Source organism: Magnolia sinica, chromosome 16, assembly GCF_029962835.1.
Source record: "Magnolia sinica isolate HGM2019 chromosome 16, MsV1, whole genome shotgun sequence".
In the NCBI taxonomy this organism is placed as follows: Eukaryota; Viridiplantae; Streptophyta; class Magnoliopsida; order Magnoliales; family Magnoliaceae; genus Magnolia; species Magnolia sinica.
In genome coordinates this window covers 19241172-19385350 of record NC_080588.1, presented here as the reverse complement: position 1 = coordinate 19385350, position 144179 = coordinate 19241172, and the positions used below count along the sequence as shown (strand labels likewise).

Below are 144179 nucleotides of genomic sequence, written 5' to 3'. Positions count from 1 at the left end.
AATCATGCATTCATAGCATTCGAGCAATGACGGATGGCTAATTCTGGATGTTGTAGTACGTGCCTAATAGGATTTAGTTGGGGTATCATTTCGCTAGCTCCCAGACCATCGACTACCGACCCACTTTTGGTGAGTTTGGCACTATGCATGTATTATGTACTTTCACTGGTGATCGGCCACATTACATGGGTTTTGCCCAAAAGCCAACTGGATGAGCATCCCCAGTTGATGTGCACTCATACATCCATACATTTAATAAGACTGCATCATGTATTGCTTTGTATGCTTTATATATTTTCATAACTATGCTTATCTAATGCGGCGGTGTGTAATCTTGAGAAAAATTCACACTGAGTTAGCTACTCATCCATCAAATATATAACTGTACAAGTAGTACATATGGCCCAGATGATGTTCACATTCACATTGGTGAGGAGCAAGCTATGGATGACAAGGGTGCATGACTGTATTTGCTAAGGGCTACAACAAGATTTCATAGCTCAAGATTGTTGCAATTTACCTTGTTTCACATGTAATGTTATTTCATTTTATATTGTAGGAATGGGGATATTGGTTTGTATAAGTCATTATGGGCAGCTTCTTGTATATTTAAATGATAATGCGACTTTCCTTTATGTCTAATTTGTCCATACTACGCTATCTGCTTACTTTGATGAAAATATATATATGTGGACTTTGACTCTTTATAAGTTAACACTCGAGTTTTTGGGAAACGGGTCGTATACTCGGGTCCTGAAAAGTCGGGGCGTTACAGGGACGTATCAGAACCCTTACATTACTTTTATAAATCTCTTGATTTATTGATAATCTTAAAAGATAACCATCACTATGAGTAGGGCATTAACCCTCTCCAACCATACAGATGATGCAGGTGATGTGCAAATTGAAGACCTAGAGGACTATCTCCATATGAAAAATTATACTGAAAAAGTAAGAAGATAATTTTATGATTTAGTTTTATACTTCCGCTGCAAACTCAATAATATAATAAGAGCATTTAATAATTTGTTGAATTCTTTACTCTGATGAAATAATAAATACAGTCAATTTTATTCTCGTGAATGGTTACCTTTATAAATGTAACTGAATTTGATCTAAATAAAAATAAATAAATATGGTTTAATTTTTAAAGCATCTAATTTATTCAATTATTAACACTTAGTTTTTCTCAAGCATGAGTATAAACTTTGGCTGTGAAAATTGGGAATGTTACCTGGAGAAAGAAGGAAGTCGAAAGTGCAAAGTGTAGAAATTCAGAGAACTGAACTTCACTGTCTATGTCATCGACCACCGGTCGATGACATCGAAAATTACATGAAAATCGAGTTTGGTTGCTAGACAAATTGGAAGCATTTCTCGATGACATCAACCACCGATCAATGACAATGAAGTAAATGCTCGATGACATCGAGAATTATGGAAATTTCTATAGCAACTTGCTGGAACATTCTGGACACTTTCTCGATCGCTCGAACACGCTTCTATGACATCGAAGATCTGTTCGATAACATCGAAGGTATGTTTAATGACATGAAGAGTTACGCAGTACGAAAAGGCGTGACTTCCGAATCCAATTCAACTTAAGACTTCGTGTTTGATGACATCGAAGGTTATTCGATGACATCGGAGGCGTTAAGCAGAGTTTACAAGGAGTGCATAAATTTGAGGCGATTTGCAGATTTTTCCAAGGCAGTGTGAAAGTTTGAGTGACAAAAGTAACTAAAGGAGTCTCCATGCTATTCCAAATCATCTTCTAGGGTTTGGATAGGGAGAGAATGCCTAAGTGGAGTGCTGACAATGTTCTTTCGCTTCGATTTCTTCACGGGTTCTAGTGGATCTTTTTGTTTTTCTTCTAGGATGTTAGTTTTGTCAGGTTAATCTCTTAGTTAAGGCTAAGGGATGAAACCTGTAGTTTATGTTGATGTTTAGTTTGCTTTAATTTAAGTTTATATTGAACTTCCATTAAGTTCTAGTTTAAATTAAGATATATTTCCAGATTTTTATGATTTATTGTGACTGAAATTACAGTAGATGTTGTGGAAGTTTTTGATATGATCTTATTGGCTTCGGAATTGTGTGATGTGTAAAATCTCATTCTTTATCTCGTATCCTAGGCATGATGGATGATTGAATTCTCTACCATCATTGCAATTAGACCGATATTTGGGAACTAAACCAATGGAAAGTTCATATTATGTTTTAACTGCTTTATCATCTAATTAGATAAGATAGGACTTCGATTCCAATCGAGTTATCATTAAATCAAGCAGATTAAATATTGAGATTGCTATAGGTGGATTCATGGATCCTTAGTCTTTTATCTTTATTATTTCAAAACTTTTTTTTCTAAAATCGCTAGATTAAAAACCCAGACCAACCAAGTTAGACTTAGATTAGTTGTAGACCATGTTCCCCATTCCATGTGGATTCGACCTCGTTCTCATCGAGTTATTACTATATCACGACCCTGCACTTGGGGTTATGAACAATAACGACCTTCTCTGGACCATTATCTACCGACCGGTCGACCCTTTCTAGTCTTCCAGACCTGCAGCTAACTGTGCCATTTCATTGGCATCTACATTATATTCTTGAGTGATGTGCATTAGTTAGACCTCATCAAATTGTTTGAGTAATTGGATTACCACAGCATAGTATGGTAATAAAGATGGATTGGTGCATTTAAACAATCTCGTCATCTGATTTATCACTACTTGTGAATCTCTGATGATCATCATGTCTTTCACTCATAATTCTAACAATAACTCAAGGTCGATTATCATAGCTTCATACTCAGCCTGGTTGTTAGTGCATTCAAATTCTAACTGGAATAAAAACTCCTACCCACTCCCATTAGGGGCAATTACCACTATTCCAGCTCCAGACATCTCCTGTGTCCTCGATCCGTCGAAAATAAATTTCCACGGTGTGAGTTACCGGCCGAGATGCCAAAGGCGCACTTCATTGGATTCATCTTTAACTTGTGGCGTCTCATCTGTTCGAAGGATTTACGCAAATGTGTTAGTTGCTCACTCACATCGATCAATTTGACTACCACATCGTCTATATAGACCTCCATAAAGTGATCGATCATGTCATGAAGAATGGTGTTCATCGCCCTTTAATAGATGGCACCTGCGTTCTTCGACCCAAAAGGCATCACCACCCAACAATATGTTCTCAAGGATCCTGGACATCTAAACATTGTCTTGGGAACATCATCCAATGCTATGTATATTCGATTATACCTAGAGTGTCCATCTATGAAAGACACAATCCCATGCCGTATAGCCCGGTCGATAAGCTGATCAACCACTGGCATGGGATATCGAGTTCACCGCCACTTGCTCATCTAACTTGGGAGTTTTCCAAAATGGACGAGGAAGTCTAGCGCTTGGTTGGGGAAGTGCTCCTCCCCTTTTTTCTTCTCTTTACCATGGCCGTTTGCCACTGCCATCGACGCTTTTAAGTCTTCGTCATAGTTTCCAATACTGTTGGAAACTTTGGGTGAACAATTCGTTTCCATACCCCTTCCAGCGTGTTTGGAGGCTTGACCATCCTTGTCAAGGGTGGTCCCCAACGTGAGCGGCGACCAATGTTGACCACGAATGCCATCGCAATATTCCATTCCCCTTTCAGGAGGGTTCCCTGAGTGTGTCATGATTTCTCGCGTGCATCGCCCATAAATCCAAGAGTTTTGTTGCCTATCGCCGACGATGGTCGATTGATCATTATGTGGACAAGGAGCCCAGCGGGATCTCCGCCCTTGTCGACTAGTCTTCTCCCATGAACTATTTAAGTTGCGATCGATCTTCAGCCTTGAATGATTCCGTAAACCAACCATAACCATGTTTACCTCCATGTTGGTTGGAAATGGAGCTGTGTCGATCAACATTCCCTCTTTGTCCTTCTTAGGGAACTTCAATAAGCCACGGTCGATATGGTCTTGGATTACATTTCTGAAAACAACACATTTGTTAGTGGAATGTAACCGAGATCCATGCCATTTGCAATAGTCACCTGTTTTTCAATCTCTTCCAGCACGAATGGGGTGTGGTCATGCTAGAATTGGGATTGCGGTTTCAATTCAAACCGAACAACAATGACCCCGAGTACCAAAGTAGGCAGACAGAGTATGATCGAGGTCTGAGGAGATCGGTCGCTTATTTAGCCACTTGCTCAATGTGTAAATTGATCAAGCGATAGTCAGAGGGTGGGGTTCGTCCTCCAATGATGGGTTACTCCTTTGCCTTCCATATGAAAGGACTTTTCAATGCAGATAAAATGAAATTGAAAAGAAATCCTTATAATCGACCACTATTAGCTATTAAATGACACTCCTCTGGTGGTCGAGTGAAGTTCAGCGTGCGAGCGTAAACTCCAATTACAGCTAAAGTTATTAGCTACAGGATTAACGCTACAAATTACACTATGGAATGTAAATGATAAAGTCAGAAAGTAAATAGTTATGCTAAAAAAAAGTAATTTACTGAACAGGGAAAGTAAATGGTTACACTAAGGAATGTAAATCTAACAAGGTAATTGAAAGATAAGTTTTGGTTTTATTGGTTTGGTATGAGACGATTTTTTCTGCTTACCTTTCTTTCTTATTTATAAGCTTTGATCTAGTAGTTCTGGATCCTTCCCACGTTTAGATAGTTATGATAATTGTTTCTCCATTACTAACTTCTGGATGCTTCTCATGTTCTTGCTCCCTTTGGTCTCTCCTTCAGCCACCTATCCAACAGTCATGCAAACTTAATCGTTAGCCACCTGTCACTTAGCCAACAGAATTTGGTCGCACTTTTCTCAATTGCTTTAATGCAATTAATATGTTATGTCTCTATTTTCTAAAATGTGATCGTACATATCTGCAGAAAATCCTGCAACCGTAGCATGCACATCCGTACATATCGTACTATTCAGGCTTGATTGGCCGAAAATAGGACTCGACCAGATAGGGTACAAACAGTATGTTTTCATCATGCGAGGTGATTTTGGACCTAAACATGAATATACACCTAAAATGATGGATTTAGAGCTCAAAAGAAGATAATGAAGATTTGGAGATTTGAAGGTGTTTAATGAAGAAATTACATGCCAAAGATCCAAGAAAATCAAGTGAAAAGGAAAGAGAAAAGACTGGTTAAATCACAAGTCCAACAGAAGAAAACATATTGTTTGGCTTAACTTTGGTTAGACCGAAAGTGCATAAAACAATCCAGTAGAAATTTGTGATTTTCAGACTTAATTCAGCTCGACCTTCGGCTTGACTCAGTCCTACTAAAGCCAACTTCGGTCCCACCTAAGACAACTTAGGTGGGACCTAAGTTTGATAGATTCTGCACAAATTTTTCATATGCAACTTCGGTGCGACCAAAGAGTAACAAAAGTGTAAAAATTGAAGTCGGTTGAAAGTCGCTGCAAAATTTTACTATTTAAAGGAGTTTTCTTAGTTGTTGTAAATACGAATTAGAACTTGGGAGAGAGACCTAAGGGTGGTGAAACTTTTACGGAGTCGTCCTTTTTCTTCTCCTCCTCAATTCTTGTTTGTCTTTCTAGTTTTTCTTTTGTATTTCTTCTAGGATATTAGCCATGTTAGGCTAATCTCTCAGTTAAGGCTAAGGGATGAAGGTTGCAGCTATTTTTAATGTTTATTTTACCTTGATTCATATTTTATGATCTTCATGTTGGATATTTCATAGTTTATAGTTTAATAAAGAGGTATTTTTGAATTTACTTTGATCTATCGTCGACTCCGGGCATGGTAGATTATTTGAACTCTCCATAATCAATACAATAAGACTGTTATATATGAAACTGTCACTATGAATGTTCAGATTTTTATTTGAATGTTTATGATTGGTTTAACCACTCTATCTTCTGACTGGATAAATTAGGACTTCAATTCTAATTGACTTATAATAGTTGAATCAGTAATATAGATGTTATGATTGCTATAAGTGGATTCTTAGATCCTTAGTCATTTTTCTTGTTGTTTAAAACCCCTTTTATCTCACTGGATTAAAAACTCAGACAAACCATTAGACTTATATTAGTTCTAGGCCGTGTTCCCCATTTCCTCTGGATTCGACCTCGGTCTCACCAAGATTATTACTATATCGCAACCCTGCACTTGGGGTTAGTGAACAGTAACATGCTTCTACATGTTCTTATAAACATCAATATGATTGAATCTTACTCATGCATGATTTAGAATTGCTTTAGTGAGAACTATGCTTTATTGTTATTCCATGTACATTAAACATTAGAAATTTTGAACGATCCGTGCTCAGGAATAAATTAAGGACTCAATTTGAGACACGATTTGTATGGAGGACATGCATGAAAAACTATTCATGAGAGGACAATATATTGTTTTGTTGAGAAATGCCTCATTGGATTTTGCCTTGAAACTTAGATGGCCTATTTTGTTTTTGGACTTAATACCATGGTGTTTTATAATTCTAACGCCACTTTGTGACATGTTTTGATGCCCTAAGAGGTACGAGTGATGAGTCCTTGTGTTGTGTTTATGAATGAACTTGCGCTTACAATGATTATTTTTATTGATCATTGTATGATGATTCAAAAGGCCACTACATGTATTAGGTTTCCATAATTGATTGCTTTGTAAACCGAACTAATAAATGATTCGCTAAACATGCATTCATGGCACTTTTAAAACTTATCGTCTAACGTCGATGTATGTCCTTCGGAATTTCTAGGTCATGATGCCGAAATATTTTCCTGAGATTTTCGAGTAATGATGTTGGTGAATGTATTTTGGGATTTTTGGGTCATGATGTCGATAATCATCTTTTGTGATTTTCAAATAATGGTGGAGTTGTTTGCTTACATTGTGGGTTTTACTCACAATTGTCAAGTGAATGTGCATTCATGCATCAATTAAGATTTGCATGTGAAGTGAATATTGTATATTCATTGTCTCATATTTATGAAATATGCTGGATTGTGATGATAGATGTGTAATTTTGGAGGGGGAGTTTTCACTAAGATGGTCACTTACCCTTTTCAATATTTAAAACCATCAACTGATATTATAAGACTAGAAGACACAGATATGCCAAAGAGCCAATTGAGGATCCAATGGACGAGATGCTCTAAATGAGTATAACAGAGCTCTTAGAGCTCAACCAATAAATAAATTTATTTCTATGGTTTAGTACAATCATTGGTACTTAAATAGATTATTTAATTTCATAATAAGTCCCCACTTAAGAGTGCAAGTTTAGTTAATTTTTATGATGATTGGAACTCTATTTATAAAGTTAAGTCTATTTTACTTTTGTGTGATGCATACTCGTGGAAATGTGAATGTGATGAAGTTGAATACTCAACAGTACTTTCATTAACACCTAAAAATTTAGGACAAGAGTGTTAAACTAAGGCTATGAAATTTGTAGGGTTACGTGATGATATCAGAGCATGAGAATGAGATAAATTAGATCTTGGACTGGGACTTTACATAAGCTTCACACTACTTAAGGTAGGATCTTGAGATTATAGATTTTGTCACCTAGGTGAATTCCCCATGAAATCATGGTAGCTTAATGAACATAGAGACCCAAACTCTTAATTTCCACAAAAAATAAAATAAAATAAATTGCTACGATAGCTGTCAAATGTAAACACGGGCACTTAGGTACTGTGGGAAGCAATTTCCCACGATGTTAAGCTATAAGCTAAACAAAAACCCCGTGGAACTTGACCCCAAAGAAAATTTATAGGAAATTAAAACTCAAAACCCTCTAAGATCTTCCTTAGGCCTATAATAATATTTTTCTCTCAAGTATCAGCAACTAGGAATGGTTGGAGGTGGAGTTTTTCAAATTTTTAGTGAATTTCCACCCTTTGGGCTGAAATTATGGACTGTATTAGTGTCTCTGATTAGACTTAACCAAATTCATGTCCAATTTTTATTTTTATTTTTGAATTTTATAGATATCAAAATATTATCTCTGGACCACGCCACAAAATTTTAAGGTAATAATAGTTGTAGAAAAATCATGAAAATTCAAACGTTGGTCTAAAAATCGTACAAACTGATGCCGGATAGCAAAGTTTTTTTGTATTAACATAGGTAAAACCCTAATCAAATGTGGGATTTTTTTTCCTGAAAATTTTTATAATGATCCATTAGAGATTAGGGACCTAAGTTCCAAATTTTAGATCACTTTAAATCACATTTTGAAAATGAAAATTAAGGGAGTAACAGTTTGTCCATCAATCAATTTTTTGTAAAATTTTCCTTGAGACATAGATGGATAGATTAACCTGTGAAAATGACCTTAAGACTTGCTTAAGGGATTTGGATGATGGTTCCATGACAAATAAAAAAAAAAAAAAAAATCCTTTGATAGAAGAATATGGCCCCTCAATTTTAGATATGGATTACATCAGACCCTAGATTTCTCAAAACATAGGTACCACTACTGTGAATTAAAATCGAAAAATGATGATGAGATATTGAAAGACTTCTTAAATTTGGTGAACAGAAATAATTTTTCTACCTTTAATGAATATTGAATTAAATTCCAGATTTTAAATGATTTTAAAATCGATTATTGATTCTTGGTGGATACAGAAATACAATTTTGATTTTGATGCGTATATAAATAAATTATGATTTTTGCTTAATGTTAAAATAAATTTCAAACTTAGTGAAAACTGAAATAAATTAATGATTTTTGGTGGATACTATAATAAATCCCAATTTTGGTGGTTATGAAAACAAACAATGATTATTGTACAGCCTAGATGCGGAAAAACTGGAAAAATCAAATGGGGTTAAGTGAAGATTTTTTTTAAGCTTAAATTTTGGTCACTTGTAGGGATGATGATTGAGATATACATTCTCGAATCTTGAGGAGGAGATTTATTTAAGGGGATATATTGTAATAACCCAAGTTTATATAGTTAGTTATAAATCATTGTCCATACACAAACCTACCTCATGAGGAACATGGAAAACATATAGAACACCATCAAGTAGAGTGTCATCATCTATATACATGGAAGATGTGTTTGAATTTTGTGGAAAAAATTCTTTTAAAGGGGTTAGATTGTAATTGCCTAAACTTTTCAATACTTGGGTATTGAAAGTTCTCGGTTGTTATCATAAAATATTAATTTAGTATATATGTGTGTATGAACACACATAACTATACTTAAAATTTTGAAATTCGCATATGAAAACCTCATCATTATGAATTTGGTAGGTCACCCATCATATCATTGTAAATTACATAATGGATGTGAATTAAACTATTTATACCAAATCATGAATGAATTTGAACTTGACATCATGATCATAATGCACTTAGGAGTGTTTTATACCGTTAAAGTTTACTTTCAATCATTAGGAATACACCATTCATTATCTTAAGTTCTCTACGAAGCATGTGTTCAAACTCCACACTAAACCTTGGAAAACCTATTTCTAAGAACCCGATCAAAATGAAATTCAAGATAATACTCTAATACTATAATTGAGTTGTACATTATCAATTTTAGGACCTAACTCATAAGATCCACCGCCCATCAGATTTCTCATCATCTTCGTTGGATGACTCACCTGAAAATCGAACAACAACCCTCTATACGATCCACGAATAATTCCTGACAATTCTAAAATTGCGGTCTAAGTTCAATAGCCGCTCCTTTAGGATCTGGAAAGTAAGACTAAGTCCTAGAGGGGGGTGAATAAGACCTTTTAAAAATTTCAATTTATCACAATCAACGACCTCCAATTTCTCAACCAAAATAATTAACAAGAATATGAATATATCAAATTAGCTTAAGATTAAAACTATAGTAAAACATCATGTGAGCATTTTATCAAATATGTTAGCTGCAATAGAAATATGCATTCATATTCATTGAGCAAAATGAAATAACTGCAAACAAGAATCATTCAACCCATTGCACAACAATGTATAGTGGTTCGACTATGTGCCTACTCTACTCCCGACGGTTGCACTCAACCCATGAGTGTACCGGATTTCACTAACACGATGATTTTAAATCAAGTTAATCATAATAAACTTTTATAACCTATATAAGATCTAAAACACACATGTCCTATTCAAGAACAAGTGGCATATTCTCTAGCTAGAGGCCAATACAAGGCCTTACACAAGGCTTGTCCCACCAAAGAACAAGTCGCGTGTTCTCCCGTTAGAGGCCTACACAAGGTCTTAGAGTGTGGGTTTAGATCACAAACTCTGAACTTAGAACTACACAATAAAGGGGTTCTTTAATGGACTTTTACACTAGAGATACCTAGTTGGATATGCCCCGTTGATTGTGCCTTGTTGAAGAGCTTCCTTCTATCATGGACAAGCTTCATTTTTAGCTCCCTTGAACAGCAATCTTCGGGTTAGTGACCAAGGTTGGGGAGATGAGTTAGGTGAATCTTTTTATAGGATAGGTCTCTGATGGACAAGAAGGGTTTTCACCTAGGATTACATTTAATGCCCTTTATAAGAGAAGATTTGCTAATAAATATCAGGATTAGGGCCATTAATGAACTCTAGAGTTCATATTTCAATACAAACTTTAAATGCTCAATGAATGTACTTAATCATAAGGATTGAACAATGAACTCCATGAGAGAAAAGCTAAGGGAGAAAGAAATGGGGAGATAAAATCACAATTCTCTCAAGGAATTCTCTCTATCTTACAATGAAACCCTAACACGGGTTAAATAGAACAACTTGCAATAGTAAAAAAAAAAGGGGCATAAATTAGGACACTTCGATAGGATCGAGTAACTCAAAATTCAAGAAAAAATGTTACTGACCAATTTAATGTTCTAAATCAATTGGATCGAACATGTCTTCAATCCCATTGAACATGCCTTCAATCCCATCGAATATGATTTCGATCTCATCTAGTAGTTTAGGTTTTACTGTAAAAGCTTGTTAGATAGTTTGAACGTTCAAATCGATATGATCAAACAGGTCTTCAATCCCATAAGACATGCCCTTGATCCGATCGACCAATTCCTTTAGATTGAATATCCAAATTGATCCTATCGAGCAGGCTTTCGATCTCATCGATGGGCTAACGACAAGATCAAGGTCCTATCAACACAGCCAAATGATATGATATTCTTTTGTTCTTCAATGAATGGATTTATCCCAAGATCGTAAGCCTTAATAATGGAATATATATAACTATGAGGTCTAGGCTAGCTAAAGAGGTAAGGTTTTCAGTTTTTGAATAGATCATGGTTAGGGTTCAACTAAGGTGAAGTTACGTGATCTTAAATCTTTAAGCCATTAAGAGTCGTGAGTCTTCAAGACGTCAAATCTTTAATATTCGGGGCTAATCAGACTCTAGACACAACACTAACATGCTAAATGAAAAATTGTTGAACTAACAATCTCCCCCTTTGTCCGTTGCGTAACAAAACCCAACCTAGACAAATATGGACAACCTAGACAAATATCAATGTCATCGAAGGACATGCGATGGCATTAAGACGATACACAGATTCAAAAGACGGTTGTTGACAATTTTCCAATTCAACTCGGATCCTTCGATGGGACTTCGATGCCATCGAAGCTATAATTGTTGCGTAAATTGAGGTGGTTTTGAAGTCAGGCCGATCAAAACCTATACAAAGGGATGTTTAGAGTTCTTCTAGGTACGAATTAAGGTAGAGAGAGTATAACAAGGAGTCGTGGTGCATCAAGGAGTTCTTCCTCCTCTTCAATCCTTTGGTTCTAGTTAGTTTTTATGTTTTTCTTTAAGAGTTCCAATTTAATCATGTCTATGGTTGGCTAATCTTTTAGCTAAAGCTAAGAGGTGAAGCTTGTAGTTTGTTTTGATGTTTATTTTACTTTGATTCAAGTTCTTTGGTTTATATATTGAACAGATAATGGTTTTTGGTTTGAATAAAGAAGTATTTTCAGTTTACTTTGATCCATTGTCGACTCTGGGCGCATTGGATGCTTAGGAAGGCTATGAATATATTCTTACCTATTTTGCAATTGTGTGATCTATAAAATCCATTGATCTATCATTGACGCCAGGCATGGTAGATGCTTTGAATTCACTATGATCATTATATTTATGCTTTATGAGGGAACCAATCCAATGAAAGTTCAAAATATGTTTTGATGTATGAATGATGTTTTAACCGCTCTATCATCTAACTAGATGGATTAGGACTTCGATTCCAGTTGAAGTGTATTGATTGAATCAAGTAGAATGACATTAAGATGGCTACTAGTGGATCCTTAGCACTCTAGTACTTTACTCTTGATAGTTTTAATTCACAATTACTCTTCATAACAATTTCTGTGTTTAAATTAGTCTCTAGTTCTAATTCTAAAGGAGTTCAAAAATCGTACAAATAGCAAGTCCTTGTGGGTACGACCTCGATTTTACTGAGTTATTACTACATCGCAGCCTTGCACTTGGGGTTTACGAACAATAGCCCTGCGAAACCAATCTCACTTTATTCCTGATCACATTTCCAAATTCATTGGACTTGTTCTTAAATATCCATTTAGTTTCGATCACATTCTTGTCCTGTGGTATAGGCACCAAGTACCACTCCTCATTTCTTTTAAATGGTTGTAACTCTTCTTGCATAGCTATTATCCAGGGGAATTCACTTACTAAAGCAAGAGGGCTGGTATGTGATGAGCGGCCCCCATCACAGCCCCCTAGGGGGCCGCTGGCCATGTGGCAAGTCTCCTACTAAAGCAAGAATCCCTGCATGATTGGAGACTCTCCTTTTGCAATCCTCATCCGTGTGGCATTGTAAACTGACTCCAGTGCCCTCCTTAACCCATATTTACCACTTTACAAACCCATCCAAGCCATGAGATGTTGTCACACAACAATCTTAAATCCAGACCCTTCAAGCGCCTTTTAACCCCTGACTTTATAAGAATTAGAGAAAAACTGGGCTGGAAGGCGATCAATAGAACCATTCCATTCTCATTTCAACACACTCAATCATTTCAATCATCCCAGAAACATCAAGACAACTCTGCATCCCTTAAGGCTTAAGCCACCCTTAGCCTAACCATTTCATCCCTCCACCAAGGAGAGGAAAGAGCAGCATAAGAGAGCCTAGCCTAGGGCTAGCCTAATCCAGTTAGATCCCCAGTCTCCTGAGCAAACCAAGTCCTGATCCAAGCCACTCAGGCCAATCCTTACGACGCAATCGTCCATCCTGACATCTAACTTTCAATTAGCTTCATCAATACTTGCTTTATCATTATGCAACATTCATTCCCTTCTCACCCTCCCCCCTGCTTATATCAGCATTACATTGCATAACACTTAGCACTCGATTAGTTCCAACGTATGCTCTATGGCTTGCCAACGTAATTGGATCATGGCCATCAAAATTTTGGACTAAGCAGTTTCATGCACAACAAGTGGGCAATCCAAGTGGATTTATCTAGTTAAGACTATCGCATGTCGTAAGCGTTGCATTTAACATGGCATTATACACACTATCACATCATTAATACGTAAGAACTAGTCCCAACCCTCAGAAGATCGAATAATCAAATCAAGCTTAACCAAGCAGCCCAAAGAGGACTCAGGCAAGGGGCAGGAACTGCCCTTGATTAACTGGATCATAGTCATGGTCCCACCTGAGCTAGATGAACCTAAGGAGTTGCAATACATAGGGGATGAGCCGTAAGAAATCGCATCTAACACTGAGTCAGAGCCTAGTCCCAGATTTATCATGACATTTGGGCACGTTAGTGATGACCCGCCTACTGATCACTTCACCCCTGCCTCTTGAGAGGAGGGAGTGCAGGGTAATAGCTGGTTCATAGCCCCTGTGACGGTGCATTAAAATTCGATGTAAGTAGTGTTCGGCTTCCTGAGTAGGATCAGGCAACCCACGGTTCGCATCATCGTCTTGCTCAAGGTCCCTTATTGTGAAAAAATTTTAAAAAAAAAAATTTTTAAATCAAAATCCAAAACATCATATATTTTAAAATTATTAAAAAAAAATCCAGATATCTACAAAATTTTTAAAAATTAAAAATTTTCAAAACCAGGAAAATCCAAAAAAGAAAAAGAAAAAAAAAAAGCAATAAAGTGCCAAGTCTGTCTGTTAAAGCGCTTGAGTACAAAGTCAACTCTTATGATTTAGATCTAAAGATAGACTTTGAACTCAAGGGTTTGGATGAAGTTGACGATGTGGAAGATGATGAGTTGACTTTCGAACTAAGGATCTCCTCAGAAAGTTTGAACCAAATGCCAGTGTCATTCTAAAAAATTTCAAAATTGCGAACCTTAGATCTCCCGAAATCCTTATGAAAGTGCCACCAACGTGCACACTGAATCCATGTGTGTACTTTGAAACTCTACAACCTAACAAATCCCTAGCCATTCTATATGAGGGTTATCAACATCAATAGGAAAATCAGCCCAATGACATCTAATGGTCACGATTACCTGCTCGTGATAATTGACTGCTTCGCAAAGTGGATGAAGGCAACATGCCGCATTTCACGTAATGACACTCATGAAGAGTAACATCATTAGTCAATGAAGGATTTCATGTGCCGTAATCATTGATAATGGGACGCCCTTCGTGAGTCCCAAGATGGACGAGTTCCTCAAGAAAATCAAAAGACATGGGGTGCTTCCGTATGCACCTTGGGCTAATCAGACATCTTTACATACAACTACAGGTGAAACTCCTTATAAACTAATTGGTGAAATGGAAGTTGTCCTACAAGTTCATTTCAAAATTCCATCAATGCATGTGCTAACGAAGAGTGAAGTTGAGGAAAGAATAGTCAGATTGGGTTTGCAACAAGCACCACTCCATCTACCAGACTCAAGCGACAAGTTCAAAGCTCACATGGGATGGCCTAATGATCCCGCAAAAGGTATTTCTAAGAAATGACAATCGTCTCACCAGTCAGAAAGGTGAGGATCTTCCGAAGATGATCAATGCCAATAACATGAAGATATTTCATGCGTAACCTTACTTACCCATGTTAAGACTTCTTACTATAGCAAGTTTAAGTCAAGTGACCAAAGTCGGCCATCTTAAGAATCAGTCCCTCCCATTCCCAAATATGTGCTTCGATGAGAAGGATTAAAGAACAAAATGAAATTGTGGTTTTACTGCCACAAGTGAACCTTGAAGATATGGCTAATGTCCTAGAGGAGGGTGAATAGGACTTTTCAAATTTTAATTAGATATTAACATACACTTACTTCTAAATACTTATGTAAAGTAATACAAACAAGAAGAAGTGCAAAAGCAAAGTTTACTTTAGTGAAAGCATCATTTAGGCATTCTGTCAAACATGTTTGTTGCAGTAAGTAATTCAAGTATATTATTCAACAAAACATAACAGATAGAAATTTAAATCATTTAGCACATTACACAAGATGTATAGTGGTTCGGCTACGTGCCTGTAAACCAGGAGGAGCTGAAAACTTTTCTGTATTTGAGACAACCCAAAGTGGTTGAATATATAGAGATTACAGTCATCTATACAAAAAAATAATAAAAGCAGAATCCTCTACCTATGGAAATGAAATATACAAGGTATACTAGCTATAAAATGTATGTGAATCTGTCTAACATCCCCCCTCAAACTAATGCTGGTCATCGACAAGTAATAGTTTGCCAACTAGAAATGAGTGACATGCAGAAGTAAGTGACTTGGTGAGAATGTCGGCAATCTGATCATGGGATGCAACATGTGGAAGAGAAATGAGCCCAGACTGAAATTTCTCGCGGATAAAGTGACAGTCAACTTCAATATGCTTCGTCCTTTTATGAAAAATCGGGTTAGAGGTAATCTGAATAGCACTTATATTGTCAACATGGAGTGGAGTAGGATTCTGCAGAGGAATGCCCAAGTCAAAAAGAAATCCACATGACCAGACAAGCTCACTACATGCAGCGAACAACGCCCGATACTCAGCTTCTGTGCTTGATTTGAAAACAGTAACATGCTTCTTACACTTCCAAGAGATGAGAGAAGTGCTAAGAAAAATACAATAACCAGTGGTAGATCTGCGGGTGAGAGTACAACTGGCCTAGTCAGCATTTGAAAAAGCACGAAGATCCAGAGAGGTCGTAGAGGAGAAGAACAAAGATCGATCTAGAGTCTCACGTAGGTACCGTAGGATGCGCAACACTACAGTCATATGAAGAGTCCGAGGAGCAGAAACAAACTGATTGACAACTTGGACAGTGTAGGCAATATCAGGGCGAGTTATAATTAAGTAAACCAGACTCCCAACCAAACGGCGGTATAAGTCAGGCTGTGCAAGTAAATCACTATTGTCACGGCCATATTAAACGTTAAGTTCTAAGGGAGTCTGAATTGTCTTCTGATCCATCAATGATGCTAAGGCGAGAAGATCCTTGGTATATTTATGCTAGCTGACCAGAATCTCACATTTAGAACGTGATATTTCAAGCCTAAGAAAGTATGTGAGATAGCCGAGGTCTTTCATCTTGAAGGATGATTGCAAAACTTCCTTTAAAGCCGATATGCCAGTAGCATCGCTGCCAGTTAGAAGTAGGTCATCAACATAGACGAGAACAATGACAATTCCGCGAGCAGTGGTGCGCAAAAATAAGGATGGGTCATGACCACTTTGAGTAAAGCCAGCACCTGTAACAATATCGTGAAAGCGTTGGAACCATGCCCGAGGTGTCTGTTTGAGGCCATGCAGGGCTTTTTTTAGGTGATGTACCTTATTATCAGGAATTAAAGAGCCAGGAGGAGGGTTCAAATAAATGGTTTCATGGAGGTCTCCATGAAGAAAAGCATTTTTCACATCCATTTGAGCAAGTGGCGAAGAGCGAACGGAAGATATTGTCAGAAGAGTACGAACATCATCTTGGCCACGGGAGCGAATGTCTCATCATAATCAATTCCATATTCCTGTTTGTATCCCTGAGCGACAAGTCGAGCCTTGTATCGATCCAATAATCCATCAGACATGAGCTTGACAGAATAAATCCATTTGCTACCAATTAGCTGTTGGTCAGCAGGTCGAGTGACAATGTCCCATGTATGATTATCATCCAATGCTGCAAGTTCTTCCACCATAGCCTTCTTCTAACAATCATGAGTGGCTACCTGAGAGTATGAAGTAGGAATAGAAACAGTATACAAAGTAGCATTCATGGCAGACATAGAGCATATCAAGCGATCAAGCGCTCAATGTACACGATCGGAATGACGTATCGAGGTAGGTTCAGGATCTACAATAGGTACAGTAGGTGCTGGTTGAGTAATAGGTGGTGGAGCTGTACTTGGTTGACACGAGTAAACCTGCAACAGACGAGGGAGAGTACTCAAGGAAAAAAGAATATCAGGAAAGATGGTTAGACCAGGAGAATTTAGGGCGTGCAGAGGACGAAGAGATGAATGAAAGGCAACATGTTCAAGAAAAACATGTTGTAAAATCCGAACACGATGAGAAACCGGATCATAACATCGAAAACCCTTCTGAGTTTCTACAAATCCCAAGTACATACATTTGATCGATTTTGGAGATAGTTTGTTATGCTCACGTGAAGCTAGGTGAACATAACAGACACAACCAAAAATACCAAATGTGGAATATGCAGGAGGTAAGCTGTTGAGAACAAAGTATAGAGATTTACTGTTCAGAACGTTGGTTGGCATTCGGTTAATCAAGTAGACTAAATGTAACATTGTTTCCACCCAGAAAGAACGAAGAACACTCATAACTGTCATCTGGGTGTTGGCAGTTTCAAGAATATGACGATTTTTGCGTTCAGCCACCCCGTTCTATTGTGGAGTATTAGAACAGGTGGTTTGATGAATAATCCCATGACCCTGAAGAAATGTAAGAAAATCTGTTGAGAGATATTCCCCCCTGAGTCAGAGCGGAGATTTTGAACGGGAACCCGAAATGGAGTCTCCACCATAGAGTGAGATATCTTAAATTTTTTTAAAACCTGTGACTTGGAGTGCAGAAAGTAAATCTAGGTATAACGTGTGAAATCATCAATAAATATAACATAGTATCGTAATCCAGAGAGAGACATAATTGGTGAAGGACCCCAAACATTTGTATGCACTAGTTTAAACATAGAAGATGATTTTATAGTACTTAGAGGAAAAGGAATACACTTACTTTTTGAAAAACAACAAGATGAACAAGAATAATCCAAATCTTTTTTATTAAGAGAAACGTTCCCTAATATGGCAGAAGAAAATAACTAAATTAACTGATCAGAATGTGGATGACCAAGGTGAAAGCGCCATAGTTTCCACAATTTATTTTCGAACAAATATCTGATGAAGATAGAGAAAGGAAACAATGAGGCGGAGTAACAGATGGATCAAAGTCCAGCACGTATAGACAACCATGCCGCCTACCTATCCCAAGTACCTTCCCCATTGCCAAATCCTTCACAAAACAACAGTTGGGAAGAAAAGTGACTAAACAATTATTGGATGTGAGTTGGCCAAATAAAATTAAATTGGAGGAGATGTTAGGGACATGAAACACATCATGAAGGGTGAACTGGCAATGAGCAGAAGGAGAGAAAGTCAATGATCCAACAGATTAAACAAGTAATCTAGTGTCATCTGCAATAGAAATAGCCTGATTTTTCGATATAGGGACAAATGTCATGAAGATGGGATACAACACCAGTCATATGATTAGAAGAACCCGAATCGAAGAACCATGTTGAAGATGGAGATATACCTGACATACTGGCCGCAGAAAGGGCCTGAACGATTTGCTGGAGCATCATAGGAGTCAAAGGTGATGAAAGACTTTCAGCAAAAACAGTAGATGCAGAATCACTAACAGATGGCTCGGAAGAAATAGTGACAACAGTAGCAGAAAGAGCACGATCATGGCTACGACCATGACCATCATGTCCACAGCCGAAAGAAGATGCATAGGCACGTGTTCGGCAGTCCTGAATACCATGACCAGTCCGTCAATAATAAGCGCATATTTTTTGCATTGAGCGACAACATGACCCACCTTGTTGCAACCACGACAAGTCAAAGCAGTGGAACCACGTGTTGGTGTAGTGGTGGACATAGCAAGCACCATATCAGATGATCCCGGAGTTGAGGAAGGAAGAGAGAGAACTTTCAGTCATTGTTCCTCAGCCAATAAATCATTAATAACCAAATTCAATGAAGGAGTAGGGCTACGGTTTAAGAGAGCAGCCCGACAATGCTCAAATTTCGAATGCAGCTTCATAAGAAATTGTCGAACTTGCGCACTCTCGCGCATAGTTTGGAATATCTTAAAGTCATGAGGAAATGTTGGATCCATCATAGCCATCTCTGTCCAAATGGTGACAATTTTGGAGTGAAATGATTGAATATTGTCATCACCCTGAGTAAGGTTAACGAGATCCTGTTCCAAGTGGTATAATCGGGCCGCATTACTCTGTTGATTAATTGTCTAGAGATGCTCCCACATTGCCTTACCAGTGCGATAAAGTGTGAGGCCAACAGCAATGGACCGATTGACCGAATCGAGAATCCAGGTAAAAACCCGTCCATTGTTCATTTCTCAATCAGCTAATTTGTCGACATATGTGGAAGTGGGGATAGTAATAGATCCATCAATTAGTCCCCACAAACCATGACCTTTAAGGAAGTTCTAAAAATGGATGGCCCATAGAGAATAGTTGGTACCATCAAAACTACAACGTGGGGCCTCTGTACGTGATGAGTTCTTATCCATAGATCTGAAATAATGTAAAGCACACAAAGAGTTGTAGTAGAAGAAAGTTTTAGATGTACTGTACAGCAGGAGATACCTAAGGGGTTGCAGTTTCTGAATCTGGCGGAATAACAATAGTAACGGGGGCTATGGATCTGAAAAATCGAGATCTGGAGCAACAGGAATAGACCCGCTGGATTTGAAAAATCTAGATCTGGAGCAACAGGAACAGGGACGCTGGATCTGGATCTGGATCTGGAAAATCTAGATCTAGAGCAACAACAATAGGGGTTTTAGATCTGAAAAAGCTAGATCTGGAATAGGGGGTGGCCGGAGACGTAGAGGGGCGTGCAAAAGGGGTGGCTAGACGACACAGGAGCGCTGGACGAGTAGAGGAGTGGTCGGACGAGCAGGGGCGATGTTGTAGGGTGGCCGGAAACGCATTGATGGTCGGATGACGCAGCAAGGGTAGCCAGACGATGCAGCAGGGGTGGCCGGACAATGCAGGAGCAGTCGTACGAGTAGGGAAGGTGGTCGAACACAGCAGGGATGATGACCGGATGTAAGGATGGTCAGATCTAATAAGTGGTGCCGGTTTTGGATCAGTGAAGCTTTAATACCATGTAAACCGGGAGGAGCTGAAAGTTTTTCTGTATTTAAGACAACCCAAAGGGGTTGAATATATAGAGATTACAATCATCTATATAAGTAAAATAATAAAAGCAAAATCCTCTACCTATGGAAATACAAGGTATACTAGCTATACAAGGTATATGAGTTTGTCTAACAGTGCCTACTCCACTCTCGGCTAACGCACTCGCTCCTGGAGTGTGCTCGATTTCACTATTCAGATGATTTTAAATCAGATTCACCATAAACATTCATAACCTACATAAGGTCTACATTTTTTATCTGTCGATGGCCTACACAAGAACGATGAACGTACTCTCCCATCGGAGGCCTACACAAAGACTTATCGAGTTTGGTATTTCAAACTCTGAAACCCAATCCTACACAAGGAATGGTTTCTAGACACAATAAACTCAAAAATACTTTCTTACCTAAAAGTGGATGAGCCCATTAAAGCACCTTTGATGAAGATCTTCTTGAATTGTGAAGCATCTTTAGCTCCCTTGTACTGCAACCATATGATGATGTGTCATTGAAGAAGCCGATGCTTTGGGTCAAGGGTTTGGTGAATCCTAACGTAGCAATGATTAGTCTTTGTGAGCAAGTCAATGATTCATATGGCTGACCATTCAATGCAATCTAGCATTATGTATTTACCAATAGGTGTGGTTGCTAGAGCATTAGTGAATGCAGGAGTTTATTCTTCAATCCAAGCTTTGAATGCGCAATGAATGTCTTTTAGACATGGATTGAAATATGAAATCCATGAGGAAGAAGAGCTTGGGAAGTAGGGTATTAACTATGGTTACTCACACACATAAGGTTCTCTCTATTTCTCACCAAAAAGCCAAGAAACCCCTCTTTCATATATGTAGAGAAGTTTTGCAACGATAAAAAAAGGGGCAGAAAACTATCAGAATCGATGTCATCAATTGGTCTTCGATGACATCGAAGTGTCCCTTCAATGTCATCGAGAAAATCAGAATTTTTATTCAATATATTATTGGACAGTTTTGTCGATGCCATCGAAGGGACCCTTTGATGACATCGAAGGCTCTTAGATGTTATTGAGAAAATCCGGAATATTGATGTTTAGTTGCTAGATAGTTGGGTCTCCTAGCTCGATGCCATCGAAGCCAGTTCGATGGGACTTCGATGCCATCGAAACTTATCTATTTTTGCAATTTTCTTTTTGAATAGATTTTTTCCTAGACTTCTTACTAACATCTTTGAGATGGTTTTCCCTATGGGGTTTGGGCTAGATGGAAGGTTTGGTTTTGTGGGATGGGTATAGGTTTTTGAGGAGGTCCCAAAACTTTACCCTTTTAAAAAAAAAAAACTTTGCATGCTTTGGATGTCTTCAAACTAAGTCACTTACATAAAAAAGAGAGAGAAAAAAAAAGAAGGGAAACCTAAAAAATAATGATAAAATAAGAGAGCATTCCAAGAGAACAAAAAAAGGGCCAAAGAAAAAAGGGGCCAAAGAAAAAGAAAAAAAAAAAGGAAAAGAAAAAAGAGAAAAAATGACAAAAAAAAAAGAAGCCCATCCCAACTCACATTCCCTCAGGATGATCTCAATTCAACTCAACGACTTTATTATCGTAACTTAAGACCAATAAGGAAGAGCTACCAATTGGTCAGAAATTATTGAAATTTGAGCCCTTCGTCGCTACAAAAATCAAGAAAAAAAGAAGAAGGAAAGCGTGCCTAAGAAAAATAGGCGAGGCGAAAACCCGAAAGGGGGCCTCGAGTAAAAACGGTGAGCATGTAATGGAGTTGGTGAAAAGTGAAAACTTGTAAGGGCACGAAGGGTAAAAATAGCACAACTGCCAAAGGGTAGGCAAGATCAAATACCCAGGATATGATGAAAACCTAAAAGGGTGCCACTGGCAAAAATTATGAGCAAGCCAGATGCAGCGAAAACCAGAAAGTGCACCGCAGGTAAAAATGCCAAGAGAAGAGAAAAAAAAAGAGAAAAAAAAAAGAAAGAAAGAAAAAGAAAGCAAATACATGAAAAATCCAGACAATGTGAAGATCCAACAAATGCAAATATGGAACCCAGGAGTCAATAATTCTTTTAAGTTCTTCCCAAATTCTAAGAGTATGATATCATTGGACACTATCTAAAGGGGATTGGGACCCTTAGCAAACAATTCAAAAACCAGGTATGGCATCCCACCAAGCCAAATATTCTGATTCCTACATTTGCTGGCACAAAAAGTCCAAACCACTCTCAAACAGACAAGCACTTGGCACACATTTTCATATCATTTTATGCATGATTTGCGTATATAATTTTTCAAAAGACAAGCAAAAAGTTCATTTTTCCCTCATCCATACATATACCAAAAAAAAAATCATACAAAACTTTCAAATTAAGCATCCTTCAATTCTCCAGTAAACTCGCGGGGTGCCTCCCACTAGTGCCCTTCTCCTGGTCATCCTCCCCAAAAGATAAGTATCCCTCCCCATGCTCCAATACTTCAATTACTAAGATAAGTATCTCTCCCCACTAGTGCCCTTCTCCTGGTCATCCTCCCCAAAAGATAAGTATCTCTCTCACTCCTCACAGGTACTGAAGATCAATTGACCACAAAGTAATCTTACCTGTTAGCATGAGCCAATGTGTAAAAATGGGCGGTCAATGTGTTATGGATCATAAGATCATCGTGTAAATCAAGAGCACACTAGAAGCCAAACACAGCGTGGTAAGTTTGATTTCCAATAAAAGCCAATCATGATTGCGATCATTCGATCACGAAATGACAAACCGAATCATCTTATATATATATATATATATATATATAAACATATCAAATAAAAATCGACGTCAATCGCGACTGTCAATTTGCGATCTGATGGATTGAATCTCTTTTAAAAATCCATAAACATTTCCAATAAAAATCAACATCGATCACGACCATTGATTCTTGATCCGATGGCCATATCTCTTTTTTAAAAACTCCAAAACTATCTCAATCAAAACTAGCATCAATTGCAACCATCAATTCACAATTCGATGGATTGGGTCACTTCAAAATTTGTCAAACATACATTTCAATAAAAATTGACATCAATCGTGACCGTTAATTTGTGATCTGATGGACCATATCATCCTTCAAGATTTCTCAAAAATATATCTCAATAAAAACTAGCATTGATCGCAACTGTTGATTTATAATCCGATGGACCGAATCATCACTTCAAAATTTTCTAAAAATCTATTTCAATGAAAATAAGCATTGATCGTGGCCATCGAATCGTATTCGATGGACTAAACCATTTGTCAAAAATTTCCAAAAATATACTTCAATAAAAACTGACACTAATTGCGACTGTCTGTTCGTAAACTGATGTGCCATATCATTTTTGAAAAACCCCAAAAATATTCTAACCAAGGTTAACAACTCCCAACTCTTTAGCCCCTATCCTTGTAGGGGTCCTAGACGTATCTTTAGGACAATGGACCTAATTAATCATGAATTAGGATCTTGACTAAAATTTCCAAATAAAACTATATCACTACTGGGCTGAATCGCAACCAATGATCCAAATAATCTCGGAAGTAATCCCAGTGGTTCCTTGGCCAATCCGGGCAAATCCCCCATGAGTCTGATACACCGTCGAGACGATGGAATTGATTAATCATCCGAGACAAATTGGAATCTTGGTCACGACCAATAATTGGACCCACACGAATAACAGCGAAGACAAATCAATGATTGAAACTCCCACAGTGGTTCTTAACCCCAAATGTGGCCATCAAGCGCAATAAAAGAAGAATCTGTATAGTACAATCTAACCCAATCACGACTGTCAAGGCACCAAAGTAATAACTTTTGTGCATCTCCAACAGAGACGATCTCAATTGCGGTCATCAAATTGCGAGGCTATAGATCATATCCATTCACCAAATCTAAAAAATAACACTTCCAATTAGAGTCTATCGTGACCATGACTACCTGGACATGAAAAGACAGATCAACCCTCTGCACGTTTTTAATAATAAAAAAAAAAAGTCCACTGAGATCTCAAAAGCATCCCAATGGAGATAACCATGTGAGTTGGATCATCTTTACAAAAGCATTTTGCAATAAAACCAGTACAAAGTATCACTCCCCAGTGTGGCGCAACTTTTGAGTGAGAAATATTATATATTCTCCTTATTGTGCATTGGTTTTAAAGCATAAATGTGTTTAATTGATCTAATTATGTATGTTTTTGATATACAAGGTAATTGGGAGAGCTAAGATGGAAATAACAATTAAAGATAAGATTTAATGCCCAAAGAATGACCAAGTAAAAATTTGGAGATTTGAATGTGATTAATAAAGATTTTAAGTACCAAAGATCCAAGAAAACCAAGTACAAAATAAAGAGAAATGGCTGAAAAAATCATAAAGTACATTAACAAAAATAATAGATCGTTCAGTGTCACCTAGGGTTGGTTTAGTCCAACGAAACTGTGATTTTCAGTATTAATTCGGCTCAATGCTTAGGTGTGACCGAAGACATGTTCGGTGCCACCGATGAAGAGTTTGGTGCAACCTGAGGAAGATAGAAACTTCAGACATATTTTGGTGAAATTCGGCTGTAGCTTAAGGTATCTTCAGTTGGACTCGGTGCGACTTTGGTGCGACCGAAGGTTGTCGTCGATGTAACTGAAACGTAACATAAGTGTGTAAAATTGAATTTAGTTCCAAGTTGGTGTGAAATTTTCTTATGTAAAGGAGTGAATCTAGCCTTCCTAAACACGAATTAGGGTAAAATGGACAGAGAAAGGAGTGACAGAGCTTCTACATAGTCCTTATTCTTCTTCTTCTCTAATCCTTCGGTTCTTCTTCATTTTTTTATATTTTTCTTTTGACTTTAGTTCAATCATATCTTTTATTGGCTAAATCTCTTAGCTGAGGCTAAGAGGTGATACTTACAATTGTTTTTAATGTCTTAGTTTTCTTTAATTTAAGTAATTGGTTTGAATGTTGAATAATTCATTGATATTTGGTTTGAATTAATATAAATTTTTAGTTTAGTTTGATCCATTGTCGACTCTGGGTACATTGGATGCTTATGAAAGTTATGAGTAATTGCTTATCTACTTTGCAAGGGATTGATTTGTAAAATCCATTGATCTATCATAGACTAAGGGCACGATAAATGCTTTGAATTTTCTCTAATCAATATTTTGATGCTTTGTGTGAGAACCAGTTCAATTGAAGTTCAAATCTGTTTTAGTTTATGAATTATGATTTAACTGATATATTATCCAGCTGGATAGAATATGACTTTGATTTCAGTTGAGTTATATGATTGAATCAGGTGAATTAAACATTAAGAATGACTATAAGTGGATCCTTGGCGCTCTAGTGCTTTTTCTTTATTGATTTCCTACTAAATTACATAATTATTTCTTAAATCAAATTTCATAAATTACTTTTATTTCTAGTTCTAGTTTTAAAGTGTTCCAGAAATCGCACAATCATAAGTCCATGTGGGTTCGACCTCGGTCTTACCAAGTAAACTACATCGCAACCCTGCACTTGGGGTTTGTTCCGATCAACGACTTTTACAAAAATCCCCAAAACGGTTTTAAATAAAGTGTCAAGCTTCTGAGGCACTAAGAGATCTCCCATATCTTTAGGTGAGGGCCAGCGTAAAATCAAATAAGATCCAATATCTTTCGTTTTCCCTAAAGACCATTGAATCTAAATGCATACAAAAGCACGGATGGTCTGAACTCCAATGACAGAACGATCGTACCAAATGCTAATGTAATGATTGACGATAAGCCAAAACCTAGTCAGAAGAAACTGTCTAAAATAGTGGAAAAGAGAAATTGTAACCTAAGTATCGAAATTAGCAGATTGCGTGAAAAGAGGTCACCCACACATACCTAGTCATGGATACTTACGAAATCTGATCGAGTCCAAGTTAGCATAGTGAGTTCCTCATAAGGCTGTAGAAAGCGTAGGGCAGCTAACCACTTTAACAATCAAGCACAAACAAGTATACTTAGGGTGACCCGGAAGCAACGGACATTCCATCTCTAGACAATATCCTTGTAAGGCGGCGAGAAGTGCATGAGCTCTACTGTACTGAGTTCTTCCGATGTTAGTACCAATTTGGAGCGAAGCAGTTGTAATTAGTTACCCATAATGCTGCAAAAAGCACAGGGATAGTCACATCGTTTTTCACAAACCCTCGTGATATGTGCGAGTTACCTACTTTCGAACAATCAACTGACATGAATACAGAGAGCCTAAGGAAGGTAGGGTGTACACTCGCCTTAGCATTCGGTTGCATGTAACCTCTGCCAAAAAGGGGAATTTGTAGACACCCTACCTCGTGCCGACAAGCTAATCAAGTTGGACGCAACCCTAATCCAACCCTTAAACCTAGTCCAAGCCCTAATCTAAACCCTAATATAAACCTTAAACCTTGATCCAAGCCCTCACCCTAAGAGACTAACCATAGAAAAAAACCCAGTCAAATCAGTTGACTCACTCAGTCAATTCAATGAGTTAACCCAGTAGGTCGACCACCTGGTTAACCTACCAAGTTCATTAACCTCGTCGACTCATCTAGTTGAGCCTAACATTAAAACTAGGCCTGAATTGAGCCCAAGCCCAATCGGAGTACAAAATAAGACAACAAAACAAAACCCTTTTGAGCAAAGCCCCTGCACATGCATGGGAGTTCACTTGCCAATGCGGGAGGGCTCATGTGTAGCCAGTAGACCCTAGGGGGCTGTCGGTCACATGGCAAGTCTCCTTCCAAAGCAGTAATCCCTGCATAAGTGGAGACTCTCCTTTTGCAATCTTCATCCATGTGGCATTGTAAACTGCCTTAGGCACCCTCCTCCTTAACCCATGTTTACCACTTTACCAACTCATCTAACCCATGAGATGTTGCCATGTGGTAATCTTAAATCCAGACCCTTTAAGCACTTTTTTACCCCTGACTTTGTAAGAATGGCATAAAAATCAGGATGGAAGGCTATAAATAGCCCCATTCCCTTCTCATTTCAACCATCATTGGAAATTTAAAAACACTAAGACAACTCCCCATCCCTTATTGCCATTCAGCCACCATTAGCCTAACTATTCCATCCCTCCACCAAGGAGAGAAAGAGCAGCAGAAGAGAGCCTAGCCTAGGTTTAGCCTAATCCTGTTAGATCCCTAGTCTCCTGAGCAAACCACGTTTCGATCCAAGCCACTTAATCTAATCCCTGTGATACAATCGTCCATCATGCTATCAAAATTTCAATCATTTTCATCAATACTTGCTTTAACATTATTTAACATTCATCCCCTTCGCAACCCCCTTGCTTATCTCTTCATTACATTGTATAACACTTGGCACCCGATCAATTCAAATGTATGCTATGTGGCCTGCCGACGTAGTCAGATTTTGGCCCATCATGAATTTGGACTTATTGGTTTTATGCACGACAAGTGGGCAGTCCAAGAGGATTCATCTAGTTAAGACTACAGCTTGCTGTTGCATTTAATACAACATTATACACACATAATCACATCAATAGTACGCAAGAAGTAATCCTAACTCTCAGAAATTAGTCAAATCTTGTGAAGTAAAAACCGTATATTTTTATGGCAGAGTGGGTGCCTAATACCTTCGTACTCTATAACCATAGTCTCTTATCTTGAATCTCATATCACATCTTAAGGAGTGAGTGACATAGGATGGGGAATCCTTAGACTTTTTATCCTAGGGGCTGTTTGATTTTCCTGCATCAGGAAAATACCCGGGAAAAAGTTGATTATTACCTTTTTACGCTGTTTGAAATTTCAATTTTCAATTGTATTTTCGTCTTGAAAATTGGTCTAAAAAAGCTAACTTAAATTTGTGGACCTCACTATAATGTGCATGACATATCCACACTGTCCATCTATTTTATTAGAAGATTGTAGGGCCTTAAGTCCAAAATTGAGACAAATGAAATGCTCAAGTGGCCCATACCACAGGAAACAATGGCCTTAAACATCCACCATTGAAAGTTATTTTGTTCATTGGGCCCACATTGATATTTATTTGTCATCTAACCTGTTCATGAAGTCATAAAAACATTGATAAGGGGTAAACACGAATATCAGCTTCATCCAAAACTTCTGAGGGCCACACAATTTTTTTACGGTAAGCATCCAATTTCCACTGTTTCCTATGGTGTGGTCCACTGGAGCCTTGGATCTGCCTTATTTTTGGGTTCATGCACTAAATGAGGCTGACATATATGATGAACGGTGTGGATTTTCCACGTACATCACAGTGGGCCCTCTATTCATTTGGCAGCCATCCACGGTTCTAGCGCCGAAAAGTTTAGCTGTCAATGTCTGCATCTAAAATGATGCAGTAATTACCTGGGTAAGTAATTATTACCCATTTACCAGGTAAATACATGAAAGATCAAATAGGCCCCTAATGTTTCTACCGGGTCTAGCCGACCGTGAAATTAGATTAAATCGATAGTGGTAACTCCAGTTAAATATAATTTTCTTTCAAACTCGGTGGAATGCTTCTCATAAAAGGCAACCAACCATGAAAGCATGAGTCGATCCCACCGGTCCAGCGTCCACACCTAGCCTCAACCTGCACTTTCCCACGTCTTGCAATCCACTCGGTCTCTCTCCGCGTCAGCATCATCATATAACTTCACATTTGCCCTCTTTACGTCCCCAACCGCTAGCTGCAAGAGCATTTTAGTCAAAATTACATTCACCGGCACTCGCAATTCATTAGGAAAGCCTGCACCGCTTCCAGACTTCATTTCCGACCCAATACCTCTTCCCCTTCTATTGCTAGGGTTGGCGGTCCAACGGCAGCTGCCGACCCTCTCTTTCCGCCATGTTGCAGGTACTTACCATCCTTTCTCACCTTCTCCATTTCATATTTCCCTTTTTTATTTTTTTCTCTGCATTTCTCCTCTTTCGTGAACTACCAAAACCTTCCTCATAATCGCCAACTCCCATTTCTGGAAATTACTCTTCCAAACACGCTTCTTCTTCCCACGAATTGTGAGAACTAATCACTACACGAAGCAGAGTATGACGGAGCTCTAAGAAAGAAAATCCCTTTGGATATGCTTTCTTTCATTATCCATCACACTCTCACTCTATTTGATACAGCAATCGTATCATATACACTGTAAAAATGACAACTTCATCCTTTACATGAATAAGGGCATGTTTGGATTGCAGGAAAAGAAAACAAAGGAAAATTGTAATAATCATCCAATGATGGGTTTCCATGGATTCCATTTTCCAGTGGCTTGTTCGGATAGCAAGTGGAAATCTCAATTTTTTTTTTATTTTTTATTTTTTGCGGGAGAATACTCACCTCGTAACTTTTTCTAGGGACATTGACTATGGAAAACTAAAACGATTGCTATGTGGAATCTGCTCTCTTCCTTGCTATCCAAACAACACAAAAATGTCCCATCAATGGATTTCTATAGTTTTCCACACGCCATGATGTAACAAATGAATGATGAAATAATTATCATTTAAAGATTTTCATGCCTAGCTTGAATAAAGCAACTTCAGGTGGTGTTCTTTGTTTAAGCTCTTAGTCATGATATCAGCTATCTGCTCTATTGAAGGAGCTTTGATCTCCTTGGTTGATGGTCTTTCATCGGAAAACCAATGGTCGAGCTCGATTTGCTTAGTTCTAGCATGGAGAACTGGGTTATTTGTAAGGCATGGGGAGCGTCTACCTTCTCAAGTAGTGGTGTGGAATTAGGCGGTGCTAACTTGCTTCCCAGAACCAAATGAAATAGCTTGATAGTCAGCTTCTATGCTGGATCTTGATACGTTGCTTTGCTTCTTTCTGCACAATATCCAGTGTTTGAACGCTTGGCACTGGACAACCTAGCCAATTATCTTGGAATAACTATGAGGATGACCTTTAAATGTGCTCCTTTCTCACCATGGGATTTGAATGAAATAGTTGAGCTCTGTCCAACCCAAAGTTTTGTCTCTTCAATCCTTTTTGTAAGGAAAGGCTGTAGTGGACTCTAATCTCACAAGTCACATATATGGCCTATCTGGGTTGGTAGAAAATAGAATTCAATAGAAGAAAGAAAACTGATTTCCTCTGATGTGATGGTTCTGCTCATTTTTCAAAGCCTAGAGGGATGAGGAAATTGGTTTTCATTTCCTCAGATTACCTTAAAAAGGGTCATTTCCTTTAAAAAAAAAAATAATCTTGAAAACCGAAGAAATGGAGATTTCCACCCTCTTTGGGAGACAATTGTCACTTTTTAACCATTGATCATTCCACATTTCCATTGAGATCTCGTATGGTAAAACAAATAGGTTATGTAAGGATTCTTTTCCACAGATTTCTTTTCCATAGTTTTCCTTAGATGTGACATTTTCCTTTCCTCATCTACTTTTAAGTTTCCACCAATCCAAATAGGCCAATAATGATCTCACAAGTAGATGAGTAAGAAGTGATTGCAATTGGTCCTTTAGATGCCAAATTCCTTCTAAGAATCACTTAGCTTTTCAAACCAAGCCCTCAGATCTTGCTTGAGCATTTATAGAGCTTGAGGTTGCCATGCGGGAGGCTGCTTTATATATGCAATTCTTCCTTTAACTTGCCACATAAGAAGGCATTCTTTACATCTAATTGACTGAGATCTAACCATAATGGCTAACTAAAGAGAATGCATTTATTTTTGTACCAGCCTTAGTGATGGAGCTAAAAGTTTCTTCATAGTTCATGCCATACTCTTTGAAGTAGCATTTTGCTACGAAGGTGCTCTATCACGCTTGATTGTCCTATTGACCCGTTCTTTATTTGTTGTGTACCACTTTGCTCCAACAACATTGTTTCCCCTTTGAAGAGGAGCATAGTCCCAAGGTTGGTTTCTCAGCAACTTGTCATATTCTTCTCTCATGGAATCCATCCATTTGGTATTTGTCAATGCTTCCTCCAATGTCCTTGATTCAGTCTTTTTGTAATTTTAAGTAAAGTAATGCTCCACTAAAGAAGAATTGACCCCTTTATAACCTACAAAATCATCAAGATGTGATGGAAGATGGCCTTGAGTGGCATGCATGGGATGATCAATTTGAGTTGTTGAGTTTGAAGGCCTTTGGCTGTAACTTGGGAGTTGGGAAGGTTCTTCTACATTATGTTCTACTAATTGATGAGGAAAGTATTCATGGCTGGAAAGCTACTTGTTGGAGATCAATGAAGAGATTTTGCAATGCTATGTTCCTATAAAATCCTTGTAGACATATCTTGACCTTCTAACTCACCATCCTCAAGCTTCCCTTCACTGCTTCTCTGATAAGATGAGTTATTGTGAGGCAGAATGATGTTGTTGTCAAGTTGATGAGTGGTATTTGGTTGAGTGGCGCGATTACTTTAATAATAGTAATTAGTTTCACTGGATCTCACATGGCAAGAGACAAGGAACTGTTCTAACTCATTATGAAAACATGATGTAGGACAATTAACCACTTGCTCTAAAAGCTCGAACTGTTAGAGTATGACGAATTAATCCCTTTATCTCATAGCTCAGGTCCCACATCTCATGGGTTAGGACCTCGGCCGAACCCCACTCGTGGGCCCCAAATCACATGGGCCGCCCATCTCGAGTGTGTCCCCGCATCCCACGGTCTACCCCACTTGAGCCCGGTGTGAAATGCCCCTGCATTAATCACCCCCAGTGAGGAGTCTCGAACATGAGACCTCCCCCGTGGGCCCCAAATCACATGGGTCACCCACCCCGAGTGTGTCCCCGCTTCCCATGGGTTACCCCACTCGAGCTCGGTGTGAAAATGCCCCTGCATTAATCACCCCCGGTGAGGAGTTTCGAACTCGAGACATCTCTGCATTAATTTAACCTCCCCCGTGGGCCCCAAATCACATGAGCCGCCCACCCCGAGTGTGTCCCCGCATCCCACGGGCTACCCCACTCGAGCCCGGTGTGAAAATGCCCCTGCATTATAACACCCATACCCCCATGATCAGAACCATATCCCAAAAATATGCCTATGAGGGATTTTTAGCTCATTCTTATTTTGCAAAGACAAGTTAGTGTGTGGATAACAAATACAACCAAAAGTACAAAGAAGATCATAATTTGGTTGCTTGCTAGATGCTTGAAAAGGTGAGGTAAAGGATGGTGAAATATACTTACCACACTTTTCTCTGCTGTTATTTAGGGACATGCAGATTAATGATGTTTTCTATGTTCCCTTTCTATGTTCCCATATATATATATATATATATATATATATATATATATAGAGTAATGCTCACACACCAACTAGTTAGACAAATCAAATTGGTCCAACTAGCTACCTATTTAATAGAAAAAAAATTACTTTTCTATCCCAAGTAATATACCACATGTGAGGATCCGTAATATCTAGTTTTACATAAGTATGATAGAAATTATATGTCAAAGATTTGGCCTGTCCATTAAATAGAGCCTATTAATTATATTTTATCTGCTAAAATTTAATAAACGATCATCATCACTGAAGCCACACATACAAGTTAAATATGTACGGCTAAAATGAATTTCTAATAGCCTCGTTTTTTGTAAATAAATATCATATCATTAATCATTAGAAATAATAATTTATGTCCTTCACATGTTTAAAAGAAATCCTACCTAATTAATGGACCATATTTCATATACATTTACTGCAGCGCACAAATACATCACATGTGTGCAGCTTCCTAATGCATCCCATTTTCTCTTTAAATCCATTGCCTAATTTACATATCAACTAATGTTAATAAATGCTCTCGTGCGGAGAGAAGCTGGTCGAGGTTACTTTGCAAAAGATGTACCCAACTTGGGTGGGCCTCACTGTGGTGTTAAAGTGAAATCCACCCCAACCATCAGGTGAGTCACCCTTTGTTTGACCCAGGGCCAAAAAATCTGCCCATCTTTATTTCAGTTGGGCCACACGTATTGGAAAATTTTTATTAGAAAATTTGACCCTCTACACTGTTCCCTAAATGTGACCCACTTGAATCACATTTGAGCTTGATTTTTTAGCCTTTAAGCCAATCTTTTGGTTACGCATCTAATGGGTGTAATGGATTTTACATACACATTATAGTGGGCCTTGTAAAAATCGAGGGTGGACGTCTCTCTCCCAACTATTTTCCTTTGTGTGCCTCAAATTAATAACATATCATCCTGATGTTTTGGCTACTATCCTATCATGGGATTACACATATAATGGTTGGATTTGATCTCACATACACATCAACGTATGGCCCCGTAAAATATCATTGCTGGCGTCCCTCCGGCACCGGTTCCTAGAAAATAGTCTAGTTCCAAGGAAAGATCGATATCTTCCGGAACGGACTTAGATTGTGTAGCGTACCACACAGCATGGGCGTCTATAGATGGCAAAGATATGTCTGCCTCACCATGGTGTATTTGTTTTATCCACACCGTCAATCCATTTTCTGATATTACTTGAAGGCATGGCCCCAAAACTGAGGCTGATCCAAAGCTCAAGTGAACCCCACCAAAAGAAACAGTGGGAACAATGATGCTCGGTGTTGACATCTTCCTGGGGCCCACCATGAAGTTTATTTGCCATCCAACCTATTCATAAAGTCATATAGACCTGGATGAAGAAGGGAAAATACAAATATCAGCTTGATCCAAAACTTTGTGAAACCCAAGAAGTTTTTGAAGGTAGGCCTTCAATCTCCACTTTTTCTTGTGGTGTGGTCCACTTGAACGATGGAAGTAGATTTCAAATTAATACCATAGCAAGCCCAGCTGAGTGACCAACCTTTGTGACTTGAAATCACTCATCTTTGGTGGTATTCATCCATGTAATCGAGTGGTGCTGTAGTGTGGACAACCACCTTCCTATTTTTACAGGCCCGCCATGATGTATAAGTAAGATTCACTCCAATCATTATATGCGTAATCCCATTATGGGTCTAGAGCCAAAAAATCATGCTAACCTTTGATTCAATTCAGCCACGGCAATGGAAACATTGGGAGAGACGTCCACCCTTGATTTTTACCATGCTCAACATGACAAGCATGTGAAATCCACTCCAACCATTAAGATGACACACAAAAAATCTATGCCTAATGTCCAAAAATCAGGGGCATACGTGATTCAGGTGGGCCAAACCAATGAAAATAGTTTGGAGAGTGAGTTTTCCTTGTACACTATTTTCAATCATGTGGTCCACTTGAACCATAGATGATGCTGATTTTTTAATCCACGGTTCTAATACGGGGTGACTCACCTGATGGTTGGGGTGGATTTCACTTTAACACTATAGTGGGGCCACCACCGCTGGCTACTTTTCCTCTTAGAATAATTTTTCTCTGTCTTGGTATTAAATAGCATTAATTGGTCCTTGAATTAATCAACTAGTTGGACGAAAATGCAATGTCCAACTAGTTGTGTGTGAGATATATATATATATATATATATAGAGAGAGAGAGAGAGAGAGAGAGAGAGAGAGAGAGAGAGAGAGAGAGAGAGAGCACCAGTTCGCACGGAACTCATGTGAACTTTTTTGAGAACTCATCATACGTGATGTGACTCCAAAATCTGAACGGCCCATGTGAAGCAGCACCTCATGAAACCTCTTGGGCCCAATTTTTACTTTGATCCAAAACTTTGGTGGGCCATGGAAAATGAAAGCAGTTTCCTCCCTTTGATTTGCATTTCTCTTTTCTATGGCCCACCAGAATTTTAGATTGTGGTGAAAATTTGCCCCTTGGGGTTTCATGGGATTCCGCATCACATGGACCGTTCGGATTAGATGCCCATGACATGTGTACAAAGGTGCGCACGTGCGTAGGTGCACAGGTGAGCATGACTCATATATATATATATATATATATGAATTTATTAAGGAGTGCACAAAACGCTAGAGAACAATCAAAACGAAAAGAAAAGCAACCTAAAAAGGAAAGCAACAATCCCTCAACCCATTTATATGAGAAGCCCACTCTATAACAAAACCCCTTACCCTACTTGAAACCATATCCACACTATTGCTAATGTTGTGGAAACATCTCCCATTTCTATCAGCCCAAATGGCCCAAAAGACTACTAGCAAGCTTAGCCTCCAGAAAGCACTGATATGCCTCTGAAGATCTACCCCATTCCAAGCCTGAAGAATATCACCAACAGATTTTGGCATAGTCCATACAATGTGGAAACTCCTAACGAAGTCCGACTGAATCTGATTTGCAAACTTACAATGTATAAAGAGATGATTCACCAACTTTGCATCTTCCATGCACATAAGATAGATGTTTGGGATGATCATAGAGCACTTTTGGAGATCATCTGCATTCAACACCTTCTCCTTTCCAATTAGCCAACTGAACGCCCCAACCTTTGAGGGAGTGCCGTATTTCCACACATGCTGACTTGCCGAGTTTGCACATGACCACTTTCCCCACATGGGTCAATCAAATCATAAAATGATTGAACCGAGAAGTCTCCGGACTTGTCCCCCCTCCAAATCAGCTTATCTTGGTCCACAATCACTGGAAAACTTAACTGGAGGTGAATTAACAACCTCTCGAACTCATTTGCCTCCTCATTGGTTAGGGTTCTATGGCATGGTGGTGACCAAACAACATAATCACAACAAAAAGAGAAGCAGTTGGAGACCGTTGTATTAAAATTGGAGTCAATCAAGCGATCCTTAGAAATAGATCTTTCAACTGGAGGTCACCAAGCCGCACACTTCTTAAAATTGGATCCTTTCATTGTTCCCAAGAGAGAAACCAATCCCATTATAGAACTTTCCTTTCATAGTCGCCACCCCTTTCCAAATGGCCGAAGCTTTGTATAAATATGAGTCTTTTGTGCACCACCCGCCCTCATTCCACCTATAAACAATAGACTTCCTCCAAAGAGCGTCTTCCTCCACCTCGAACCTCCACAACCATTTTCCCAGAAGAGCCTGGTTTATAAGCCCCAAATCCTTTTTGCCCACACCTCCCTAACAAACCTCCGCCCAAAATAAAAGATGAAACTTTTTCTTCTCTTCCCCTCATTGCCATCACAGATAGTTTTAAAAAGTGTTAGAAGAGAATTCCTGACTTCCTTTTGAGTGGGAAGACCAAATTCGTTTTCAAACAATCATGCTATGAAGCAATGAAAATGGCCAGAGCGTGCAAAGATATGTAAAAAAATGTATGATAAAAAATAAATAAAAACTTGGGTAGGAGGGTAGTAAAAGATGGACATGGCATCATTAAATTATCTATCCCACATCGGAAGTTCCAATAGGGTAGAATTGTTGGCCATGAAGATTAGTATCAAAATCTTTGTTAATTGCATTGGTGGCTCAGTAATTGTGGAGGGCGATTCTTCCAATCAATTGCTTTTGCATTTGGAAATCAATTTGTAATCCTTTGTTGAGGTAGCTTTCATATTGAACTCCATTAGGCTTCATTCTCGATTAATTGGTCTACTTCAATATTGTCCATAAGATAGGTTATGATTTTATTGTGGATTTGCCTGCTAAAGGTTCTTATGTTGCTCCTTTGTATAGGCCTTTCTCTTATCCATTGCCTTACTGAACGTGTACTTCTACGATTTTGGGCAAAATATTAGAGTTTTTCTTTGTTATTGATAAAAAACTAGGATTATTGCTATGATCATGTAGAAAATTAATGTATTATTTAGAAATGGAAGGAGATTCATAGTTGCAGTCTCCAAATGTTTGAGTGGATAGGATTTAAATGGTTAGAGAACGAGCATTTGTATTGTGAAAATGCAGTTTGACATGTTTATAAGATTGGCATTGCGGACATGGAGATCTTGAGGAGACATCATCAAGTAGTGATGAAGAATAGCTGTTCTTTTCGAACATTGAATAGCATCAGAACTTGGATGACCCAGATGGCGATACATAAGAAATAATTCCTTGTTATGTCCTTCTAGTTGTGATAGTAAGGGAGTAGATCTAATCCCCCTATAGTACTTAGAACCCATTTATGTAATATGCCTCTCCCTATCTTGATGTAACTTGATGACTGATCCAAAATTTTCATGTTTTTCTTAAAGGTAGTGAATCTTTATTAAGAAAACCTGACAAAGCAAAAAGAAGGGCAAAAGAAGATATTTACAGCCCGGATATTTACGACCCGTCTATCTTCGGAAAGGAATATTACAGTAGCTCGCTATTTTTCTATTTGTGTACATCTAATCATTTATCTGAACCATTCACCTCATGGTGCCAACCTTTGATTGTTCATCCCTTTTAAAAGTCACTTTGATCGGAGTCACTTTGATCGGATGATTTTGATCACTATATTATCGCTAGGAAGATGGACAGCCTTTTCCAACTATAATAGTGCAGGATCATTCTAATAGAGCATTCAACACAAATGCCTGTTGATTGATAGGATTTAGTGCTAATTTGATAATCAAATCCATCTCAAGGATATGCACCCAAATATGTGTTGTCGAGATACTTTTATTGATTTGGGAAACAAAATACATTCCATGTTGTGGTTTGGTACCGACCTTAATTACATTTCTCAGAAAAAAAACCTTGATTAGAAGGTAAGAAACAAAGAGAACTAGTCTATTACATGGTACAAAGTAGTGCGATGCAAATGATATATAAAGTCCTAATTTATGGCCCTTTGTGTCCAGATCATTGATTAGGCTGAGGAAACCAGTGATAGCCTTTTCCCTATAGGCATCTTGTATAGCCAGTTGCGCTTTGGGATGCTTGTCATGTATCTTGAGAGGCATCAACTTTAGATAGCCATGTAGCTTTGTGACACACACAAGCATAAATCATTCCATTATTGCTAGGGTTTCATGTGCTAGAGATGATGAAAGATGCATCAAATTGCATGTTAGTGTTGTATTGATAAGGCAATGGATAATGCCACACCAACCCTTGCAACTCTGGATCAATAAGATACCTAGTTTGTTGATATTATCGGCGGATATTAACAGTATCGCAAGGTCACGACACGAAACCCATGGATAGTTGCGGGAATATTTGGTATCACCGATAATAATGTGCAATATCGATACATATCGCCGATAACATCATGCGATATTGATACATATTGCCAATATCTCAATATATCGCGAAATATATCACGCCAGCCCGATACCATAGATACACTATGATATTGATTGAACCACACCCCCATTTCAAAAAAAAAAAAAAAAATCACAAAAGAAATCCCTTGGAAAAAAGACCTTTAAAATCACACTCGAAAACATGAAGAAAAAATAGGAAGCAAATAAAAAAAAAACCTTGTTCTCCTCTTCCCCCTCATTGGCTCCTTCCCTCTCTGCTATGTTTCTCTCTGTCTCTCTCTCTCACTCTTTTATTTCTTTTTTTTCCCCTTTTCCCTCTCCTCCTCCCCTCCTTCCCTCTTTGCTACATCTCTCCTTTCTTTTTTGGTCTCTCTTCTTTTTTTAGTCTCTCTCTCTCTCTCTCCCTCTCCCCCCTCCCTCCCTCCCTCCCTCTTGCACGACAGTATTTTTAAAGTAAAAGCCTACAACAACGTCTTTCATCCATTTAAAAGGTAGGTCTCAGTCCAACCAGTTGGACCACAAGTAATTGTCCACCTAGTGGATAATGTCCAACCTATTGTGTACATGTAACATCCAACCCTTTCAATAGGTTGGTCCCAACTAAGGTATTCCAAATCGGTTATGTTTCGGCTGTAACGATTGATACATAACGGTAATGGCTATGACTATGACATGATACGGGGTTGAATCGGGGCGGGAATTTTGGAGTGTAAAGGCCGTTATGGAAGCCGTAACGGCTGTTACCCTCATAATGACGATTTTCAGAAAAAAAAAAGAATTTGAAAAAAATCGAAAAAAAAAAAAAAAACCTTCTTCATCATCTTCTTCAGCTACTGCCAAGGTGTGCAAAAATGGTTATGGCCAATACGTAACAATAACGACAGATAATGTTACGCATTACAGGTATGAAACAGGGGGGTCCTGAATCGTGGACCGTAAGGGCCGTTACGGGGCCATTATCCCATGACGAAGAAGGAAAAACCACTTACCTCTTCCTTTTTTTCTTCTTCTTTTGCTGCTACTACTGCTGGCAGCTATCTCGCTCTCAATATCTCTCTCTCTCTCTCTCTCACGTTTTTTTCCCTCTGCCTTTCTTGCTCTCGCTCTCCCTCTCGTTTTTCCCTCTGCCTTTCTCGCTCTCCCTTCCTTTTCATTTTTCCTCTCTCTCTCTCTCTCTCTCTCTCCCCCCCCCCCCCCCCCCCTCCTCTTTAAACGAGAAGGCTATGTGGCCTTCCCACATCCACGTTTTTTTTTTAAACTCTGGTGGTCCATGATGCTATGCACTTGCACTGTTACGTGGGGCTCACCTCGATATATGTGTTGTATATCCACGGCGTCCATAAGTTTTTCCAGCTCATTCTAGGGCATGGTTCCTAAAATGAAGTAGATCCAAATCTCAAGTGGACCACACACTAGGGATTGAATGGCCACCATTAAAAACTTCCTAGGGCACACTGTAATGTTTATTTGCCATCCAACCTTTTGGTAAGGTCACACATACCTAGATGAAGGGAAAACACAAATAATAGCTTGATCCAAAACTTTAGCCCTAAGAAGTTTTTAACAGTGGGAATCCGATCACCACCGTCTGGTCCACCTCAAATTTGGATTTGCGTCATTTTTGGGACCATGCCCTAATGAGCTGGCAAAACAGATGGATGGCATGGATGTACTACACATACATCAAGGTGGGCCGATGTTCAAGGCCTCATCCAATCAGATTGGGTCATGCAACCCATGTGGTGTGTTGACATGGAAAAGTTATGTGGGTCCCACTGTGATGTAAGTTTTATATCCACACCGTCCATCAATTTTTCATTTTTTCTAGATTATTTTAGGGCATGAGCCCAAAAAATGAGGCAAATCTAAAGCTCAAGTGGACCACACACCGCAAAAAGTTATCGGGGCCACAAAAGTTTTGGATCAAGTGTATATTTGTGTTTTCCCTTCATCTAGGTCTGTGCGACCTTATGAACAGGTTGGATGGGAAATAAACATCATTTCAGGCCCTATGAAGGTTTCAACGATGAGCGTCATAGTCCCCATTGCTTTTTGTGGTGTGGTCCACTTGAGCTTTGGACTCGCCTCATTTTTGGGCTCATGCCCTAAAATTATTAGGGGAAATGGATTGACGGTGTGGATATAACAAATACATAATGGTGGGGCCCATAAAACTTTAACACGTCAACGTACAAACGAGGTCGGTGGTGTGCGCTACACTACGCAATCCGAATCCCACCTAATTCGGGCCTAAAAAAATTCTACACGAGGCGTGTATTAGCTCAAAATTAACTAATTAAATTACGAGACTGCTATTGCTAAGTCACAATCCTAAAATCAAATTGTTTGAACGATTTTAACCATTAATTTGTGGACATTTATTTTATGAAATAGGACCATTTGATATTTTCATTCTTTGCCGTTCGGTAAATGTCCACCGATCCATTCATGGGATAAGTGCCAATAGATTGGATGAATTTGAGCTGATTCGGGGCATCAAGTAGTCTGCCAAATCGGCCCCAAATCAGCAATGTTAAACATCTGAATTTAATTTCAATTTTTTCTTAAGATTTGTTGGATGACATGATATCAAATTAGTAGATATAGAAATTACATGATGGGACAAAAAAGTCTTTGGAGTTTGTATGTCCTTGAGTTGCAGGGTATGTAATATGCCAATGCTGTAAATGATAGTAAAACTTGCAAATGTGATATGTTTTGGTATTACATTCATTTTAATAAATTTATCGTTGATATTATATAGTTAGAAAATTAAATATAGAATGCGGAACTGGTTCAAAATTTGAGGAAGACCACAGTGTGTTTTGAGGCAGATGTTGGGAGTGCATGTTGGAGAAGAGGATCTTTCTTGGTTTCCCAGCATATTTGGTTGTCAGGCCGGCTCCTTTCTGTCATTGTACCTTGGGTTGCCTCTTTGTATTGGGAAGCCGGCTAAACACTTATGGCACAAGGTGATCGAAAGGATTGAGAGGAAACTTTTATCTTGGAAGTGTAGATAGGTGGTGACCTCTCTTTGATCAAGACTGTTTTCTCCAATATGCCTGTGTTCTTTATGTCACTTTTCAAATGCCCGAAGTCGGTCCTGGACAAGTTGGAAAAGTGTAGGAGAGATTTTTTTTTTTTTTTGGGGGGGGGGGGGGGAGGTGCTTTGGAGGACTTTGGTAGCTTGCAAGCAATTTCTCTTGTATGCTTTTGCTGCTTGGAAAGCGATGACAAATATACAACATATTATGAGTAGGGGCGTCTCTTTCATGATTGGGAAAAGACCGCTGACTCGATTTTGGGTAGATATTTGGTGTGGGGATAGTGTGCTTCAGGATAGGTTTCCCTTGATTGCTCGACTTGCCCCTGATTGTTTTTTAAGGTGGCGGAGTACTTTTCAGTGGTTGGTGAGCAGGTTGTTTGGTCCCCCCCCTGAAGAAACTTGTTGGATGAGGAGTTTGTCGAGTTGTTGGCCCTGGTGAATACGCTTAAGTCTATTAAGCTCGATTTGCCAAGAAGACATGATTGCATGGTCAATACATCTTTCCGGAAAATTTTCAGTTAGATCGCCTTTTCAACTTAGTCTCCAATAGCTCTCATAATGTGGCCCATGCCCTTTTCTTCATTGGTTCTATGGATCTCCTCCTCGGGTTGTGGCCTTCGTGTGGTTAGTAGGGAGGAAAAGGATCCTCACTATCAACAACTTACAAAGAAAAGCACTCATCCTCCCCAATATATGTTTGATGTGCATGAACAATCAGGAATCGTTTGATCATCTTTTCATTCATTGCTCTTTTGCTGCGAGAATATGGGGTTATTCTTGTGTTTGTTCCACACTGATGGGGTCATGCCGAAAATGGTGGAAGATCTTTTGTGGGTTTGGTATGGAGGTGGAGTGGGAAGTTTGGGAAACCAGTTTGGCGGTTGCTAATTATGGCGGTGTTTTGGTTATTTGGAGATCTAGAAATGGCTGATGTTTTCAGAATGAGGGGGTTAATGAGGTCATCTTAAAAGTTAAAAATCTCGTTTTGGATTGGGCAGTTTTTGTAAAGGTAGCTCTAGCTGCTCCATTCCCTAGAGTTTTTTTCTGCTTTTGTTGGGTTGTATTCTTTTCTCGTGCTTTGTGAGCTTTTAATGAAATTTGTCATCTCTCACCAAAAAAAAAAAAAAAAAAACTAAATATAGAAGGTTTGCAGTCAATCCCATGTTGCCAGGTTCATAAATTTATCAGACAGCCGATACAACATTCTCACCAAAGAGTGGACTGTTACACTATAATAAACATGTTTAAAAAAAATGAATGCATATATGGAATATTTACATTTCTCTAGATTTTTTGGATATTTTTTCAAAATTTTTTGAGAAAAAAAAAACCCTGATGCGGGGGCATATCGGCCGTTATGCTGATTCTCCGTATCAGTAATGGTGGTGATGGTTATGGCCACTGTTATTGATGCGGAACACCTTGGTTGTTGCGCTGCGGCGGCGGCTCCTCTTCCTCTTCTTTTTCTTCTTTGTAACTCGTCCTCTTCCTCTTCTTCTTCCCTCTCTCTATCTCTTTCCCCCACTTTTTTGTTTTTCACTCCCTCCGTCCCTCCCTCTTTAAATGAGAAAGGTTTACGTGGCCATTTCACGACCACATTAAATTTTTTTTTTAAAAAAAAATACTATAGTGGCGTTTGATGCTAAATGCACTTGCATTGTTTCGTAGGGCCCACCTTGATGTATGTGTTGTATATCCATGCTGTCCATCAATTTTCCCAGTTCATTTTAGGGCATGGTTCCTAAAATGAAGCAGATCCAAATCTTAAGTGGACCACACAATAAGGATTTAATTCAACCATTAAAAACTTCTTGGGGGTCACAACTTTGGATCAAGCTGCTATGTGTGTTTTCCCTTGATGTCCATGTGACGTTATCAACAGGTTGGATGAAAAATAAATGTTACGTTGGACCCTAGGAAGTTTTAAATGGTGGGTGTTCAATGACCACTTTTTTCTTGTGGTGTGGTCCACTATCCAATTGAGATTTGTATCGGCTTCATTTTTTGGATCATGCCCTAAAATGAATGGACGACATGGAGATACAACACATACATCGAGGTGGGCGACATGTTTAGGACCTCACTCATTGAGCTATTACCCCATCTCACCTAATCTACCCCTAAGAAAAATATACACTTTGGCATGTATTAATTCAAGTGTGGCCCACTCAATAGGTGGATGTGGTTGAATTTTGCAAAAGGTGATCTAGATGTCAAATGCACATGACATGTTAGAACTTAGAAGTTATCTATTGAGTGGACCATAACTTGTGGTCCAACCAGTTGGATCTGAGAACTTCACTTTTAAAGCTAGGGTATTTGATACTCTGGTTGTGTATTTACGCTTGGTACAAGATGCAGGACAGTCTAAACTAGAATGCATGTGTGATCACAGAAATTATCCAGCGAAATAAACTAAGCAAATCGATTGAAATATTCAACATTCCACATCATAGTAAAGATAATAACAAAGGAAACATGCAATGGTTGAAGACCATAATCACAATCCTACAGTATCATATTCAAATCATGCGTGGATTGGATCCGACGGGGGATGCGACCTCCCGATCTTACATGGTTTCAATCCAACAGTCAATGCAGCTTTTCTAATCTAAGAAATCAAAGGATTTCTGGAATAGGGACGACTGGAAAATCTGAAAGAGGATTGGGATCAATTCTCAGATTGTCAGGGTAAGGGGACTTCAAGAATCTAATTGTAAACTGTAGCAACCAAAGAATACTAGGCATAGAAAGAAAATAATAAGGTTGGAGAGTTAGAAATAGAATTTAGAAGAAGAGACGATATTAGGGGAAGAGAAGAAATTACCACAGAGAGAAAGGGGAAGGAGGCACCAAGCTTTCATTAAAAAACATCATTAGGTTTAGGGTAGAAAAAGCCTTATTTATAAAATTCAGATTAAAAAAGAAATGACTAAACTACCCCTATAACAAAAAAAAAAATGCACAAAATAAAGCTTTCTAAACAATCCCGCGTAACAGATCAATCTTCTAACTCATCCTACACGTGTATCCTCCTAATGGGGGGCCTTCAATTAATCCAGGGACACATGTAAGGTCTTCAAAATCCTCCTTGGTTGTGCCTCGAATCATCATCGAGCCATAAAGATGTATTCGTCGGCTGCCTTCGTCTTTGATAAACTTTGAAGGGACTGATGTCCTCATCAACTCCCCTCGGGTGAGAAGAACTCGGCTCCGACGAGTTGAGACTTTTGTGCGTCTCGAGAAGGTCTGGATTAATCCGCTGTAGTTCCTCTTCTATAAGCCATGTGGAATCGGATGGTGGCTTGTTCTTCCATTTGACAAGGTACCTTTGGAAGCCCCCATCTCGTGTGGAAACAATCTTCTCATCCACTATCCCTTCAATCTCTTCCCTACGATCAATTGATGGTGGAAGGGGTGGAGTGGGTTGAGAAGTAAAGTCAGAAAGTGGCCAAGGTTGGGAAGAAGAAACAATGGAAGGGTTAGGATAGAGGACTAGATCTTCAACATTGATCATCGGATTTATTCCCATTTCAGGTGGAAGGTCTACCCTGTACGCATTAGACCCAATTTTACGCAATACTTTGAATGGTGCAGTACTGCGAGCTTGTAATTTCTTAGCGAAACCCTGAAGAAACCGCTCCAGTCTAATCCTAGCCATTACATAATCCCCTTTATTAAATTCTGTCCACCTACGATGTTGGTCAGCCGAACATTTATAATTATCATTACGCTCATTTATTTGCTGTCTAACATGTGCTTGCAGTTCATGAATGTGTCGTGCAAATGTATCGGCTGCCTCAGAAGATCTTTGGGTAACTGACATGGGTAACAAGTCTATGGGCATCCTAGGTTTGGACCCACTAACAATTTCAAATGGACTCAACCTTGTAGATCTATTGACTGAACTGTTGTAGGCGAACTCGGCTATAGGTAGAATCAAATCCCAAGTTTTCACATGTTCACCCACTAAGCATCGTAAAAGGTTTCCAAGACCTCGATTAACCACCTCAGTTTGGCCATCAGTTTGGAAGTGGTATGCAGTAGAAAACTGCAAACGTGTTCCCATCATGTGCCATAGTGTTTTCCAAAAATAGCTAGTAAATTCGACACTATGGCACATGATGGGAACACGTTTGCAGTTTTCTACTGCATACCATCCCCCAAATTGATGGCCAAACTGAGGTAGTTAATCGCAGTCTTGGAAACCTTTTACGATGCTTAGTAGGTGAACATGTGAAAACTTGGGATTCGATTTTACCTATAGCCGAGTTCGCCTACAACAGTTCAGTCAATAGATCTACAGGGTAGAGTCCATTTGAAATTGTTAGTGGGTACAAACCTCAGATGCCCATAGACTTGTTACTCATGTCAATTACCCAAGGATCTTTTGAGTCAACCGATGCATTTGCACGACACATTCATGACTTGCATGCACATGTTAGACAACGAATAAATGCGAGTAATGATAATTATAAATGTTCAGCCGACCAACATCGTAGGTGAACAGAATTTAATGAAGGGGATTATGTAATGGTTATGATTAGACCGGACCGGTTTCTTCCGGTTTCTGCTCAGAAATTACAAGCTCGCAATACTGGACCATTTAAAGTATTGCGTAAAATTGGGTCTAATGCGTACAGGGTAGACCTTCCACCTGAAATGGGAATAAATCCAACGATCAATGTTGAAGATCTAGTCCTTTGTCCTAACCCTTCCATTGTTTCTTCTTCCCAACCTTGGCCACTTTCCGACTTTACTTCTCAACCCACTCCACCCCTTCCACCATCAATCGATCGTAGGGAAGAGATTGAAGGGATAGTGGATAAGGAGATTGTTTCCACACGAGATGAAGGCTTCCAACGGTACCTTGTCAAATGGAAGAACAAGCCACCATCCAATTCCACGTGGCTTACAGAAGCGGAACTACAGCGGATTGATTCGGACCTTCTCGAGACGCACAAAAGTCGTAACTCATCGGAGCCAAGTTCTTCTCACCCGAGGGGAGTTGATGAGGACATCAGACCCTTCAAAGTTTATCAAAGACAAAGGCGGTCGACGAATACATCTTTATGGCTCGTTAATGGTTCATGGCACAACCAATGAGGATTTTGAAGACTTTACATGTGTCCCTGAATTAATTGGAGGCCCCACATTAGGAGGACACACGTGTATGATGAGTTAGAAGACTGATCTGTTATGCGGGAATTTTTTATTTTTTAAAAAGCTTTGTTTATGCGTTTTTTTTCTTCTTTTATTATGAGGGTAGTTTAGTCATTTTCTTTTAAATTCGAATTTTATAAATAGGGTGTTTTCTACCCTAAACCTAATAATGTTTTCTCTCTGTGGTTAGTTCTTCTCTTCCCCTAATTTCCTCTTCTTCAAAATTCTATTTCTGGCCCTCCAACGTTCTTCTTTTCTTTCTATGCCTAGTATTCTTTGATTGCTATTGACCCTGAAAATCTAAGAATTGATCACAACCATCTCTAAGATTTTTTAGCCGTCCCTATTCCAGAAATCCTTTGATTTCCTGGACTAAAGAAGCTGCATTGATTGTTGGATTGAAACTATGTAAGATTGGTAGGTCCCATCCCTCGCCGGATCCAATCCACACATGATTTGAATACAGTATCGTAGGACTGCAACCATTGCATGTTTCCTTTGTTATTATCTTTACTATGATGTGGAATGTTGCATATTTTAATTGATTTGCTTAGTTTATTTCACTGAATAATTTTTGTGCTCACACATGCATTCTAGTTTAGACCTTCATTCATAAAAAACCCTTACCACTTCTAGTGGGCATACCCCAAAAACTTGAACTCGATTTTCCTAAGCTCGACTCTAAGGTTTAGACAGACCTCAATATGGATGTATGATCCTATTTTTATATGATGTATGAATGCTGCAGATTTTCAGATTTAACTAGAATGAAAACACAGATATGGAAATTCAGATTTATATCTCACAAGATTGTCAATTTGAAAAATTAGGTTTGCAATTTCTATGGGATGTAGATCTGGAATTATCTAGACAATCCTAGATGAGAAAATAGATGATCCTAAGTTCAGATAACTCGATCTAACAAAAACCATGCAAAACCTAAAGCTTTGATACCAAATTTGATGCAGGACGATATAAACTAGAATGCATGTGCGAGCACAGAAATTATCCAGCGAAATAAGCTAAGCAAATTGATTGAAATATTCAACATTCTACATCATAGTAAAGATAATAATAAAGGAAACATGCATTGGTTGAAGACTGTCATCACAATCCTGTGGTACTGTATTCAGATCATGCGTGGATTGGATTCGGCGGGGGAAGCGACCTCCCAATCTTGCATGGTTTTAATCTAGCAGTCAATGTAACTTTTCTAGTCCAGGAAATCAAAGGATTTCTAGAATAGGGACGACTGGAAAATCTGAAAGAGGGTTGGGATCAATTCTCAGATTTTCAGGGTAAGGGGACTTCAAGAATCTAATTGTAAATAGTAGCAATCAAAGAATACTAGGCATAGAAAGAGAATAAGAAGGTTGGAGGGTTAGAAACAGAATTTAAAAGAAGAGGAGATTAGGGGAAGAGAAGAAATTACCACAGAGAGAAAGGGGAAGGAGGCACCAAGCTTTTATTAAAAAACATTATTAGGTTTAGGGTAGAAAACATCCTATTTATAAAATTTGGATTAAAAAAGAAATGACTAAACAACCCTATAACAAAAAGAAATGCGCAAAACAAAGCTTTTCTAAAAAATCCCGCATAACAGATCGGTCTTATAACTCATCATACACTTGTTCCTAACGTAGGAGCTTCATTTAATTTAGGGACAGGTGTAAGGTCCTTAAAATCCTCCTTGGTTGTTCCACGAACCATCATCGAGCCGTTAAGATTTATTCGTCGGCCGCCTTCGTCTTTGATAAACTTTGAAGGGTCTGATGTCCTCATTAGTACACAAGCACTAAGAAATGATATTAAGTGGCATATATACTAACCCAAAATTAAACCAATTAAATTGTGGATCCCCCTCTCATTTAAGTTGTGGCATACAAATCAGGTTGGTTGTACAATAATAATCACTAATTTGTGGACACTAGTTATATGAAATAAGGTCATTGGATATTTCTCATTTCTAAGTGTTCAATTAGTGTTCAGAGAAGGTATAGGAAGGGAGAGGTGGCATAGGAAGGGTGAAAAAAGGATATGGGGGAGAGGTGGCATAGGAAGGATAAGAATATGGGGGAGAGGTGGGTGTGGGAAGGGAGAACATGTGCATGGGGGATCTGAATCACTATCTCTTCAACAAGACGTCGGAGGAACTAGGCTTTAGGAGGATTTCTCAAAAGGTAAGGAGAAGATTGATGCGGGAAATGCTGGAGAAGGTGAAGATGGCCAGTGGGAAAGAGTTATAAACAGGCAAAGGCATCCGGGTAGTAAATCTGGCAAGGGCGTGGATTTATCATCTTACCCAACGTTGTACGTTCAGGGATTCCTGGAAGGCTGGTTGCCCATTAACTTTGCTAGGGTGTTCGACAGAGCGGGACCTGTAATGGATATAGTCATATCGTGAGATAGGTTCTTGGCCGGCTGCAAAGGATTTTCCTTTCGTGTGGATGAGCTTTGAGGAAGAGCTTGCTTGAGCTGTGATTTTGTTGCATGGTGAAAGTTTTGTGGTAAGGAAACTACTCATCCAATGGGCTTGGTTTAGCCCCAAACAGTTCTGTAGGGAGGAGTTAAGAAGAGGAAATGCTAGCTCAGAGATGTCATCCTTGGAGGAATCAGACAGAAGAACTATTGGGCTAGGAACATCGTTGCCTGTTCCTTTGGTTCGAAGTAAGGGGCGGGCATTGCATAGAGATGTGGTATAGGGGAAGGAAGGTGTGGAGAAGATGAAGGTAATTAAAGAGGGGGATACCTTTGGGAAGGGGGCTGTAGTAGAGATTGGGGTTTCTGGTGAGGAGGGAACACCTGCGGTCCAAAACAGTCTTGTATCGCTGGAAGCGATGGGAGGAGAAACAGTGGTTAGGCTAAGTCAAGAGGCCATCTTGCCAATTCCTGGGAGTGGCTTTAGTGGTCAGCTGTGATCTTAGCTATTCCAGGGGCCACAATCTCCTAGATTGCTCGATGGATGGACGATTGTTGTTGTTGGAGGTTGGAGTCGTATTCGATTAAACCCTTTGGTCCGCATGAAGTTTGGTTATGACCAACTCTCGATGTGAACATCGATACCCTCTTCATGGTAGCAGCACTGCACATGGAGGGTCCTATTGGTTAGATTTGGAGATGGGAGTTCTTGATATTCGGAAGTGAGGACTCTTGGTTTCTTGTTTGGGGAGTTCCTCTGAAGTTTTGGTTCTTAGATTTCTTCATCGCAACAGCTTCCTGCTTGGGGGAAGTGCTGCAGATTGATCCTGCCACTGAGAATGGTGAGGAGATGGGTGTGATAAGAGTTCGGGTAAGGCGGAAGAAGGGGCTTCCATTGTCGAACTCCGTCAAGGTGATGATTGGAGACAAGCGTCTATGCGAGTACTAAAGGAAGAACTAGGACTATCCCCTCCATGGGGTGTTGCGTGGAGGTCTCGAAAAGTTGGTGCTGAAATGGGCCACAATGGAAATCAACAGAGTTCTGATGATGGAGCTCGAGATCGGTTCACCGTGAGAGCACCAAACCTGGAGCAGGACACACGTCTGGAGAGGATTCACGAAATCGAGGTAGGTGAAGAGGGATTGCGTGTGGCGTGGATAGCTAGAGTTTTGTTTGAAATGGGAGCACTGAATCTCTTGCGCACAGTCCCGATCCAATTTAAATATGCAAGCTTAAAACTCGAGCCTTATTCGAACCTTGCTCTGGAGCTTGACCCTGTTAAAGTTTGCTTGGTTTGGGTAGCCAAGCCGGACTGCTATATTCCAGCTATGTTTTCACCATTTGAAGGTGCATCTCATACGTTCGATGGTGTTGAGGCGCTGGATGGTGACACATGGCAAGTGGACGCCTTAGAGAACCACGTGTGGAGTGCGTTGGCATGTGCGAATGAAGACGACCACACTTCTTCGCCCTCGACACGTGAGGAGGGTTTTAATACCCCCACACATTTTATAAGTGGAAGCACGTGCGAACCCAACGCCTCTTATTCAGCTTTGCCCTCTCGATCTTTTTCTTCGCAGAGTTCTCTCGGGAGAACAGGCAGATGCAGTTAGATGTGGTCTCAAGATGGTGATTGCAAATGCGGAGGTTGTTCCGGAGAAGTTCGAACTAGCCAGGAGATGTTTCAACCACCAATCGCAAGGAGATGTAGAGCTATCGGGAAACACTGACAACTCCATGCCAGAAGAAGGAGAGTTGCGGGTGGTTACAGAGGCAGAGAATCTCGAGGATGCTCTGATAGTTACCCCCCTATGTTGCGAGAAATTCTCAACTTCTGAGGGTCCAAGAGTTGTTGTGGGGTTAATTGAAGATCCTTCGGCTCGTCGCAAATTCGGATGGGAGGGCCCAATTTCTAACGGACAATTTCTATGGGCCAAAGACGTGTTGTTGAGAGTGGGAGGTTTGGCGGGCCTTTCTTTTGGGTCATGGGTCGAGGACGTTTACGACTTTTTGCAGTTTGTTGAGGCCAGGGCTACACATTGGGAGCATGAGAGTCAAGGTTGCAAGCCGAAGAAGTCCCCCATAGGTTTGAGAGAACTGTTGAGCCTCAACTGCTCCATCAATTATGAACCCACGACGAAAGCAAGTGGTGCCAAGAGGGGGAGGACGGGTAAAGCTAGTGCTCAATGTTAATCTTCTCTTGGAATGTGCGAGGGTTGGGGTCTAGGGATAAAAGGGCCTAGGTTAGGAATGTTTGTAAGAAATCAAAGGCAGATGTTATCGCATTGCTGGAAACCAAGCTCCATTCTATTGATCTAGGTACGATTAGTTCTATTTGGGGTGTTACGGGAGTCAACTGCTTGGGGGGGGGGGGGGGTGGGTTGATTTCTTTTGTGGCTTTTTCTCTGCTTTGCATGATGTATCTTCAGGTTTTCGGTGGGTTTTATTTGCTATATATGGCCCATGGTGATCCTCCCTCTGCGCCTGCTTCTGCAAAGAACTTGATAGAGTTGGGGACAACTGGGATGCTCCTTGGTGTCCTGGTGGGGATTTCAATATTGTGCATTTCTCTTATAAGAAATCTAAGGGGGGTAAATTGTCCAAGAGTATGGTTACCTTCTCAAATTGGATCAACAATCATGATCTGGTGGATCTGCCGTTAAGTGGGGCCTCCTACACATGGTCGAATGGTTAGGAACAACCAGTGATGTCTCAACTGGATCACTATTTGGTATCGGCAGACTGGTTACAAAAGTTCCCTTCGACGCATCAGCGTGGTCTCCCTAGGGTGGTTTCCGATCATAGACCCATTGTTCTTGAGGGTTCTGAAGCAGACTGGGGTTCGAAACCTTTCAGATTTGAAGCAGCTTGGTTGGAAATAGAAGGTTTTCTTAGTTGGTGGTAGCTTGGTGGGTTTCCTTTATGGTGGAAGGGTACGCGAGCTTCAGTTTATTCAGGAAATTTAAAATGCTTAAAGATGAGATAAAATGCTGGAAAAGAGAGGTTCTTAGGAAGAGGGAAACGGAGTTTGATAGCATAGCTTGAAGAGATTCAAGCGCTCAACATTCTAGAAGAGGGGGGTGCCCTTTCGGATGAAGGTAGAGCCAGGAGGGAGAGTCTTTCCAGTAATTTGTGAAAGGCCTAAGGAAGAAGAGATCAAATGGCTTCAAAGATCTAGAGCGTTGTGGCTGTAGGAGGCGGATCAGAATACTCACTTCTTCCATAGTATTGCTAGTGCCCGGGCTCGTACCAACAAAATCTCTAGTTTGGAGATTGGTGGAGTTAGGACCAAGGATAAAGACAGAATTTGTGAGGCAATTGTTGCTTTTTTTCAAGAACTTATTGATTGCCGAAAATTGGGGAAGACCAAGGTTGGACAACCCGAACTTTTCCAAAATTCCTGTAAAAGAAGATTCCTCTTTGGAAAGGCCAATCTTGGAAGACGAAGTGCTTTTAGCCCTTCATTCGATGTGTTGAGACAAAGCCCCGATGGATTCCCCATTCTCTTCTTCTGAAAGTTCTGGCATGTCATTAAGGACTTCATGGATTTTGTATCTGAATTTTCTGAGAGAAGCTTCTTATCTTCAGAACTTGCTGCTTCTTTCATTACTCTTATTCCAAAACTTGAGGGGGCCGGTCATCTAAAAGATTTCAGACCTATCAGCCTAATTGGGGGGCCTTAATAAGATTTTGGCTAAAGGTGCTAGCGTCGAGATTTAGGGAAGTGCTTTCTAGAGTCATCTCGGAAAATCAGTCCGCTTTTGTTGCAGGTCGGCAGATCTTGGACAGTGCTTTAGTGGTTCACAAATGCATTGATTCTAGACACAAGGAGAAGAAGAGTGGGCTAGTGTGTAAGCTGGATTTCGAGAAGGCGTACGATCATGTTAATTGGGATTTTCTGGACTACACGCTTCACCGGTTGGGGTGCAGATTGAAGTGGTGGGGATGGATCAGACCCTGCATCCAATATCTTTTATTCTCTATCCTAGTTAATGGATCTCCTAAAAGCTTTTTCAAAGTTTCTTGTGGGCTCAGGCATGGAGATTCGTTGTCGCCTTATCTGTTCGTGGTTATTGGCGAGGCCTTTAGCAGGATGCTTTTCAAAGGCGTCAAAGGCGGTCTGTTTTGTGGGTTTGTGTCAAGCGAGGGGAGCTAGATATGTCACCTCTAGTATACTGATGATACTATTCTATCTTGTGGGGTGAGTGAAGAAGCGGTGGATAATCTTCGGAAGTTAACGGTGTGTTTTGAAGCCATATCCGGTCTGAAGATTAATATAGCTAAGTCGGAGATGCTTGGAATCAATGTGGGCAGTGAGGAACTTTGATATGTTGCTAGCATCTTTGGATGTAAAACGGGCATTTTCCCCTCTACGTATTTGGGTCCTCCTCTTTGCATTGGGAAGTCGACTAAGTATCTGTGAGACAAAGTTATCAAGAGGATTGAAAGGAAATTGGCCTCCTGGCAGTGTCCTTATATATTGTTTGGGGGTCATTTAACACTTACTAAGGCAACTTTCTCCAATATGCTTGTCTATTTTATGTCTCTTTTCAAGTGTCCCAAGGCGATGGTGGATAGGCTTGAAAAGTTGAGGCGGGATTTTCTTTGGAAGGGGGCCTGCGAGGGTAAGAAGTTCCATCTTCTTAGATGAGAAGAGGTTCCAACATCAAACCTTTAGGAGTTATGAACATTGCCTTGCTTAGCAAATAGATTTGGAGGTTTGGGGTTGAGAGGGATAGGCTTTGGAGAGGTTTGGTTGATTTCAAGTATGCTTCTCACGAGGGCGGGTGGTTTGTCAAACGATCTTCTCATTATAGTGCCTCTGCCATTTGGAAAGCGGTGGTGTCCACGTAATCCATGGTGCATCGTAGCCTTCTTTATGGCTAATGGTTGTCGTACCCGAATTTGGGTGGATGTTTGGTGTCGAAATGAAACGCTTGAAGTTCTATTTCCTAGCATTGCTCGCTTAGCTCCTGATCGTGCTATTCTAGTGGTGGATTGCTTCTCCTTATCAGGAAGTGTGGTGTTTTGGGCTCCTCCTTGTCAGAGAAATCTATCGGATTTCGAATTGGGTGAATTCACTAAGCTGTTGAAAACTCTTTCCAAAGTTAGATTTGTCGACCAAGAGGAGGATATGTTAGTTTGGATGAATAGCCCCAACAAGTCTCTCTTAGTTAAGTCGTTTCCTAGTTTGATTGGGGCTACAGATCTTGGCCCTCCATCTCACCCATTCCACCATTGATCCTACGGGGCTCCTCCCCGGGTTACGACTTTCGTTTGGCTCCTGAGGCGAAAGAAGATTCTATCCATTGATAACTTGCTAAGATGGGGCTTGATTCTTCCTAACGTATGTTTGATGTGTGTGAAGGATGGAGAGTCAATTGATCACCTTTTCATTCATTGCGACTTCGCCGCTAAGGTTTCGAGTCACTTTCTTTCTTTGTTTAGCACAACTTGTGTGATGCCGAGATCTATTGATGAGTTTCTTTGGGCATGGCATGGAGGAGGGGTTAGTAGGGCGGGGAAAGCCAGATGGAGGCTTCTAATTATGGCGATGATGTGGTTAGGAATGACCGCTGTTTCAAGAATCGTTGTGTGGACCATGAGAAAGTCACTGGAAGGATTAATGTTTTTATTGAGTCTTGGGCTTTATTTACAAGACCAGCCTTGGATGGTCCCTTAGTTCACTTAAAGCTTTTTGCAAGCTTAGTTTTGTATTCTTTTCTTGCTAGCTTTTTAAAATAAAGTGGCTGTTATCTCTCTCTCTCTCTCTTAAAAAAAAGTACCCAACAATATACTATTTTCATAACCAAATAAGAGTTATTTTTGGTCCATGATACATCTAAATTGGTGCCTGTAATATGGATGGTTTGTTTTGAATTATTTGTATGCCAGTTAAGCAATTTCTTTACAATTTCTGTGTTTGCATATTGTAAATCATGCTCTACCAAAGTATCAAAGTATTCTCTATTTAAAAAGGGAAGTTATATGATACTCTTGCAATGTATAGCACTTGATAGGCATGCAGTAAAAAATTGTACACATGCCATATATTAACTCAAATTAAACTAATTTAATTGTGGAACCCATTGTAGCTAAGTCACGGTCCCAAAATCAGATGTTTGAACGATCCCGACCTTTGATTCGTGGACACTTGTTTGTTGAAACGAGACCATTGGATAGTCTTCATGCTTAACTGTCCAGTAAATGTTCACTAATCTCATCATCAGATGAGGAATTAAACCTAATTTTTTGGGTTATGAGATAGAATTTGGACAATTTAATTTTAATCACTTTTATGCTAGGTTTGCAATTTTTAAAGATAATTAGTTTGTTGAATTTACATACATGTCTTCTTAGATTTGTAAATTGTATGAACTGATTTTGAATATTGCTGCATCACTTCTGTTAGACAACGCATAGTTTAGGACCCTATATAAATGAAACTTATTTTGTGCACTTGTTTCTTGTGATCTTTCAATTTCTAAGTGTGTATTGATGTCCTCTTTAACATCCCCTGAAGTTTCATTGAAAAATTCGACCATTTTGTCAATGTTTCCCAAAAATAACGATACATTACGCAATACATCCGATATTTCCCATGCGATAACCAATATGTTTCTGTATCCCAGGGGAGCCGTACATTTGTTGATATTGATATAGAAAACATTGGCCAGTACCTTCCATCTTGTGACGGGGTGCTTAGCGCCTGGTGCTTAAGGGTCTGTTCTTGCCGTAGGTAGTCAAACTGAGGAGAAAGACTGGTCTCGTGTCATAGCACCTATTGTCCTTGAACAATGGCTAGGGGAATGGTGCTCTACATTTGGTACAGATACTACAATATATCTACCGCCTGGGCGTGGAGCCTTGTCTTTAGAAAGCTTAATGCCTGGTGCTAAGGCTTCCCTTGGGAGGTCTAGTGCTTGGCGAAGAGCCTTTCCCGTGGGAATGGGAGTTTTCAGACTATTGAGACTCACCTAAATGAGCGTCGGTGTATGAAGTCCCAAAGTCGAAGGTCATAATGTCCTATAAATAATGCGCTAGGAGGTATTTATAATCACTGGGGTCTTGATTTCCTTCCAAAAGTTTGTTACATGGTTATGAATATGTGTCAACATCCTATTGGATGAGAAGAAGTGCATTTCATAGAATCTTGGGAACTAGGCAGATTGGTGCCTGTCAAAGAAGAGGCTAAGCACCTGTGCCTAGGCAGCTGGTGTAAAGAGCTCTATGCCTGGTGCAGAGACTTTTTTGAAGGACCTCTTCGCGGGATAGGCGCAAAGGGTAGTTTTAAGCGCTAGGAACTAGAGTTGACCTAGGCAGGTGCTGGCAAGGTATTCCATAATGGTAACAATGGCCGTAACGGCCACCATTGTTATGTTACGATACGGGTCGTAACGGCCATTACGTTTTTTTAAAAACCTATTTCGGCCTCATAATGGACCGTTACGGGCCATTTTTTCTGTAACAGCTGTTATGGCCGTTACGACCCTGTAACACTATTGTTACTGTTACATAACGGCTTTTACGCAACCATTTGGAATACCTTGGGCGCTAGGGCTCCATTTGATGCGTCTGGCTTTGTTTTGAAACAGACACTTTCCTGTTCCTGCACCTGAATTTGGTGCCACTTCGTTTCATGCTCTGTGCAACTATAGTCCAGGCATTTTTTTTTTGAAAGGTAACACCATCAGCTGATCTAACTACCAGTCCTGCCACTGATACATTGATCTAGAACTTCCCGTGATGTAGCGTACCCTCTATTGCCCATCCCTCCAAAACACTGTTTTGATATAGTGATCCTAGTGTACCCTCTATTGCCCATCCCTCCAAAACACTGTTTTGATATAGTGATCCTAACTGTTCAATCAATTGTTAGGAAATGCATGGTTTGTATTTATTATGTTAGAGAAGGTCCTGTAAGTGATCTAGACCCTCCATGTGAGGCTCACCTTTCATTGTCAATCCTTCTCAAAAATATCTTTGATTTGATGGTCTCTTCAACTTTTCTCGTTCATTCAGATTTCCATCTTGTGATTGTTTTGTTGTCGTTGATTTTTTAGGGGAATTAATGATAATTCTTCATTGAGGTATTTTAGGTAATTCACATATTCTCTCATCTTTAAACTCCTTCCAGTTTGTTTGGGCGTGACTAGGGCCACTGATTTGAAATGTACTACTTCTAACGTGCTTGAGTTTATTTTGGAGGTCATATGCTGCTGAGTTGTTTTTAGATTTTCTTCTAGTTCGATTGGTTCTGATGATCTGCAATTTGAACAGCTTTTACAGTTGAGTGCTTGTGCTTTCAGATTACTATTCCCACTTTTCATGTACTATGATTCCCTATAGTTCGATTGCGTATTGCATCATAGTCTTTGGTTTAAGGAACACAATTGCTAGCTTGTGCCTCATGTGCATGTCAAACACTCGTTTATTTGTATCAAGTTTCCTTTTAGTTTCATTTGGTTTGGTGCATTTGATTCACGGGAACATTTACATCAGAACATGCATCGGTTATTCTAAGGAATTCTTGTATTCTCTTGACTGCATAGATTTTCTTCTAGTTTGATTGGGCATGATGGAAATTTGATTGCTGCTGCAGGTGACACGCTCATCTGATGGTGCTGCAAAGGAACATGGTAAGTTTTCTCTCTCTCTCTCTCTCTCTCTCTCTCTGTGTGTGTGTGTGTGTGTGTGTGTGTGTGTGTGTCTGTCTGTCTCTGTTTCTTTCTGTTTTATGGTAAAGATATGTTTTTGCAAATCGTGGCTCTTTCTTGGTGAATGCTATTAGGCTTATGGTGTATAAGAGTTGATAAACCTTTCATGACACTATTTATCTATGCTTTGTTGGTTGGGCAGAGCACAGAGTCAAAGGCTTTGAGATTTTTGTTGGGGGTTTGGCTCGAAGTGTAACTGAGGGCATGATTCGAGAGGTTTGTTTTCTTTTTTATACAGATTTTTCTTTCTTTTTCTAGTAGAAGTTTTGGGGATGCTGCAAATACTCAAAACTTCACTTGAGCCTGAGTATCTTTTGGACTTGTGTTTGGTTAGGGACTTTCTAGAGACTCGTTTTCCAGTTTAAGAACACAATGATCATGATGTCTATAGAAACAACAATGCCTGCATTGTATTGGCCCAAATTCTAATCAAGCTGTGTTGACAAAATTTTGAGCTATGTAGTGACTAGCAGTGTTCGAAATACCGGTATCGTGTTATGCTTCGCACCCTTGGGATACGGATATGTATCAGTTATCGCATGGGATATATCGGTTGTATCATGTGATGTATCGTTGTTGTTGGAAAGATGGGGAAAGATTGGGAAATTGGTTGAATTTTTTAATGAAACTTCAGTGATTGTTAAAAAAGACATCAATACACACTTATAAATCAAAACATTGCAAAAAAAACAAGCGCACATAATAGGTTTTCTTTGTTTGGGGTCCTAATCTATGTGTTGTCTAATTGAATTGATGCAAGTATATTCAAAGTCTATTCTATAATTTATAAATGTAAGAAGATATGTGGAAATATAAGCAATACATTCAAAAGCAAAAGAAGAATTACTAGATCAAGTTACATGTTTAATTTTATGTTTGGACACAAAGATTGCAACCGATTTGCGAGAAATTGGAAAATTTTGATTTTTTTTTTTAAAATTTTCCGCAACTCGGCCCATGTCCTCCAAATCTTGAAATCTCTCAATCTACGATTTTTCATACAAAACATGAAAAATCATGGATTTGTAACAATTTGACACTGATTTAATATGATTTATAGAAAAAAGGGATCGAAAATGCTCACCAGATCGAACATGTGTGACATATGACACTACTTGTGCGTTTTGGATCGCACAGGTGGGATACAAGATATATCGTGGGATATATTAGCCGATATTGTCAATACTTAAACACTAGTGAGAAGTGACAACGTAGTTGACACTAGTTATCCTAGACATTGTGCTTGTCAATTATAAATGTTGCAGATGTTGTGATCACAATTTTTATATGATTTTAATGACAAAGACAGAGATCTTTAAGTAGTTTAATTTGTTGCTGGAGAGTTATTTGTTTTCCCTGGAGTTTCAGTTTCCATAAGAAAAATGATTTTTAGGATCTCGAGGACCCAAATGCTTCCAATTGAGAATCATGAAGAAATTGCTGGGGAGATGTTTTCCAATCATCCTTGTTATGGTGCTAAGCAATTAACTAAAATTATAGTGTCTGATTGGTTGTGTTTTCCTTTTAGGTATTTTGTTCTTGTGGAGAAATTTTGGAAGTGCGTATGATAAAAGATCAGAATGGCACCTCTAAGGTATTGACTTTTATGCCCCCGTCTATTAAGCATCCTCTTTATATATTTCTCTACATTTCTTCTCCACTGTCATCTTACTCAGCTATTCATCCAGCAAGCACCTTCAACCCCCCTTTTTCCCCTTTTCTTGTCTTTACAGGGGTTTTGTTTTGTACGTTTTGCCACAAAAGAGGCTGCTTTTAAAGCCCGGAAAGAAAAAGATGGATCTATGGTAAAATAATTACTGCAGAAATCTGGCCTATCATTGTCCAGACCTTTTCATTTTCAAGTGGCTTCTAGTTTCAGTTCCTAACTCACTGTTAGTTTTAAATCGTAGAGCCAATAGTTGCTTCCTGCCATGATTTCGTACTATGAAAATATGATTTACTTTGATGCAGAAGTCAGTATCAGATTTTAGCATTTAACTGCAAGTTTAGTTTGGAAAGTAAATCCCATTCATTTTAAACTGAGAGATTATTTTCAGAATTTTTTCTAGACTGCAGAGCATAATTTCAACAGGTTCCGTAGATTTTTGGGTACAATAGGGCAACTTTTACATATGTTCGGACAATTTGGAGGGTCGAATGATGATGGATCTATACAAAATCAGGAAATATCTTTTTTTTTTTTTTTTTTTAGAGAACAAAATTTATTAAGAAGCCCAACAAAAGCCAAGAAAAGAACACAACGCTACACTAACACAGAAAAAAAGGCAAAGATGTAGCAGCCTTTGCATGAGGGGCCCATCCCAAAACCAAACCCTCAGCTTTTCAAATCACCCCATTCCACTGAGGACATCTCATTTCTGAAAGACTGGTCATTCTGCTCCTTCTAGAAGAGACTCCACCGACTCTGGCGTAACCCAATCCACGTGAAACATTGAAAGGAAGAAGTCCTACACTTTCTGGGCAAAAGAGCAATGGATGAATAAGTGATTGATTAGCTCCGCATTCTCCATACACATCAAATATATATTTGGGAGGATTGAGGATTAAAGACCTTCGCTGAAGATTTTCCATGGTTAAAATTTTCTTTCTGTCAACCAAGCACACAAATATTGCAACATGACCCCCGTAAAACCAATGATGAAAAGGATGGGTAGGGCCATGATTGCGAGGGGATTTCGTGATTAATCTGAAGAGAGAAGGGCCGAAAACTCTCTAGAATGGTTTCGGTGCAAATCATTGAATTCTCTAACTGAGGTGAAGGAGCAACATTCTTGAGATAATTCATAATGCCAATGAATTCAATGATCTCATCATCCACCAAATTCCTATGGCAATATCTCCATACAAAAGAACCACCACATGAAGAGAAGCAACAAGCAATTGAGTCAAAGCAATTTGGAGTCAGAGAAGCTAACCTTGGGAAGATGTCTTGAAACACCACATCACCGCATTAGACATCCACCCAAAAATGGATACGGTGCCCATTCCCAAGAACGAACTCAATCTCTCTACTAACAAAAATCTCTATTGATGTGATTGCGTTCCAAATACTAGTAACATGATAAAGGGAAGAACTCTTCACACGCCATCCTCCTTCATGCACTACTTGCTAACAATAATTTCCCTCCACTACCTCCCCACTTCCGTGCCCAACTTCCATATCCACTTTCCAAGAAGTGCTATGTTCACAAAACCCAGATTCTTTATCCTTGTGCCCCCTTACCGCGATTGGCTTGCAAACCTCTCCCCATTTTAGGAGGTGGAACTTATGAACATCCCCCCTTTCTAGAAAAAGTCTCTTCTCAGCTTTTAAAGCCTATTCAAAATAGACTGGGGTCACTTGAAAGAGACATGAAATACACATGTATATTAGAGAAAGCCGCTTTAACGAGGGTCAACCTCCCTTTGAGAGAGAGATGTCGACACTTCCAACCGGCTAGCCTCCTCTCAATTCTTTCAACGACCCCGTCCCAAAGGTGCTTAGCCATCTTCTCGATGCAAAGTGGCAAACTAAGATATGTGGATGGGAACGAATGTGTCTTGCACCCAAAGGCATTCGCAAGCTGCACCAGATCCTCATCTGACACATGTACTCCCAACAACTTGCTTTTAGATACATCGATCTTAAGACTTGAAACACCTTTAAAGCACAGAAGGATTTTGCGGAGATTATCCACACAAGTTGCATCCACATCACAAAACAATAAAGTGTTGTCCGCATACTAGAGGTGGCTGACTTGGATCCTGCCTTCAGAGTTTAGAGACTTTAAAGCCGTTAATTAGCCCATTTTCCTCTCCCTTGTAAAGCATCTTGTTGAGAGCTTCACAGATGATCACAAATAAGGGAGTAGAGAGAGAGAGAGAGAGAGAGAGAGAGAGAGAGAGAGAGAGAGAGAGAGAGAGTCCCCTTGCCCAGAGAGAGAGAGAGAGAGAGAGAGAGAGAGAGAGAGAGAGAGAGAGAGAGAGAGAGTCCCCTTGCCCGCGCCCTCTAGAAGCCTTGAAAAAGCAATTAGGCGACTCGTCCACTAAAACAAAATGAGTGGCGGACTTCACACAAGACTGCATCCATTTCTGACCATGACCCACCTGAGCTAGCATATAATCTAAGAAATCCCAGTTAACGTGGTTATAGGCCTTTTCCATATCGAGCTTGCACACCAGTTTGCTTCTTTCTAAATCTACATTCAATGCATTCATGGGCGATCAGGGCGCTATTGAAAATTTGCCTTCTAGTGACAAAAGCTCCTTGATTTTCCATGATAATCTTAGAACTCCCCAAAGCAGCAAGGCAACCAGTTTTGCTTGAATCTGTTGATAACACCCAAACTTATATTTGCATTAACCTGGATGTTTGATCACCTCCCTCTCTGGGTTGTGTTATGTTGAATGCTTATGTATGCAAAGGAGACCTTATCTCCATCATGCTCATGCCATATAAAGTTACTGATGCAGTTTACAGCAAGTACTAGCTTGGCATTTGGTTATGTCCCTTTTCCTTCTATATTTGAATTCAGCAGGCTTATTTAAATAACATTGTCATTTATGACCCTAAATATTTCAGCTAGAAGGAAAAAAGCTTGGTGTTGCTCAATCGGCAAATCAGGACTCCTTGTTTTTGGGCAATCTTCGCAAAGGTTGGCTGTATTTTATCCCTTCTGCTGTGATGGCTTTATCAGAGAGAGAGAGAGAGAGAGAGAGAGAGAGAGAGAGAGAGAGAGAGGGGAATGCTCACCTGTGCACACCGTCCATGTGATGCAGCACCCCATGAAACCCCCATGGCCCAACCTTTTCTCTTATCCAAAACTTTGGTGGGCCATGACAAAAGAGAAAGGCAAATCAAGGGAGGAAACTGTTTCCTTTTGCCATGGCCCACCAAAGTTTCGGATCAGGGTGAAAGTTGGGCCTTGGAGGTTTCATGGGGTGCTGCATCACATGGAAGGTTCAGATTTGCAGTCATATCATGGGAGATGAGATCTGAAAAAGTTCTCACGAGAACTTGTGAGAACTGGTGCGCAGGTGAGCATTCCTCTCTCTCTCTCTCTCTCTCTCTCTCTCTCTCTCTATATATATATATATATATATATAATAAAAAGAAAAAAAGTTAGCGTTTTCTGCTTGTCTATTCATCCTATTATTCTTTCTATGTTCTAAATTGATTCTCTTGTATTCATTGCATTATTTTTGCTTTTGATCTCATTTTCTTTTCAGATTGGAGCTTCGAAGAATTTAATAAAATGGTTCACCAGGTGATATTTGGTTTTAGCAGTATTGTTTGTTAGAATGAAATAGGGCTCTTGCTGGGTTCTGAATATGTACATCTTTCTTTCTATAGGCTTTTCAAGACGTTGTGTCTACTGAACTTGCAATGCCTTCAAAAACTGGAGATTCTGCAGATGGAAAGCGACAGAACCGAGGTTTTGCTTTTGTGCAATTTTCCTCTCATGGTGTAAGTTATGGATGCCTCTTTTTTTTTTTTTTTTTGTGTTATTGTTCCATCATACGAGGAATGATTTTATGTTTGTCAAATTATCCTTCATAATGTGGTGTGAGAGTTGGTTTTTGCATTATGGAGTTTCAGGCAGTCATGTATGTTGTTTTTTACACCTCCACAGGATAGAGGTTCTGGCTGTATGTATCTGACTTTGCATATATGTTTGAATCAATTACTAATTTTTGTCATGTTCCTTTCTTTTGTTTTGGTGACTGTGACAGAAACACTGTACGTGCATGTGTTAGCCTTGTGAGATCAGTTATCTCGAGTGTCTTCAACAAACTCACAAAATCTTATCTATGCTCATTTATTGTAGCCTTAAAAATCTCATCCCTATGGTTATCCATTCTTACGTATGGATAGGATCTTATCCCTGCTTAAAAATGTGCATGATTTCTCATGTTAAGTGTGTACTTTGCCTGTTCACTCAAGCCTGTCTATACCTGTTCCCTTGATGATTAAAATATCCCTTATCCCATTTTGGTCTCTATGACAAGAATTCAGTTTCTCCTTATATTGTTCTTCCTCGATTAATCACCATATAAATGGAGTAGTGAAAGATGCTTCTGTGATCTAGTTCATTAGCTGTGTTTGTGTGTTTTAGTTTCAATCTACTTGCCTTTTCAACCCTCAATTCCAGGGACATTCTACCCAAGCTGTCATTCCTGTCCAACTTTGGAATCCATCTCACTCCCGCATCAGAAGCCTGCTCCCACTCCTTACTAGATGTTCACACTTACAGACATTTTAAGAACTGCTGTGCCGCTCCTTCATTAGATCTACTTCTTCTCATGCTTCCTGTAACTAATCCTTCATGTCATCAGATTCCTATGTGTGTATGTGCAGTGCACATGATTTACTATCTTGGTTTGACTGAAGAAGAGCTTTTGATAAACTAGAATGACATCTTTGGAATTGAAAGAAATGAATTTATCCTCTTCTCCATGATCACAGATATACTCAGCTAGCATTTATAACACTGATACATACATCCATAGATACTCAACTCCCCTCTATTAAATTTTATTTTTGAAACCTTGCTGTATCTTCTTTGGAGACTAGTTCTTTGGTCTCCTTTTGGAATAATCTGCAAATTTTCCACATTCTTTTCGTGGATGGCATGGTGCTGTTGAAGCATGTGCTAACCCTTCTTTGGAGGCATTTGGCTCTTTCTTTGGCAGCATAAGATCTCGCACAATGTTAGGTGACTTCCTGTGTTCATGCCTGTTTCAAAGAGCTGGATGATGTTATGATAATTGGCATTTTAGAATCGATATCATGCTTAACAACCCAGATGGTGAACTGTATTCTTGTTTATTCATTCCTTTGACCATGGTGCTGGTGAGAAGTCGGCATTTAGAGTTTGGTGAATTTGAGGCTTTAGTTTTGCCTGGCAATTTTTTCTTGCATGGTAACTACAGTGCTGCAACTTGATCGATTTACAACTTGCAAATGATCCATTCGTGGTGAAAAAATGCCAAATGCTGGTGCATAATGTAGGATTTGCGCTACACTGAGAAGATCTTCCAAACTGAACATGAGTCCATGACTGTAACTTAGTTGTTAAATAACTTGGTTCTAGCCAATCTCCTCTTTAGCGAATTACGAAACTGCTATGGACTTTAAGAAACTTATGTTCCTTGAGGAGGGGGAGTGTAGGGCTTTATGCTCTACCCCACCTATTACAGTGATGAAAGGAGCTCTTGTCATGTGAGAGGGTCTTGAATATAAATCGAGATGCGGAGAATGATGACTCTTTCTCACTATTATAAAAGAATAAGGACCATAATCTCTCTCTCTCTCTCTCTCTCTCTCTCTCTCTCTCTCTCTCTCTTTTTAATCCATTCATTGCTATTCAAGAGCCTTTCAATCTTATTGTGTATCTATTTTTTGGCCTTTGGTGTGAACTCATCATGCCTTTTTTTTTTTGCTCCCATAGGCAGCCTTGCTGCATTTATTTGCGATCCCATGTATCCTCCTTCACTTCTGGTGTAGTAAGCTTTAGAATTCAGAAATTTGAGATGCTATAATCACGGATTCAGATTCAATTTTTTGAAGATGTGGGCACCAAATCTCGAACCTTTGACTTATAGATTAGAAATTTATCACATCAACCAACCTGGCAAAGAAGAGGAATGGATTCAGATTCAATTACCAGTGTTTACTTCGGAATCCTGTCAACAATATTTACTAATTACCTGATGGGGTTTCACATCAGATGACTCTTTATGCTTGTGCTCAATGCTCTGGTTGAGAATTGATTTGTTTGTTATATTAATTGTTTAGAAAGATGACAAATTTATTAAAAGAGGAAAAAGCCAAAGACAAACGAGTACAAGGTAGACCAAACAGAAAATGAGTGAGAACACTTAACAAGGGCCCTTATATTTAGGTCCAATCCATTACATCCAACTTAGCTCTACTAAAGACTATTGACTCTAACCCGCAACATTGCAAAAGCATTGATTATTCCTCTCCCCATGAGGTCCAAATACCTGCCAAAAAGGAAAGCCTTCAGGGCATCCTACCTCTCTTCCCAACGGCCCCCCAACGCCCCCAATGCCAAAAATGAAACAAAACTTTAATAGATCCTGACATCACCCACGAAACATCAAAGGTCGCCAAGAACCTCTCCCTCATCTCTCTAGTGAAGGGGCAATGAATAAAGAGGTGATCGATTGACTCTGCATCTGCATCTCGCATGCACATGAAACAAACATTGGCAATTTATGTTAGTTTAAGCATTCATCAACTTGAATTCCATCATTTTTTAATGCTTCATTTAGATTCATGTCCACCGATACGGTTCCATCAAAGCTGGTGTTTCTTTAGAATTAGTCACAAACAGTGTATAAAATATTGGCGATATTATTGAAATATCGCCAATAATATCGGTGTTGCCGGCTATGCGACACCGAAACCCCTTTTTTCGAATCGCTCCCAAGTATCGTCGATAATCTCGCCGGATTATCGGTATTTTCAAAATATCGTCGATATTTCGCTGTTCCCACCAACCACGGGTGGGAACTATAGCCAACAATCCCCCTTTATCGATAAAAGGGGTAGCTGTTTGCGATAAAATGTAAAAAAAATCCAAAAAATACCTGTTTTTTCGCCTGGATCTGGAGGAAGACGCGAATTCACAGCCTTGAGTGCAGATCGGCAATTTCTGGTAAGATTCAACCCCAAAAATTTCCTTTTTTCTGTGAAAAAATCTGCAACTTCTCGAATCCGCTTGCGGGGCGAGATCTTGAGGGTTTTTTTCTTATTTGGGATGAGGGAGAGGGATTTTCGGTTGAAATTTTAGAGAAATCGGTGGGAAGGAGATGGAATTTTGAAATTTGAGAGATTTTCGGAATTTGGGGATCGGCGGGCGTAAATTGGGGATCCGGCCAGTGAAATGCGATCACGTACGTGGTTCCATATGCTGTTAACGTACCGAGTACATTTTGTTGGGCCCACCGAGAATGTATCTGGTCGATCCATGCGGTCCATCCGTTTTTCCATCTTATTTTAGGGGTTGAGACCAAAGTTTAAGCATACCCAAAGATCGAGTGGACCATACCATTGGAAACAGTTGGAATAATGATTTCCACCATTAAAACCTTTCTAGGGCCCACAGTGGTGTTTATTTCTCATCCAACCTGTTCATAAGATCACACAGACATGGATGAAGGGAAAAAACAAATATCAGCTTGATCTAAAACTTCTGTGGCCCCCAAGAAATTTTCAACGGTAGATTTCAATTCATACTGTTTCCTACGGTGTGGTCCACTTGAGGTTTGGATATACTTCTTTTTTAGGTTCAAGACCTAAAATTATCTGTTAAAATGGATGGATGGAGTGGATAAAATACATAAATCACGGTGGACCCCACAGTTGAAACCTTCCTGGGTCACCTTCAACTGCTCAAGTGAGCCGTACTAAAGGAAAAATGTGGTTATGGAAATTCCAACCATTGAAACCTTCTTGGGTTCAACAGTGATGTTTAGATGCCATCCGTACCGTTAATAACGTCATTACTATTGAGATGAATTGAAAACAAAAATATTGGCATGAATCAAAACTTGTGGCCCCACGAATATTTCAACTGTGGACGTTTAATTATCACGTTTAGGCTCACTTGAGCTTTAGTTATGGTTCATTTTTGGCATCATGTCCTAAAATGAACTCACAAAATGGATGAACGGGGATGATTTTTCACAAACACAGCGGCCCCCACTTGAGCTTGCAGCGCAGGAAGGAAATCTCAGTCCTGCGCTGCATGGGTGTGGGCGCGGATGAAAAATAAGCATCACCGTTGTATGTGGAAAGGTTTCAAGGGTGGAAATCATTATTTCCACTGTTTCTTGTGGTATGGTCCACTTGAGACTTGTATAAGCTTCAATTTTGGGCTCAACGCCTAAAATGATATGGAAAAATAGATGGAAGGTGTGGATAAACTACATAAATTCACAGTGGGCCCAACGTAGAGTGTACTGAGTAACTTAGTAGCTAATCCGATTTCTGGATTGGCTATTGACAAAAGCCGTAGCCAAAGACACCCAGATTCATAGCTCAACTGGCAGATTGAGTGGAGATGCCTCGTTTTAACACTTGAGGCCTTGGTATCGATCCCCAGTGGCTAACCCAAATGGCTACTGATGTGACGTCACCGAGCTATGTGGACCCCACCATGATGCATGTGTTGTATCCATACCATCCATTAATTTGGAGAGAGATTTTTATGGCATGAGAAAAAGAATGAGATAGATCTAAAGTTCAAGTGGACCCCACCATAGAAAACAGTGGGGACAGTGACATCCAGCTTTCAAAACTTCTTAGGGGCCACGGAAGTTTCTGATCAAGCTGATATTTTTATTTTCACATCATTTTGGCTACTATTTGAGTGATTTCTTATGACAACGCATGCCTTTTGGCCCCCATTAAATGAAAACTTCTAATTTAATGCATTCTTTTTGCAATTTTTTTATTGTTGAATATTTAAATATGTGTATTTAGGCATGTCTTGAAGTTTCACTGAAAAATTCCACCATTGTCTCCATGTTTCCCCCTTTTTCCCTGCATTTCCGGTTATCGGCGATATTATCGGCGAAAACGATATTATATCTTTATCTCCGGCCAGCAAAACTTGTAGCGATACTGACAACTCGAACACTGGTTGCAAGTAGGTTCTGAAACTTGCACGTGATATCTTATTTTATCCTCTCAGATGTTTTCTAATACAATATGGCATGTCATTTTGTTATAGGCCTACCCAAAAGGCCATTTTATCTAATCCATATTTGTGGTGAGTCCCCATCCCCTCCCCTCCCCCCCCCCCAGAAGGTAACTACATTTTATTAAAAAAGGAAACGAGAGCCAAAGATGCGAAATCTAAAGCAGACTACTACAAAGAAGACCAAGACAGAGAAGAAAAAAGTGGACACTCATCAAGATCCTCTATACTTGAGTTTACATTCAATTTTTCTGCCCCCCCCACATAAAGATTTGTGACCTCTGTGTTCTCCAGAGAATGGCCCATGTATTAACCTGTAGGGAGAGCGAACTGAGAATTAACTCGATTTTTCCTTATTCCACATCATTGTTTCTTCGTCTCTTGAAGTAGGACGATGACTTTGAAGCTGCGTGGCCAACATACGGATGAGATTTGTTCACGTCAAGTACCACCAATATGCTGACAAGCATTGAGCAATGTGAACACTTGCTTTTGAAGAAAACTTTGCTAACATCGGGAATTCATCATGTAGTGCCAAGGTGTTCTGATTCCGTTTTGTAATGGATTCAGTGGGGCCTGTTACATGATACAGGGGCATAATGGGTACCTTGGAAAAAATTGAAATGTTACGGGTGTTGCAAGGGCCACAATGGCCGTTATGGGGGTATAACGGCCGGATTCTCTCCTACAGCGGTCAGAAAACAGCTCTGTTTTGGGGGTTTATTTAAATTGATGCATTTTGTTATATTTTTCACTACTTTTCAATTCTCTTACATATTCAAGCAATCCTAATCTATTTTGACCTTATTGCAACATATTTACGGATTTAAACAAGGTTTTTTAACTGATTTGGGTGAATCAAAGCTCCACGGTCCATTTGGGGCAAATTTAGAAAAAAAGGTAAAAATTATATATATATATAAATTTTTTTTTTTTTCTAATTTCAGCTAATTTTTGGATGAACAGTGTATTTTATGAAAAATCCTAAAAAAATGCATTTTTTCTTTGAAACTTAATGTTGATTCATGAAATATATATAGGATGCTCAAAAATACAGATTCATGCCTCTGGTCATGTTAATTACGATTGCTATTTAAAAAAAAATTAATTTAATTAAGGCTGATTTTTGGATGGACAGTACTTTTATGAGAAAACCTAAAAATATGCATTTTTTTCTTTGAAACTTAATGTTGATGCTTGGAATAGATGTAGGATGCTTAAATGTACAAATTCATTCCTTTATTTTATTTTATTTTATTTTTTTATACATCTTATCCACAATTGAATGGTTTATTTTTAGATGATCAGTGTATTTTATGAAAACCCCCAAAAATGCTTTTTTTTTCCTTTAGAAGTTAATGTTGATGCATAAAATATATGTAGGATAATCAAATGTACAAATTCATGCCTTTTTTTTTTTGTCATGTAACCACAATTGCTAATTTTCTTGTTTATTTTAATTTCGGCTATTTTTTGGATGAATAGTGTTTTTTATTTAAAAAATGCATTTGTTTTTTTGAAACTTAAAGTTGATGTAAGGAATAGATGTAGGATGCTCAAATGGACAGATCCATTCTTCTTCTTCTTCTTCTTCTTCTTTTTTTGTCATCTTCATCACAATTGCTAATTTTTATTTATTTATTTTAATTCCAGCTGATATGAGCATTATTTTTATATAAAAATAAAAGCAATTTTTTGTTTAAACTTATTATTGATACATGAAATATATATAGGATGCTCAAATGTACAGATTCATACAATTTCTTGTCATGTTAATAACAATTATTATTATAATTTCGGTTGATTTTCGAATGAACAATATTTTTATGAAAAACCCAAAAAATGTTTATTTTTTTGTGTTTGAAACTCAATGTTGATGCATGGAATAGATATAGAATGCTCTAATGTACAGATGCATGCTCTTTTTTTCTTTTTTTTTTGTCTGTCATGTTAACCACATTTGCTATTTTATTTTAAATTTCAACTGATTTTTGGATGGATGAATAGTGTATGGCTGTTTGCCTGTGAATAAACGTTTGCATGAAATCAATTTTTTTTATTTTTATTTTTTAATTTCATCTCAGTGATTATATATTGTATAGTGATAATGTCGTGAGACTGAGGAGCTTGATTTGTTTTCCTTTTTTCTTTACACTTTACAATTTTGACTTTAGTTTTACTTTAGATTCTTTGATTTAGAAATTAAACAATAGTTTATATTTTGACTTTTGTTATAGTTTATATTTTGCCCAACGAAGAAGTGGGAATATTGGATGGCAATATTGTGTGAGGGTGGGTGGTAGCATGAAGTGCAACTATTGTGGTCGGGTGATAATTGGAGGTATCATATGACCTAGACAACATTTGGCACATCGAAAGGGCCAAGGTGCAACAGGTGCCAAGAGAGGTAATGGTGAAGAAGAAACATGGTGCCCCTAATGCGGCCAGACACGAGATGTTTGGTCTTGATTATATCGGTGTTGGTGAGCACGAGAATGTTAAGTCTGATGAGGATTCGGATCGTGAAGTCATGATGGCTAGGAGAGAGCGTGTGCACCACTTGTGAAGATGAAGTGCGTCGATGCTTGTTTGGTGGGAGGGGGTTTGTACATGATATATATATATATATATATATATATATATATATATATATATATATATATATATATATATATATATATATATATGTATGTAAGTATTTGGATTGGGGTTTGGGGGGATTGCAAGTGGGAGTGGGGCATGTTTAGTGGATTACAACGTAACTTCTGCTGACATGAGACTTCACGTGTTCCCCCATGCCCGATGATGTGGAGCCCGAGAGACCCTCGTGTGATCTAATTTTGTTTAAGAGTGAGATGACAAAAACATAAGAAGATCAAACAAATGTGGTCTCGAACTGTTTGGTAGGGCAATAACCAAGCTATTTACATGGCAACATAACTCCAAATGTTGCCAACTTCCCATACTGGCAGGTGGGGATCGAGGCTGTGACTAATGTTGTCAAATAGCATATGCGATCGCACAATCGCATATGCGGTCGCATTTTATTTTATTTTTTTCCCCATTTTTTCAAAATTTTTTTAAAAAAATAGGAAAAATCAAAATAAATTATTATATGTCATTGGGACATGAAATACATTTAATTTAAGTAAAAATAAAATAAAACCAATTACATACATATGAATATGATACATTTACAAGTTACAATATAGTTAACTTCTTAACAATTAACATTTAACAAATATGAAATATGAAAGATCCATATTCAACATTCAACACTACATGATATATAATATATCAAGTTATCAATATCAAGTTATCAACAATCAACAACATCAACATCAACATCAGCACACTTAGACTTAGTAAATACTAAATATTCAACAAAATTAAGAAGTTATGTATTTATTATTTATATAATCAATAATCAATAATCATATACATTGATCTAGTAGCCATTGTGGCATATCACTACCAGGTCCACCACCACCACCACCATCATCATCATCATTCGAGTCATCTCCTTCTTCCACATACACTTCTTCTTCTTCCGTTTCTGCATCATCTGTACATACTAATACTTCATCAACATCCAATGGTGGATGATCTTCAGCTTGATCATCATTATTACCTTCTCCTTCTTCAATCTCCTCAATCTTATCAACAGGTCGACGACTACTACTCGCCCCCTGGCTCCCCCCCGTCCTTCGCCCTCGAGTGGTACTACCTTCACCAGGTGTCGATCCGTATGCGACATCTTCAACTTGTGCCCATGTCAGCTCCTCTCCAGCAAATACCAGGTCCTCCGTCTCTACGAGCCACTCGTTATCTGCATCCAACTCATCTAAGCAGATAGGGTCAAAGAAACCGGGCTTTTCTTTCCTACTTTAGAATCATTCTCGCAATTTTTTATTGTATTGAACGAAAACCAAGTCGTTGAGCTTTTTTTGCTCAAGGCGATTCCTTTTCTTGGTATGAATCTGCAAGAAAGAAAGCACATTTGACATTAGCTATTTAGGTAATTAATTTAGCTTACGCCACTAAAAAAATTAAAGTTTACAAAAAAAACAATTACTAAACAGTCTAAACTTACCGCCTCGAACGTGCTCCAATTGCGCTCGCAACCACTGGCAGAACACGTGAGTCCAAGAATCTTCATAGCTAGCTTCTTTAGAGCTGGATCCTTCCTGTTCGGGTCCAATCCATAGGCAGCCCACTAGTCAGCTGAGAAAAACAGTTTTAGTATAGGTTAGAGTCTTAGTCTTTTAGAGACACTTTGTATGAAAACTATTTGTAAGAGTTCAATACACAGTTGACAGTACACTAACATTTACTGGGTAATTTCATTGTCCGATGTCTTATTATGATATCCCTTGAGAATATCCCTTCACTTTTTGTGTAGAAGTCCAGCAAAGTTGAGATCTTGTCATGGTCTCCTCTATCTGGAATCATTCTTTCCAAGACATCAATAAATCTAACCATATGCATAGTTAGTGCTTCTGCTGGATCTGCAGAAGCGAATAAATAGGCTAGGTTAAGGATGTAAGCAGCCGAATACAATGGGAATGACATTTGGCTACCCCATCTTCTATCTATAATATCTAAAATTGGCTTGTAATCATGGTCTCTATAGTTAAAATGGTCCATGATCTTATTTTTCGCCCTCTCCATCGCATCATATATGTAGCCCATTGCGGGCTTCTCATCCCCGTCCACCAATCGCAACACAGTGACTAAGGGCTTGTATGATTTTAGCGCCTTTACCACTTGAGTCCAAAAATTTTGAGAAAGAATTGTTTGTTGAACCCATTTCCCTTCAGCCTTCTTTGACCAAGGCCCACTTGTAAAATCGGCCGACACTACAAAGCTTCTAAGTTTTGATTTCTTTGCATGTAGCCTTTGTAGTGTTAAAAAGGCTGTAGCGCAACGGGTGACTGCTGGACGTAGCAAGTCACCCCCAATGTGTTTTCTCATTCAACTGAGAAGAAGGGTGTGTTTGTACATAAAGACTGTGATTCTTCTAGCCATTGCAATCGCATTTATAAATAATCTACCTATATTTTCTAACATAAGATCAATACAATGGGCTGCACAGGGGGTCCAAAATAAACGTCGCCTCTTCTCCATAAGAAGACGACCGACCATTACATTCGAGGCTGCGTTATCTGTAATTACCTGTACAACATAGTCCTCACCTATTTCTTCAACTACTCTATCTAATAAGTTAAACAAATATTCTCCTGTGTGTGAATGGTTGGACGTATCCACCGACTTCAAGAACATTGTCCCAGCTAGACAATTTACCAAAAAGTTAATGGGAGACCGACCGGATCTATTGGTCCATCCATCGGCCATTAGTGAACAACCATATATTTTCCATGATTCCCTATATTCAGCTATGAAGAATTGTGTATATTCAACTTCAATTTTTAGGCATGTCTCCCTCATTTTATAATATGAAGTAAGTTTAAGCCCAAGTCTAAATTGACCTATAGCCTCAACCATTACTTTGAAGCTTTTCGATTTAACGGTGTTAAAAGCAATGCTGGTTTGGTAAAACCACTTAGCAATATATTGAATTGTGGTTTTTCTATCTTTTTGTTTATACTGGTTCTCTAAAGTTGTTTGAGCCGGCCCTATCTCTCTATCCCTTTGGTCGATCACATCCTCGGGTGTGGTCTACACCATCTATCTATGGGCCCATGCCCTCGGGCTCTTTTCGATGGTTGTACTTATGGTCTAGACCGGCCTGTCGAAGTAGGGGGAGTGGGACTAGCTTCATCTACATTAACTACATTTATATATTCATATGCATCTTGTTCCAGATATTCCTCCTGACGTAGGGCACTATCGCATTTCTTTCTTGATTGTTTTTCCATATACTCCACGATCTCCCTTCGGATTTCTGAAGTAATTTTGTCGCATGCTTTTGCATTTGACCCCGGTAAATGTGCAAGGTGTTGCTTGTGCCTTGCAATGCCATCGGAACTCACATACCCCACATAACTCACATACTATTTAAGTCTTTTCGGTAGCACTATGGTAGTGCCCATACTTCCAACCCGGGTCATTTGACTTGGGCTTCAAAGAGGAAGATTGGGAAGAAGATATTATGATGGTGGATGGTGGTGTGTGTATTATTGATTACCACTTGCTATTATCCTAGTACTAAAAAGTAACTAGCTAGCTACTAACTAGAAATTAGAAAGTAAACTACAAATAAAAAGAAAACTAAAGTAAGAGACTAAGAACTAAGAAGTAAGATCTAAGAGAGTAAGTAAGAGTAAAGAGCCTAAAGAGATGGGACTTGGGGGGGGGGGGGGGGGAGAGAGAGAGTTGGAGTTACACCCTTACACTTGTAGAAAGGGAGCAGAAGAGGGAAAAGAAAATGAGAAAGAGAGAGTTGAGTTACACTTGTAAAAAGAGAAGGAGAGAGAGACACAAACAAAATTAAAATTACAAATATAAAAGAGGTTCCAACTTCCGACTTTCAACTTCCAAATTCTTGTCTAAGTTATCTTCTTTTCACCTTTGCCCCTTGACTTGAGTATTGATCTTGAATTCTTGTTGTAAGTTTGTAACTTGTACTTGTAACTTGTAAGTTGTAACTTGTAACTTGTCACTTGTAAGTTGTAACTTCAAACTTGTAAGTTGTAAGTTGTAACAACTAACAACTAACAAAGTAACAAATCAATTAACAAACAAACTAGAAAAAAAATGATAGAAGTTGTTAGAATTAGAAACTTAGAAGTTAGAACTTGGATATTATGAAAAAGGAAAGTCTAAATGAAAATGAGATAGAAAGAGAGAAAGAAAGAGAGAGTGATGTTATGTATGTTCCCTTGATTGAACTAGAAAGTAGAAACTAGAAAGAGAGTTCAATCAATTCAATGGATGGAGATTGGAGAGGAGTCTTGACTCTTGAATCTTGAATCTTGATTCTTGAATATGGATGTATCATGTATCTTGGATTCTTGATTCTTGATTCTTGTACCCTTCCTTGATTCTTGAAAGTTGAAAGAAAAGAAAAGAAATATGAAAATGGAATATGGATGGAGAGGTTGTAGTTGTAGAGTGCTTAGAAGTTAGAATTAGAAATATGTAAGAGAGGATGTAGTAAGAGAAATAGAGAATAGAAAGAGAGTTTGAGCTTTTTTTGCATGTAGGAATGCTTAGAATACATATTTATAGAGAAAAAAATCCGAATTAAAAAAAAAAAAAACGGTCAAAAAACGGTCAGAAATATGACCGTTGGCCATTATGCGATCGCATATGTAGGATGTGATCGCATACATCGCATATGCGATGCATATGCTGGCACATGTGGCATATGCGATCACATATGTGCATGGATCGCATATGCCATTGCTGCATATGCGATCTCCCCAAAAATATGCGCATATGCGAATATGCGATCGCACATGACAACATTGGCTGCGACAAAGGCAGACGATGAGTGGAGGCACCAACAACTAAAGAGATTTGGGGAAAATGGATAGATGCAGAGTATCAGGATGCGAAGGCATATGTGGCTACCTTTAGACCCAAATGGCGGACCAAAGGACACACTATCATGTGCGATGATTGCCCAACTAGACGCAACATAATCAACTTCATGTGATATTGGCACTTGGGAACTATGTTCTATAAAGCGATGGATGCATCATCAACTACGAAAAAATGTTAACTATATTTTCTTCCTAATCAATAAGATGGAGGTTGAAGAGGATAACGTGGTGCAGACCGTCACCAAGAATGAAGCAACATACAAATTTATCGTTTTTGATTGAGAAAGACAACATTTATTCCGATGACCAAGTGTTGCACATTACAATCTCATATTTGAAGATATTGAAAAGAAGAAGAGTCACAAAATTGGTTGAAAGGGGAAGACAAATGACGACCTTCATTTACAACCATAACCAGCTAGTCGCCATAATGAGGAAATTCACGAACAAAGAGAACTACTTAGGCCTGTAGTAACTAGATTTGCTGCAAAGTGCAAACTTTATAACCTTTAAGAGTTTGATCCAGGCTTCCAGCATCAAGGAGAGTTGAGCGAGATGTTCGCTTCCCGAGAGTGTCTCAACACAAAACTTGGGCATAAGACATCAATGATACCAATTGAGGTTGTGGTGATTATCATGGACAACAAATTTTGGAAGAGGGTTGCAAGCATCCTCAAGGTGATGGAACCCTTGATGAGAGTCCTTCGTCTTGGTGAAACTGATGAGGCACCTACCATGGGTTTCCTCTACGATGCCATGGATAAGGTGAAGCTTGCCATTTGTGGGGGTTGCAAACATTATTTAGATTATTGAAAGATGATTGACATGCGTAGACACATTAGCTTTACCACCATTTTCATGTAACAACTAAATTCTTAGTTATTATGCACTTCTTGTCTTTAATTAGTACTTGATTTTATGGTGTAATGATTAAAGTCTTTGTGAGCATTATTGTAAATGTAGGATACTATCTAAATTTGAGGTATGGATATTCTCAATCATTTACTGAGGATGATTTGATTCGTATCGGGCTAAAGGACGTGATAAAGAGATTAGAGCCAACTTAAATAAGTAGATTAGGGCACCGAACAGAGTAAGTACAAGTCTTAAACTAGTTATCTTCAATTTTGTTATTTTGGAGCATAAAAGAAAATAAATGTTTTGAACTTTTGATGTATTGTCCATAGTTGGAAATAAATGCACTTTGCTGAGGTAGCTTCTGTGATGCACTCGTAGAAAGAGCAGTCTGGAAGACAACTCCGGGTAAGAAACTCAAATTGATGTCTTATTGTTATTATTTATCTTATAATATATATATATATATATATATATACACACACACACACACACACACATATATATTTTAATTACTTAGTGATGTTTTAATTTCTATACGGCTGAATGGTGGATACATTTTGGAGAAAGCGCAAAGGTTCTGAAGACAATTGCGATTAAAGTCTTGAGCCAAAAAATTTCATCCTCTAGTTGTGGGAGGAACCATAGTTGTTTTGCACTCATCCTCTTAAAGGATAGGATTAGGTTGCAAGTTAGGACATTGGATTGGCTTGTCAACGTGAAGCAAAGATTTTGGAATGCAAGGCATGTGGCGAATTTGGTTGATGAAAGCGGGTTCTATCCAATAAGCTTAGACCACATTTATGATGAGGATAACCCACTTCTACCTTGGTTGGAATAAAAGGATAAATAGGAAAAAGATGACATTGAAGAAGTCGAGGTGCATGATCCATTGATACGAGCGATGATGCAAGAGAGTTGTGCAGTTGTCTTGGACCGAGAGAGGGTATATTTGACCTAGCAAAAGAATAGGAGTAGCAGTAGCAATATTGGTAGTAATGATGATGATGATCCACCTACTAGTCCCCGTGTCTGCTAGAGTTAGAACACCGTATGGTTGTCTATAGATAATGATGTTGTTGAGCTTCAAGGGAGATGAGGATGCTGTGCTTATGAGTGTATTGAGTCACTTTACAACCAATCCGTGTTTAGAGTTTTAGGGTTTAGGGTCTATCATGGGAAGGCTGGCACTTGTGGCTATAAAGGAGATGAAGCACCAGGAGCAAGAGGTCTAGGACATTAGACCGCTATTTACAGATATGGATATAACCATCACAATGGACAGTTTATAGAGTCTATCGTGCTACTTTCATTTTGGACTGGTCCAGTTTTATATGTTCCATTTGGATACACATCCAAATTCGTCACTTTCTCACTATTGACGGTACGAGTACAAGCAATAACAATACCAAGGGCAAGGGCAGCTGCAGTACAATGTATATTCTCACTCGGGGTCGACGCATCGGATGCCCAATGAGGATCGTGATCAGTCATTCTCGAGTTTCATTGACATGGTTACCTAGGAAGGAGGTATTAATTGCCTATAGCTCCCTAATCCTAGCTCCCCCTTCCATTGAGGGTTTATACACCTCCGACCAAAAGAGGAAATGGAATTTGGAACTGTTAGACTTGCCATTCCATAAGAAATCTCTTCCGAGAGATAATCGATTTAGGGCAGTGGAAAAGCGAAAGGAAGTAGGAAGGAAGATTAGACAGGGCCATTTTTATGAGGTTGAGGCGTCCCCCAAGGAAGAGGTATTTGCACTTCTAAGGCGCTGGTTTTCTTTTAATTCTTTCTACGATTGAGTTTAGATTAGAGGTTTGCCTATATAGAGGGGCAGACCCAGGCAAGTGGAAGGGAACAATCCCCTCTTGCGTTGAAACAATTTTGCATAGAGAAGAAGAGAGGCTTCAAAGGAGTTGATAGCTAACATTTTTCTTTTGAAGAGGTTAATTTTGAGGCTAGAGACCTCAAAGCATTGGATTATTTTCCTAAGATTAACAACTGCTTGAATAGAGGCATCATAGAACAAACCGAATATGAGTGACAAAAGGGCTATCGGGAGGCACCTTAAAACCATTAATTAGGCCAATCAACTCTCCTTGTTCAACATATGACGCAGGCCTTCCGCAACAATCAAGAAGAGGAATGGGAAAAGAGGTTATGCCTAACTGAGTCCTCTAGAGGACTTGCATTCAAGGGATCTATTCACAAGAACAGAGAAATGAGCCAAGGAAATGCAAGAACGAATCCAACCTCGCCATTTAGAACCGAAGGCAATGTGAAACAAATCATAATCTAGATAATCCCAACCTACATGATCAAACACTTTTTCAACATCCAACTTGCAAACTAGACCACTCACTCCTTTAAATCGAGCATGGATACATTCATGGGGCATTAAGGCACAATCCAGAATCTTTCTGTTGGTTAGAAAGGCCCCTTGAGCCTCAGATACGAAATGGGAGAGGATCGGCCTGAGTCTGGAAGTAAGGATTTTGTAGGGCGAGCCTAAGAGGTTGATTGAACGAAAATCTTTTAGGTCTGTTGCACCCTCAAAGTTTAGAAATCAGGGCAATGAAGGTGGCTCCCATAGCCTTAGAGATGGAATTGTTACAAAAGAAGTTTGAAATAAAATCAATGATATACTTTTTCAAGATGTCCCAAAAAACTTGGAAAAAGCCATGGGATAACCATCTAGGCCCGGGGATTTATCTCTACCTAAGGAGAAGATTGCCATTTTGATTTCCTCCTTAGAGAAAGGAGATTCAATAGCATTCCTCCCTTCTTCAGAGATTTGGGAGAAATCCAAATTATCCAATCTAGGCGAGAAGAGTAAAAAGGAAACTATGAGATCGCATACCTGTTGTTTTTCAGTGATTGTGGAACCATTGAAAAAAATTGAACTTATCTTATTGGATCTAGCCCTGGAGTTGGCGATTGCACGAAAGAAGGCAGTGTTTTTTCGATGACTTTCAACCAGGTGGATCTGGATCTCTTTATCCATTTAATCTCCGACTGCTTGGCTGCTGAAGCATAAGCCAGCCTATGCGCATCCCTATGAGCTTGATCTTCACTAGAGAGGGGGGACACCTCTTCTTGCACATCCAACATTTGGATAGCTGTCAGAGCATTAGAAATGGAAACCTCCAAGTTGTCCCAAGTCTTTTTCCTCCAAGAAATCAACACAACTTTAAGGTGGAGTTTGCAACCCAGGATAAAAGCTGGGGAGCTAGAGATAGAAAAGGAGGGCCACCAATTAGCAACCAAAGACGCGAATCCATCTATCTCAAGCTAGGAAAGTTCAAACATGAAAGGTTTAGGTCCCCTGCTGTCCTCAACAGAGTCAAGGAGGATCGGGTAGTTATCCAAGACAAGCTTGGGCAACCCGAGTTGAGAAACTAGAGGAAAAGCCTCCAGCGAGTTAGGCGATACAAGGAATCTATCAAACCTAGGCATAATGGGAGGTGATTGATTGTTAGTCCAAGTGAACATAACTCCCAGAAGAGGCAAATTGATAAGGCCACTATCCCCAACCCGATCAGAGAAAGACTTCATACTCTTAGAGATATGGCCCCCATCCGATATCTCATAGAATAGGCGAATGACGTTGAACTCTCCCCCAAGATACTAGGGATGGGCCCATTTATGCTTGATGACATTAAAATCTTCCTAAAGGAGATGTCTCTGGAAAGCCCTATCGGGGTCATATATTGAAGAGAAGACCCATTTAAGGCTAGAAGAGGGGTTTTTGAAAACTACAGAAACAGAGAATGCCCCCAACAGTCTTCTTTAACCCACACATTAGAGTCCCAAGCGACCAAAATACCTTCGGAGGATCCTTCCGCTCCCAGAGAAACCCAGTCCTTATGACGAATACCCCATAACGAGTTAAGGTCCTAGGGACATATTGATTGAAGCTTAGTTTCCTAAATTGCTATAATTTGGGGTTTATATTTTCGAAACACCTCTTTTATGTGATACTTTTTCCTGTCATAGCCCAACATGCGAACGTTCCGAGAAAGGATCTTCATGGGCTAACCACCAATGCCCTCTACCCTTTTTTGAGGATTTGGAGCTCAAGTCCTCCTCTTAATTGATCGATGAGTGAAGATTAGAAAGCTCCCTCCATCCCCTAGGGGACTTGGGGGTTTTCTTGATAGTTAAGGTTTCTCAAGCTTTCCTTTCCTCAATGAAATGATACAATTCTATATAAATCTCTTCATTTTCCTCGAATGACATTCCCACTGCTTTCTCGAAATCTAAAATTGCCTCTTTAGCCTTTTGGGGGCCTTTGCAATTAGAAAGAATAGACATAGTCATCAGAGGAATAGTAGACCTGGAGTTGCATGGGTCCAAAGGGGAGGTATCATTTGAAAAAACCTGAAGCGGGGGGCTTCTAGAATATGAGGGGCGGTACTAGCTACGGTTGGAGCGATTGCGTGGGGAAGGGGAAGATATTCCTGTCCCATTGGCACCATATCCCAATGAACAAACTGCCCTTAACAAAAAGAGGGAAGAAGGGAAGCGGGGAGATGACGAACCAAAATACTCGAGAGATGGAGGGGAGGAGGATTATAGGAGAAGGGGGAGGAGAAAGCTGTGAAGAGGGGAGATGGAAGAGTTTGGAGAAGGGCGTAGGAGCGAGGATTAACCCTCTAGGATCCTGCCTGAGGAGAATCCTCCACGTGTCACCAGAAGGACATGCGGATTATCATGTGGACTTGGATTCTCCATCGTCGACAGGGATCAAGGGGGAAAGGGTGAGACACGTGTGAGATGAGTGGGGGGCTCGAAACCTATTGATGGCTCAGATGTTAATAAAGGAGGCCGTGTATATGTGTCACCAGGTGAAAGGTTTGAGATCGACTCTCGAGCCAAAACTACGGCTTGGCCGAGCGATAGATGTAAAAATGTCATCAACCGCCCTATCCTCTCTAACGTGTTCGTTAGAATCGTAAAACAAGGAGGAGATACAGGTGTTGGCAGGTAGCTCAGACGAGACACGTATCCCCACCTTATTAGCTTCTGAGACAACCGATAGTAAATGACCAGGATCATGAAAATCTCCTGGTGACGTTGATAAACAGAGTGGCTAACAAGCTTACTTAGGGATGGTTGAGATTGCTTTTGGTGCGCCATCTAGAGCAGCTTCTATCGAGGAGGAACATGTGTCCTCCCCATCACCTCTTGGACCAACAATTGGAGTCTCGAGATGGGAAAGGGGGCTAGGTATAATTGTACAAGGCACGTGTCTCATCTGGCAGAGGGGAGATATTGGCATGTGTGAGCTTATGAGAATAGAACAAGCGATTTGGACCGTTCGTTGAGGGCCCCTTTATGATGGATGAGATCTGATACTTGTTTTTGGGCACCCCGACCTCTTACACGTGGGAGAGGAAGGGAATGTTGGAGACTTGTGGAACAATGCAATATGACTTGTTGGTCTAGAGTGCTTCTTCTTAAAGGTTAGTCGATGGCGAAAGGTTGCCATTGAATCCAACAACGATAGGAGAATCTCCTTTTGGCTTAACGGAGATAGTGAAAGTAACATCCCCCACTGAAATAAGAATGCAAGATGTTTGCGTGGAAAACCGATTTCTCCAAATTCGAATCTGGGCAAAGTGAAGGTCCCAACCTAATTTAGTAGACAGATCAAACTGGAGGATTTCTCCTACGCAAGAGTCCACTACCGATAAAAATGCAAGATTCCATAGTTCTAGGGGAATATCGAAGAAGAGGAACCATGCCTCGAACGGGCCGAAGAGGAAGAAATCCTCCCCATTTTCGGATGAAGGTCACCAGTAAGGTGTTCTGTATCCATTACGATACGGTTGTGAAGGCCGCCGATATGTATAGGTAACGGTCATGACCGCTACGTGATACAGCGGTGAAAAGGGATGGTTTTTTGGGACTATATCGTTCGTTACGGGGCATAACAACCGTTACCCTAGTAACAGTTGAAAAAAGACACCTTTTTTCTATTTAAATCCATTTTTCTCCTCATCTTTTTTCACTTTTCTCATTCTAATAACTCTCCAAGATCATTCTACAACGGATTTTGACCACTCTTAATATAGTTTTTAGGATTAAAACTGTAGATTGAAGTGATTTGAGTGAATAAAATGCTCCGATGGTAATAAAAAAATTGAAAAAGTGATATTTATGCTTTTTTCCCGATATCTAGTTCTAATGCTTGATCGTGATGTGTAAACATTATAGAAATATAACCATGTTCATAAATTCACCAGATAGCCCGATACAACACTCTCACAAAAAAGTGGGCCATTATGCTACCATAAACATGTTCAAAACAAAAAAATGAATACATATTTGGAATATTTACATTATTATTATGGATTTTCTAGATTGTTTTTAGAAAATTTTGGACAAATTTTTCTAACTATTATGGGGTCATAAGGGTTGTTACGCCCCCGTATTAGCCGTTACGACTGATACCCATATCGGTAATGATGGTGACCATCACAGCCATTGTTATCGATACAGAATACCTTGGTCACTGGGCTGTTTCTGTCTTGGGCACCCACTGCCGGAATACGAACCATGTTGGTGTCAATCCTAATATTGAGAAGCATTTCAACCTCCGCCAGGGGTTTGATGCCGAATTCACTAGAGGGAAGTTTGTTGACTTTATCCAACCAAATCTCGATTATGTATCAGCGTCACCCCCTTGGGATGTGGAAATATCACAAGAACCATCGGGAGATATTGCATGTATCGTGTAATGTATTGTAGTCTTAGGGACACATTTGGGAAGCTTTAGGAAATTGCTGAGATTTTTCAAGGAAGCATCATTAGATTTTAAAAGATACATGATTACACTCTTAGAACTCAAAACATTGTAAAAATATCTATAACGGTTTCCAATTGTTTAGGGGACAAAACTTTGTGTTGTCGGCCATAAGTGATTCAATTATAATCCAAAACGAGTTCATATTATTCAAGTATCATACAATACAAGTAATAAGATACAAACAATACGGCCAAAAACTAAAAAGAACAAAAGAATACACCTTGGACAGAGATCCACATGTAGTTACAAGGCGATTTGAAGTCTTCATCCTAATCTTTTAAGGGGTGGGCCTAATAGTGCTGTGCTACATAATTGAAATACTATGCCCATGACCTGATGATACTAGGCTGCGTACCCTCTAACATACCTCTAGTACTCATCGTCACCAAACTGCACTAGTATGCCCATTGTCAAATACATAGTAGACACTGTACCTATTGTCATTGCTGTTTTCATATCTATAAGAGGGGACCGCAGTCTGATTGGCGATTACTCTTTGAATATCTCAAGAAACCATGTGAACCCCCATTTGACCCTAATGGCTTATTATGGTCCTTACCTCCAGATGCTTGGCCTCTTGTCAAGGAGTCAAGTGAGTCGTCTTAGGAACTCACTTCTTTAGCTAGAACTTTGTCTACATCAATGCCTATGACTGCTGCCTATTTCCTGTTGCAGGCGAGTGCGTCAATTTACCTCGTAGCTTCATGGTGTCAATGATTATAGCTGCTACCTCATTGCCTATCATGGGATGAGTGTGTTGGTTTGCCTTGTAGCTTCATGTTGTAGTGGCATAACATGGGTTTTTGGAGTTTTGAGTACCCTAACTTGTTCCTTTAATATGTGTGGATCAAGGAAAACGTCCTTCAGTTTCTCTCGCATGGCGATGATAAAACCATCTTGGTTAATACATGGATCACCAATAGCTTCAGGGTTGGGTAGTCATACATGGACCACGACATGGTTGTCAATTGCTCATATATATTTATTAGTCTTTAGTAAAGCATGTTCATGGTGGCTAATTCATAAATCAACTTTTAGGTACACAATAGGAGTATACTCACATGGCATCATCACCGCCCTCAATTCAACTGCAACTTCACTTGAGAAAAAGCTCCATGCATCTTTTAACTATTTGTTTAGTAGAAATGAAACTTTGTTCCAATCATTTGTGATACTACATGATAGTGATACATCTTAGATGGAGGTGTTCAAAGTAAGTGAGCGCACTGAAACTTAATTCACAAATGAATTAGCAATATAAAAATAAGAATTCAATAGGCTAATGCTAAATATAAAAACTAAAAACTGACTGTGTGAAGTGTGCCGGAGGATACTGCACCACCATTCATTAATGAGATTGTGCACCCATTTTATAAGAATAAGACCGAGGGGCTGCAATCTCAATGTCTCTTACTTGAGCGCATGAACTCATACATCAGCCTCATCACTGGCCATGTTTTGTCGTCCAACATCCTCAGGACTATAAATAGGCTCCAGAATGGCAACCACATCACTCTGAGTCCAGCCTTATGCTTAAAAAAATAATAAATTAAAAAAATAAATAAATAAATAAAATCCAGCCTTATGCTTACTAATGCTGTTTAATGTGATGAGATAGTGTTGCCCTTATCTGTACTATGCCACTGTCCTACTGTTTTCTCATCCCTGACAACAACTAAGTGTGATTGTAGATGAAACTTGTCACTGCTGTCGCATTTTCCATCACACTCCTGACATCATCTAAGAGAATCTTTTGATCAATCCAAAGATCCTGCGATTCTATTAGTAAATAGTAATGAGGATTCTGAATATCACACATTGATCAATCAAACAGAGATTCAATGACTAAAAGAAAGATTGAAACTTTGGGATCCTTTTCTTCAAGCAGATTGAATAGAGACAGAATCCGATCGATTCCCGAAATGCCTTTCTGGATAGTCCTCAATGTCCCTGCTCTTCATGAAATGTGAGAAGCAGATGAATAATCATATGTTTCTGGAAAAATCGAAGAATTTCGTAGGAATCCTACAAGATCGATTCATTCTTTTTTCTCTAACAGATGGTTAGAATTTCATCTGGGTTCGAATCCCACTGAGAGGTCCATGCCTTTCCCATATTTCCTAGAGCTTGAATCAATGCAATGAGCCCTGCACGGGGTCCAATTATAGCTGCATGAAGTGTGAGGCCGAGCGACAATAGATTCAGGTGTGGGGAAGCATTTGTTTCATAATGTAGTCAAGTATAAATGGTATGCTGATATAGCTCTCCATTTACCTATAGACATGTAGCAGGAGGAGGAAAGGAAACTCATCAACTGATAAAGGAGATCCTGAGATTCTTGTAGGTTTAAGGGTTTTGGAAAAAATCCCAAAACAAAATACTTCTCACAAGTGCTTAGTTGAAGTGAGATATCATTTGGATCTTAAGCCCCCCAAATTAACTCTAGCAAGTATGAAAAATTAAACAATACAAAACCAAATTTATAGGTCGTGGTTCAGCCCAAAACCATGATCATTATTTTCTGAGGGAATTGGAGGATTTGAATCATGAAGAGTAAGATCTACCCAAAAGAAAGTGCGTTTTGATTAGGATGTTTGGTGAAAAGGATTTGAGGATCCGAATCAAACAGTCACTTTCACCATCTGCTTGAAATTGTAAGATTCTACTTTAAATCTAGGAGGGATTTACACAAAGAACTTGATATTTTGAGTAAGCCAACAGTAAAAGCTGGTCTTGCTGATTTTTCTTTCTTTTGAATATTACTCATCCACTTCCCAACACATGCAAATGATATAGAAAGCATCCCTTAGATTTGGAGGTTGAGATGCTTCATATAATCAGTAGTTTCTTTAGGATAAGACTGGCCATCTTACTCTGATGGTTGAAGATGAGTGTTTGAGTATGATGAAGGGCAATCCCAAAGGTACTCAAACCTGATATGCTAAATCAACCATATGCCTTACAAGAGAACACACTGACTTGCATGCAAAGCCCAGACCTTATTTTCCCAGTGTCTTCTTTTAGTGCCTTCAATCTGCACGAAGACGTGTTAACTATCTAACACATGTCAAAGAAATAGAGAAAAACAAGCGACATGTTCAAGTTCCATACACAATAGCAAGGCTTCTCATGCTAGACCTATGTATTTCACAGGAGACTAGTACCCGATTTATTCTTCTAATGATCACTCCGAAAGTCTGTTTGCATCTTGGGGTTCTTCAAATCCATTTTTTGTTCCCCGTATGTCACCGTATTAGCTTTCATTGGGTACTCTTGGAGCGGAAACACTGGCTTTTCATATTATGAATACATGGGAATATTGTCACTGTGTGCTTCATGATTGTGATAATTGCAGTTTCCCAAATTTAATTGACATTGTGATGCAGGACAATTAACCACTTGCTCTAAAAGCTCGAACTAATAGAGCATGGTGAATTAATCCCTTTATCTCATAGCCCCGGGCCCCAAATCTATGGGTTAGGTCCTCGGCCGAACCCTCCTCGTGGGCCCCAAATCCATGGGTTCCGCCTCACACAAGCCCCAAATCACATGGGTTCCCCGGGCTGCCCACCCCGAGTGTGCTCCCGCATCCCACAGGCCACCCCACTCGAGCCCAATGTAGAAATGCCCCTTCATTAATCACTCCTAGTGAGGAGTCTCAAACACGAGACCTCCCACTCTGATACCAATTTGACACAGGACAATTAATAACTTGCTCTAAAAGCTCGAATTGATAGAGCTTGACGAATTAATCCCTTTATCTCATAGCCCAGGCCCCAAATCCATGGGTTAGATCCTCAGTCGAACCCTCCTTGTGGGCCCCAAATCCATGGGTTCTGCCTTACACAAGCCACCCGCCTCACACGGGCTCCAAATCACATGGGTTCCGCGGACCGCCCACCTTGAGTGTGCCCCTGGGCCACCTCACTCGAGCCCAGTGTGAAAAAGCCCCTGCATTACATTGGCTAGAGAAAGTTTCTTAAGAATTATGATATTTCAGAACAATTTGTTTTCATCCAATTTCTGTCCTATTGGATTCATCATTCTTTTCATTGGACTTTGTTAACTTCTCTAATGTTTGCTGTGTGGGCTTGAGAACTGAAACTAGAATCAGATCATCTCATTTTTCATTTCATAATCCCCAGCATAGCAACTGAACCATTTTCTAAATGTTATGCCTCTTTCTTATGATGGAACTCTCCATACAATGTCAAAATGTACTCACTTTCATTGAAGCTTCTATCCTTTCCATTGAAGCTTCATTTTTCACTTGCTTTCATCAAGTCAAGAGATCAAATCAAAATATCAAAATTTACTCTTATTGATTGCTTGCAGGCATACAATTTTTGTTTAATTTTGTATCTCAATAACTGATTCACAATGTTCCTTAGCATTTCATACCCTGGATCAGTTCAATTTGTTCATCATCTTTGTCATCAATATTTGTAAAGATTCATGGGACCATTGACAGTTGGACTGTTAACAATCTTATCAGAAGTTGGGCACTCTTTAATTTTCTGCTTCTCTTTTTCTACGATCGTGAGCAGTGATGCACTTACCTTGCATCTCTGCTGTCAGTATCCCATTTACTTCTGTGTATATATCACCTCGAGTATATGGATCATAGTCTTTTATGGTATCATCTTGTGGGGAACGGCTCAGCAGATCCATAATCGCTCCATCCCAGCTCTTAGGATTTTGATCTTGTCCACTTGCAAATTCAATCACAGGCTGCAGCACGTGCGCATAGAATTGGGTCAAAACCAGATTTTGTGCTCGGTGATAAATGGCATCCTATTGTTGATTGGGCTGAGAAGGAACCTGAAATTGATCCAGAAGAACTGGCGAAGGTAGTCTTCTTTCGTTACTTCTTCAGCTTCAAAGTATTGTTTTGGGTATGAATATTTTGTATGTTATCAGCATTTAAGTTATTTCAGCCTGGTCTTTTCATATTTGTTTAACTTCCAGATTAAGGTAGCATTTGTTGGAAATCTTCCAAAAAATACCGATGAGGGTTATCTCAAGAAACTTTTTGAGCCATTTGGAAAGGTATGCTATGGTCACTGAAGAAATCCCCAGACTTCATTTGTAATCGAATGCAAGAGTTCTTATTGTGCAAATATGTGTCCCTTTCAGTTGGAAAAAGTGGCGCTATCCCGGAAGGGCCACTTCCCAGTTGGATTCATTCACTTTGCTAAGCGCTCAGTAAGTTTTACCGTTTCCGTTTGTTATGCCATTTTCTTGGAAGTAAATGTTTCATTGTCTTTTATTCTCTTTATTTATGCACCCAAGTCTCTGTTAATCTTTCTTATTATTATGGTGAGCATGTGCTTGTATTTACTGAAACCAAGTGGAATGAAATTGTGAAGGCTGGTTGTTCTTATGGTTAAATGGATGTCATCAATATGATCTGTTGTTATATACCTAATTCTAAAGAATGGGCTTCATGATAAAATCCCATACTCATCCTCCTTACAAATTGGGATATGAATAGTTTCCTGATGTGTGTGTTACTTAGTTGCCAGATCCTTTAATTAGATGCTGCTCCTGCTTCGAATTGTGGTTCAGACTCTTGCTCCTCTCCTGCTTTCCTACAGATTATATTTTTACATTTTATAACAGTTGCTTCCCCACTTTCAACCCGAATCTATTGCTGTTTCCCTTCTGGCTTTGTGCAATTATGGTTATTCACACTCACAGATATTGCCAGACAAGGACAATTGCTCCTTGTGCTCACCAATATTGCTGAACCAGGATAGTTGCTCCTCCATGATCCTACTTTGCATGCTTGTTACGTTGGGGGTTAGTACTGGTTATTGCCATTGTTCCAAGTATCAGCAATGTTATTGAAAATATTGGTAAATGGTGCATGAAAGGGTACTTCTCTTCATCTAGATGGTTGTGGCTAGGAGATCCATTATCTCCTTATTTGTTTGTGGTGGTGGAGGCATTTGGGAGGATTTTAGAACAAGGGGTTGTGGCAGGTTTAGTGGAAGGCTTTCGGGTGGATAATTCAATTTTTCAAGTTTTATGCGGATGATACTCTACTTTAATGCGACACGAATGAATTGAAGGTTGATAATCTCCATTCCATTATGACACATTTCGAGGCAATTTCAGGATTAAAGGTCAACATTAATAAAAGCGAACTGTTGGGGGTGGGTCTTTCTAAGGATGAGGTTGAGGGTTTTTCGGCACGCTTTGGATGCAGGGCAGGTTCCTTTCCATCTTCATACCTAGGTCTTTCCTTATGCGTAGGTAAACCGGCCTAGCATTTATGGGTCAAAGTGATAGAAAGGTTCGAAAGAAAAGAATCATCTTCTTGGAAGGCTGATGCAGGACAATTAACCACTTGCTCTAAAAGCTCGAACTGTTAGAGTATGGCGAATTAATCCCTTTATCTCATAACCCAGGCCCCACATCGTATGAGTTAGGACCTCGGCCGAACCCCCTTTGTGGGCCCCAAATCACATGGGCTGCCCACCCTGAGTGTGTCCCCGCATCACACGGGCTACCCCACTCGAGCCCAGTGTGAAATGCTTATTAATCACTCCTGGTGAGGAGTATCGAACACGAGACCTCCCCCGTGGGCCCCAAATCACATGGGTCACCCACTCCGAGTGTGTCCCCGCATCCCACGAGGTACCCCACTCGAGCCCTGTGTGAAAATGCCCCTGCATTAATCACCCCCAATGAGGATTCTCGAACACGAGACCTCCTGCTTTGATACCAATTTGATGTAGGACAATTAACCACTTGCGCTAAAAGCTCGAACTGAAGATAAGTGCCCTTTTTCAAGAAATGAAGGCTCTGTTTTTTTTTTTTTTTTTTTTTTTTTTAAAAAAAGAAAAAGAAGAAGCTATCATTGCTCTCCAACATTTCCGGCCAACAAATAGAAATAGAGAAAGAAGGAAAGAAGAAGAAGCCAACTTGATCTTTCTTTTTTTATTTTGGGCTTTTACTGATTCTTGAAAGAAAAACATGGAAAACCCGAGCACACATATCATCATATTTTGTGTTTTCCTTTTTCTACTTATCTTTCATTCAGCCCCAACAACATCACAAGAAGTTGAGGATGAGAGGGAATTTGATTATGTGAAAGGGAGTGGTAATTAGGGGCCTGGAAATTGGGGAGATATACATGAGGAATGGGCAATGTGTAAGAATGGAGATATGCAGTCTCCAATCGATTTGTTGCATGAAAGAGTGCAAGTAGTGTCCCATTTAAGGAGATTAAAAAAGCATTACAAGCCATCCAATGCAACACTCAAGAATAGAGGACATGATATAATGTTGAAATGGGTTAATGGGGCAGGATCAATTCATGTTAATGGAACTGAATATGTACTACAACAGTGCCACTGGCACTCTCCTTCAGAGCACACCATAAATGGCAAGAGCTATGATCTAGAGGTGCACATGGTTCATGAGAGCTCCAACGGACAAGTAGCCATGGTTGGAATCATGTACAAAATTGGATGACCAGACTCATTTCTCTTAGAGCTGATGGAACATACAAGATCTATTACTGACATTCATGAAATGGAGGGAGATGTGGGAGTGGTTAACCCAAGGCATTTAAAGATGGGAAGTAAGAAATATTATAGATACTTGGGATCTCTCACTACCCCTCCTTGCAAACAAGATGTAATCTGGACAATGGTTAAAAAGGTGAGGACTGTTTCAAGAGAGCAAGTGAAATTACTAAGGATGGCTGTTAACGATAATGCAGAGATAAATGCAAGACCATCACAACCAATTAACGAACGGGAAATTCACTTCTACACTCCAAGGCTAGCTTAGCGATGTGGATGGCGTGCGACCTTGACTTCAATGGGGAAATTTTATGATTCCAAATATAGTTTACAATCATAGGTTTAAACATGATATGGTTCTTATTTTTGTTTTGTTTTGTTTTTTTTCTCCTACCACTAGGAATTTAGTTCATATGTAAAGATCAAATTAGTGTATGATACCCTTACCTGATATGACTACATGATGGATGGAGCATATGTCTAGATGGTAGTTAATTGATGATTATATATATATATATATATATATATATATTTAAAAAAAAAAAAAACTGTTAGAGTATGGCGAATTAATCCCTTTATCTCATAGCCCAGGCCCCACATTGCATGCGTTAGGACCTCAGCCGAACCCCCTTCGTGGGCCCCAAATTACATGGGCCGCCCACCCCGAGTGTGTCCCTGCATCCCACGGGCTACCCCACTTGAGCCCGGTGTGAAACACGCATTAATCACCCCTGGTGAGGGGTCTCGAACACGAGACCTCCCCTGTGGGCCCCAAATCACATGGGTCAACCACCCCGAGTGTGTCCCCGCATCCCACGGGCTACCCCACTCGAGCTCGGTGTGAAAATGCCCCTGCATTAAAGGCTAGGCATTTTTTCTTGGGAGGTACGCTTAGATTAATTAAGTCGACTGTGTCAAACCTTCTGATTTACTTTGTCTACCTTCAAATGTCCAAAATCAGTTGTGGCCAAAGTAGAAAAGATAAGGCGAGACTTTCTATGATAGGGGTCGGAAGAAAATCATAAATTTCATCTAGTTAAGTGGGAAGAGGTGTGTAAACCGATGGATCAAGGGGGTGCAGGTTTAAGGAGTTTGGAGAGAATGAATGGGCTTGGAGGTTTGGGTAGAGGAAGGTAGTTTGTGGAGGGAAGTGTTGGGTAGAAAGTATGGGGCTGAGGAAGGGAGTAGATGAACAAAAGCTTCTTCTTTGTAAGGGCTTCATCACTATGGAAAGTAGTGATTTTGTTGAAAATTAAGGTTTGGGAGGGGGTGGGTTTCTCATTAGGTGATGGTAAGAAGATTAGATTTTGGGAATATCTGTGGGTTGAGGTCCAAAAGCCAAGTATTGCTTTCCTCAGTTAGCAAGAATTTCCCTAGAGGCTAGAGCCAAATATAATGCAAGATAGATGTTTATCTAATCATGGTGAGGAAACTATTTGGGCACCTCCTTGTAGAAGAAATCTGAATGATGAAGAGGTGGAGGATTTGCTTTGATTGCTAGAATTACTTTCCAATCAGCTTCCGTTTACCTCGGAGGAAGATGCTATGGTGTGGTTAAAAGAAAACTCTAGAAAGTTCTTGGTAAAATCTTTTTATACGATGATCGATGGGGGGCATATTGAGCAGTTAGAGTGTCACACAACCCATGTTTGGCGTTATCGTGCTCCTTCAAAGGTGGCGGCATTTGCATGGTTAGTGGGTAGGAACAAGGTTCTCATGGTTGACAATTTGCAAAAGCACGGCATGATTATTCCCAATGTGCATTTATTATGCTATCAAGGGAAGGAGACTGTCGATCATCTCTTTATCCATTGTCCTTTTCTGTAAAGATTTGGTTAGTTTCTTTAATTTGTTTGGAGTTGCATGGGTTGTTCCAAGTTCCATTAATTAGTTTTTCTTAGCTTGGCATGGAGGGGCGCAAGGGTAAAGTTGAGAAGTAGATTTGGCATTTGTCTTTATTAGCAGGGTTATAGAGCGTTTGGTTGGAAAGAAAATAGCCGTTGTTTAAAAAATCGAAGGGCTCGCAGCTCCTCGGAAGTCTTCAATAGGGTGAAATTGAGTGTTATGGAATGGGTGAAAGCAACTAAAGTGCAGTTATTGATCAGTTTCTTGCTTGTTGGTTAGAATTGTAAGGGGGTTTTTATTGTAATTTTCTTTTACTTTTATTATTGTATTCTTTGGCTTTTGCCCATTTGCAAATTATTATTATTATTATTATTATTATTATTATTATTATCGCTTCAAAAACACACGCACACAGGCCCGTGTCTATGTATATAAGTGATATTGTGATATTTTCGTTATCACCATCTCGGCGATACTGATAATATTGAAATTCCAGCTATCACTGTTATATCGTAAGTATCACCAATGTCTCGCAAATGTTTCGACTATATAAATTCTAGGTGTCGCTTGTATCGCCAGTGTATAAATGGTATTTCAATGATACCGCCAATTTATCGATATCTCCAAAAATATATTTATTAAAACAAATTTCATTTCAAAATATTTTATGGGTGCATGGTTGCATGATGAAATGCATTGTTTGTATGTGTATGCATGCATGGATGGATGGATCATGGATGAATGAATGTATGTAATGCATGCATGGATGGATGGATGGATGGATCATGGATGAGTGAATGTATGTAATGCATGCATGGATGGATGGATGGATTGGTTGGATGGTTGGCTGGATGGATGAATGTGTGTATGCGTGCATGCATGTAGGGATGGATGGATGGATGGATGCATGCATATAGGGATGGATGGATGGATGGATGGATCATGCATGTGTTTATATATGTATGTGTCGTATGTATGCATGCATGGATGGTTAGATGGATGGATGGATCATGCATGTGTTTTTATGTAGATGGATGAGTCTACCCTTTCCCCATGTTTCCGCAATGTTTCCCTGAGCCAATAATACATGCTTTTAGGCCATCATTAAAGGGAAACTTCTTATTTGATTCCTAAATATGCAAATATGCTTCTTTTTTGGTATTATTTGATTCTTGAATATGCAAATATGTGTATTTTAGCATCTCGAAGTATCATTGAAAAATTCCACCATTTTCCCTTTGTTTCCCCAATGTTTCCTAGAATCAACGTTACATGCTTTTAGGCCCCCATTAAAGGAAAACTTACTATGTATGCATCTTTACAATTATTTGATTCCTAACTAAGCAAATATGTGTATTTTTGCATCTCCTGATGTTTAATTGAGAAATTCCACCATTTTCCCTATGTTTCCCCAATGCTTCCCTCAAACAGCAATGTATTTCTGGGTATCGGCAATGATATTGGTGATATCAATACATGTTTCCTTATCCTCAGCCAGCAATATGTGTAACGATACAGGTATTACGAGCCCTGGTTATTAATGTGCTGACATGTACTAGGTAGGACTTGTAGGACTTTGTTGACATGCGAGTGTTACCAATGTGTACCTCTGCCATGGCCAGTTTACAAGAGCCTATGAAAAGAGGAAGGTTGATTCCTGTGGGCAGCCAATTGCAGATTTTTTTTTTCTTCCAATCTATTGTTTAAAAGCTGACATTGAATTGCTGGAAGAAGACAAAGATGATGATGTTGATGCCTATTTTAGTCCACTGCTCAAAGGGAACTCCAGCTTGGGAGATTTTTGGGTGTTTCCAAATTCATGGTGGGTCGCATGAGGTCAACTGTCTGAATCATCAAACATTGGGTCCCACTCATCATGAGTGGCACATCATGATGTTCACATCCTAATGCATCAGGACCTTATAATTCATCTTTAATTTTACTTTAATCCTCTTGTTTGCATTTCCACCTGGACTCCTATCGTGCATGATTGCATGGTTTTTGTTTCCGTTCTATAAATAAGCATTGATTGGATGCCTTTACCTGGAAAATGTCATCACTAAGGATGTCAACAGGTGGGCTAGCTTGTTGGATCTTCAGCCCTGGCCTGTCAGGCCCAACTAGGTTATCAGTCAGGTTTCAGTCAAGGTCCTTCGATTAAGTAAGAGTGCTAGTTACTCTCTTAATTAATTGTTTCACAAGCAGGTGTCCTAGTTTGAGTAATTAAGCGACTTGTTTACAAGAAACAATTCTAGGTTTGTCACAAAATGGCTAGTTTTGCAGCTGTTAGTCTTTTAGGTCTTCTGCTTTTGGTAGTCCCTTGATCCATTTGAGAGTCCAATCTTCTGGTTTATTATATGTCCCTTTGTAGGTGTCCAAAATGAGTGTTGGTAGGTTGAAAAAATTGAAAAGTTAAGGCAGGAATTCTATGGCACGGATCACAAGAAAAACACAAGCTCAATCTAGTTAACTGGGAAGAGGTATGCAAGCCAATCAAGGAAGGTAGAGTGGGTCTTTGGAATCTTGAGCAAATGAATTTAGCTCTTTTAGGGAAGTAGATTTGGAGATTTTAGGTAGAGCAAGGAAATCTTTGGAGAGAGATTATTGAAAAGAAGTATGGGTTCAAATAGGGTGGTGGTGGACAAAGGAAACACCCCAGTATGGAAATTAATAACGAATTTATGGTGTGAATTTATGGAGAATGTGGGCTTCTCCTTGGGTGATGAGAGACTAGTTGATATGGATTAAAGGAAAATCAAGGTCTTTGTCTATCAAATCTTGGTATAAGATTCTAAGTGGTTGTTCTGAGGATAGTCAATGCTCTCATATAGCTCCGGTATGGCAATGTGGTGCTCCTATGTTTGCGATGTTCACTTGGCTTGTGGGAAAAAAAGTTGCTTACAGTGGATAATTTGTGCAAGAGAGGGATGTTTCTTCTGAATGTTTGTGTCATGTGTCTACAGAGTGGCGAGTTGGTAGATCATCTCTTTCTTCATTGTCCTTTTGCGAGAGGTATTTGGAGTGGTTTTTTGCATCTTTTTGGGGCGGCATGGGTATCGTTGTGCTCGATTAAAGGTTTTTATTTATTTATTTATTTATGTTGTGTGGCATGGAGGTGGAGTGGGTGAGGTCGGAAAGGATTTGTGGAAAATGGCTTTGTTTGTTGGTTTGTGGTTTATGTGGATAGAAAGAAATAGTCGCTGCTTTAGCAATATAAGCAGGCAAATCTCAAAAGTGCTTAATAGGGCAAAATCAAGTGTAATTGAATGAGCAATAGCTTCTAATGTATCAGTTGATAGCTGTTTTATCTTGTTAATGGTATGATCTGTAATTTTTTAGGCTTTTGCCTCTTTATCAATAAATTTATTGCCTTTCAAAAAAAAAAAAAAAAAGAAAAAAGAAAAAAGAGTGAGAGTCCTAGTTTAGTCTAGTTCTTACTTTGTGCACAAGCTATCCAATGTGGGTTTGGTTTGGGAATATTTGAATGATGTCAATACTATAATTACCAAGTAGAGTAATGTTTGGGTATTACCATTGCTCATAGTATGCTGTAAAGGCCATTATGAGCAAGGTATTCCATAACAGTAATGGTGGCTGTAATGGCCACCATTGTTACCTTTACGATATGGGCTGTAATGGTCGTTATGGCCTCTGTAACGGCTGTTACAGTCTCTTTTTTTTCTTTTTTTCTTTTTTTCTCTATTGAAAAAAACTCGAAAAACCTGTATCGGCCCCATAATGGGCTGTTATGGGTCCATTACAGCCTTTACGAGGGAACGGGCCGTTACGGGGGCTATAACGGCCTTTACGGGTCATTTTATCCATAACGGCCGTTTCGACCTTTATGACCCCATAACGTGCCACCGTTACCTTTGTGTAACAGCTGCCACCATTACCTTTATGTAAAGGCCTTTACGACACACCATGATTACAGGGCTATAAAGTCCGTTACGTAAAGGTAATGGTGGCCCATTACAGCCCTTGCAATGACCCATTACGTCTCTCGTAAAGGCCACAAAAGCCCCATAATAGCTATTACAGGGTCGATATAGGTTTTTTGGATTTTTTTCAATAAAAAAATAGAGACCATAATGTCCGTTATGACCCCCACAATGGTCGTTACACCCCATATTGTAAAGGTAACAGTGGTGGCTGTTACAACCATCGTTTTCGCTATAGAATGCCTTGCAACATTGGTAGTCACATGATATCTTTGCTTTGCTAACTACATATAGTAAGTATTGTGATTCCCAGTAATTGTGATGTTTATGTTTGGCTGGATTATAAAATGTAAATTGGAATTGATGTTTTGTTTATTTTTTAAGAAGTGTCCAGATCGAGAAAAAAATAAGTGTCACCCCACCAGTCACCCTATCAAACTCAGATTCTAACTATAAATTGTAAATTGCATGTTGGAACTTATGAGTGGAGTGGTTATTGCCCACATGTGCAAAATTTACACATTTGGTGCCTAAGTACAAATTAACTAGTGGAAGGTTATGACTCAATCGCGTTTGATGGATGGTTACGAATCAACTAATACTTTTCTAGATGGACATTTATGAATTAATGGCATCTAAAATAGCCCATGTATATGTTGTTCATTTGTAGATCGTTGATCTAATGGTCTCCATTTGTTTGTGTTTACGAATCTGTGGGGCCTAGTTGGAATCCATCTGCAATCATAGTAGACCATTACAAAGGAGGGTTCACTATGAATAACAACTAACCCCATTTTGAACTTGATCAAAGAATCAAATCCCATTCAAGTACTATTACAATCCACTTGCCCTTAAATTGTATGATGGCCATGAATTTCCAATCTTGGTTATTGTCATGTGCCATTCGTGATGGTTTCCTTGTATCAATAGTCTTTGCTTGCTGTGAGTGGACGAAAATGGCCCCACAACAAACGTGTTTTATATGGGCATGTGGGTATGCCTGTGCATGTAAAAGTCCACACTCATGTGGAATGATATGAATTTTCTACAACACATGCTAGGGAGCCCTTGCAAGCGCAACGGAAAGTTCTATGGGGCCACAATTATGTTTGTGCGACTCCCCACCTCATTTTTTTAAAAAAAAAAATTGTTTTTGGATGGTTGGGATATGCTCCGATTTTTTCATTGGTGGGGCCCATCAACATTTTGGACGGGCTGGATTCGCACATACAAATGGTGGCCCCCACAGAGCTTACACATTGCATAATGCATAAAATAGGTGTTGGAGACGATTTTGGTCCCTTTGGACCCAGATTTAGTAATGCCCCTCCAGTACCCACGTCAGTGCTGGAAAAGTTCCGTGATCTCCACCATGATGTTTGTGATTTAGCCTAGCCGTCCATGCATTTTGCCAACTCATTTTAGGGCATGAGCCCAAAAATGAGGCAGATCCAAATCTCGGGTGGACCACACCATAGGAAACAGTGGTGATTGAACTCGCACCATTAGAAACTTACTGGGGACCACAAGTTTTGGATCAAACTGGTATTTGTGTTTTCCCTTCATTCAAGTCCATTGACCTAATCAAAAGGTTGGATGGCAAATAAACATTACAGTGGGCTTAGGAAGCTTTTAATGGTGGGCGTTCAATCACCATTGTTTCCTGTGGTGTGGTCCACTTGAGATTTTGATCTACCTCATTTTTATTTTTATTTTGTTTCATTCCCCAAAATGAGTTGGCAAAATGGATGAATGGCATGGATGGGATACATACATCATGGTGGGGAGTCTAAGGACCATGGTTCCCACACTCAATCTGGACCCAATAAAAACCACCATAGGCCTGTCTCGTCGTCGATAAAATAGATACATCGTGGGATGGAATATTAAAACGCATACATCGAAGTGGGGCCCACTGAAGAAAGAATTAGGTGGATGATGGATAATACTATATAAAATACATACAATATCTTCAAGTTAAAATTTGAAAAGCCGAATGCACTAAAAAAATTAGATTGTCTGAGCGTTGGATGGACCCCATGTATGACAAATTAGTGGACCCACTTTTGTGGCCCACCTGAGGCTTAAAATTTCCTAATTTTGGCCAAATTGTATATTTTGGTGGGCTTATTTCAATCGTTATGTCAAATGTAACACATGCACACTAATTTGGGGTATTCAAGACGATTTACTTGATGAAATTCAGGTTCTTGTGAATATAATACAAAATTCCAATGCATTCTAATTATAGGTTGACAAACAAAAATTTTGAATTCCAGTGCATTTCATTTACCGGCTACGAAACACAATTGAGGATTCCAATTACACTTGATTCAAGTGTAATTATGAATTGGATTCCATTTACCTTAAATTACAAGCTCCCAAACTATCCCTTTGTGTTTTCCTTTGTAGGAGTCATTTTGTGAAAAAGTTTGATGACATATAAACATCATAGTATGCCCTAGGAAGGTTCTAGTGGTGGAGATTTCCATCCCCATTGTTTAATGTGGTGTGGCACGCTTGAGTTTTGGATTTGCCTCATATTTAAGCTTTTGTCCTAACATAAAAGCAAGCGAAAGTGATGGACGGAGTGGATATCACACATACATCGCAGTGGGCCCCACATTTTTTAAACGATCCCATAACAGGTGTCATAGTAAATTCACATATGGTGCGGAACCAACAAACCTCCTTTAGAAAATGGGAGTTATTTGGCTGCATCCGATACTTGATAAGCAAGCACTTAGAAATGGTAGATGTGCAAAATATTAACTAAAACTAAACCGATTAAATTGTGGAACCCATTGTCTGTAAGTTATATTCTGAAATCAGATTGGTTGATCAATCCTACCCTTTGATTCATGGACACTTCTTTTTTTAGATGAGACCATTGGATATATCATTTTTTTACTGTTCAATAAATATCCGATAATCACCCGCACGGGGTTTGGTTCGAATGGCTAGTGTCGTGGGTTTGCTCCCCATAGATACGAGTTCGATTCCCCTCCCCGGGATTACCTGATGTATGTGGTTTGCCGGTGATTGCATGTATCCGCAGGGACTAGTCTCGCCTTAAAATGGGGCGGGGACACCCTGACTTCATAAAAAAAAAAGAAAAAGAAAGTAATAATAATAATAAATAAATAAATATCCAATAATCTAACAAATAACTAAATAGTAGTTTTGGTTCATGGTACATCTAAATGGATACCCATATTTGAGTTACTCATATGCCAATTATGCAACATATCAGTAATTTCCAACTGCCTGCATGTCATCCATTGCACCATGCCAATTTATCAAAGTATTTCCCTTTTACAAAAAGCGGACTGGACACAATGCGTATGGCAGCCAAGGCTTGTGGGGCCTACCATGTTTTATATATATATGTGAAATCTACTCTGTCAAGTGAAAGCCCTTATATTCACCGTTAATACAAAAGATTATCCTGATGGAAAAAACATATAGTCCACGCCAATGGGAACAATGTAGAACTATGCCTAAAACCTCCAAGTTCACATGGTGTGGCCCACCTGAGTTTTTTATTGGCTGATTTTTGTATCACCCCTTCATCCTGGTGAGTGACAACTGCGGAAGGGGTTTGATGAAAGATACACGCTGTGGTTTGCCCTCGCATGAACCTATGGTCAGCGTCCCATCACCATTGTTCCCTATGGTGCTGCCCACCTAATTTGTGGATCGGGGTCTAGAATAGAGTGCACCTGATGGATGGAGTGGGTGGCACACAGATAAACGTGGTGGGCCCATAGTGTGGTAGAGGATTCAATTCCCCTTACAAGGTGTAAGATATTGCATGGGGTCAATTTGGGAAATCTTTGGTGGGCATTTGGGTGAAATTCCACCATTTCTTAGGGAATCAAAAGTGGCAGTTTTGGGGTATTGTAATGACCAGTGGGAATTTAAATTGCCAGTAATTTCAATAGCCATCATGCCCCACACATTGGACCCCACACTTTGGAATTGCAAACATAGTGGGTATTTGCAATACCCGGGAATTTCAATTACCCCAATCCAAATGACCCCTAAGTTTAAATGGATTGAGCTTCTAACCTATTATATACAAAGCATATGGGATGTAGAGATATGTCTTGATTAATACAAGTTTGCTTTTATACCCCCTATTTCCTGCAATTGGAAGTACTAGAATTGAATATGGGTCGACAGTGTAGCGAGACTCTACGTGACTATCGTTTTGATGAGACTTCAAACTACCTATCCTTCAACTCATTGATACCCATCACCCAACCCTCCTTCAAATCACATCTCAGTTTTCGTTTCAGTTTAACAATAAGAGATTCACCCATAGCAGTAGTTATTGGATTTTCAGTAGACTGCATTCTACATCAATTTCGGATATCTGTTTGCTGGAATTTATATTCAGCATAGTAATACTTGCTGGGAATTCAGTTTTTTCGGACTAGATCGCAGAACGGTAAATTCCAAGAAACAGTTTCTCCACCTAAGTTAAGGTACAGGTTCTCTAGATTCTATTTCCAGATTGTTCTGCATTGGACCAGGCTTGTGCTTCACGAATGTTTAATCATGTTACCTCCGTCGCAGACTCCAGCTTGTGTTCCAGCCCTATGATGTCCTTGAAAATGGCTTTCTTGTAAAGTTTCTGATACTTATGTTGGTATGATTTATAGATGTTTCTTTGCACAGGAACTCGACAATGCAATCAAGGAAATGGATGGGAAAATGGTCCAAGGGCCAGAAAAAGGTCCAAAATTTGAGATTCAGGCATGGTTCTAAGCCCCATGAGTAGCCAATATTTCTGCTTTTAGAGTTTTGTTCTTTAAAATTATCAAGCTTAGCTAAATTTTCATCTTTACCTTTAAAATAAATAAATCTTTATTTTGCAATAATGACTATAACAGTTGGTGTTTCCTATGCCAATAGGTGTCAGTTGCAAGGCCTGCGGAAAAGGATAGAAAGCGAGCTCGTGATGAATCTCAAAGCAAAACAGCTAATAAGTCTGGAACTCGGGCTACATCGTCTAAGGAAATTTATGCTCGTGATTATTCAGATAATCATAAACCAAAAGCTCCACAACTGAATTACTCAAGAGAGGTTTGTTTTTTGTTATTGGTTTCTATCTTTGATCGTGCTTTCTCATGGATATTGTTGGACTCCATAGCCTCTTGACTTTAGGACTTGGTAGTAGGCAGGCTATGTAGCAGGGACAATCCACTTTTCAAAAATGTGCCTCGTTGGGAATACATTGGTGTCATGCACATGTCAAACAGGCATAAACACGGCTGTTAAGAAAAATCTTTATCTGTTTGTTAGTCATTTAGTTAAGTTGTATGCTATTGGTTAATATAATTTTAGTTATTGAGATATGGTTTCATAAACTAATTTTCTAATCTATTGTTGTGATGTAACTGAACAAATGTGTCAGCACAGTGTAATGTTCTGAATATTGGTTTCCGGTGCATATTGGCCCAATCCAAAACCGATAAAATATGGGTCGTATGGCCCATTCTTTCTTCTTCTTCTTCTTCTTTTTTTTTTTTTTTTTTAAAATGCCACAAAAAGAAAGAAAGAAAGAAAGAAAAGACAAGAAAAGAAAAAATCAGAAAAAGAAAATGTTAACACAAGAATCCATCATTATTTTTGGTGTTTTGTACATGTAGTCAATGGTGAATTAGACTGTTCTTGTTTAGAATGCCGGTATAAAAACTTCACCCATTAAAAGTTTTAGAGTCTTGGGACTTCTAAATTTGGTGTTAAAGCATTTGGGAAATAGTAGTTCTTTGGTTGATTGTTAGTTCTTTTTGTAATGGCTTTTGTAACTTATGTTACGTGCTTTCAAGTTTTTAATTGAACTAACAGGAATCACAGCTATCACGAATGCAATGTAACCAACAACATACATTATATATGCATGTAAATCTGACAGATGGAAATTGAACATCTCAGGAATCACCACAAATTACCTAAAACTAGAATATCTGTGATTAGATTACAATCTCAACTATCGTGAATGTAATTTTGTTAAAAACTATCATTAGCAATTACATACATGTCAATCCAAAGTTAATAGAGAAGAGGAAAAAACGGGAGAATCTGGGATGCAACCAAAAGGCCACACAAGCTGGTTGATCAAAGACCTAACTGATCTAAGTTTATATCTCAAATCCTCTTGTATTTTCGTCACTCTTTAGGTCGGACACTTTTGGGTCATCGAATAATATCAAAATGACACATAATTGATCCTTTTTGTTTGCCTATTGATTTAGCTTTTGAATGAGGCCAAGATCATGTAATTTCGATACCTTTTGAGTGAATTATGGCCAATGTTGTCAAAATCGTTATCGTATTGCAAATTGTAGAAGGGGTTGAATCGTATCGAATCGCAAATCGTAAGATTTTTTTCAGATTTGAAAAATATACATATAAAAAACAAATGATGAAAAAATATAAGTAAATAAAAAAAGATAAAAAAAAATTCATTAATTATCCATTTCCCTTCAACTTGTACAAAAAAAGTAATACATATCATGATATTATCAATTGAGAAAATGGATATGGCATACATTTCATGATATTAAAGGATTCTTGTCGTTTTCTTTTGTTGTCTTTCGAAAAATTTACCTTAAAAAACACACAAGAGTCCTTTAATAATTTTGTTCTTTTGTACCTTCTCAAGTGTAGAATTATGTTAGAAAAAATGGCATTCGATTCCATTTGTGAATAGTATCTTGATTTCTTTGTTTTGGGTTTTTGAATATCAAAATCCCCTAATCTCCTCTTGCCCCCCCCCCCCCCCCCCATCTCTCTCTCTCTCTCTCAAAAGAAAAAATTGACGATATATTTAAATGGGGAGGCCTTTTTCATGTTTTATGAGCAAAAAGGGTACAAAGAAGAAACAATTTAATAAATTTTTTTTTAAAAATAATTTGTAAGTAATTTTTTAGCACATTTATGTAATCTACAATTATCATACGACTCATACGATTTGATATGATTGTCATGCGATTCAATACAATTCATCCGATTATTTGGGATTTGCAATTTGGGTGTACGATTCGAATCGTACACCCATACGATACGATATGAATGGCACGATTCTTATTGTGATGTGAATCGTACGATTCTAATTACACTAGTTATGGCCACTTTGCAGAAAGCCTATATGGTTGTGATGGGATTCAAGGACATTTTTTGTTGTTTCCTATTTTGTTAGGGTTTTCTTTATATGCCACGAGGTCTATATATAGGCCCCTTTGCTTGTACCAACCTATTGTGTATCTTAAGCTTTCAAAGTTTTCCTTGGGTTATAGCATGTGTTGCCTCTCTTTGGGCGTGTCTTGCCTATGGTAGAACCGTAGAAGATTAGTTGCAGGATTCTTCTAAGTAGGCGCTCCTCCTGCTTCGAATTCTTCTTCCGACTCTCACTCCTACTGCTTCGAATTCTTCTTTTGACTCTCACTCCCACTCCTGCTTCCTACTTTTTTCTACTTGTTTACATTTTGAAACAGACGATTCCCTGCTCCCACACCCAAATTTGGTGTCACTTCACGCTTCATTCACCTATACCATTGAAGAGAGATATGGTGATTGATCACTAATTTCAACTGGTGGACTGCTGGGAATCCTTCCCATAGAACATAGTCTTAGTTTTATCTATTGTAGCTATTTTGTATTACTTTCATATCTACACAAAGTCACAAACACAACTTAGATTTGAATATCGTGTACTTGTTTGCACAAAACGGTATAAGAGCAACTTTTGCTCTTGAGATATGAGTTTCTTTTCTTTCTTTTATTTTCCTTTCTCAATTTTTTTTCCTCTCACCCAAAACCCTAACCCTGACCTTAAACTTTTTGTTCTAGATCCCAATCTTGGTCATAAAAACCTGAAACTCCTGATCTACCGTTCCGCCAAAAAATCTAGAACATACAATCATAACAAATTTCATGCATACACCAAATCAGCCCTTATACAACCCCATATCTTAACTGTAGGAACCCCCAAGACTCTTTAGATCTGCAATACCAAACAAAATCCAGCCCTTTTATCCCAGCCATGCACCCTGTAAGCCTTTAGAGTTACACCATCCAAAGCCAAATTGCCCTGTTTGAACTTACCCATGCCTCATAATGGACATGTCGACAAGAGGTAGATATTCATAACCTTCAAATATAAGTATCCTATCAGATCTGTCCTTAATATGCTCATCCATACTGGCTACCCCATTCTTGTCCCGGTTACCCTGAACATCCAATTCACACTTCCTATCTCCCCAACTATTACTCATCTCCTTGTAATCATGGAGACCTTGCACTCGTGCCATCCCCGACACAAATGCGGTTTCAGCTCTAGCGAAGGAAGGAGATCTCGCACTCATGCCATCCTCGACATGAGCAAAAGTTAGCTTCTTGCTGCCACTTGCCGATCATTACTTGTCTTCAGCTGAAATATTAGAGGTGTGGGAAGCAGGGTGAAAAAGGATCAAGTAAGATGCAAACTTTCGACAGATGTACTCTAGATTCTATTTGGGGGATGGGGAATAAAGACTACCTTGTTTTGGATTCTTTAGGATCAACATGTGGTATTCTGGTTGCGTGGAACACTGACATGTGGTGAAAAGAGGATAGTTACACTGGAAATTACTGTCTCAGTGGTTCTTAAGGAGGTCTCGTCTGGTTTTACTTAGGTGTTCTCTGGGGTGTATGGTCCATGTCAAGAGGGCCTTTGAGATCAGCCGTGGGGTGAGCTTTCTGTTGTAAGAGATAAGTGGGGATTTCCTTGCTGTTTCGGGGATGATTTTAATGTCATTTGGTTTACACATGAAAAATCGCCAAGAGGGAGGGTGTCATGTAGTATGCGTGACATTGATAATTGGTTTAGTAGAAGTGAGCTTGCGGACCTACTGTTGGAAGGTGCTAAATTCACTTGGTCAAATGGGCAAGATCAGGCTGCGTTAGCACGTCTAGACAAATTTCTTGTTTCTGGGGACTAGTTAGAAAAGTTTCCACTAGTGCATCAGAAAGGTCATCCAAGAACAGTCTTAGATCACCGCCCAATAAGCTTGGAGGTTAGCGACGACAATTGGGGCCCGTAAATCTTTTAGGTTTGAACTTGCTTGGATGGAAGTAGAAGGCTTCGATGAGCCAGTTGCTGATTGGTGGGGATCCTTTTCGATTGAAGGCTTCGTGAGGTTTAGACTTGGTTGAAAGTTAAAATTGTTAAAAGAAAAACTCAAAAGTTTTGAAGAAAGAGGTGCTTGGAGTTCCGATTTAGATTCATTGGCCCAAGAAATTCATGATCTTAATGTAAAAGGGGAAGGTGGTGAGCTATCAACTGAAGACATGATTAACAGTAATACCTTGGCTTCGTCCTATGCCAATCTTACCAAAGAAGAGGAAATCTTTTGGAGACAAAGATCTCGAGCAGTGTGGGTCAAGGAAGGGGACAAGAACACGTTTTTTTTTTTCATAATTTTGCTAGTGCAAGAGCAAGGTGCAATAGAATTAGCAGTTTTGGTTATGCAAGGTAAAAGATGTCAGAAAAGGATAAGGTGTGTGAAGCGATCGTAAATTTCTTCAATTCTCTGCTTACTAAAGAGGATAGGCCTAGGACCGGGTCTTAGATCATTTAGACTTCCCCAAGTTGTCGGTGATAGACGCGAATTTTCTTGAGCGGCCATTTATGGAAGAGGAGATTAAGGCAACGGTTGATTCATTGGGTAGGGATAAGGCGCCGGTCCCGATAGTTTCCTTTTGGCATTCTTCCAAAAAATTTTGTCTCTCATTAAATTTGATTTGATAGAGTTCTTTGCTGAATTCTTTGAGAGAGCTCGCTTCTCCCCAATTTGATGGGCGAGGAGATTTTCAGGGTGTTGGCGATTGACAAGAGTTCATTGGCCAGCCATTCCTCTGTCGGAAAATAGTCTTCGCTAAGGTAATCTGACAGGTTATCGCAGCTACCTTCTTCTTTAAGGTCTTTCGACCGAGCCGTGCCGCCAATAGCATCTGGACCTTCCTGTACTGTAGTTGGTAGTACGACTTCGACTGTGTATCTTGCCAATTGCTCATCAGGAATAAGAACCCTCCAAAAAGGGCAAGGCATTTTAACCTCTGGCCTAGGAAGTATCCTTTTCCCTTCCATTTCCCTACTTGCGGCAACCTTGTCTCTGCCACCGGCACTTATGGGTCCTTGTCAAAGCTTCAGGCGTTGCTGGAAACTTTGGATGAGCAACTCGTTTCCATACCCCCTCTTGTGTAGTAGGAGGTTTGACCATCCTTGGCACAGGTGGTCCCCATCGTGAACAGCGACTGGAGGCCAACTGTATCGGCCGGTGGCAGTTAAGACCGTCATTGTGATCCTCCCTTCCCCACTTGGGAGAGTTTTTTGACCAAGATGCAATCTCCCGAGCGGTCGTAGATTCAAGGACCTTGGTGCCTTCTTCTGATGGCGATAGACGATCACCTTGAGGATGGGGAATCCACCGACTCCCTGGCGCAAGCCGACCGTGCATTTTTCACTGACTATCTGGGCCGAGGTCAATCTTCGATCGCGGGTGGTCCCGCAGATTGGCAGTGACCATGGTCACCTCAGTTTTGGCTAGGAATGGATTAGTGTCAATAAACATTACCTCTTCACCCTTTTCCAGGAACTTCAGTAATCCACAGTCGATATGGTCCTAAATGACGTTCCTGAAAACAAAACATTTGTTAATTGAGTGGGACCGAGTTCTGTGCCATTTGCAGTACTCTATCTTTTGTAATTCATCGGCCGGAGGTATCTTATGATTGATGGGAACTATAATAAATTTTTCGGCTAACAAGATATTAAATCTCTTCGGCTCGGGTGAAATCAAAGGTGTACAACTTGTGAGTCTTTTGTGCGGTCGAGGTGATCGACTCCGCTTTGACCAATGTTGAGCATACCAATGGCTTCTTAGCCACTATTTCAACAATTGCAATTTTGTAATTAGGGTTGTTGTAATACGTCCCCAATGACGAGTCCACTCGCCTAGCCCCTTCTTGTAGGAGCTCTTCATAACGAGAGACCTTTTTAGTTAAGTCATATAGGTCAATAAACTCCGTACCTATGAATTTCTTATGGAGGTTATATTTCAATCCATCTTGTGTGAGCTGCACAAATTCGACCTCAGTCATGACTACTTTACAACAGGTCTTCGTCCACTTGAACTGCATAATATAACTCTCGCATGATTCCCTAGGCAACTGTCGGAATCGTGCGAGATCGGCCATGGCAATCTCCCTATTTCTGGAGAAGAATTGAGCGTGAAATTTCTACTCTAACTCTTGCCAAGTATGCACCAAGTCTGGCAGTAAGTTTGAGTACCATGTGAAGGCTGTTGTGGTCAATGAGTGACCGAACAACTATAACTTATAATAATCGTTGTTGGCAAGTTCGCCACACTACATCATGAACCGACCGACGTGCTCAATAGTCAACTGACTAGGCTCCCCCGAGAACAGGGCAAAATCCGGTCGATAATTTCTCGGTAGCAGATGTTGCTGATCTACCCACTCGGAGTATGACTTGTGATATACGAGGATAGTGTTGCGGCTGAGCACCTAGCCAACAACCTCCTGGACAGCTTATATTATCTGATTGTGGTCCACCCACTGGGGCTCCAAGATAGGTGGATGATCCGAACCAAACCGGTTAAGATTATCAGGAAACCTAAGGCTCTGTTGTGGATTAAACCCAACTGGCAATTTATGATTCCTGTTTTCAGGCACAAACCACCTAACTTCCATAGGAGGTGGCGCGTTCCTAACCTTCGGAGGAGGAATTGGGGGTGGGTTACGTTGTAAAGGCAGCATCGGTGGCAACAGAACTACATTGCCGACCAAGCTTCCGTCAACATTGTGTTATGGAGCCAACGGTGTACGTTCCGTTATTACAGCTAACAATCGTTTCATGGCCTCAGTCTGACTAGCCATGTAGCGATTGGTGCTCTCGACCTGGATACGGAATTGCTCGGCTTGGGCTCTTCCATATTCTTGTACTATCTGGATGCTCATCTGAACATCTCGAAGTACAACTGACACCTCATCCGAGAGTATGACTTGAGACGTAGACGGCCTAGCCTGATCTCCAGTCAAGTTAATATTCAGATTTGATGCCTCAGGGGGGCGCATGAATCGGGGCATCCTCACTTGGAGGTGCTGCAATTGGTGTTGAGGACTCGACCCCCGCAATACGGGCACTTTTCTTTTACATTTTTGCAATAATCACACTGGTAGTTAATAGTCAGGGTTCCACAGGGCGTGCCAGAAAATTGTTCGACTTGTTTTTCTAGATTGGTGTGTGGGGCATGCCAAAATTGGATTTGCGGCTCCAATTCAAACCAAACAACAATGACCCCGAGCGCCAAGATAGGCAGACACGTAGTGTATGACCGAGATCTAAAGAGATCGACTGGCTATTCAGCCACTCGCTCGATGTGTAAATTGGGTCAGACAATTTTTAGGTGGGGTTCGTCCTCTGATGATGGGTTACTCCTTTGCCTTCCGTACGAAAGGACTTTTCAAAACAAATGAAATAAAATGAGGAAAGAAATCCTTGCAACATCACGAAGTACAACTGCGGAACACCTTTTCGATTGATGAACTGCGTCCAGCGTGTGATCGTAGACTGAATTACAACTAAATTTACAAGCTACTGATTACGCTAAGGAACGTAAATTAAAAGACTTGGAAAGTAAAGACTATGCTGTAAATGTAAATTTGTTTGATAATGAAAGTAACGGATTACACTAGGAAATGTAAATTGACAGGATAATTTGAAAAGGTAATTGAAAGATAGATTTGGTTTGTTTGGGTTGGTATGAGACCATTTTTCTTGTTGTGATTCATTTCTATTTATAGCCCTGATCCAACTGTTCTGGATCCTTCCACGTCCCAACGGTTGTTGTAACCGTTCTTCACTACTTGATTTATGGATGCTTCCCACTTTCTGCTTCCTGTAATTCTCCTTGAGCCACCTGTCGTGCAGCCACTCTTGCTCGGTCGCTTCTCCTCCCAACTGCTCTAACGATATACGACATCAGCTAATACGTCGCGGCTCCACTTTCCAAGAAATCTCCTCCGTACATATCTGCAAATCTCTAAACGCACCATGCGTGCCCGTGCAAATCACACGTAACCTACTCCAATTGGTCGCTGCAAGGCACGGCCGATTTGGGGACGAACAAATCTGATTCCTCTATAAACAACTAAGGGAAGTCTAGGTTATCCAGCCATGGCCTACACTATTGATCACAAGAGATCAAATTCTTATAGAATTGGACAGTGGATTCACAAATTAGCCCCTTTTTTATAGTCCAAGAATCATCTACCGGCAAGCTGCTGATGCTGTTAACCCAGGCTCGAGCGCTAGTGATATTATGAAAAATAAAAATAAAAAAAGAAAACGAGTAATTCTTGTCCCCTTCTTTTTAACTAAGGCCCTAGATCTTTATTGTCATTTGATCCCTTCTTTAGAGAAACTAGTTTATTTCATAGATAGAGATGATCTTTCATTTCTCTTCATCCGATAGCTCACCGGCCTCGTCCTTGATATCAAACTGGTGAAGCTTCTTCAAAATGGATTCAAATTCTGCTTCTCTAGCCCCTAAAACTAACTTCTTCCAGCTATTTCTTTTTTTCTTTTAGCATCTTGAGCTTGCAACTTAATCTGAATCCCACATAACCACCATCCACTTCAAACAAGACCCACTATTCTGTAACCAGCTGCTTGAATCCTTCAATTTTCATCCAAGCCAATTCAAATCTAAATGGCCTTGGCCCCCAATTATCATCAAACGCTTCCAAGACAATCGGTTTATGAACAAAGATAGGACACAGTAAAGCATGCTGATTAACTAGAGGAAAATTTTCTAACCAGTCAACCAAAACTAAAAATCTGTAAAGGTGTGAAAGAATAGCTTTGGTTTGCTTGTTTGTCCAAGTGAAATTTGCAACCCCCAAAGGAAGATCAACTAGATCATGAGAAGCCTTCCAATCGGAGAAAATTTTCATACTGCAGTTAACACGGCCTCCATTAGACTTTTCATACGAGAAACGCACAACATTGAAGTCTCCACCAATGTACTAGGGGAGATCCCACCGCTGTTTGACTGCCGAAAGCTCAGACCGTAACTAATCCCTCAAACGATAGGAGCAAGGGCCATAAATCAAAGTGAAAAAACCCCATTTGAAGTTGGAAGCACAGTCCTGAAGAACAACTGAAACTGAACAGGAGTTTGAGAAACTGTCTTCTTGCACCAAAAATCAGTAATCCACACTACAATAATGCCTCTCTCAGAACCAGTAGCTTCTAAAGCAATCCAGTCTCTGCTATGAATACACCAAATGGAATTTGTGGTACTGTCCACAGCCTGAAGCTTTGATTCCTGCAGTGCTATAACATCAACCTTCGATTTCTTGCACATTTTCCTCACTTTGGGCCCTTTTCAGGTTGCAGCCCAAACCTTTGACATTCCAGGAAAGGATTAACATTTGATCACCTGAGCTATCCCCTCTGATCCTCGAGCTGCCGCTGGACTTGCCCGACACATCGTAATTGATTGAACACTCAAAACTGAGGAGCTCTCTCATACCCTTGGGAGACTTCCTAACTGTTGAAAGCTGATCTTGATGACACCTCTGTGCACCTTTACTTTCGACAAATTGAATAAAATTGTAGACATCTTCCTCGTGAGCCCCAAATGACAAACCTACCATGCCCCCCACTCTATCTAGCACGTCATGGGGCCATTGGATCTGGGCTCCAATTGATGATCAATGCATTTTAACAAGAAACAGCTGGCCACCAGTTAATCTTGGTTCTGGTCAAATTTTGGCTGGTTCTATCTGAACTGGTCTTTTCTGGATCTTACAATGCTGAACCTGCCACAGCTATTTCATGGTCTTACCCATATGATTGTTGCTTTGTGTTGTCTAGGTACCTGATGCTATTGATCCATATGAAAAGGCTGTTGCTTCCTTACCTTCACCACTTACAGAACGTCTACTTCAGATATTTCGGCTGGGTATTGCTACTCGATATGATGTAAGTAGTATCCTGATGCATAACTTTAAGGCGACGGGCTGTCCCAGTTTCTGTAAATCTTGAGAGCATCATAGCAATGAAAACTGGGAACCATTGATTTGGGATTATATAATAATAAATTTATTTATTATTACTACTATTATTCATATTATTAGTATTGGGATTGAGAAAAATTATAGCTTTATTGATATGTTTGTTGTTTGCTCATTTGCAGATAGATATCCATTTGATAACTAGTCTCAAGGAACTTCCTTTATCAGCAGCTACATTGGTCCTTGATCAGGTCTCCAACATCACTTCCCCTTGGCCATTTACTCCTTTTCAGTCCTTTAGATTTTTCTTTTTGTTCGACCTTTTTTTTTTTTTCTTATCTCAGTTGGCTTTTGTTTGCAGTTCATGTTAACATGTGCAGATGGGTATGATAAAGGAAGAGACCTGGCTGGGCTAATAGCTAGGGTATGTGTTTCCTTTAAAATGACATTTCCTGTAATCAGCTATATTCATGGGTGTCTAGATGCTAACATTTTTCCTGCTTATTTTCTGCTCAGCACCAGATTTATAACGTGGGATTGAATCGGAAACCGCTACATCTTCCTGGAAGAACAAGGGATTTTGAACCTAGGGAATCTGAGCTGCCCAGTTTACCAGGTCGAAAACATGTGCCAGCCTTTGATCCAGTTGTGTCACGGTCTGCAGGCACTGCCTTAGCTAGGTGAGTGCTATACTTGCCTGGCTTTCTTTTCAATTCATTTTTTTGAAGTTGCATTTTCAGGTCCCATGTTGAATGCTAGGATTTCTTATATGTGAATAACTTAGTAGAAATGACAGACTTCACTTGAATTTAGGATTGAATACGAGTGCTGCACTACTGCCTCATAAAAAACGACAGTATGGTTGTATATGCTAGCATTTCTAGGAAGTAAAAAGGCACCATGCAGCTTCAGGCTATGTTACTTGGTATAGACATGGTGACCTTAGAAAATCAATGTACTAACGTGGTACATCATTATATAGCCATTTTTTTTTTTTATTATTATTATTATTTTACGATGATAATATTATTAGCAAAAGATGAAGCTCAGAATATACAAATATACAAACCCTATTGGGCTACAAATCCCCCCAAGATGTCGGAAAAGAAGTTACAATCTTTAAATACAGAACCCATTCTAATAAGAGATTTAGCTTTACCGAAGACCTATGAAACCTGTCTCTTTCCATTCCCGAAGCAACGGTCATTTCCCCAATGCCACATAAGAAAGAAACACTCAACTGAAGTTGGCAACACCCATAACACTCCAAACAGGCCTAAGAAATTATCCCATAACCTTCTTTCAAGAGCGTAATGAAGGAATAGGTGATCCACCGATTCCTTGGCTTGCATACACACTAGACAAACATTTGGAAAGATAATGCTTTGTTTTCAGAGATTTATCTATTGTAAGCTCCTTCCTCCCAACAAGCCATGCAAAAGCCTCCACCTTTAGAGGGGCACCATATCGCCAATGAACTGAGTCGAACAAACCCCACCCTAGAAGCATCCCCTGTAAGTGACTTATAGAACAATTTTACTGAGAATACGCCAATCTTATCCCTAAGCCATTTCATAGAATCCATTTCAAAAGAGACCGGAGATATTTTTGATAACAACTTCAACAGATGAATGAGCCCTACCACCTCTTCATCGCCCAAATTCTACCTATAGGTTAGCGCCCATACTCCTCTCTAACTATTGAAAAACAACTAGCTACCCTCAACCCCTCAACTGAGATCCCCGCCAATTGTGGAAAAAGCTCACTTAGCTTATGATCTCCCACCCATTTGTCCTCCCAAAATCTAATATTCTTCCCATTCCCTGATAAAAAACCACCCATTCCCATACTTTATGTTTTATTGAGGCCACTGACTTCCAACTATGAGGTGCCTTGCATAACGATGACGACTTAATCCACCAGTCCATATTTTCTAACTAACACCTCTCGCCATTGGGACCCCACCTATACCCCAAATCTCCAAACCCATTTTCCTAATAATGCTATATGCATCTCCTCCAATTTCCTAAATCCCACTCCCCCCGGATCCCTCGATTTACATACCTCTTCCCATTTCAATATGTAAAACTTTGACCATCACCCCCTCTGCTCCACAGAAAGTCCCGCCTTGTGTTTCAAATAGCGCTTGTAGTGTACGCTGTGTAGCGTAGCGCAGCGCAACAAAATAGCGTAAATCACTTGTAGCGTACGCTACAAGGGTTGTAGCGTATGCTACAACTACGTAGTGTGTAGTGTCCGTAGTGTATGCTACAATGTATGTATTTATTTATTTTTATGTTTTCTTTGTACCTAATGTTGAGGAATGTGACACTTGTATTGTAGTTAATACTTTTAACCTTCGGGATTTTTATTTCTTTCATACTCGTAACTTGTGGTTTCAATTAGACATTATTAATTAAAGTAGTTTGCTTAGAAAGTTGTTGATATGATAATTATTTGATTTGGTTTATGTATGTCAAATGATAAATGATCATTTATAACTTGTTTGAACATGCTTATACTTGAAAAAATGAAACATCTTTTAGGCATTTTTCTATTTTTTTTCTTTATTATTTATCATATTTTCTATTTTTAAATTAAAAAAAGAGAAGTATCATGTAGCTTATGTTACACGCTACACTATTTACGTTGCTCCCTGAAGAGGCCTGAGCGCTACACAACATGCTACCACTTTTTAAAACATTGGTCCCGCCTAAGTTTTTCCATTCTTTCCAAAACTAACTTCAGACACTTAAACGACATATAATTGACTGGGAGATTGGACATGGTGAACCTAGAAAATCCAACATGCTAACATGTCGTTGCATCTACAAGGAATTATATAGCCACTGTTAGACATGGTGAACCTAGAAAATCCAACATGCTAACATGTCGTTGCATCTACAACAAATTATGTGAGGAAAAGGAAAAAAGAAAAAAGAGAGGATATGCATGTCCTTAGACTTGGACTATCAACGGGCCGGCGTTAGGGCTAGAGTATTAGGCCCGAGGGCCAGGCTCTCTCTCTCTCTCTCTCTCTCTCTCTCTCTCTCATGCATGTCCTTAGACTTGGACTGTCATCAGGCCGGCGTTGGGGCTAGAGTATTAGGCCCGAGGGCCAGGCTCTCTCTCTCTCTCTCTCTCTCTCTCTCTCTCTCTCTCTACACACACACACACACACACACACACACACACAAACACACACACACACAAATGGCACCAGTTTGGGCTCGGGCTGGACTATTGCCAAGTTTGGGCCTACGTCGAACAATGCAATCTGGGCTTGGACAAAGCTTGGCCTGGCCCTAACCTGTTCCATTAACACCCCTACCCACATAATCTGTGTGAACATGGGCCTAATATTCGGCGATCTAGATTATTGGGTCTTACTGTGGATGGATCATGCTCTAGAACTCGTAGATTGAAAGATCCTAACCAACTTTGTCTGTTCTCTCTTGAATCTAGACTGTTCTTGGTTTTGTCTTAACCGTATGTTTGTAGGCCATTGCTCGAAGGGTAGGATTGTTCAAATAGAATTTTTTTTAAGGTGTGTTCAAATCCAATGGTGAGGATCATACAATTCCTCTATATTTCATCGTCATCATTGTCAAAGCTTTATCCGAACTTATTGGGGTCAGCTACACGAATCTCGTTATGTCATTTCACTATGACAAACCATATCCTCGGTTAAACGATAGGTCCTCAAGTCTTTTCTTACTACCTCCACCCATGTTCTTTTGGGCCTTTCCCTTACCCCTTTAGAGCCTTCAACTTGAACCAACTAACTCCTAACTAGTGTTTTAAGTAGTGAATAGTGTGTAGCGTAGTGTTCACCCATTTGAAGCATGGGGCATAAGCTACACGCTATGTCCGGATTTTTAATTAAGGCCACGCTTGGTTCATGATATTTGGTACAATCGAACACAACCTAAAATTTTGAAAAAATAAAGGAAAAATTAAGTATAAAGATAAAAATAGCTACGGAACTGATTTAATATTGTTACTTATATTATTTTATTAAAATATAAAAAATCTAACAAATCATTGAAAACATTAATTGATTTAAATGTTTTAGTTAACAATAACTTGTAGTGTAAGCTACATAGCATGTAGTGTAGGCTAGTAGCATGCAGCATATGCTAATTAGTGTGTAAAATAGGCTACATGCGACTTAAAACTATTTTCATGAGCTATGTAGCATGAAGGCTAAGCTATGCTATGTAGTGTAAGCTACACACTACATAACATAAGATATTTAAAACACTGCTCTTAACTAGTATAGTTATTTGTCTATGTTGCACATGGCCAAACCATCAGTCTACTTTCCTTCATCGTATCACCTATTGGTGCTACTCCCAAGCAATGTTTTAAATATCGATAATATTGGCCGATATATCCCACGATGTATCTTGTATCCCACCTGTGCGATACGAAACGCACAAATAGTGCCGATATATCCCACACGTTCGATCCGATGAGCATTTTTAGTTTCCGATCCCTTTTTTATTTTTGTTGAAATTATGTTAAATTAGTGTCAAATGGTTATAAATCCATTAGTTCTTCATGTTTTGCATGAAAAATAATGGAGTGGGGCTTTGATTTCGATATCCATTGGTTTTTCATGTTCTCCATTCTTTTTTCGAAATTTTCCTTCTACCAGCTGTCAATCGAGACTAATTTTGAAATATTTAGGAGTATTTGATGAAATGATGATCACATACATTCTAATTTTGAAATTTGTGTAGGTGGTCCGATTTGGGGAAAATTAGGGAAATTTCAAAATTTTCCCCAATTTCTCCCAAATTCCTTGTAATGTTGCACTCCAAACATGAAATCAAGCATGTATGAGGGCTCATCTACTGATTTGTTAAGTCCTTGTCAATTTTTGAAAAATAAAAATCATTTTTAAATTAAAAATTATAAAAAAATTATTTTTTTCGAAATTTCCCTTCAACCAGATGCTATCAATTGAGACTAATTTCAAAGTACTTGAGAGTGTTTGATGAAATGATCATCACACACTCTAAATGTTATGCATTCAAGTTGAATATAGTTGCATTAGTTCAGTTAAACAGTGAACAACTTGGGTCCCTATACAAACGAAACCTATTATGTGCATTTCTTTTTTAAGATGTTATGATTTAAAAGTGTTATATTAAAGTCTTTTTTAATAATCCCTGAATTTTCATTGAAAAATTCAACCATTTTCCTAATGTTTCCCAAAAAGTGCGATAAATTACCCAATACAAACGACATATCCCGTGCGATAACCGATATGTATCTGTATCCCAAGGATGCGATACATAACACGATACCGATATTTCAAACACTGCTCCCAAGTTCCCTTGAATGCACTCATCCTATCCTTGTCTTGCCACTCATCCATCCCAACATCCTCATTTCCGCTACTCTCGTCCTATGAACATGTCGTTTCTTGACTTCCCAACATTTTTTCCCATAAAGAATGGTTGTTCTCATAATAAGCCCATAAAATGTCCTCTTCAATTTCATTGGTATGCAGCAATCATATAAAACTCTTAAGACTCAAATCTCCACTTCATCCACCCAACTCTAATTCTACTAGTAACATTCTTCTCAATCTCTCCACCCTCTTGAATTATTGAACTAAGATATCGAAAATGGTCACTTTGATATTAACTAATTCCCCGTTTTCTCTCCTATTGTTGTTAATAAAATTGCTTTTATAACCTTTAGATTGTAATGCATCCCTCAATAGATATAGCTTTTTGTTTACCCCCTGTATTTTTGGCAATCAAAACTATCTCATCTGCAAACAATATACACAAACAAATGCCTCTGTTAACTCGTCCATAACCAATGCAAAAAGGTACAGGCTCAATGCATTAGTTGCATGTTTTTTGTTGTGAATTTCCCCCCACATCTTATTCCGTCTCTACTATGAAAGTTCATCCAAGCATCAACCTCTACATTGCTTGCATGATTTTTTCCCCCTTGGTGATTGTTAGTGTCAAAGACTCTCGATAGATGCTTCTGTTACTTTTCTGCTCACATGTCATCTATAGAGAAATTATAAGATACTAACACCCAATTAGTTGCGTGTGAGGCTCATGTTAAGGTGTTTGCTCCAGTGATCTAACTGGTCCTGCAATCAATGGGGGATGTACAAACTTTTCCAGATTGAAAGATCCTAAACCTTGATCTTTTGGCCCTTTTCCATTGAATGCAGCTTACTGCTGTCCTTTTCCTATTAGCAGTGTGCTTGTAGACAACGGATTAAGGATTAAGAGCTTTCAGTCTAGAAGAATTTTGGTGCATCGAAGCATCCATTGGGCCATCAGATTTAATGGTCTCGACCATCGACTATGGGACCCATGTGTACAGAGTTGGGAGCCTGATCTCCAATCCATGGGTGCAGGTACGAAAGTTACACACCATCACCAAGACTACACCCATATTCCTCATCATTTAGGGATGATCCTTTACCACATCGGGCTGGAATTGGAAAAGTGGGAGAAATGGGGTCGCTCTCCTCTTATCGAACGCCACCTCCCTTGGGTCATGGAAGCATGGGATCCGAGTCCCGCCATGGCCCTGCTGCTGACCGTCCCCCAGAGCGCCCACAGATGAAGTTTGATCCTTTTACCGGCGAGCCTTACAAGTTTGATCCCTTCACTGGTGAACCCATACGTCTGGAGTCTTTCCCTCAACATTCCAGGAGCCATTTCTGATATGATACTGAACTTTTTTGAGTTAGGGTTAAGAGTAGCTTGCTGTTTCTCTTTCCTGTTGTATCAAAAGGACTAATGGTTGAGTTATAGATGCATGCATTTCTTTGGGTTTTGAATGAGTTGATTGAATGAGATGATTGGACTAATGCATGCATTTCCTGAAATTGAATCTTCCATGTTTGGGGATTACTGTTGGCATCTTTATAATGTTTGGGGATTACTATTGGCATCTTTATAAACCTAACGTATGATGAGAATTATCTGCAATAAATGTGATTCACTATCCGAATTTCTCTAGGCCTGCGCAGATCCTCCATGTGGCCACAGGTTTTGAACTGGATATAAAGTGGGCACTTCTCAGAGGTTAATTGTGCAAAACATCATGGATTCAGTCATTAAGTGGGTCATTTGTACATTAAATTTCCAACAGGGATACTGTTGATCACCAGATATCCAATCTAATGATAGTACCGAACTTAACTGCCTCACTTCACACGCCAATGGGCTCATAGGAACCAAGGGCCAGAACCAAAAAGATTCCTACCAAGAACCCTAGCATGAGCCACCCAACGAACGAAATAGTGGATTGTTCTGCTGCACACGTTCACCATACATGTACAATAATCCAAATCATTCAACTTGTTCTTCAACGATGAATGTTACGTCCGCAAACCCTCCATTTGATCTGTGTGGCCAAACAACTGAGCAGCTAAAAAGGATAAATAACTTGTCAACCTGCAATGTCCACTCAGCATAAGGTAGCTCATTGTATTAGAATCATTTTGGCTTATGCACCAGCCAATGTGGTCCACAATGTGGATGGTCTGGATGAGTTGCACATTTTTTAATTTAAAAAAAAATGATAATAATAAAATCAAGAAAAAGGAAAAGGTATACCAAATGTGCATCAGATATGTCCATTATAGTGCTAAAACTTGGTTGGCAAAGACAGGAACTCACTACCTCTGGCAGCATGCAAAGTTTTAGTTTTGGGATTTACTCTTTTTAATTATTTTTAATACAAATCTAAGCGTCTATTATTAAGCCAAATGCTTCTTCAGGAAATCACCTGCATTGAAATTCTTGAGAGGCCAGTGCCAAAATAGGAATCTATTATTTGGGCCAAGGAATCGAAACGTTGGGATCCCTGATAAATGGTTTTGCATTGAAATTCTTGAGAGGCCAGTGCCAAAAAAGTGGAGTACACGTGGGCATTTAACACCATGCCACAACTGTTTTTGAAAGATTGAATAGCTTTACATTTGCCATACATGCATGGCCCACCTCATGAGTAAACTAGCATCCTTTTCACTGTGGAATATAAATGATGGGCCCTGTCTGGATCTTGCACACAGGTGCCACATTCCACTCAACTCGAGAGTAATTAAAGCAGGGATCAATAAAGCTCGAGTATCCAACAGGCTTCCACATGGGCCCACAAGTGGACTCCCTGGAAACACTTAGCAGACCTATAATCATAGGTTGATCCTATCTAATCATACAACTATTGCATGTGGGACCTCCTTGTATTGTATGCCATGCAACCCTCACAGAGAATTGACTCCTGCCACGATGATGATATGTCCTTAAAACCTGGCCTATTTAATCATCAGGTGGGCCACACCATAAAAAGAGTTGATAGCCACCCAAAATTCTCCGAATTTACATCATGGTCCATGTGATGGATGGAAAGTGTGATTTCCTTTTCTTTTTTTCTTTTTTTTTTTTTAATTTTTATTTTGGGCATCCCACTTTCACAGTTGGATTGCCCGAACAGCTTGGATAACGTAGACTCACAATTTTTACGTGTCATTTACAAGGGGGCATTGTTTGTCATTTATGGATAAGAGGCCACTTAAAATAGTCAATCTTATAAAACTGCAGAAAAGACTATCATGAAACAAACCATAATCAATGAGGTAGCATAATGAAAAGTCAATTTAAACAGGTACTGTGATGTAAATACCATAATGAGGTAATAGATACAAATCCCTATAAATAGTCTTCAAGTTGATCGGACCCACCCGACCAAGACCGGACATTAATTCAAGTTCCCCAGTTTTTAAAGTGAAATGCATGCTACAACAACACATTGGGGGTTAATAATACCCGCTTATCAAGAATACCAAAAACATAAGTGTTTCAATAAGACAATGCAGGAACTAACGATTTCACTGCATCAAATCCAGTCCCTTGGTAAATAGGCTGGTTGACCAGGTAGACCCACACATCTCTACCAAGAATATGTACATTTGTAAAGGGTATACCAACATTCCACATTTAACGTGCATGTTTGGCCCACCTGATGAACTTAGCAGCCTGATCTTCTTGGCTAAGGGCACATTAACTGTGGGGCCAGCCAAATGAACAACAGGGATGTGATGGGACATTTGTGAACATGTTAGCCTTACAAACACTTCCAAAAAGAAAAAAGAATAAAGAAGGAAAGAGAAGGGAGTGTGATACTACGGAATACCATGCATGGTAGTTACCATCCAATGCCTCCACAACCACCATTGATCCACCGGCCGGTGACAACTATCTAAATTTTTTTCTTGGCTGAGATTACCCATATCCAATCGCTGCAATTGCTGCTGTATGCTAACTACCATAATGCCTGGTACAGTATAATTTCCACACAGAAAAAATAAATAAATATCTAACATTTCTTGGATTACCAGCCAAGAAATGCCTAAGAACCATAAGAAGGCCTGCACAAACAACAGTAGGTGCTCTTATTTCCAGTCTAGCATGTCTAAGAGCCACAACACCTCATTCTCAGAGCTTGCAGCATCACAGAAATCTATCTCGATGCCAAAAACATCAATGACCCTGTCATTACCATCTTCCATGAAAAGCAAGGACACCCATGCCCGGATACCTGAGACAAATGGGTAGACAGGTGAGAAGTCGAGATAGTCAAAGGCAAGTGCACGGAAGGAAGTCGCATCTACATAGTCAAACACAGATTTGTTGACAATGCAGGCAATCTTGTCAGTGTCCTTGCGGCCCACCAACACTGAGACATTGACAGTCTGGCTGAGGGGAATGGTAAACCTCGGCTCCACTGGCATGGTCATCTTGTACTCGGGCCCCTCCAAGTGGATCTTCAGCACGTTGCAGATGCCAGGCGGGGGACTCTTGATCCCAGTTTGGAGAACGGAACCAGGGACCACTTCCGAGAAGAGTAGTCTCTCTCCAGACCATATGTCGATGTAGAATTCTAAGTCATTGAAGGAGAGTCTCGGAGGAAGGAGGGTTCGGCAGCGGTGGCGTTTAGAGAAGGTTTGGAAGAGCTTTTGGTAACTTAACATGGGCGGAGAAGGCCTTTTGCAGATCGAAGGCCATCTTTTGGCACAGAGGCACTTCCAGAAGTAATCATCCTGGGCAATATCTCGCCATTGTCGGCATACCCGCATACAAGAAGCTAGGTCTTTACCATCTAGTAGAGGGAAAACAACCTTCAGGACTTCCCCAAATGACTCGTCCTTTGTCATTTTCAACCCCCCACGAAGCAGCAAACAGAAGAAATATAGAAGTAGATAAACAAAGGGCCTGCTGTTTTCAGGGCATTGATAATTACGGGAATGAGATAGGACTCGCAAGTTTCCCTGCAAAAGTGAGGATAGTGCATTCACATATACTTAATGATGGCTCATCACATTTGGAAACTTGGGATTGATATACTTTAAAAAAAAAAAAATTTTTAAAAATTTAAAAGGGGGGGGGCACTCCGGTGGTACCAAGCAGATGTGGGGCCCACATAATGTATTCACACCATCCAACCCGTCCATTAGATGTGTCGCCTCAGAAAACCCCCAAGATTAAAAACAAATAAATTAAAATTAAAATTAAAAACTCAGCCCAATGAAAAATTAAAGGGGGCCACAACAAAGGGAACAAGTTGGGATGGAACATCAACCCATGAACTTCACAGGGGCCCATCTGAGATTCAAAACAGCATGATTTTTTGTCTGACCCTTCATCTGAAGTGGATGAAGGGTCTTAATGGCCTCAATTATATATATACAACACAGTGAGCCCCCGATGCTAATCAACAGTGGGTGTTCCTTCTCAATATGTTTCTTAAGCTGTGGCCCATTTGAGTTTTGGATCAGGCTGATCTTTGGGATCTGGAGGTTTTTTTTGAGGTGACACATCTTGTGGACAGGTTGGATTCCATTTAAAACATCACTAGGCCTCACATCCGCCCAGTACCACTGTAAGCCTATGATACTGGTTCCACTGAAGTGCACCCCCCCTAAAAGATATATTCATCAAATTGAGAAGAGGGAATAAAAGAAGGGAAGAGATGCCTTGTAAGAGACTAGAGATGTTTACGCATTTCACTCATACAGCAAAACATGCCACACACCATTCAATACGTGATTCCATGGAGTTACACCAACTGCAGCAACATACTAGGTCGAAGCCTAGCAAATCATGTTATCATTGGCAGATGGAATGACACCATCTTATATGCATGGTTTGTAAATCCAATCACATCAGAAAATGGTGGAGACTTAAATGCATGTTTGGATATTTGCCCAATTTCAGCATATACATGATATGTTTTTGTTCAGTGCAACATGAAAAATGGACTGCAATATGCTGACTTCCATATTCAATGTGTTCATGCCATGCATCATGTGAAGGGAGTCATGTGTGTATATTAGTCGATCAGAGGACCCAAAATCAATTGATTCAGTTGTTCATGGGTCCAAACACAATTCAACACATAACATATCATTGCTATAAGACGGTTGTCAAAGGCATGAGTAGCTACTAGTATCTATGACTTTGTAACTTGGTGTTCCATACATTTTGTTTATTCATTTAGATTAGTTATTTTATTGGATTTGCTAATCAGCAAGAGTATTTTATAATTCCATGGCAACACAAATCAATCTTATACATTGCATAGTGAGAGACGAAGGCATTAAGACAGTGTCTTATATGTGGTATACTTCATTGTTTACTCTCTTTTTTAATTCTTTTCAAAGCTTTCTACTTTATAGCATTTTTCTATTTACAAATATACAATTAATGGAGTTTTTTGAGTGGTACGCCCGGAGGCTTACGCCTCACCTCATAGGGCTTGACCACCTCAATTATCCCTCACAACTTCAAAAGCCTCGGATGTGAAACATTTTTCTTCTCCAATAATTCCTTCAATGACTTCAAGCAATGTCTAATAGCTTTATGCTCATTCTATATGCTGCAGTCCCAACCAATCCTACTTTGACATGATCAGCCCAATGTACTCAGAGTATTATGATTATTGTCAATATTCATGTATGCAATGATTTAGATATCGGCAACGATGCATGTATGACGCCTTTGGGATATGGAAACATATCGGAATCGCATGGAAGATATTTTGCTGCATAGGGGAGTGTATCACTATCTGAGGGAAACATTGAGAAACCTTTGGAAAATGATGCAAACTTTTCAATGAAACTTCAGGAGATGTTAGAAGAGACATGATTACACACTTTGAGTTCAAAAAAAAAAATTTTGCATAATAAGTTTCCTTTGCATAAGGTCCTAAATTATGAGCTATCTAATAGAAGTGATGCAATTATATCCAGAATGAATTAATGTGACTCATAGATCATACAATACAAACTAAGACACAAAGAACACATCAACCAAAAAAAAATTCAAATTCGTAAGGACAGACACTTTCCATATACCCAGCCTGCCACAATTCAAATTCGTAGCTGAGCTTAGTGGAGAACAATTGTTAGCCATAATGTCTTCTATTATAGAGGAGTCGTTCGCCTTGTGCATCGACCAACTGCACAGTCATTTGCAATTTTACATATGTATTTTAGGAAATTCCAGGATTGCCACCTCACTGACACACTGAATTTCAAATAGATCTTGTATCTGGTACCGCGCCTATCTCAAAGGCCCTGTACCTCATGGCACCGTTAGAGTTACAAGAGCTGCAAAAGTAGCTAAACGAATTGCGCAAGTTAGTCTTTCATCCGTCCAAGTAGTTCACCGTGGGGAGCATCAGTACTCTTTGTGAAGAAGAAGGATAGTTCATTGAGGCTCTGCATAGATTATCCCGAGCTCAATAAGGTCACGATTAAGAATAAATACCCACTTTCGAGGATTGATTACTTGTTCGACTAGCTGCAGGAGGCGTTCTTTTCGAAGATAAACCTACGGTCTGATTATCATCAAGTTCATGTCCGGGAGGAGGATATTCCAAAAACAGCCTTCAGGATGCGCTATGATCATTTTGAGTTCCAAGTTATTTCCTTTGGACTGACCAATGCACCCATGGTGTTCATGCAACTGATAAACGAGATCTTTCATCATATCTTGACCAATTTGTTATAGTATTCATTGACGACATTCTGATCTGTTCAAGGACCTGAGGGGAGCATGAGCAGCATCTAAAGATTCTCTACAGACTCTCCGTAAACACTAATTCTATGCAAAGCTGGAGAATTGTGAATTTTGACAGGAAGAGGTGAATTTCCTCGGTCACGTGGTGATAAGGCAGGGAGTAGCAGTGGATCCGATGATGTGCGCCTGTGGGGCCAATCCACAGATGCGTCTAAGATCCGGAGTTTTCTGGGGTTAGCGGGTTATTATCGTCGCTTCATTGAGGGCTTCTCTCGCATTGCAGCCCCATTAAGCCAAATTGTTGTTAGTTTTCTTTGAATGTCGAACTGTAGTCCATTACAATAACACATCACTTATTAATTTCTTATTTCCATCATGCGGTAATGGGTCACGTTGTGTATTTCTCCACAATCAGATTGTCTTGCCACAATAAGAGGAGCTCCTGGAAGAAACATATCTCATAATCTAGTGGCAGGATTGCTCGTTTCAATCTTGCCTTCATTTCCTCCCAATTGCCTATAGGAAAAAGTCACAACATTGCAAGTCTTATTCGATAGCATACCACCAGCCTTGGGCCACACCCTTAAGTTTTAGGGCAGCAAGCTTAATGGCTTCTTCCATTTCATATATGCGGAAATACCACACCATTGACTTTAGCAACTCATTGAAAACCTTGGGATCCATATTACTATAGTAATTCGGAATCTCAATCTTGACGTAGTTGGCGGGATCCACAATGCGAACATTTTGCCCTTCTAGATAATTAGGATAATCCTGTCAAGGGTAGATCAGTGCTCTTATTCCCAGTTGTGTATAGCGATTTTCTTGGACCCTATTGCCTAGCTCATACTTAACCAAGATCTCTAAAATAAGAAAACTCATAAACATGAAAATCTGATAATAATTATTTCCTTGCGTAGAGATATATTTCCTAACATAGAATTTTTTATTTTTTTAAAAAGAAAAGTGGAAATAACTGAAAAGTGAAATGGGGCATTTTCTTGCGCACACATGTGGAGTGTGCACGTGTGAGATGGGGCACGATTGCATGAATTCTTCTTCCTTCTAATTTTCTATACAATTAAGGAAAGAATTCAGCGCCTTTCTCCCTTCCTAACCTATCCAACCTACACATGGCACCTCTCTATCACACGAGGGTGTGAAATTAGTATTTTCCTTCACTAATTGTGTAACCTGACACTGATTTCATGCTGAATTCCTTGATCAGATCTAAACTCCAACATAAAGAAAACATACCCATTCGATTCATAAATTCTCTGGAATTCATGAAAATTCCAAATCCTTAAAAAATGAATAAATGGGAAAATCCCTAACTTGCTTTTGTCCAACACGCAAATTCAACTTCAATCATCAAAATCAAAGCGAGAGTGAGAGTGAACCCAAAAAAAAAAAAAAAAAAAAAAAAAAACCAAAAAATGAAAAACAAGCACCAATGCGCAGAGAATAGAAACGGGAATCATGAAAACCCTAGAAAAATGGAAGTTTGGGGGAGGAAAAGGGACACACCTGCGTTCGGGAATGAGTAAACCCTAGGAACCTTTGAACGAGAAGATGAATTTCCTGAAATCGCTGTGAAGAAATGAAGGGAGAAAAAAAGCTCTCCAATCATATCACGTTTCACGACCAATTTCCTCGTCGAAAACGCTTGCTTGCGTGACTTCCGTCGGAAGACCAAGGGCACCGCTGACGTGGACGAAATGAGATGACGTGGATGAGATCCATCCCGTCCATCAGGTGCGGCATCCTTTGTTTTGATTACGTACCAAAAATCGGGATGATTAAGAACTCAGGTGGCTACTCCGTAGGAAAAGGTGAGATGGATAGGGAAATCCGACGGTTCAAATTGTCCAAATTTTGTGTGGGACCACTGTAGTTTTATATCTCATCTAGTCTGTTCATCTAATGAATAGTAATAGGATGAATGGATTTCCCAAAATTCAAGACTCATATGGGGTAGACTACGTGATTTGGAGGTTTTAGGTAAGGTTTTACAATATTATCTTTAGTGTGGTCTTCCTAAGTATTCGATGGGAATGATTTATATTATGTATGGTCAAAATATAGTGAAGAATCTGATGGACGGTGTGGATCTTATGTATGGTTATTTTCAATGGCGCTCAGTTAGCGCAAGTCAGACAATACTCGTGCCTACGCGAGTCAGGCCAGCGTAGTCGGACGCGGTTTGACTATGACCCCAACCCCAGCCAGCTAGATGTTATAAAAGCTCTGTGGGACCCACCATGATGTATTTGTTTTATCCATGCCGTCCATCCATTTTTCCAGCTCATTTTAGGGCATGAGCTTAAAAATGATACAGATTCAAATCTTATGTGGACCACACCACAAGAAAGAGTGGGGATTGAAGGCGGTCCTCCTGGCCACGTGAGTCAGGCCTACGCAATCCTTTCTTGAGATCGTTTTGCCACTGGCACGACTCAGGATACATCGTCAGTCACCACCCACCGATACACGTTCTAAGTTTTCTGATGATCGGAACCGTCCATATTGTGGAAGTCCATTTAGAACTTGATCTCGAAATGGATTTAACTATCACTATCTTCAGAAAATTTTCAGCGGCTAAAATTCATCTTAAAAATCAGAGTTTCGGATCATCAATGAAGAATGATTTTTGGATAGTAAATTACTTACGTTAGTAACAAGAATATGAACGGCTAAAATCGTCCGATCGCATGAGGAGCGAGTGGCGGTGACTTGTGTCCTGACCGTCAATCTCGGTTATGGGAATACCTTAGCCCAGATGACGCAGGGAGGGACGTGTTGACGTGGAGCACGTCTTCCTCGTAAGTTACCTGGACTCTTCATAGAGATGCCTCTAAACCAAGATAAAAATAAAAAAATAAAAAATAAAATAAAAATAGAATAATTTCTAAATATTCGTAATGAATTGGTTGACGATGGAAAACGAGTTTACAACCTTTGAAGTAATAACATAAATCCTGGGAAGAAGTTTCCAAATTATATTATAACTAAAACTCTCATAAATTGTGAATTAGTATGTCCTTATTGATTTCCACTGGACCTTATGGTTTTCGGCCAAAAATAGTAAGTGTCCGATTTAGTTCAACTATATAATTCTAAGCACTTTTCATGTTGGACACAACTCCTAAAGCTCAATGGATAAAGAGTTATAATTAAACTAAAACTTACTATAAATAGTAAAAACAGAAATTCCACCATCGATTTGATTGAATCTCATAAATTCTTCATGCACAACCTGGCATAGGAGGATTGGGTGGCTAAAGTAGCTCATCTTACCCCCAAATCAAATATGGCATGTCAGATAACTCATTCCAATTTGCAAGATATGTCAGTTTTAAGTTTTGACGGTCCAAATCGCCTCCGTCTCTAATCGGGCCTCTTTTGATCCATCTTGGCCATGAAATTATCTGCATCCCGCTCTACATCAGTCCCCTCTACTTCAAAAGAACTCGTCATCGAGTTCTTGTCCTGCTTCGATTCATAATACTCGGTCAGGTCCGCGACGTTGAAAGTATGCGAGATCTTCATATCATTCGAAAGGTCAACAACGTACGCATTGTCATTAATCTTTCGGAGGTTCGATACTGGCCCAATCTTCATGTTCTTCAAATTTTTGTGCATTCTGATCGAAAATATCTCCTTGCGTAGATGGACCATAACTTGGTCTCCCACCTCGAACACCTTTTGACGTCGATGCTTGTCGACTTGCTCCTTGTACTTGTTGTTCAAAGTGTGTAACTTGGCTTCGACTTCCCCGTGATCCTATCTGTCATATGTTCTGTTGCAAAGCTCTTGCCTGGAAGCTTAGGCAAAGGGACCAAGTTAAGTGTCTGGCGATGCACTCGACCGTAAACAACCTGGAACGGGGGTTTCACTGTCGAGTGGTTCATCATATTGTTAAATGCAAACTCTGCTTGAGACAAAACTAAATCTCACTACTTCGGCTTTTCTCCTGAAATACATCGAAGGAGATTCCCAACGTGCAATTCACAACTTCAGTTTGCCCATCGGTATGTGGGTGGTAGGCACTACTGAACTGAAGTCGTGTATCAAACCGGTACCACAAAGTCCACTAGAAGGGGCTAATGAACTTCATATCGCGGTCAAAAGTAATAGTCTCAGGGACCCCGTGTAGCTGCATGACCTCTCTGAATAATAAATTTGTCACATGTGTCGCGTCAAGGGTCTTCTTACATGGGATAAAGTGTGTTATCTTCGAGAAACGATCTACTACCACGAATACCGAATCCATGTCACGTTGTGTTTGTGGGAGACCCAACATGAAGTCCATTGATAGGTCATCCCAAGGGCCATTAGGTACAGGTAACGATGTATAGAGGCACATATTCTGAGAATGCCCCTTGGAGACCTGACATACATGATAGCGTTACACCGCTCTACCCACATCACATATTAATTGTGGCCAATAGTACCGTTCTTCACCAAGATCTCGCATCTTATCCCGTCCAAGGTGTCCACTAAGGCCACTTCCATACAGCTCTTGGATGATTTGCTCCCTCAGCAAGCTTTTGGGGAGGTCGAGCACCGTCTTCCTCAAGGAGATCCTTTTTAGTTCACCGCTAGCACCATCTTAAGTTGTACACGAGTTGAACCGAGTTGAGCTTGGCATAGCTCGGCTCGGCTCAACTAATAGCTAACCCTAGCTCGAACTCGACTCAGCTCAATCCTTAAACCTAACTAGCTAGCTCGGCTCAGTTTGGTCAGCAACTTAGGCCAGTTCGAGTTGAGTTCGAGCATGTGCGACATTTTCTCAAACACATAGAGTGCATCTTCAATTTCTCACAGAATGCAAAATAACATCAAAACCAACATATGAGGGTAGTTTTATAATATAAAGTTTTTTTTGAATGATTTGTTTCGTATCCATTCCTTCCTCGCTACCAACCGATCCCTCGAAGCATATATGCACCCGAAATAACACTTTGTTGATTCATTTCATTAAACACTCGGTAAGCAATGTCAATATCAAAATAACCGAGTCATTGAGCTGATTTGATCCAAGTCGATTCGAGTTGAGGTTCAATCCGAGTCAAGTCGAGCTCAAACTTGGCTTGAAATTTTTTCGAGCTCCAAAATCCAGCTCGACTTGGTCCAAATCCAATTTCAAGCCGAGGCGAGTCGAGCGAGTTGACCAAGCTAACTTGACTCGTGTACACCTTTACTCGTGGGTGAAGACACGACGTAGCCGTAAGAACCATAATATGGTAGGGCATTCTCCATAGGTGGAAACCTAGGTTGGGCCACTGTGATGTTTGTGAGAAATCTATTCTGTCAACTCATCTTAAGACTTGAGACAAAAAGTGAGCAGGATCCAAGATTCAAGTGGGCCACACTAAAGGAAAAGGTGGGTAGGGGGATTTCTACTGTTGAAACCTAGGTTGATAGTGATTTTAAATGCCATTCATACCGTTCATAACCTCATTCCTACTGGGATGAACTGAGAACACAAATATTAGCCCGATTCAAAACTTTCATGGCCCTACGAATATTTCAACTGTGGAAGTTCAAGCCTCACATTTTCGGCCCACTTGAGTATTAGATCCAATGCATTTTTTGTCCCATGTCCAAAAATGAGCTCACAAAATGGATGGACTAGTTGGATTTTTCACAAACATCATAGTGGCCCCACCTAGGTTTCCAACGCAGTAACGTCTTGCGAAAGGCTTTTACAGCAAAATCCGCGCCTTCTGCTCATATGCAATGCTTAGCATTTATTCCTTAAATAAGCGATTCCCATTAGCATTGCCTCTCCATTTAGAATTGGCATGCTAGAATTGAACGCGTCACTCAATTCAAACCGAACAACTACGACCCCAAGCACTAAGACAGGCAGATACATAGGAATGAATCGTATATAATTGAGATCAAATAAGATCGATCACCTTCTTGACCACTTACATAATGTTATGTTAAAGATGATAAGGTGATTTTCAGAGGGTGGGGTTTGTCCTCTGAAGATGGGTTGCACCTTTGTCTTCTATATGAAAGGACTTTTTCGATATAAATAAAACAAAAAGAAATTCTTACAATCAATTGCATAGACCAACTGCAGAGTGACTTTCTGAATAGAGAACTTGATTGATATACAAACTAAGTCCAGTGTATGAGCATAGACCAAATTACAACTAAAGTTGATAAACTACTTTACTGCTACCGATTACACTAAGGAATGTAAAAGATTAATAATACTAAAGAGCACAAAGTAATTGAAAGATATATTTAATTTGATTTGGTTGGTATGAGACCCTTTTTTACTTAACTCTCTTGTTATTTATAACCTTAAATTGACCATCTAGATGATTCTCATATTCTAACAGTTGCTATAACCGTTTCAGTACTACTGATCTCCAAAAGTCTTCCTTCTAAGCTTGTCACCTATCATGATAACCGCTTTAGGCTTCCTTATTGACTAGACCATGTTCCACTCGGCCACTCTTGATTTGTAAATGACGTGGCATCACTCAATAAATGCCAGTTGTATTACTGCAAAATCATCTTCTAGTATCTCTGCATTTCTCAAATACACCACGTAACTCTCATAAAATTACACGTGTCCCTTTCAGATTGGCTTACAAAGGAATGGACAGAAATAGGATAGAATATTTCCCCTATACTGCTTCGCCTTTGGTAAAAGGTGAAAGCTACGTGTGACCTCTCATAAATGTGGCCGTCCTTTAGGCCATGTCACGCCCCAAATCCGGGGACGGACAGCTTCCGTGATGCCCCGAATTCGGCACTCGACTTCTATATACCAAGTCCCGAGTTCGGCACACCACAAGAAAGATTTTTTGACTGATTTTTTATTTATTTATATACATAGTAATACCTAAGCATAAAGATCCGTGATCAAATTACTAAGCAACACTCTCCAATAGAAATCCTGATTGCTACAAGTACAATGCTTTCCAAAGGTACACAACGTCAACATTGCCAAATTGAAAAATAGATGCAATGCATCGAGAAAGCAAAGTCTTCCAAGCTACTCCAGCCTTGAAAAAAATGGAAAATAGGAGGCTTAGGCAAAAAGCCTAGTGAGTACACACGTGTGTGCAGTGTGTTCTACCTGTAAGCAAGATAAATATGCTACAAGAAAATCATACCACAATCATAACCATATTACATGCATCCGTAATCACATCATCATCATCATATTGTCATGCCATAATTATACAATATCGAAAATACTGACAAGTCCATGAGTCATACATTATCAGAGTACACAATATAAATTAGCTATGCAAATGAAGAGTTATAAAGAGCCAAATATCAAATGTCGAGGATGCAATGTAATATACAGTTCCGGATGAGTTCACAAATACCGTCAGCCGTATCTAAATACTGAAACATAATAACCTGAAATGCTAAATGTTACTAACGTAATACAATATGTGGTGCGAATGAAGTGACTATACTGGTTTGAAGTAGGATGATAGTACGTAGTATCGCAGACTATGGAGTCTATCACAAAGGACTTCTATCCAAACTAGTCCCATATATAATTTGGATAGTCAGACTCAATGTGGTAAACTCCTGATCTCAGGTTAGTCGCGCGCCCCAACCGAAATCCTGGCCATTACGAAGGTACACGTAACAAATAATTGCGCACCACCAGCTCGAGTGGATCGTAAATGAATGAATGAATGAGTATGCAACTCCTGCTCAATAAGTCCACATATCATTACAATTCATCTCTGGGATCATCACCGGAGTTTAGTACACTCCAAATGGCACTGTTTCCCTCCCAGCAGCACAGTCCAAGTGAGCGTAAGAAACCTCACTATCCACCTGGCCAATAGTCTGTCAATACCTATCTGGCACGTCGATAGCGGACCCATTCACGAGCTGGTCAAACTCAGCCTAGTAATGCCCCCTACCCTCGGGCGGGTAAGGCCACACCCCCTCCCAACTGACCATGACACAGTGGGAGACGTAGCCTCCTGGTATTCAGTACTCGGGCGCTCATATATCCACTCGGTATCGACGTTGGGGCGTCTCCTAGCCTCAGAGGTTTAGGGATTTTCACCCAGGGACATCTATGGCGCCCGTATGCTAGAACCAAACATTTTCGGTGTCCCATCTGGCCATCCACGATCTGCCTGTGGAGGCTACAGCCCTGATGTCGCTAGGGCACACAATGCAAGATGCATGAGTCATACAATACAGTTATGCATCAATCCTGCGTATACCGTGCACTCATGTGAGATAACTTTCGCCTATCAGGGGGTCTCATAACAATCTGTCCAACGACATATGCAATGGTCAACCACATCTCATAACAAACATGCAAATAATGCGTATGGGCATGTATGATGATGTTATGCTGTCACATACATATAATCAGTATCAATAACCGGCCTCAACAATCGGCTTCAACAATGTGGACATTTAACCAACATTGCCCCCAAGGAATGACCCACATAAACATCAATACATATATCATGGTGAAATCACACATCACATCGGTCCTTAGATACATCGCTTTGGGTCTCACACAAGGGCCGCACATTCATCGCATTGGGCCTCACTCATGGGCCACATATACATCACATTGGGCCGTATCATATGTGCACTACACATCGCAATGGGCCTCGGTTCATGGGCCATGGATACACCACATCAGGCTTCACGACCCATGGGCTTCAAATACATAAGAGGTGGGCCCTACACATGGGCCTCAAATACATCACAATGAGCCATAACCCACGGGCCTAAAATACATCTCAATGAGCCACGCCCATGGGTCTCAAATACATCACATTAGGCCTCGAATACATTGCAAGTGGCCTTAAATCTATTTCACAAGTAGGCCACATACCTGGGCCTAATTCACATCACTATGGGCCACATCACATGGGTAGGAAATACATCACAATGAGCCTCATCATATGGGCCGAAAATATATCTCAATGGGTCTATGATCAATTTGTCACAAGTTCTAAGTTCATGTACCCGGGAAGTTACACCATCGGCATAGTCCATGAGTCTGAGTAATCACACAATTTCTCATATGCCCACATGGTCTTATGGCCACTCCATTATCAAAAGTCCGTATGGTTGAGTGGCCATACAAATGTCACTCTACTTGTCATAATAAGGGACTTAAGGTGAGATGGTTACTTATTATTATTATTATTATACCATATTTCGCATAATGAGGCAACCGCTTTACTAAATTTTCACGTAGCCGGGTGTCCAGTACCACAATTTCACATAGTTTAGTAGTCACCAAAGCACTACTTGATCATATGGTTGGGCTACACATTCCCTACATACCCACATGATTTACGGCTATCCACGTCACGCATGATTACAAGATTTATGAGCTATATATTTAGCACCATTTTATCAAATCTAGTTATCACTCATCCCGTCAGTGATCATATGGTTAATGGCCACAACAATCATAAATCTACTTAAACAAGTAGTCACACGATTGCCCCAATTTTCATACAGTTAGGTGGGCTATAGAAAATCAAGCACTCTCATGTGGTGGTCCACACAACTTCCACCAATCCACACTACTAGTTGGGCCACTCGAGATCCCAAATTCCTATAGTGTAGTGATCCACATGATTCCTACCAACTGGCGGACTAAATGAGGAATAACTATTACAATAGGCACCATGAAAACGACTTAGATTGCCGTAAATATATAGGCAGCCCCACACTCTAAAATGATCTAATCAAAATAGATGAATGGCTGGTGAAACATGTATATTAGGTGGTCCATGATCGATTAAAAGGAATAGATGGATAGATTTCTCACAAACATTACTGTAACTCTAGGAAATATTTAACGGTGGACAAGTGATCAATATTGCTCCCGTGGCATGAGATTTGGATCTGACTAGTCTATGGAACCATACCCTACAATGATGAGGATAAACCGATGAAAGGCATAGATCTACATCATACTACAAAGTGGAGTCTATGGCCAAGGAAGCATCCCCGCATATAAGGGCACACTAGAGCCTAAGAATTTCTAATGGTTATTACATTGTTTCTACTTGTAGCATGGCCTGACCCACCTAAAATTGAGTTCTACTTCATCTTGTGTCCACGAGCAAGAGGTGGGCTCACTTCCTAAGTGACTGGAAAATACATAGGCAGTGTGGGTATACAACACATGCACCTAGGTGGGCTTCACATGCATCACATTATGTCCAAGGAAGCTTTCATTGGTAAGCATGCAATTCCCTTTCCTTGACATGGTGGGGTTCACCCCATGAACAGTTCATATAACAAACAACATCATAGCTGATACCACCCACTAGATGAATGACATGGATATAAGGTACATACGTCGAGTGGGACTTATGACACATGGATGGTCTAAATGATAGACGACTGGGATGTAAAATACATGTAACGAGTTGGCTCCATGATCTAATGGCTAACTCAACTTTAGTGGCAGTCACACGTCACAGTAGAACTCAAATGATTTAATAGTAGGGAATTTTATTCCTATTGTTTCTTATAGTGTGGTCCACCTAAGTTGTGGATCTGCCTCATTCTTTTATTCATGACTTAAAATGGTCTTAAGGAGTGAATGAATGGCCCAGATATACCTTTCATCACCAAGGTGGGCCCCAGAAAAAAATCTAAGTATTTTGTGTACAATTTTCACTGTCCAAGTGGCATGGCCTACATGAACTTCTAATCGGCTTGATTTTTGGGACCATACAATAAATGGTACTAGTAAGATGGATGAATGGTGTAGATTTAGCACATACATTGTGGTGTGGCCATGATCGGCCCACAAAATTTTACCCCAAATGTGGACGTCATTTCCTCACACCATTATTTTATTTTGATATTATTATTATTATTATTATTTGTATATTTTCTCATCAAGGTGGGTCACTTGAGAGATCCAGTCCATCCATAGTGTGTGTCTCACTTGGTGGAGGGGTCGGTCCAAGTTTCAGATGCATCAAAGTTTCAGGTGAGCCCCATCAAGTACTTTTGTATATTTTAGCATGTCTTTACATGATTTTTGATGGTGTGGGCCACCTGAGTTCCGTGTATGGCTAAAATTTGGGGGTGACCCATTTTTAAACGGGATCCATTAAATGTACGGTGCTGATGTTCAACCCACCTCTTTCCAGCGTCAACAGAGATGCTGCTTGCTACAGCGTCAGACGCTGGCAGCAACAACGTCATCGCTGTTTTGCATTTTTTTTTGTTTTTCATATTTGGGGCCCACAACGGGACGATCCAGTCCGTCTATTGCGTGTGTCCCACTAGGTTAAGGGGTCATTCCAAGTTTCAGATACATCAAAATTTCAGGTGGGCCCCCAGAAAGTACTTTTATATGTTTTAGCATGTTTTCACATGATTTTTAATGGTGTGGCCTACCAGAGAACTGGATTGGCTTCATTTTTTGGCTCAACACCTAAAATGATCTGAAAAATTGAATGGACGGCGTGGATTTGATACATACATCATGGGTGGGGCCTGCTGTGGACCCACAGTCCAAACCCCTCTATTTAAGCAGCCAGGCGCTGCCTGCTTCAGCGTCCAGAGGACGCTGCAGTGTATTCTTTTTTTATTTATTATTTTTTTTGTTGTTTTTGTGTTGTGTGCACGTGTGTGCATGGGCATGTGTGTGTGTTTAGCCAACACAATGGACCACACTTTGGATGATTTGGATGGCCTACAAAATTCTAGTGGGGCCCACAATCAATGGGTCCCACCAAAAAAATATATTTTTTTTTCTATTATTATTCTTTTCATATGTATTTTTCCATGAATCCACACCATTATTATCATATCATCACCATTTTTTTATCATCTTTTTATATGTACTCTCCTACATATCCACACCATTGATCACATCATTATCATCAACATCATTTTCACCATACAAAAACACAACAAAGACAAAATAAGAATGAGTAGGGTAGGTGTACTCACCTTGATGAATTAGATGGAAGGTGGAGATGGATGGAAGGGATGGGATTGATGGAGTTGATGGCCCACCAAGATCACTCCTCTCTCTCTCTCTTATGAAAAATGGTGAAATGCTAAGGGATGGAGGGGTATTTATAAAGAAATGGATAAAATTTTGGTTAAGTTAAGCTAATGTGATTAATATTAGTTTAGACTATGATTATGGTACTTAATTCATGCTTTGTAATTAATGGTGGATTAAAGGAGCATGGGATGGCATGGTGTAGTGATGTCATGCATAGTGTATGGCATGGAGAAAGGTTGACTTTTCATGCACATGAGAGAGAAGAGGAATGGGTATATGACATCACACACATGGGTAGAGATTCTCTCACCCATGTGTGGCATGTACATGTGTGCATGACATGTGTTGTGCACATGTGTGGAATGAAATACATGGTGTCATGCGCACATGATACACTTATTATTCTTCATGGCGTATCTCACTAACAGATTATCATACTGATGCACGGGTGGTACCTCCACGATTGCGGCGACGGGGCGGTCGATATGAGATAGGTTTCGAGGTCTTGGGGTCCCAGTCAGTCGGGTATGTACTATGAACGGCCAGTCCAGGTTTAGTTAAGGGCGTAGATTATCATGTACATAAACATAGAAAGTCATACGGAATAGACAGGGTCTTAAAAGCCACATGACGACAATTCATTTACCAAACCTAACCGAGACTATTTTGAGTGATGGTCGTGTTTTTTTTTCTAAATAGAGTGCTACCTCGTGGCAACACGTGTGTAAAAATTGTACCATATGAGATAATGATTACACCCTAATTAATGAACCCAATTTTGGCCGATATAAACCATATTTCAATATATTTCCTAATTTCTTATGCCCTCTTCTCTATTTCTTTGTCTTCGAAACCTTAACTTTCTCATTCTTGCAAAGGTTGCTTCCTCATCTTCTGTTTCCCCAACTTTCAATCAAGATGATCTAATATATACATTAAATGCCCATTATAAAAAGTTCATCTTCCAATCGCCAATCGAAGATTAATATTGCCTCAGACTAGCTTTCTTTGCCAAAATCAATAACGATGAGATCTGTCGATTGTATCATTTTTTTCCCAACTATGTTGGCAAAAACATGTTAATCCAATCCCAATCAATTCAATATTCTTCCAATGCTCTAAAAACTCCACGATCCTAACCAAAACCCTTACTTGGATGGAGTGATTGGTTTGATTGCATTGCTGCACAATACGAAGCTTCTTGGAGAGAGATTGGCATCTACGAATACATTAAACTAGCACCATTTAATTACGCACCAGATCCCCCTCTTCTCACTGCAACATCAACATTTTGAAATTCATCCACCAATACCTTCTTCTTCGGGTGAAGTCCTATGAGTCCAACAATTTTAAATGTTTGTGCTCTCACCAAACTTCTATCCTTTGGCGAGACTTTTTTTTCAAGTTTCACTCATAATGAAGAAAGACATCTCAGCAACAAGGCCGGCAAGGCCTATTCTCATTTCATACTCTTGTATCATAAACATAAAGGCTAAGTCAACTATGAGGAACACATGACCTTCCTATTGTTATGGGATCCGTCGTCACTTAGTCTGTGTGAACGCTCTCCAGATCACCAATGAGTACATTCAACTAGCCTAGGGACTTTCCTAGGGTAAAAAATTATCCCTTGTGCCCTTTGTACTTGGTCGCTTGTATAGAGGATGTATGAGCTAACCACCAAAGATTTATTTCTCAACGGAGGGTCATTATGGCTTTTCCAAATGTGGCTTTAGGAATACTTTCATTCTTGTCTTATACAATCTCATCCTCCCTCTGATATCATTTATACCTTTTATGGTCATCGCAACATTCATTTTTCTTAAGAAATCTATACGTTTTCTACATATATGGACTCCCTTTTCTTTCATCTCAACTCTGGTAAACGTTATCGCACTTTCATTCCTTTTTACTTAAAAGAGTTTGGTTTGGCTTAGTTCATAAGCCATTTTTAAGAAAATGATGAGCAAATAGCCTCACTGCTTGGGAAAGTTACCTCACCTACAGGGATGTCCCTTATGGCGGCATGGTAGAGACTGGTAAAAATGTCAAGGTTGGAATCGAGCAATACTGTCCAAATTTTCTTGCTCGACAATTCGGTCTCACTCAATACATCCCATGTCCATTTATCTAAAAAACTTGCAACCAATCCCCTTACACTCGACTGATTGTCGATCGGGTTAATCTTTACTAGTCTTTCCACTCTTCTTACCAGTTAGCCAATATGTCTTTTGAACTCCCTGCATTTCCAAATCGTCACGAATTAATGGACACTTTTTCTAAATGGTGGAGGAACCATTACAAATAATTGGTTGCAAAACCCGCTGAGCTCATCACTGCTCAACTCTATTCCTCGATGAATTTATGAGGAAATAAGAAAGTGGCATCCTAATCGGCCACAACTTCTGGCCGAAGGACAACCAGGTCAAAGAATACATTCGTTGATACTACAACCGTAGCAGCAACTCAAGTGGGCGAGACTGCTCCAAAGCCAAAATGCCAAAAAGCTACAAGGAAAGCGTTTGTCGTTTTCTCTATCTGCTCTCACAAGGATCTTTGACTTGTGACCTCCTCTAAGTCCATCTCTCAAACCTCTTACTTTAGTTATTGTTCGAGCTGGCCCAATCCTACTGCCAACACCAACGAATCAACCAATGTCAATCATAACAAGTGGGCGAGTAGCATCAAAGAAATTAGATACTTCTTTGTCCGACATTATATCTTCATTTGAAAAATATGTCAATACTAAGTATTGGTCATGGCTCTCTATTAAAGATTACACCACGAAAATTGAGGAAGGTCTCAAACGTCATAGAGACGCTCATTATAATCAATGTTGGACGAAATTGTGGCAAGTTAAAGAGAAATTGAATAACCCAAATCTTCCTTTAGATGACAAACATCTTACCCCATATAAACCCAACCACCACCATTCTCAACTTGTACTCGACCGATGGCAATGATCCTTAGAAATCCTCGGTCAGTGGATGCTTGATTCACCATTGTCGTTGTCCATTCTGACTTAGGTAGTGTTACTTTCATTCCTCCATGTTCACATTCTTTTTTATCATTTTTCTAACTCCGCTCCCTTTACTTGTAGTCACTCGGGAGTTATCGGCTATGGAAAAGCAAGTTCTTTGAGAACCAACATTTCCACATATCGAATAAGCTACTGAAGCCATTAAGGTAGTAGAGTTATAAGCTACCGATTTCGAGAGAACTTTAAGCAACAAACCTCTTTGTCTTCCTCCAATCCTAGAAACAACGGTCGATGAGATAGAACCTATGCATACAGTTGATCAACCTCAGACACCCGCCATTGTTCTTGACGAAGGAAATGGAGAAGATGAATTGAAGGGGATGACCATCCTCTTTTTTCCACTCCTCGGATTTCTCATAGAGCGTCATCTTTGTGATATACTTTAGCATCTACTTAACCTCCATCTCCAGCATTAGGATCCCCCCATGATGAAGAAGAACCGCTTCAGTCATGCACGATGTGTGAAGTCGTCACCTCTGGCTAGGCCATCGATGTCTCTGTCCCTCATTCATAGCCAATACTTGATCAAGCGCCAATGTCAGTTGATTGTGCTTTAGTCTCTCCTATGGCGATTAAAGACATGCTTCCAATTGAGGACATTCTCTCCCCCTCCAGCAAGCTCCTAACAATGATATTTCCATGACCAAGTCTCTCATGCCTTCTATCAATCTATAACAACTTAAAAACAAAATCCAGGCGCTCGTATGCTTAGGGGTGCAGGAGACTGTGTTAACTGAGCTGATCGAGAAACTTACCAAACTCGTCAATCACTTCCCAGTCTTCTCTTACTTGGATGATGGCCTTGTGGTCAAGTTACCGATACTTGGAGAATTTTTTAATCTCATGGAAGAACATCGCGAGCTCCATACCATGATCGAACATCTTGAATCTGAGAAAGCGAACACGATTTCTCAGGTGGTTACAGCCAATGATGTTGCATAGAAGCTATCAGCCAAACATGAAGAGCTAAAGAAATTCGATGCCGAGCTGGATGCTATAAGCGTGCAAATTATCACTCTTGAAGCACGACTTGAGATATTGAAGAGGCATTTCAAGGAGAAGAGAGAGGTGTGTAATTAGAAGTTAGAAATAATTAAAGACTTGTTTGTGTTTACCCGTGTATAAACAGAGGCGATCAGTTAGATTAGACGCACAACCTTGAAATATCAGGCAATTCTGGCTAAGAAGAAGGATAGACAGGGGAAAGTGAAGGATGCAATTACTTACTTTCCTTCTTTTGAGTTCTATCTTATATCCTGTATATTCGACAATTAATAGAATAAGGCTCCCAGCGACCTTTCTGTCTTGCTTTCTCAGCCATCTTTTTACTTAGCATTTTCTTTGCTTTGGCAATCCACAACTTAGTGATGTAGCATATAAAATATGAGGAGTCGTGCACTGTTTCAACTGAAATAAATGTCATGATGGTTGCAAGTCTCAATCCTCAGAATATAATGCATTATTGCATGCCATTACTACATGTAATGCATCGAACGTGGGGGAAGTGTAATTGCTTATATAAACTGCACTCAATCCCATATTGCAACTCACTAAAGCCCACAAACTTCCAAAAATCTTATCTTTGATTTGTGAATATGGCTTCCAACCAATCCTCTTCTCCTTTCCTTAATTAGGTTAAGGCCTATTTGAATGAGATCTTCGATCTCGACCTCTCTGATTATGGTCATTCTTCCCTTTTGTTCACACCACTTTCATCATCATTGTTGTCTTTAAGGCCGCCACTAGTGACAAACCTTTAGAAAAAATTCTAGAGGTCCTAAGGAAACTCCACCATCTCAGAGAGAGATACTTCCAACTCGAGTTTGAATTACAAAGAGTTGTTGAATATTTGAGACAATAAACCCTTACCCGAGAAGAATCTAATTCTCTAAGCGATGCTTAAGGAAAAAGCATGGAACGACCACCTTCATTGGAACAAGGTACACCAGTTCAATAGGACCATGCTGCGAGTGCTCCAGGCTCAACGTACAGAACTCATGGATGATATTAAGGAGAAAGAGCATGCTTACATTGCAAAGGATTCTGCAATTCCAGAGGATCTTTTTTCCTTCATGGACTTGTAGATTACTAACTACTAGGCTCAATCGCATGTGACCTTCGCTGGCAAGAGGGAAGTGGAGGACAAAGTTTCCTCAATTGGCGGTCATGTCGATGAAGTCCTGCACTTCTGAAACATCTTCATAGCCGAGGGGTTTCACTAGAAGAACCAGAAGAATACTCTAGATGCAGATAAAATTTGTGTCATCTGTAAGTTTGAGGAAATTAAGGAAAAATATGCCTAGACAACTTCTCTCAACCGATGGTTGTTTCTCTTTTTACTCTTTTTCTTTTTTTCTTTTTTTTTTTGTGACTCGACCACCGGCCCACCTTTTCCTTCAATAAAATCACTTTCTTTTCATAATCTAAGTGTCACACATATTGCTACTCACTTGGTCTTATCTTTCCCAACATAGAACAATATTATTGTTGTTTCGATATCCGTATTTGGCATTTCAGAACAAAAATACCAAATGGTAGATTATCGTTGTGGTCGATAATATCTGATATAGGACACTTGGCCGATGAGAATCTTTCGGCTGTGTGTGCACCATAAATGGATGTGCAAAGGGATCAAGATTAGTGCTTTTATTGAAAGTTACCTTATCAATTGACTCCCTGCAAAGAAATGTTGTTGTTGATTGACGATTTTCTGCCTAATAAAATTAGTCGAGATAGTGCCACATCCCAAGCTCGACTACCATCAACACTTAGTATTTTCCTCTTTCTTTTGGTCATAACTACCTAGTTGACGGGTGAGCCATACGGGAAATCATGTCTACCATTTTTCAAGGAGTCAGTACTTATTACCGCTACACGTTCCAACTTCTTAGGAACTATTCTAGTGTCACATCCTTTAATTCAGTCATCTTCAAATTACCACATCCCTCAAACTTGGGCATTAAATGATTTCAATGACGCTTATAAAAGCATCATTCCTTCCTATTCCGCATCGTACATCTTCCCTACCACTTCCTCTGTCTCTAAACTCTCTCTACATTCTCTAACCCTCATGTCTTCCTCCATCTTCTATTAATAATTATTGGCCTTTCTGAAGGAGACCTTACCACGGGAATTGAGTATTTCTCCCAATCTATGCTCCATGATGTTTATCGTTTTGTCAGGGATGCTATGGAGGCATCTCAAACTGACTAACCTCTTAAAGAACTTCTAAAGGTTCTAATAGAATTGGAGCATCTTGGGGACATTTACTTCAAAGTCGACTTCTAAATCCAAAAGTATGCTGACTTAATGAGGGAGCGATCTACAATTTACATAGAGTCTAAAGCTCTCTCCACCCTCTATGACACTGCATGGAACCATCACTTGCATTGGACCTGTCAACACCATTTCAACAAGGCAATACTATGAACGTTCTAGGTCCAGCGCAAGGAGCCGACCGATGACCTCAATGAGACTAAATGTCTCTATCCTAGGAGGGATCAACCAGATTCCCAAGAGCTCATGACATTTATTAAATCTAATATCGGACTTTACCAAGCTCGATCGCAAGAGAGTGTCGAACCCAAGGAGGCTGAAAGCGAGGTTGCCGTAGTCGGCGGCCACATCGATGAGGTCCTCAACTTCCTCAATCACGTTGTAACTGGGCAGACATCTTAAAGGATTAAGAAGAAACAGGTCGAGGAGGCTAAAGCATTCGCATTCAAGGAGTTCAGGGAGATCAAGGCAGCCTATGTTTGAGTTGTTTGATCGATCAAAGTCCTTGAGTTTCTATGTTATTTTTTTATATATATGGTTGATGACCTAAGTCTCATTCCTGTGGCAATGAAATCCTATTTCTTTTCATGATCAGCGGTATGACACTTATTAGTCACTTTTTTTCTATTACTCAGCCTAATTTTGTACTATCTACTATAAAGAAGGGTAGTTAGTT

At 39.6% G+C, this 144179-nt stretch overlaps 2 protein-coding genes, 1 long non-coding RNA gene and 1 pseudogene across 7 annotated transcripts; 2 read left to right on the top strand and 2 right to left on the bottom strand.

The window, feature by feature from the left end:
- The first annotated feature begins 28985 nt into the window (after positions 1-28985).
- LOC131229058 (polyadenylate-binding protein, cytoplasmic and nuclear-like) lies at positions 28986-118921 on the top strand. 4 transcript variants are annotated; one of them, XM_058224916.1, is made up of 18 exons: positions 28987-29239; positions 57659-57695; positions 57916-57989; positions 59302-59367; positions 59507-59578; positions 62356-62428; positions 63003-63040; positions 63127-63240; positions 88412-88531; positions 88650-88730; positions 88818-88886; positions 101686-101763; positions 101923-102093; positions 111956-112063; positions 112278-112346; positions 112457-112519; positions 112612-112775; positions 118493-118921. In XM_058224916.1, the coding sequence occupies exons 1-18, from the start codon at positions 29231-29233 to the stop codon at positions 118803-118805; spliced, it is 1719 nt and encodes a 572-aa protein (XP_058080899.1). In that variant the 5' UTR covers positions 28987-29230; the 3' UTR covers positions 118806-118921. The 4 variants fall into 4 exon arrangements, with proteins under 4 accessions (XP_058080900.1, XP_058080899.1, XP_058080901.1 ...); XM_058224918.1 differs by having other exon boundaries at positions 57621-57695; XM_058224917.1 differs by lacking the exon at positions 101686-101763 and having other exon boundaries at positions 28986-29239.
- On the bottom strand, positions 71961-72989 carry LOC131229060 (uncharacterized). Its single transcript, XR_009163155.1, has 3 exons — positions 72838-72989; positions 72597-72727; positions 71961-72483 (listed from the first exon to the last, which is right to left on the bottom strand). It is a non-coding gene; the product is annotated as an uncharacterized LOC131229060 (long non-coding RNA).
- Positions 90589-91625, top strand: LOC131229059 (alpha carbonic anhydrase 7-like; annotated as a pseudogene).
- Positions 118922-120684: 1763 nt separating the features above from the next.
- On the bottom strand, positions 120685-126833 carry LOC131229056 (F-box protein At5g39250). 2 transcript variants are annotated; one of them, XM_058224912.1, is made up of 2 exons: positions 126696-126833; positions 120685-122416 (listed from the first exon to the last, which is right to left on the bottom strand). In XM_058224912.1, the coding sequence occupies exon 2, from the start codon at positions 122300-122302 to the stop codon at positions 121541-121543; it is 762 nt and encodes a 253-aa protein (XP_058080895.1). In that variant the 5' UTR covers positions 122303-122416; positions 126696-126833; the 3' UTR covers positions 120685-121540. The 2 variants fall into 2 exon arrangements, with proteins under 2 accessions (XP_058080895.1, XP_058080894.1); XM_058224911.1 differs by lacking the exon at positions 126696-126833 and adding an exon at positions 123894-124414.
- Positions 126834-144179: the final 17346 nt, after the last annotated feature.

Excerpts from the sequence above, each read along its gene's own strand:
- LOC131229056 (XM_058224912.1), bottom strand. The coding sequence starts at position 122,302 with ATGACAAAGGACGAGTCATTTGGGGAAGTCCTGAAGGTTGTTTTCCCT.
- LOC131229058 (XM_058224916.1), top strand. Across the intron at positions 59,579-62,355 it reads AAGAAAAAGATGGATCTATG|CTAGAAGGAAAAAAGCTTGG; the intron begins GTAAAATAATTA and ends TAAATATTTCAG. Across the intron at positions 62,429-63,002 it reads TTTGGGCAATCTTCGCAAAG|ATTGGAGCTTCGAAGAATTT; the intron begins GTTGGCTGTATT and ends TTTTCTTTTCAG.